Consider the following 101,043-nt stretch of genomic DNA (forward strand, 5'->3'; position numbering starts at 1 on the left):
AACTGATTTTCGACGATTTCTAGAAATTCGGCGATTTGCGCTCCCAATAATTAAGAACCTTGATGGTTAATATTTGAAAATTCTAGCGCCTATACTATAGCTAGCCATTTGTCTGTCTTATTCTGGACATCATCATCAGGTGCTACTCATAGATTGGTAATTTAGCATCTCGAAACTAACCTGAAAGATGCTGTTTCCAGATCCTCTGCCGAGCTGGGTATTTCTGTAAGAATTTTCTTCATATTTCCTGCAGTCTTTCGGTAATAAAAGTTCAAACGAAATAATCACTACATTTCTTCCTCTAGATATCTATTTTACCTCAGGAGAAACAACAGTACGTACAGTATACACACTTGTGGAATCTTTATATTCACAAAACACTGTGCACCAACAACTGGGAAACAACAACGTGACTAGCTTTGTGGTTAAGAAAGAAATGACTATCAATTGATCCAATTCTCTTGTCCAAGCAGCTAATGGAAAAACATTGGGATTAAAACAATGTAATGTAGCAGATTTTTGTATTATTGAAAAAGGCTTATGCCAGATTCCCTAGAACCTTTGTATGTAACTTAATGTCAAAATTCTTTATTCATCAAAACTTACTATGAAACTAGTCCTGGTGTGCTACAAAAACAGCAAGATAAGTATTGGGACAGAAAGAAACAGTATGGAACACTTCAAAGTGAACCGAGGACAAAGAAGTGCTTTTTAACGTGGTATTAGAAAAATTCAAATAAATTACAATACTGTATACTGTATGCAGAGAAGAAACCTCTGTCTAGCATCAGAAGTTTCAACCTGGCAATATGAAAGGACCCTCCTTCCAATTTCCACTCCTTGAACTCTACTCTCATAATCCGAGGTAACCTCAGTGGACTACTGTACTAAAGTTTCTTTTCAGTGTCCCTTGGTCGCTGCTGTATAGCTTTCTGTTTCATAATTAGCAAGAATTTCCTTTGATTCTTCCCTAACTTAGCTATCTACCTACGTCATAAATTACTTTGTTCCATTCTCGATTCTCATTTAAACACATATGGAACAACGTAAGATTAAAGAAAGGAAACAGCTAAATAAGAAAACAACCAAAGGAATGTGTGCTAAGTACAAAGCAGCAAGTAGTACAATGACATAGTTATGTTAAAAACATCCTTTACTACTGTCAATTTTGTAAGGCATATATTGTAAGTTGTATGCCTATGATACAAAAGACTTAGGCACTGACACAGATATTACAAGAGTACAATACAAGGTGTGGATATTAGAGGAAGGCTACTTTCACACTGGCAGGTTGACACTTCTAATCCTATACGGAATTTTCTAGTCTGGAAATCTTATAATGAAATTTGCTTTAGTTTTTTCTGATACTGTACCAATTAAAGAGCACTAAGAAACAGTTGGAGGCCATGTCTTAGTCCACTGTTCACTCTGAGCATTCCATATTGTTTCCTTCTGTTTGAATACTACTCTTGCTGATTCTTAGCACAACACGACTGAGGTCTTGTCACACTTTTTCATAATAACAACCACCCTAGCTTTTGACAATACATCTGCGAAGAGCTGGATATTTTCCATAAGAGGAAATGCAGTGGCCTTGCTGCAATGCTGTGATCCTCTTTTCCCTGTATGTATTTAGTTTATCTTACATGACTCAGAGATTGAAATGACTTGATTCTTAGTCCACCAGACTGGTGACATTACTGCAACCTAGGTTGATGGGACCTCATCCTCCATCTTCCTCCTCATAAGATATTCTCCAAGGATGCTAAAGAACATAAAAGGCATCCAGATACCCAGAAATCAGTAAATTACGTGCAGGTAAACTATCTACTCTTAGTACTGCTTTTATTCTTGACTGTGTCTCTCACAAAACACGTGTATACAGTGAACCGAGATTATTTGAGAACTGATCGTAAATACCTGATCCTAGTTACTGTCAGATTATTGCAGCAGTAATTAGACAATGGACACTTCTTCATGTTTTGGATTATGCAAGGAGCTAAGTTAATGGTATCTCTATACACTAGTACTACTGCATAACCAGCCCGAGAAGAGCTGTTGTTAGGCTCGGAGGTCTGGATAAACTAATCCTTTATAATAATAAAGTACTACTGTGTAATTATGTCCAAATGGCTAAAGGTTTCATGTGACACTTATGAATGCTTAAGGTAACATTGACAACAAAGTACAAGGACTTTAACTGGAATACAGTCCCCTCTATTAGACCAAGAAGCTATGATCTTCCTGGATACTGAAAAATTCTAACTGTATGTAAGTATCCTGCAGATCTATGGATGATAAGAAGTCCATTTTCCTGATGGACCTCCTGATTAACTCAATTGTCTCCACTTGAAGAGTTTTTAAGATTGTCTCCTTATATTTTCATTCTTGACGGATCACATGGATCAATTTCTTGGATGGATAAATAGTCTCTAACATCCTGATAACTTTGGGATAAGGAAGACTCTTCATCCTCTATAAGTAGAGTATGATAGAATTTCTAACAGAAATCCTAGCTATAATACTGAAACAATCCATCAGAGAAGATATGATGCTGAAACAATCCACCAGAGAAGAATATTGAAATAAAGGCAGTGAGAGGATAAAGATGACTAAATCATCTATAATGCAAGCCACAAGTGAACTATAGACATCAAATAGCGAGTTTAAGGGCTAAAGGGCTATTCATAGCAGCAAACAAACATTCGTTAGCAAAAAAGTCAAATTTACTTATACAGTAGTACCTCAAGATATGAAATTAATCCGTTCTGAGGCGCCCTTCTTATCAAGAAGTTTTCGTATCTTGGACCACATTTTACACGTAAAATGGCTAATCCGTTCCAAGTCCTCCAAAAACACCCCAGTAAATTATATTTCCAGGCCTAAAACACATGTTCTAGGGTTACGACGCCGATCCGACGGAAGAAATATGACTCCAAAAAGGCAAAATACTGTACATACTTGAGTAATATTCAACTGCATGTAATGTTCAACCCCATTTTTACTGCATATATTAGGACTTTAGCATATGTCCCTTAGCAATAAGCCTAGCCTATGTTAGCGGTTGCTACTGTAGCCTAGTCTATGATTCTGACATCTAAACCTAAGAGCTAAAAGCTTAGAATATGCCAATAAAATGTATAAATAATCAGTATGTACTCATTTCAAATAATTATTAAGTAACCATTAACTATAATAAACAAACAAAAAAAAAAGCTTCCAAACTTCTGTTTACATCCAGCACTTACGAGTATCGAATGATCGCCAAGCAATCACTTTACACAGTAAGCCATAAATTTTCATTATCTCTCTTCAACTACTGAAACTACCAAACAGTATAATAACATGATATTGTTATGATACAATAAAGTTTGTTCATACTTACCTGGCAGATATATATAGTATATATATAGCTGTATTCTCCGAAGTCCGACAGAATTTCAAAACTCCCGGCACACGCAGTGGTCGGCCAGGTGGTTAGTACCCATTCCCGCCGCTGGGAGGCGGGTGTCTGGAACCATTCCCATCTTCTATTCAGATTTTCTAATGCCACTGTCCCCGAGGGGAGGTTGGGCAGGTACTTGATTATATATATATATCTGCCAGGTAAGTATGAACAAACTTTATTGTATCATAACAATATCATTTTGTTCATGACACTTACTTGTCAGATATATATATATATATATATAGCTGATTCCCACCATTGGAGGTGGGGAGGGACAGAATAAAAGGATTTTGGGAAACATTTCACATGCAGATGATAGACATCTTGGTTCCTTACCTGTTAGCATAGCTGACTTCGTTATTACTGTCACCCAAGTCTGCTTTTGCTTTACTAGAGTCTCCAGCACGGACGTGACCTGTATAGCTGGTGAGTTCTAGATGATCTGACAACGGGGGCGTGACCACAATGTGTCTAGACCATATTGACCATACTTTAAGGGCAACGAAGCAAAGAAAAAACCACCACCTGACCTAGCCTAGCAAAGTTAGTCCCCGAAACTTTAAGGCTGAAATAAAGGGAAATCCACCTCTAGCGGTCGACCCTACAACCAAAAAACCAATAACCATAATACAAAAGCACACCTATCCATTTTCTAAAGGATAGGATTCGCGCTGCTTCCCGTACCCAAAACTGAATCTGCTGATATGTATGGTCCGAGCAAAAAGCAGTTCTCATATGCCACTTTCACATCCCTGAGGTAGTGTGAAGCGAACACAGAGTTGCTTCGCCAATATGTGGTGCTCACAATTTCGCTGAGCGCCATATTCTTCTGAAATGCCATTGAAGTTGCGACAGCTCTAACTTCAGAAATTTCAGATCACTATCTGGGCAGGATGAATGGGCCTCCCTGATGGTGCTTCTCAAGAAGAACGCTAAGGCGTTCTTAGACATCGGTAAATCAGGCCTTTTCACAGAACACCATAGATTGTCCGACTGACCTCTACTTTGTTTTGTTCTATCCAGATAGAATTTTAGAGCCCTGAGAGGGCACAGGACTCTCTCTGGCTCCTGACCAATGATCCCTGCTAATCCCTTGATATCAAAGCTCTTGGGCCAGGGATTGGACGGATTCTCGTTTTTAGCTAAAAAGGAAGAACTCAAGGAACAGACTGCATTGTGTCCCCTAAATCCAACACTTTTGCTAATGGCTTGAACCTCACTCACCCTTTTCGCTGTGGCTAGGGTGGTTAGGAAGAGGGCCTTTCTCGTTAAGTCCTTTAGTGAGGCCGCGTGCAAAGGTTCGAAGGGGCTCGCCATTAAAAACTTCAGAACTATGTCTAAGTTCCACGAAGGAGTCTTAACCTGTGGAACTTTTGATGTTTTGAAGGATCTCAGAAGATCGTGAAGATCCCTATCGTTAGTCAAATCTAGGCCCCTATGACGGAAGACTGTTGATAGCATACATACTCTTGTATCCTCTAATTGTTGATACTGCGAGCTTGTCTACATTCCTTAGATGGAAAAGGAAATCAGCGATCTGGCTCACAGAGGTCTTGGAGGAGGAAATGCCTTCCTTCCTACACCATCTTCTAACGACAGCCCACTTCGACTGGTAAACAGATCGAGAGGAAGCTCTTCTCGCGGTGGCAATAGCTTTTGCCACTGCCTTTGAAAAACCAAATTCTTGATAGTCTGAATGCAGTCAGACTCAGAGCGAACGGGTTTTGGTGATACCTCTCGAAGTGGGGCTGTTTGAGAAGATCGATTCTTACTGGTAGGGTTCTTGGAAAGTCCACCAGCAGGGACATGACCTCCGTGAACCAATCGCTTGCCGGCCAGAATGGGGCGACCAGTGTCATCCGTGTTCCTTCCGAAGCTGCTAACTTCCTGGTTACTTCTCCCAGGAGTTTGAACGGGGGGAAAGGCGTATACATCCATCCCCGTCCAATCCCATAGCATGGCGTCTACAGCTACTGCTTCTGGGTCGATGATAGGAGAACAGTAAAGAGGATGTCTCTTCGTTTTTGAAGTCGCGAAGAGGTCCACTAATGGTCGTCCCCATAGTCTCCATAACTCTTGGCAGACCTCTAGGTGCAGAGTCCATTCTGTTGTAATCAATTGATTGCGACGGCTTAGAAGGTCCGCCCGGACGTTTTGGGCTCCTGAAACAAATCTTGTCAGGAGAGTTATGTTTCTCTCTTCCGTCCATAACAGGATTTCTCTCGCTATTTTGAAGAGAGATCGAGAGTGTTTCCCTCCCTGTTTCTTGATATAAGAAAGGGCCGTGGTGCTGTCCACGTTGATCTGGACAACTCGGCCTATGACTCATTCCTGGAAGGCTAGAAGGGCCAAGCGAATTGCCTCCAACTCCTTGAGGTTGATGTGCCAAGGCCTCTGTTCCTTTCTCCAGAGGCCTGACACCTCCTCCTTTCCCAGAGTTGCTCCCCAGCCTGTCATGGACGCGTCTGTAAATAACACTAGGTCGGGGCTCTGAAGACAGAGGGACACTCCTTTCGACATCTTGATGGGATCGAGCCACCACTCTAGGTGTTTCTTGACCAACGGAGAGATTCTCAAACTCTCTTCTAAGTTTTGTTTGTCTTGCCAGTTTTCTGCTAAGAAAAACTGTAGGGGCCTGAGGTGTAGCCTCCCTAGAGAAACAAACTTCTCCAGCGATGAAATGGTCCCCAGCAAACTCATCCATTCCTTCACCGAGCATGTTTCCTTCTCCAAGAAGGTTAACACTTTTTCTAAGCCTTTCCGCTGACGTTCTAGCGACGGAAAAGCCTGAAAAGCCACTGAATCCATCTGAATCCCCAGATACACGATGGACTGTGTCGGGGTCAGATGGGACTTTTTGGAATTGATCAGGAGGCCTAAGGCCTTCATCAACAGTAACAAGTCTGAAGGTCCTCCAGACACCTTGCTCTCGACGACGACCGTATGAGCCAGTCGTCTAGGTAGAGGGAGACTCGTATCTTCGAGAGGTGAAGCCACTTTGCCACGTTCCGCATGAGAAGAGTGAAAATCATGGGAGCTGTGCTCAGTCCGAAGCATAGAGCTCTGAACTGGAAGACCTGTCCTCTTAAAATGAACCTGAGGAACTTCCTGGACCAGGGATGGATGGGGACATGGAAGTAAGCGTCTTGGAGATCCAATGACACCATCCAGTCCCCTGGTCTCAAGGCTCCCAGGACCGACTGTGATGTTTCCATTTTGAAACTTTCTTTCTTCACAAAAAGGTTCAGTCCACTGACATCTAGGACAGGCCTCCATCCCCCAGACTGATTCGGAACCAGGAATAACCTGTTGTAGAAGCCTGGGGAATCTGTCAAGAGTACTCATTCTACGGCTCTCTTCTCGATCATCTGATCTAGTAATTCGAGGAGAATCTGTTGCTTCTGTGGTTGATACGATGGCGACAGGTCTATGGGCTTCGTGCTCAAAGGAGGTATGGAGAGAAAGGGAATCTTGTATCCCTTCTCTATAATCTCGAGGGACCAGGCGTCCGTCACCCTTGCTCTCCAAGCCTCTGCGAAGAGAGAAAGTCTCCCTCCCACCGGTGCCTGAAGGGCAAGGTCGTCATTTCTTCCTCCTGGGTTTTGCGGGGGTTCTGCCTCTAGCAAAGCCCCTTCCTCGAGTAGAAGCTCTTGATGGTGCTCTGCCACGAAAGGGCTTAAAATTCTTCTTCGGTACTTGAGTTACTCGAGAAGAGGATTGCGCCGTAGAAAGTCTAGAATTGAGACAGCAAATCCTGTGTCGCTTTCTCCTTAAGGTTCACAGATAAATCTTTTACCATGTTTTCTGGAAAAAGATGAGAAGAAAAGGGGGCGAATAGTAACTCTGCTTTCTGCGCAGGGGAAACTGATTTAGCAGTAAAACTGCAGAAAAGCGCTCGTTTCTTTAATATCCCCGTAGTAAAGTGGGCTGCCAGCTCATCTGAGCCATCCCTTACTGCTTTGTCCATACATGACAGGACGCTCGATAATTCTTCTAGTGACACTGATTCTGGCCTCTTAGACTGCAGACCTAAAGCTCCTAAGCACCAGTCTAGGAAGTTAAATACTTCCAGCGTCCTGTATAGTCCTTTTAGATGGTAATCTATTTCAGGCATAGTCCATGAAACCTTAGCCGAGGACAGGTAAGATCTTCTCGGTGCCTCGACCAGGTTTGAGAAGTCACCTTGTGCAGACAAAGGAACCCTCAATCCTGTTTCTTCTCCGGTCTCATACCATATACCGGCTCTCCCGTTTAGCTTAGCTGGAGGAAGCGCAAAGGAAGTCTTTCCTTTCATCTTCCTTGATTCCATCCAGTCATTCATTCTTTTGAACGCTCTTTTAGTAGAGAGCAAAGAAGCCATCCTAACAAATCCAGGAACTTTTCTAGTCTTAGATGAGGATAGCTGCGAAGGCGGGGAGAGAGGAACTGGTGCTTGGAACTTGTCCGAAAACAATTCCTTCAGTAAGCGTGTTAACGTGCTATAATCCGTAGATGCTTCTGAAGGCTCTTCCTCTTCTGCAGGACGAGCATCGCTGGAAGATTCTCCTTGATCTTGACGGGCAGAAGGTTCTGAACAAGAAGTCATTAAACTTTGAGGCTCTGTTCGTAAAGGGGAGCCTCTATCCGCTGGAGGGATAGACGAGACAATGCGCGAATGCTTCGCTGTTGTCTTTGAAACCTTGAAACTTCCTTGTAAAGGCTTGTCTCTCGAAGCAATTAGGGGCAAAGGTTCTTCAAAAGCCTCCTTGCAGAATTCCTGTCGATCTCCTCGCAGTGGAGTACGCCTATCTTTCTGAACGGCAGAGAAGTCCGATCTAGGTTGAACTTCCCGATTAGTAGGGTGTCTAGCGTCATCCAGAGCGTCCTTGCTAAGGGAGCGAGAATTAGGACTCGCAGGAAGTCGCACGTCTCTCAACGAAAGCTGTCGATCTCGCTGTGCTTTATTGTCTATAAGACGTACCGCTTTATCAAGTAAAGAAGCGTCCTCAAAAGCGTCCTGAAGCAGGACTTGCTCCGATGGACGTCAAGCGTCTTTCAAACTTCGCTCAGGACGCTTAACTTGCATCAGGGCGTCCTCCCGAGCATCCTGGTGAGTCTTACAACTTCCTTTCGAGAGTCGAGAGTTCTCATACTCTAAACCACGAGCCTCTCGTCGATATTTATATAACAATTCTCTTTCTTGAGGGGTAAGATCAGAAACATAGTCTAAACGTTGTTCTCTTCGAAGGGAAGGAATCCTAGAGCCTTTTCGAACGTCCTGATACTTCGGGCGTTGGTAGGCTCTCTCATGATAGAAACGTCGAGTTGATGCAGAAGCCTGGCGAACGTCGTCACGAAGCTTCTCTTGAATGTTTTCAACCTCCTGACAAAAGCGAGGGCCGCCTGTGCGACATCTAACGCTTCTGTCCCCCCCCCCGCTTCTGGAAACTCTCTCTCCGGAAGCACTTACGTGCTCTCGGTTGAGTCTGAAGAATCCAGAAGAGGAAGACGAAGGGGAGGCTGAAGAACGAGGAGAAGCTGACAAGGGTTGCTTCGATCTTTTAACAGGAAGCCAAAGATCCTTTCTACGCCGTTGGGGCTCCTCTTCTCTCCTTGCGAAGAAAGACGACAATTGTTGACGCAACTGCACACGAGTCTCATTAGACGGAGAAGTTCCACGTTCAGGAGGAGGACTCATCATATGCGAAGAAGGGCGAATGGAAGCCCTCTTCTTCCTCTGAACTTTAGGGCGACGATAGTGCTCAAAATCGTCCTCATCAGAGGACGTCCTGCATCTCTTCTTAGGAGTCAAGTCCTCGAAGCGTTCGGGTGATGATGAAAGAACAGGACGAGAAGCAGGACGTGAAGCGTCCTCTTCCTTAAAACCTCTCTTAAGAGGACGAGAAAGACGATGGCCGCCTGTGCGACATCTAACGTCACCTCCTTCAATATCCGAGCTCGTTCACGCGCTTTGGCAGCCTGGGAAGCGTCCACAGGATCTGCTGAAGGGACGCCAGACCGGTGGGAATTTCCCGTAGCCCTCCTTCGGTTTTCGACATGTCCATTCCCTGAGTCCTGGGAGTCCGACAGAGGTCTATTCTAAGAGGCACTATGGGACCGATCTGACGCCCCCTCCATTACACTAGGGGCACTAACGTTTTCACTACACTTCACTGTGGTATTTAATGCACACACTTTTGATTCTAGCGCACGAATCGACTCCATGATGGAAGAAAGGGCAATACCTTACGAAGGTATAACTTCATTGCCCGAAGGCAAATACACAGGGTTAGGTGTAGCAACCTCTACAGGTGGGTTAGAATGCAAATTACTACCCTGACTCTTTACAGAAGCACTTCTGGAGGAAGATCTTCTGATTCTATCCCTTTCAAGCTTACGAACATACAAATCATAAGTCTTCCATTCATTGTCAGTCAATCTTTCACACTCTTTACACCTATCATTCATCAAACAAATATGATCTCTACATTTCGTGCATACTGTATGAGGGTCCACCGAAGCCTTCGGTAGCCTAACTTTACATTCTAGCACGCTACACACTCTAAAACTAGTTGAACTAGATCCAGACATATTTAGAGAAATCCAAAACCAAATCCAATGAAAAACCACAATCGCGTATGCCAATCCACCGAGCAAAGTCCAAAAAACCAAGAGACAATCAAATACTCAAGTGAACAAAGAGTTTATCCAAAATCCTAGGCGGAGGTACTGGAAACAGTTGTTTACAGCACCGGCGACAGAGAAAATCTGAAAAGAAGATGGGAATGGTTCCTGACACCCGCCTCCCAGCGGCGGGAATGGGTACTAACCACCTGGCCGACCACTGCGTGTGCCGGGAGTTTTGAAATTCTGTCAGACTTCGGAGAATATAGCTATATATATATATATATATCTGACAGGTAAGTGTCATGAACAAACATTCATTTCTATTCTTTATTCTATCTTTACCTAATGTTTTTTTTTATTAAATGTATTGCATGAATAAGTTTTTCAATTTACAGCATCCTTTTACCAATAGAATGCTGACCAATAGGAGAGCAGGACCTTATGGGGTGACTAGCATCAGGAACCAATGGGAGAGGGGGAGGATGGTGGCGAGTTTACTCAGTTGGCGGCGCGGGAGTTTTAAAATTGTTCTCGGTGGTCCGGGCGAATCTCGGGACTTTACAGCAACAACCTTTCCTATCTTGAAAACTTTTCGTTGTAGAGCTGTAAAATTTTTCGTATTTGCTTTCATATCTCGAGTTTTTCGTAAGTTGAGCCTTTCATATGTCGAGGTACCACTGTACTCTTCATACCTACAAAGAAATTAAGAACTCTGTTATAGTAACCCTCCATGAGTTACAGTAAAGTAATTTAAAAGTTTGTACACTGAATGGAAACAGAATAAAAGTCAAGAAACTGCAAATTTGCAATACCAACACTGTTGTAAAAAGTGATTGGACTACTGATAAATTTGTGAGGCTACAAATCAAATACTGTGCAGAGAAATACAGTATAATTAAATCCAGATTGATTAATAAAATGGTAAGAATCAATTCAACAAAAAGATAAATCATACAGTGGAATACTTATATTCGAATAAGGCTTTACTGATCAAAACTAGAATATAACCATATCCTTTGTACTATATGTACTACTATTCTTGTTGTAAGTTACAACAATAATACTGTGGTATAAATGTACAATCCCAAACATAACATTCTCTAAGCAGTATTCCATGCAAGTTAAAGCTTATAGTAGTCCTGTAAACTCTCGGACAAAATAATTTGAAAAAGCACATGTAAGCATGGATCTATGTTACACGAGGATTAGATTGCTGAAAAAGTTTTGTTTGCTTGACAATAAGGATTCTGGTAAAAATAAAAGGCAAACTCAATTAATTTATACCATACCTGAATGCTGAGTTGCAAAATGACAATAAAAACTTTGTATCCCAAATACAAAGAGGAAGCCAAGAGATGAGAAACTAGAGAATATATCAATGATTTCCTTTCCAGAACAATAACTTGCCTTTAGCTTCTGTTGAGGAACATCACCTCCTCTTACCATTTAATTTTTTAATCCAACCACTTACTAATAAAATTTACCATACCTAACATTAAATGTTAGCGTGGGATCTGTGAACTTGTGTTATCCCCAGGCCAGTAAATGCTTGAATTAGGTTTCAAATGAGTAAACCATTTAAAATCCATTCTAATACTTAATATTCCAAACCTACATCTTTTAACAACAAATTACATCGTCTATGCTAATGCTTGCAAAATTTTGGCTCCATCTAAACAATAACAGGCAGTTCCCTGGTTACGACGGGTTCAGCTTACGACGTTCCGAGGTTAAGGCGCTTTTCAATTATATTCATCAGAAATTATTTCCAGGGTTACAACGCATGTTCCAGGGTTACGACGCCTACAATGCTGATCTGGCAGAAGAAATATGACACCAAAATTGCAAAACAATCAATATTTGAAGGTTTTTTTGATGAAAAATGCAATAAGAATGTAGTTTACATAGTTCTGAATGCACCCAAAGCATTAAAAGTAAGGTTTTCTTAGGATTTTTTATGATGTTCCAGCTTACAACGATTTTCGGGTTAGAACGCGTCTCAAGAACGGAACCCCCATCGTAACCTGGGGACTGCCTGTACTAGGAGTCCATGCTACATGTATGTAAACCAATAGTTGAGGCTCTAGTCTTGCACATGAAAAATAAGTGGTGAATAACAGTGTGCCTCAATTTGCATTGTTGTTACATATAAAATCTCACAAGACTGTCTAATCAACTTATTTGTACACCCAGAGTAGTTTATTTTTATAAATTTGAGACTTTTGAACCAATTTTTTTCATACCCAAGGCACTGTGTTTCTGAATATGTTCGAACAGAAAACGCTTGGTAACATGAGTTTTGAACACTCAAAAATTCATTTGAACAAGATTAATAGCCTACCCAGCTTTATTTTGTTTGTAGTTGTGGGAAAAGACTAAGAATATTGTTTTACCTTGATCCATTGACAATCATGTAATAATAATTTTACATTTATTAGATTTTATATTCTTTTGATAAGAGCCACAATCATTTTACATACAAGTACTGGCAAAGAAAATTGATAAAATATTAAGTCACAGATTTCTTGAAACTTGATCAAAATTACTGAGGCAGGAAATTCTTGGGAAGCTGCTGTTTTAAAATCACCTAATTAAGTAAGAGAAATACAAATCATTCAGAAGAAATATGGAAGCCATGCTTCCATATATCAATCAGAATTTTTCTGTAAAAGTAACCAGAATTAAAACAAAGGCGACTTGTGTACACAAAGAGCAAAGCTGGGGTTTGAGGGGAAAATATCACAATTTTGGAATGAATGAAAGATGTTAGTTTTATGTCTTCACTGATAACCATTAACAGTACATAGAACATGTTTTACAAGAAAAACAAGACCCAGTTTACAGAGTCTTAAAATGTAACATACTTGTCATTCTTCCTGCTTACGTATCAATTTCTTCAGTATGTACTTACAGATGTCAATTTTCATGTTATAATTTTAAGCTTTCACTGAAAAATATAACAGCCATCCAAAGAATATAAAACTTAGAGACCTAATTAAACTATGTACTATATACTTTTTAATGATAACAGAAATTTCTGTTATATAACTACGATAACACTTTGTTAAGCTTTCATTAAGCATTTATCTAGTAAGAAAGCATAAATTTTTGTTCTGTAACAGTTAAATGTCAGTCTTTCCATAACTTAAATATGAATAAAGAATACTTATACATCATCACAGCATGTATACAGCACCTTAAAAACTAGACAACAGACAATATAATGAACTATGTTGTTTTGTATAAGACATATCACAAATAATTAATATATTCAAAACTTGCTTTAGCCTTTTCTAGCTGATGAAGAAAATCATAGAATTTCTCAAGTGACATTTCTATATGTCGTGAAGAAACAGAACCATCTGAAGAACGAGACAAGAGCTTTACTTGCACAAAGGTTCTCCCAGTTTCTTCTTTGATACTACTGCCAGCAACAACTGTTAAAGAAATCAAGTGATGAAGGTATGATTTCGATATATGGCTTCTTCATACACCAATACAGACACTACCCAACTTATGAACATTCACGTTACAAACATTCAGATATGAAGAAACGTGATCATAAATAAAAATTGTGTTCGGAGCGCTCCCTTTTGCCACTCATAAGTTATCATCACAATCTATTTAGGTATTATGTATTATTCGTTTTAATAACGTACTGCACTATATAGAAACGACAGATTTTTTAAGTACCGGTAATTTGTATTTTTCCTAACATACAAACCTGAGGTCTTTACATATGGGGTTTACCTTCAGCACATGTTGGAACAGGCTATTTAATTAAAAACAATATGGTTATTGGTAGTTACCCATAGCTACCGATGGTAAGGGAGGAAGCCCCGCCATCCAGTCAGTACACATGCACTTTATCTTTTGGCCCAGGTAGCAGAATGGGCTATTTATGTAAACATCTCAGGTTTATATTTAGGAATAATACAAATTACTTTAAATATTTTTCATTTGTTCCTACACGTACATATACAAACCTTCAGTCTTTACATATGGGAAACTTACTTCTTGGTGGGAGAATTATGAGCAAACCTCTCAACTGACTGGTAGTTTGCCTCACCTGTGGCCTTTCTTCCTGATTATTTAGCAAAGGAAGGAGACCCATGTCTCTGATCTGTTAAACACGTGTGATATTCAACTGCCAGACTTCTGGGTCTTTCAGATTGATGGGATGTAGCAGCACTGATTCAAAGAAAGGCTTGGATGAACCAATATTGTTAGGGACAATACAGCTGAAGATAACAAATGGGTTTGTTCATTGTCTGTTTCTCTTCCCTAGAGAGAGAGAGGGTAGGATCCGTATCTATCAATCCAAATTGAGAGGGTAGGATTTGCATCTATCAATCTAAATTGAGCTAGATTATAAATAGGATACTCAGTCATCTAGAATACCTGCATGCACAACCATCCAGCATGTGACGACTTGCTAACCATCCCTCTGCCCAGTGGAAGAGAAAGGGTATACGGTACAAGAGAAAGACAGGAAGCCAGTCCCATACACACCCTCTCTTTTGCAGCCATACACCTTAGGTGAGATGCCACCTGTTCCTCAAGAGCTGCTGGGTGAAGTAAACACCATATGTAAAGACCAAAGATTTGTATACGTTTAGGAACAAAAAGGTACTCTATGTACAGTGTACAGTACTGTATGTACTGTATTATGGTTTAGGATGAAGAAACATTCAAGTACTGTATAGACTTTGTATCATACTGTACTTAAATAGGCATGAACACCAACTTACGAATAATTCAAGATATGAATGGCCATTCAGAATGGAACTCGTTTGTATGAAGGGTAGTTTCTGTATTGTACATCAGTATATTGAACTAACTCTAACTATATAGATGTAAATAAACCAATACTGTACTCTATGTAGTACTGTATGTCATACAACAAATATAAGTTTAAATACTATATGTGTATGTAATACAGCAAAATAAGTTTAAAATTCTTTACTAATTTTCTCCATATTTTCATCCACATATGTATACAGAAAAGATAAATATTATGTAATGATTGCAAATTTTCTTATTGCCAGGCAAAATTACCATTTATACATTGTCAATTCACTGCAACTAATATCCTATACATACAGTCCTATAAGTGTAGTTCAACTTTGAAATTTGACATCAAATGCTATGAAAAATTATATTACTGGTATAAGGTATCGGAAAAATTAATCAAGTTAGTGATTTTACTCTACCATAACATTAAATCTGGAGCGAATACAGTGGCAGATGTATCAGAAAATTCTATGATAAATTTTATTCCATTAAGGATCAGTGTTGAGCCTTCTGCTGTTAGTCATGGTAATGGAATAAACACAAGAAGCATAAAAAAAGGGGCTTGCTTTATTCAAATGCCTCTGGCTAACAGCAGAATCTAAAGAGGTGCTGAATATCTTCAAGGCAAATAAATCCAATAGAGAAGAAAGGACTATAAATCAAAAGAACTAAAGCAAAATTAATGGTGAATGGACAGGAAGCACTGGAAAACATACAATCAGGAAAGTGGCTATATGGTTAATGTGAAAAGTTTGGGTGTGAACTCTACATAATGCACACCAAACAGTGTCACAAGAGGAGCTCAGGATTATAAAAAAAAACATTGATACAAGATTTTCAATGCTAAAAGTGTATTACAAGAAAATGGAGAAGAGAGGGTAGGTCTTAATAGAAGGAGAGTATTTCTATAACACTGGGGACATACTGGACTGTGAATTACAACTTGATAGATCAGTAAGGAAAGAACTGCTGCAAGGCGGAGATTGGGAGATAGTTGACCAATTATAATTGAAAATGACCCATTACTAGAAATAGGAGACATATAACAAGAATAGTCAGTGTAGGAATGAGCATTTGGGGGACTCATGAGGTATAAAGAGGCTGGAGATCTCACATATTATTGACATGCTTCACATGCTCAATGAGAAGGGATGAGAAACAGCCAGCCAGAAATAATTAGTTATGGAAGTAACACGATGAAAACCTTAAGGAAGGCCCATGAAATCATGGAAAAAGGGACAAATGAAGCTCTAGACTCGACAAGAGTTCAGGTGGATGGGTACAGAATAGATGAGAGTGGAGAGAACTCTTTTAATGCTTAACCTCAAAAAACGAAAATCTGACAAACGTTTATGATGAAAATGAATCCTGCATTTCTTTTAACAATAAGCACATTTCTTTACCAATGTTAAACAATGCCTTCAAGACACAATTAATTCTTGTTACATATTTAGTAGTTTGACCAGACTACACAGTAAATATAAATACTAGCTGAAAATAAATCGAAATAGGATAAACTTCATGAATACATAATAAAAATAAATTCAGCATTGGCACAACCTTAAGGGGCACCCAACCAGTGAATTTTGAGGAATTAACGAATTTTAGTTAATACCAGTTTCCAAATGTTTTATGTTTACATAAAAATATCTTGAAGCAATACTTATGCTAAAAAAGGTTTTTTTAGATTGGTTTACTGACAAATTTGTTCATCCTTTGTATGGCACTGTGAACCAATTTGTAAAAAGACTTGTAAAATAAGTCTGTATGGATAACTCAGGATAGGATAAAGAAAGTTAAGACACTGTTTTGGACCATTTTGTGCACATAATCATATTTTGATATGTTATTACAAAAAAGAAATTTTTTTATTTGTCCATGGACAATTTTGTTCATCGCTTGTATAGCACTGTGAACGACAAATTGGAAAAATGTAAAAAATCACTGTATGAATAATCCTAATAATCCTGGATAGGATCAAGTTTGAGGTACGTACACTGTTTTTTACTATTTTACGTGTAAACAAACATATCTTGAAACGTTATTGCTAAAAAAATTGTTTAGACTGGTTCATGGACAATTTTGTCATCACTTGTACAGCACTGTGAACACAACAAATTTTGTCATCAAAAAAATTACTTTTCGATGCAACTTTATTTTTGAAAAGTGACATCACAAATTTTTCAACTGCAAAACAAATGAACTTAGATGTTGAATTTCTAAATTTCCCCACAAGAGAATTTTCATTATTAGTTGTAGAAAAAAAAAAAGGTGAAAATTTTACGGAAATCCCTTCAATCATTAGGTAAAAACAGTCATTTACTTTAAAAAGGGACCTTATGGCAGCGGCAAAAAGACAAGTTTCTCTCCATTTGTCTATATCTTAAAAACAATATTGTCATAATAAATGTTGCGAAACTATCTATGATATTGTCATAAGAAATGTTGTGAAATTATCTAAACAGATTTTAGTATCATTGTGCATGCAAATTGCAAAGAGAATAAATCTCACTTCGACAAAGGTTAATATGATAAACTTACCTCCAAATTTCCACTGAAGGTCAATGAGTTCCTCCTTTGAATTCCCTACTGATCTATTCTTAGCTATCAATTCCTTCAAGTGGTCAAGCTGTTAAACAAAAAAACCTTATAATGTAATGCGCAAAATGAACTTCTTTACTTGTGAATAAAATGAACACCACAATTCAATATTAAGTATCAGTTATCTTTGAAATACAATACATCCAAATTCTCAGAAGCTAAAACAGATTTGTCTTGAAAATATCACATATCAATAACAAAATACTGTTATATTCCATAAATACAAATCTCACTCAAAGATAGACTGCTGCACTTGCCCGAAAAAATTAGTACCACCACATATAGTACAGTAAGTATACAAATAACCACCAATATCCAAATAAACTCTCAAACAACTGGCAAAAACTAGCTGTGTCAATACAGTAGCCATTTATTTATCAAAGAGGGATGCAAATGTTGCCTAAGTGCAAAAAGTGACTAGTGACTAGGCTAACCTAGAATATGGGCTACCTGAAAATCATAATTTATAAGCGACTCTATTAAGCACTTACAAAGTGCATGCATTTCATGCCCAATGCTTCGCATGAAGGGAATAAATCCGCAGAAAAGTTGAAACAATTCACCTCAAAACACAGCAGCAGACTTACTCCAACCCTTAAACTCTAAACACCAGCAAACTGAAGCTATGGAGTTTATCCAAATAATGGGTTAGGGGGAGGGGAGATCTTGATATATAATAAACAATTTGTGACAATGTTCTGATTCAGGTACAGAAAATAATCCAATGCACATTCTAACAAGTTTCCTGAAGGATAGCAGGCAAGATTTAAATTTTACCATGGAATAAGAAACCAGACATTTCAGGCAAACATTAGTTTGCCATTCAGCCATCAGCTGAAGAATTTAAAGATTTAAGATGTTCAAGATAACTGTCTTATGGTCAAATTCATAATTGCACTGAAACAAGCTTTACTTATCTGTGCATCCCAACAAAAACACAATCATAGGTTTTGGCTTATGGATTCAAGCACAGTAGTAAAGATATGCTTACTGATTTAGAGTGAACTGATATGACTTGCAATATAGTGAGAACTGATATGACTTGCAATCATAAAATTAAAGCTGTTTGTTTATGGCTGTTGCTGCCATACCAGTTGACCACAATGCCCAGGGAAATGAGTACTAGATGGATACTGACATTTTTGAAAGTATAGTTCAGATACGTATTCATGCCAAGTGCCAAGGGATAATTTAGCAAAGACCTTCCTGCCATGAGTAAAGCTAATCTTTTGTTGAACAACTGCAGAGACCACCCTCAAATCTTTCCAACATTTTTTGAAACCTACAGCAACCACTTTGCCTCAACAAGCTAACCCCTCATGCCAGTGGATGTCACTAACAGTGAGTTGCTTTTAAGTGCTTATATGTGTAAAGTATTTACTGTAACTTAAAGTGAAATCAGTATTCTTAAATGTATATTATAAGGCAGACATACTTTCAAAACTTAACAGCGACATAAGTGTATTACAGAAAGCCTAACTACAAGCTATGACATCTTCAAACTTCACTATGATACTGCACCTTGTTGTTAAAGTACAGTTGAGTGCAGACACTTATCATTTTTCTTTAATATCATATAATTTTCTCTATCTGTACCTCAGGACTGATAAAATAAAATAAATGTGGAATAGCACTTGCTAAATGAAACTTTTGAAGAATAGAAACCATTTATCAGTATGACTAGAATAATAAAATTAATGCATGGTCTCAGTCACAATGAAGTTTACTGTACAGTTGACCTCCGCCTGTTTATGAACTCACCTATTCGCAGATTTTTGTATGAAACATATACCAAATACTACACATTAATCGTGGAAAATTCGCCATATTCGCGGTATTTGTCATAGAGAAATATTCACTAATTACAGTATTTTCTTATCATTTTCGAGATTAAATGCATTTTTTTTTATAAAACTATTAAAATACTCAGGTATAAGCATTTTTAGAGGGTTTGTTTGTTGTTTGAACTATCAAAATTGGCATTTATAAGCAATTTTAAAGAGGTTTTAAGTAGTATTCGCAGATGTTACCTATTCTGGGGTCGACTGTATACTACTACAAGGAAACATCTTTTACTTTCTACAATATTCCTATCAGTAAACTGAAGCTATGGGGTATCCAAATAGTGAGTTGGGAGTAAGGGGGCTACTAACATAAGTCATTTGTGGTAATGATCTGATTTAGATGAAGACAATACATTATATTTTCTATCTCACTCACATTTTAACAAAACATACACTGAGGAATGCCAAACCAAACTCTACACACAACCTTAAAAAGCACATACAATCAGTCTAATGACTTTATTGGGGACAGAGTTAGCAAAGACCGTACAATTGCTGTACGGTGAATACAAAATTATGTAATGCTGTTATTAACCAGAAAGGATTCAGATTTAATTCATTTACTGAAAACCTCAACTATGGTTAACTCTTCCTATTGTGTGTTACAAAATATGTAAATAAGTGGTATGTTCATTGTGCAGGTACAAAATAATATAAGAGTAAAATGTTTACACTAATCTTAATCATTATTATAAAAATGTTAACACTTGCCTGGGATATAAGGAGATTAACCTTCTGATTTTGAAGTCCATAAGTTAACAATTCTTTTTCTAATTCTTCCTGGGTGGTCTCTTCTTGAATCAGGATTTCACAAATACAACACAAAGCTTCAGCACCTGCTAGCTAATTAAAAACAAAGATTGTACAAGAGCAATAACTTTGTAGAAGAAACAAAAATACAGCTTATAAAACCCTTATCAAAGTCTGGTAAGTTAAACAATACAAAAAACTTCAAACACACTAAGATAGCAACAAAAAATTGTATATTATGATATAATTTACATAAACAGCATCTGACCCTGAAATTTAACCTGTCCCTACCTTGAGGGCATAAGTTGTTTAAGACTTGAGTCACATACCTCTATAACATGCAAACAACCACTAAAGTGGTATTTCAAAACAAGGGGCTCTAATGACTTGAAATGGAGGAAAGTAAGAATCACTTTACTCTTAAAGGCTTTAATAAATGGAAGAATTAAAAGATTATGTACTGACAATTCAAACTACTCTAACCATGAGAACTCACAAGCATACTGCATGACATTTTGCTTCGTGTAAGATATAAGAATGATTATAAATAAAGTTTAAAGTTCACAAACACAATACAAGACTTTGAGATGTTGGTTATATAGATAAGGTAATGAATATATTCCCATGCTAAAATACCTTGAAAGGAATCCCAAGAAAATAAAAATCGATAATGAACAATTTTGCCCTTTGTATGGGGATTTCAAATTCATTTTAAACTTCATAGGGATCTTTCATTTTACTTTAACCTCAGCAGAAAACTTCATTGTAATCAGGTGCTAATCAACTAGTATATATAAAAAAGTAGTGCTTAATATTCAGTAAAACTTCCCCAACCCAAGACAATCCTCTGTCTCACCTTCTACATACAAACACAAATACACACTCATTTTTCAATTTTACTCCCTATGTTGAGAACTACTGTATAGGCATGTGCCAATAAAAGAAATTTTTCTATTCTATCATAAAATTAAAATTTTTATGAAAAATAATAAATGTTTACTGTAATCATGGCAAATCACTATTTAGAAGTTGTAAGGTGATTAGTCCTATGTTCAACTATAGTTGTTTGCGACTGAGCTCTGGAGATGCTCATCCTACATCTTTGCCATCAATGTCCTAATATTCTAAGTGTCTTATCACTAAAAGCTACAGAATATATAATGACAACTTTATGGTCGCACAGAAAGAGAGCAATGGATGGAATACCAAGAATTGCGGGTTGATTTCTTAAATTGTTAAGACCAAGGAAATTGAGTGACTTCTAGATTTTTTTATCATCCATTTTTTGTCCAAGTATTTTAGCCTATCTAAGTAATATCCAACAATGCTTCACCCCTGGAAAGGTTTATTTCTAAATCAAGATTAAAATGCCTCATTAAATGAAGGTACTGAAATTAACATAAAACAACAAGAAAAAAAACAGGGTACAGTACAGATATAAACATACAACAACCTAAACCTAAGCTAATCCCATCTAAACATAAAAACCAAAATGCAAAGACATAAGCCTTATGGATACATTCTTAACATTAAACACTAATGCGACAAAAATAATTACTCAAAAACCATGAATTGTCAAATATGCTTTAGAATTTATCATCAAACATTAGTTCCCTTATATTTTGTCTCAATAATACAATATCATCACATTTCTGACGAAGAAAAAAATTATTGCACTTATCTTCTCTCCCACTATTAAACACAACAAAAAAAAGCTGACAGTCTATCACTTGAACTCGCAATGTTTCAAGCTGTCGTTGAGCTGGAGAAAGGATTAAAACAAGAAGCTGAGCAAGTGGTTTTGTGTTCTCCCACCTCAGGAAGTATGAAAATGCAAAAGATCTAGGTCAATTTCTTGTTCTAATTCTTCCTCCAGCTCAATGACAACTAGAAAAAGGTATAACAACTTTATGAAAAAAATTAATACTATATATAGAGACAGTGCAAAAGGTGAGAGAATCAACAAGACAAAATGACAGGTCACCTAACTCAAATGAAGAAACCTGATTGGTCACCAATGACGACATGAAGAAAGGGCCCTCCTCTACCAGAAAAAGGCAATAGTCTCTGGGAATGAACTAAGTTCTTTATTCCAGATGCAACTATTGCTCAGTTACTCAGTCACACTATAAGCAATAATGTCTAATAAAATGAGAAATTATTGTTGCATCAACTTTTGAAATACTGTATACAAGTTACTTACAGTGTGATCCTTCTTTAACTGAAATTTGGAGGAAGGTGATTCCTTTTTTCTTCTCATATTTACCTCAAGGAGCTTGATACTATCATCAAAAGCTGCCAGAAAACCCTGAAAATAAACTTATATAAGTAATGATATCTATACAGTATATCAAACCTGAAATATATCAATAAGGAACTACATAACAAATGCATTTCTGCATTTCTTTCAGATATGAGAATTCTATAAATTTATAAAGAAGTAGGATTTCAAATGCTCAACACAGACCATTCATAGTATTTGTGCAACTTGTATCAAAGGAATCCAAGAACTATATGTAAACATGGATAAAATCAAAGACTTGAAAATTTTACATTTTCTTGGACTGAGAGTCCTCACGTAATTCATAAGCAAAAGCCAATATCAGTATAATTAATCCAGTACCACTAAATAGCCTACTTCTACTCAAATTCTAGTAAGAAATTATTTGCCAAGTAATTTTACTTAACTTCTGTCAAGCTATTCTCTACTTTTAGAATCTAACTGAAAAGGAGTGAAATATCATTTTAAAACAAACCTAAATTGGTTATGGCTTTAACTAGGCAAAATCCAATTTTGCAAAATCCTAAACTGGTTAGTATTATGCAAAATTGGTCTTGTCTAGGTAAAACCTTAACTTTCATTTTAGACCAGACTAGCCAGTAGTGTCCATTACACAATACAGAATGTACCCATAGGCAATTTCTGAGCATTATACATTATGTACTTTAATATTTCAATACCGTTACAACATTATCCTGGCCCACAGGCAAAGGTAACACTACAGTATGGATTTAAATATACTATGGTAATACTACTGTACTTTAAATCATAAGCTTCTTCTCAACACCATATTAAATCACACCACTCTATGAATGATGATTTTAACATCACTGTCATATGAAGAGTGAAGGGCATATTCATTATTACATTTATGAAGAATTAGAGAAACTTAATTTGTACTTATATATCTTTAGCACATTAAAACTATAAAAGGTTATATGGTTACATTCCCACGTATTTCCAGGCTCTTCTCAGTGCTAATGCAACAGGTATAAAACAGAAATTTCAAGTATGACAAGGAACAATGGTCTTTTATTTTAAGGTATTTTAGGATATATACACCCATTAGAGCTCTAATTTCAAGTATATGTACAATTTCTATAAGTTCCAAGTAATGATGAATAGTGTGCCTACTTTATTTACTTTGTTAGTAATGATGAATCGTAAGCCTATTTTATTTACTTTGTTAGTAATATACAAACAACCCTCTTAATTATTAAGTTTCACAGAACATGGAACTATTCTTGAAAATTTACAATACGCAAAATATCTACGGAGGGTTAGGAATATACACTGCCCTGCCCTCAGATCATTTGAAATGTGACACTTCAGATTAGGTTATGTACTTCTAGGCAATCAACAACTAGGTAGAAACCAGCATTCTAATTTAGTTCAAGTTAGGATGCAACCCTCTAAATACCAAAGAAACATTATTTTGGCATCTTTGGTTAAATTAGGTTGGATGCAACCTTCATTTTCATGCTTTAAACCCTCTTTTTAGCATACGCATGTGAGTAATCTTATTTGTTCACCTGCCTCCCTTATAATTTTTGCAAAGTTTACTACTATTGTTGATCTAATTCACTAACTTTCAATTTTCCCATATCTCCAATGACTGTTAGCCTGGGTATATAAGAAACAGTTAGGAAAAAATCCCCATAAAGTAGTTTGCACAAGCAATAATGGTAAAAAAAAATATATAGCTCTAAAATCAAACCTATATACTGTAGTACTATCTTAGTCTTCATGCCACTGTCACTTCATTACCAGTATCCCAACCTACATTAACAAAGATTAAGCCAAGACCAGGCCAGGCTAGTAAGTATTTACAACAATGCAACCTACTTATGGCAACTCCCAAAAAAAATTTTCTTGAATATACACATTTCTACATGAAATATTTATTCAATGTTCATCCTTTTATTCAATGTGCCACCATTTGCATACCACCACTAATAAAAACTTAGCTTTTTAGTTTTACAAACTGAGTTTGCCATGTAACTAATCCCTCCTACTACAGTGATCTGTGATGTCATTTTCATTCATGTGTACTAGTGCTGACTGCTGGCTGGGGGGATGGGTAAATGGTACCTCAGACATGGTAGAAAATATCAAATATGTATCCTTATAGAATAACGCTGTGAACCCTCAAAACAAGGCCATTCAATATATTATAAACTGGGTAAGGTTAGGTTAAAGGAACATTATGTTAGGATGTGTCAGGTGTTTCAGTAATTTTGGCAAAATCATCCTTATATCTCCATTCTCTAGTAGCTCTGTGATCTATTATGTTTCAAGTCCTACAGTATGTGATTCAAATTCAGTTCTACCCTTAGATCTGTCAGTGAACTTACTTTTAAACTTCTTATTCATTTTCCAGCTCAGGTTAAAGTTGGGTAACATGGTCACAAGCCAGTCATGTAGGACATAGTATTCTGGTTAAGGTTAGGATATGGAAGGTTAGGTTTCAATGTATCCTTTTTCAAAAATTTGTTTAACCCTGTCTACAAATATGAGCTACTAGACTCTGAGTCTCCTATCTACCCATGTTAAAGAGCAGATGAAGTTTGCATCTTAGGCCAAAAATTGGTACAGGCAGTCCCTGGGTTACGACGGGGGTTCTGTTCTTGAGACATGTCGTAAGACAAAATTGGTCGAATGCCGGAACATTGTCAAAAATCCTAAGAAAACCTTACTTTTAATGCTTTGGATGCATTGAAAACTATATAAACTGCATTCTTATTGCATTTTTCATAAAAAAAACCTTCAAATATTGATTATTTTGCATTTTTGTTGTCATATTTCATCTGCCAGATCAGTGTTGTAGGTGTCGTAACCCTGGAACATGCATCGTAACCCTGAAAATAATTTCTGATGAATATAATTGAAAAGCGCCTTAACCTCGGAACGTCGTAAGCCGAACCCGTCGTAACACGGGGACTGCCTGTAATTGTAAAAGATATTGTTTAATATACAATATAATTTTTTGCTTAAACATTATAGAAAAGGGTGTACTTAAAGATGCACTACAGTTGAGTAAAGTTAAGTACATATACTATCTTAGTTTAACCAGACCACTGAGCTGATTAACAGCTCTCCTAGGCTGGCCTGAAGGATTAGATATTTTTACATGGCTAGGAACCAACTGGCCACCTAGCAACGAGATTTACAGCTTATTATGGGATATGAAACCACATTATATTGAGAAATGAGTTTCTATCGACAGAAATATATTCCTCTGATTTCGCTATGGCCGAGCCGAGAATCGAACTTCAGACCACCAGATTGGTAGCCGAGCGCAAAACCACTCATCCAATGAGGAACTACTAAAGTTGAGATAATCTAAAAAATGTACTGAGATAATGTGAAACTACTGTCTTTTATTCATGTTTTAACATTAATCCCCAAGACCTGGTACTATACACGGTGGAAGCTCCTCAGGAAACCATGTTTATTATGTAACAGCCTCTCAAGGATGAATATAAAATTTCAAACAAGAGATAAATTTTTCATTATGTCAATATAGCCTATTTCTCAAATTAATTATCTCACCTGTACTGCATTATATACACCATTTCCTACCAATTTTAGCAGAAAAAATATATCAAATAACGACATATCAGTGCAGCTGCCTTCTTTAAATTTACCATGCTTATAACGGTAGAAATAAAGTACAACTCCGCACAGCTTATTACCTTGGAAATTGAGTTTTTCTTTAGTATTTTGGTCGACTGTAATTGACCTCAAAATTGATATGTTATTGGATGCTGGTCAACTTGGAATGCTAGTGCGAATGCGCAGTGTTATAGGGGAACTTTTGGTAAGTATCACAGCCTACTAGGTTAGGTTAGTATACCTTAGTTCTTTTTATAAAGGTTTCCTTAGCCAATCCCTTCCTGAACATATGGCTCCTATATGCATGCAACCACTCCAGGGTGGCATCATAACAATACAGGCAGTCCATGGGTTATGACGGGGGTTCCGTTCTTGAGACGCGTTGTAAGCCAAAAATCATCATAAGCTGGACTGGAACATCATCAAAAATCCTAGGAAAACTTTTACTTTTAATGCTTCAGGTGTATTGAAACCTATGTAAACTGCATTCTTATTGCATTTTTCATTGAAAAAAAAACTTCAAATATTGATTAGTATTTTGCATTTTTTGGTGTCATATTTCTTCTGGCAGATCAGCGTTGTATACTAGGTACTAGGTACCATTGAGACTACTGCCCAATACTACTCAATAAACCAAACAACTAAAATAACAAACACACTGAGTTCGCAATAGCCTAGTATGTAGGTAGGTACCTACCTGGGTAAAGGATACCTACTAGTAGCCTTAAAGCCTAGCAAGCTAGTACTTACATCACTGGTTAACTGAGCAAGTAGTTGGACATTACTCGTCAGAGAACTCTGCATATTTCTCAGCAGTCTAAACAAGACAGATTTCGTTACCATAAGACAAAGAGTATTGACAGAAATAATCACGTTCGTTGTAGGGAAAAATGATAGACAAAAGTAGGCGTTTCAAAACCACCGTTACTGAAAGCTTTCGGAAAGAAGAAGAACGCAATCCAAAAGATAAACAAACCGGAGGGTAGCGTGCTCGCAACTGTGTATGAGGCTTGAGCGTTGAAAGCCGAATAACTTAAGTTAAAAAAAAAAAAAAAAACTCAGTCTTTCGTATTCTATTAATGTACGATTTCATCAAATTCTACTAGGAACCCTGATCTAGGATACTCAGCGATAAAATTACTGCATAAAAATGACTCCGTCCACAGTATTTGATCGCGAAGTTGTCACTAAACTGTGTGACTCACTATATTCCGGGGTGTAGTTATTGCAAATTCCTTTGGTCAATGTGATTTCATCTCGCTATTTTAGCTTTCAGCTCTAAAATCCACAATTTTTATTTTGCCAGCCAATACGTATACGTATTTGGAAGGGTTTGCAAACTGGAAATACAAATGCCACACGTTAATTAATATGATCTATTACATTTGCTGAGTATCATAATGCATAGACCTAATTGTGTTCATGACCCATAGGTTTTATCTGTATCTTGATTAAGAGTCATGGCATCTGTTGTTCTCACATTCTAGTTTGGTTGCTTTCATTACTTTCTTGAGCAACCCATCCGTACTCCTCCTAAAGTCTATGCTCGACTACTACATGTTTACTCTCCCCTAGCCAGTCAGGTTATCAAAGTCGCTGTAGCCTATACATATATATAATCTGTATGTAACAGACTAATAAAAATCGGTGTAAACATATATATATATATATATATATATATATATATATGTGTGTGTGTGTGTGTGTGTGTGTGTGTGTGTGTGTGTGTGTGTGTGTGTGTGTGTGTGTGTGTGTGTGTGTGTGTGTAGGATTCTTAGAGACCTGTCAAGCCAGAGTTAGTTTCAGTTCTCTTAAAAAATACTACTCCACCTTCTTTGGTCTCCTGCAGATGACTTGCGTCTTCAATTTTTCGATAAAAACCTGTTTCATTAGATTTTAGATCCCATTGCATAATGTTAATCTCTGGTAATTTAGTTCAGTTAGCCGTAAAATATAGGCTATCTCATAATTCTGATTATCCTTTCTCTCTCTCTCTCTCTCTCTCTCTCTCTCTCTCTCTCTCTCTCTCTCTCTCACACAACACACACACACACACACAACACACCACACAGACACGCACAGATGCATATATATATATATATATATATATATATATATATATATATATATACATACATACATACACACACACACATATATATATATATATATATATATATATATATGTGTGTGTGTGTGTGTGTGTGTGTGTGTGTGTGTGTGTGTGTGTGTGTGTGTGTATAATCCGTCTAGCACTAAGTTCTGGGATGTTTAGTCTTGGGAGAGTCTGTCAATGCAGAGGATACTCAGAATTATGAGATATATTATAAGGCTAACTGCACTAAATTACCAGAGATTAACATTACCAGCTGGGATCTAAAATTTCAGATGACCTTTACCAGTAAAAAATAAATCTTAATAGGTCACAAGAGCTACGTTGAGAGGTCATTTACAAAATCACCAATCCTGAACTCTGTCCAGCTGCTAACTCCAATACCTTTAAGCATTTAGAGATTTAAATAAGAGGCCACAACTTAACAGATATATACTGGGTACAGGTATAAATCAAACCTCAGGATGAACTCAGCTTGCAAAGAAACCAAGAAGCTTAAAAGAGGATGGGAAAAAAAATAACAGCACATGAATATATCAGGTAACTTTACTCGTTGACTAATAAACAAGTTTTTATCAAATGATTGAGTTGTAAATAAATAAACATATAAGAGACAAATATATGGAAAACTAATTACATCTGACAGTCTTGTCATATGACCAACAAAGGTATACTTAATAGGTAGATTCATTACCAAAAAATTATTTTATAAATAAGTTTCAAAAGTCATAGGAATACACAGTTAAATGCGAGTAATTATACTTTAATAAGTAAAATAACTGAAATAGCTAAATAAAAAAAAAACAGAAAAACAAACTAATCAGTGAATGAAAAAACAGAAACAAATTGGTCCACAGTTGCTATCTAGCATAATTAGAAATTTCCTGAAAACAAGTTTTCTAACTTCGAACAGGACTTCTTAGAAGTTACCAGGAAGAAGTTTAGAATGTCCTTCAAGCCTCAAGCTTTGGAATGGCATATTAGATAACTTCTATAAAAAAAGGGGGGAAACTATGCCTAAGGATGAATTCTAATGGAGTTCAAGCAAACCCTGAACGAAAAGATGATTTATCTGTTCCTTTGACGATGACGATCTGCTAGGAAAAAATATGGATGGTTTTCCTCAGATTGGGACGAAATAGATCCATTTGAATTCCTAGCCACTGGCACTTCTAGAATAGAAATATTCAAAGTAGTCTATTCTTTTATCTTATCTGACAAACCATCGATTCATTCAGTAGATGAGATATTAAAGTGTTAGGACTTTTTTTACCTCTCGGGATCAACTTCTAATAAACAAATAATATATATCTTATATATATATATATATATATTATATATATATATATATACATATACATACATACATACATACAATGACTGGATTTTTCACAATTGTGGTTTCAAGGAAGGGTATAGATTTTTAAATTCTTAGCAAAGATACTGCATTCTCAGAATCGTAGGTTTTCCTTAAGGAGAGAAAATTTCGGCGTTACTTGAGAGTAGAAGTTTAAATTAACATAATCCATTCTCTTTTCAGATTAAGTGACCGATCTTGCTTTAGGCAGCTAGCCCTGTTTCATTCTCTTTACCAAAGATGCAAATAATGAGTGTTTTATACATATCAATCCTCCCGGTTCCAGTGAAGTAGAAGGTCGATGTTTGGGTACTTGTTAGTTGCTAACAAGAGCCAGATGTTCAAAGAACATATTGTCACTACAAAAATAGTCACCCTAAATAGTGAACCATAGTGACTGCACTCTTCAAATCACAGTCAAGATCTCTAGAAATTTTCTTCAAATAGAATTGTAATCATCAACAATCTATTCTGGACGTGAGACTGGTAATGTTCGGCAAAGCAATGTTCCAGGTAAATGTGACCTAACTTTTTACATAGCGCCACTAAGTTATGATAACTTTGATTCCTTACTCCTTGGTTTGTGTTGATTCTTCTGAATGAAAATCTAAATGCAGTTTGCAAGAATGTAAAGAAAACGTGTACAGTAATCTTATATCTTTTTACATGATCCATTTATGATGTTTCGCTATAAGGAAAGTTTTCCATGAACACGTTAAAAGAACAAATGCAAAGAAGACGTTTCAGAGGAGTTCAACACCTTTGAAAACCGCAAGCATTTCAAAACTTCTAAAATCATTATGACACTATATGATTTAACTTGAACTATGGCTTACGACTTATACTTACAGCATTAACATGAGAAGTTTCTTCAAGAAAACTCCCGGACACAACTTTGTACAAAATGGCAGCCACAGTCGGTTATAAATTACCACTGGATTTTGGTAAGCGCCCTGAATATTCATCACCTTTCTTGCGAGTTATATATTTCTGACACTAAGGTGATATTAGAAGAACCTGAGAGACTTGAATCGGTATTATTAGCTCCTATTTTATCACTGGAAGTTGTCGTTATCTTCACAAACCCACTATGCGTTTCATTCGAGACATTTTCAATAAACGGTTGTAGAATATGTTCATTGAATGGACTATCTTTTTCTGCAGCTGTGTTACGTAAATCAGTATCAGGCTCTTCCGAAAAGACGCCAGTGGAAATCCTCAACTCTCGTGAATTTGAGTGTTCATTTCTCTTACGATTTTTTTGCGTTTTCTTTCTATTTTTCTCTTTATATCTTTCATCTACTTGAATATCAGTAATTTCACCTGCTTCTTCGGGATTCATGGTGTCAGATTCTTCTTGAGATATTTGGTCAGGAAAATTTCGACTATTGTGATTTGATTCTACTTCTGGAACGGGCGACACTATGGTTGCGTGAATATCATTCTTCTTTTCTAGGCGAGGAGCAGATGATGACTCTTGCACAGCATCGACATTATCAGTCACATTTAGAACTGGGTCTATTACTTCTAGGGATTTGGGCGCCCCAGGTCTTTCTGGTGGGGGAACTGCATAGGAAGCTGCATTATTCATGGGATGATTATAATAAGGTACAGGATAAAAGAAAGGAAAGTGACTGGGAGCAGGAATCATTGGATAGCCGTTTTGATGAGGTGGATACCCAAAGTACTGATTCGTATTCACAACAGGTGGTTCTAGGTTGGAAGGTTGATCTAATCCCATGTTTCTGGTGACATCGTATTTCTCAATCTGAGGTACTGATTTTGCTGTGCTTGTTTCCTGATGAATTTCCGTAATGGTTTCAGCAGTTGTATTTCCCCGTGTCCTTTTAGAGTTTTTGCCATTTTCAACGTTTCTTTGAGCAGTTTCAGATTTTTTCATGGTCACATTTACTTCAGATGACCTGACTTCTTTTGATGTCGAATGGCTCTTTTCTTCAGCATAGTTATTTCTGCCAAGCAATAATTGTGATGCCTCAGGTATGATAATGAAAGGTTGTTGTCCTGGCCTTCTGTTGTATCTTTGCCTGTTCAAAAAAGAATTCCTGTTCCTCCCTTTGTGAAATGTATGTTTATTTGGTCTCTTTCGCTTTCTCTCACGAGACGTGACATCAGCTTTGATACTCTGCTCTTGACTCTCATTCCCATCTTTTTCTCGACTTTTGCTTCTCATTTCGGATGGTGTCTTGCTCTCCTCCTCCCCCTCCTCAGTTATTGCCGCTGGAATTTTGGTGTTGTTTGATGTCTGCCAGTCTTTGTCTCCTGTATCGTCCTGATCATCAATATTACGTGGGGGTTTAACAAGGTGAACACTAGCTTGTGGTTTATTTTCTTTGTTTATATCTGTGTAACCTCTAAATGTTTGTTGTTGTTGGGTGGGAAGGTGAATCATCTGTGAACTATAATTGGGATGGGGTGCCATTCGTTCAAAGCTACCATATCTCAAACCAGAACCTGAGCCTATGGGAAAGCCATTATTATAACTCTGCTGCCTAAAATGATTCTCGTCGTTATTTAAGGTGTACGAGAGGGGAGAAGGTTGTTGGTTAGGCAGAAGTGAACTCTGTGGATTGAAATGTCCGCTTAATTGGGAATTAATATTCAAATGGTGAGTATTCTGTTGATTGTAAGTGCTCATTAAGACTTTGTAAGGAGCTGGTGGCTTCGGTTGCCCTGCAGAATGCACATTTCCATAGTTTTGCTGATTTAGGTATGAACTGCTGTGGATGTTCTGTTGACTGGGACTCTGGTTCATTGATGGATGAAACATTTGGTGTTGTTGGCCATTCATACCCTGAATTTGCGGGCTCTGAAAATCTCGAGTTGGGCTTAGAAAACCATATGATGATTGTCCCCCAGAACTTCCTAGAGGATGCCCAGCCGGTATTTCAAGTTTTTCTTGCTTTGGAATGTTACTGTAAACCTTGTTTTGTTCACTTGCACCAACTGTAAGTTCGGGATACTTGGTTGACTCTGATGCTTGAGACGGAGATGGTACTACTGACTCAGAAAAGGGAGTTCTAATTGTGGTTACAATTTCAGAACTTGCAGAGTTCTCTTCACTTGTTAGCTTTCTTCTCTCCAAAGACTTTTCCTCTTTGCTGGCAGAGTTGACTTTTTCTTTCATTCGTTCTAGCATTAGGGTCTTTGACAAAATAGAGAAATGATCCAAAGGATGGAGTCCATGGTAAGGTAAATAATAAGGATCATTTATTCCTCCAGGATAAGGCAAATATGGGTTATATGAAGTAGAATGAAGGCTAGAAGTATGTGTTGTACTATTGGTGGCATCTTCATGATTATGTTTTTGCTTTTTATTCTCCCCATTGTTTTACCACTTCTTTTCTTCTGCTTACCTTTCTTTTTGTTACCTTTCTTCTTGTTTCGTTTTCCTTTTTTGTTTTGCCTGAGAGGCTCAGATTTACCTTTACCACTGTCAACATTGTCTTTTCCCTTTGTTGCAGGCTTTGACTCTTGTTTCCTTTCTTCTACTCTCGCTTCCATTTCCTGCTTTTTCTTTTTTGTTTTTGTTTTCTTTCTTTTCTTTGATGTAGTTGGTAATGAATCACTTTCATCAGGTAACGAGGAGAGCGTCTGGGAATTAGATTTTTTCATCGTAAGAGCATCAACCAAAGTTGTTAGTTGGGAATTCAAGGGTCCTTCAACGTACACAACTGAGGGATGTCCATTTCCCCCAGATTCCATTGCTTGTCCATCTAAATAAACAACAGACACTTCATCATTAACATCAGAATTGACGGCAGGATTGTAGTTTGCCTGGTGTCTTTCTGGATCTAAGTAAACAACGGACACTTCATCATCGTGCCCAGCCATGTAGTGCTCAGCTGATGAAGACACCATGCCCTGAAACATAGGCCCAGGTTGAGATAAGACTTGGCTTGAAGCTTGCACAGGAAAAGAATGAAAATTTGGAGTTATTGCTAAGGTGGTAGTGCTAACGGGGACTGCAGAGTGTGATGAAGGCATTGCATTATGACGATGTGGCTCTTCAGGATAGGACTCACCTAACCTCGAACGTTTTTTAATAATGTCTGGCATATCAGTCTGAGTGTCCAGTTGTTGAGGTTCAGTGAAGGCTGGTTCTTCGTCACCAGTTGTCACGTGTTCCTTGCTGTGGGTAGTCTCGGACTTGCTGTTTTTCTTTTGTTTTCTTTGCTCCTTTGCAGCTTTTCTTGAAGCCTTCCGCTCTTCCTTAGATTTTTTCTTCTCTTCTTGAATTTTCTTTTTCTCCTTCTCTAGGGCCTCTGAAATTTCCAGAGCACCCAGGTATGCAGAGGTCGGGTTCTTAAAATACTGGTAGTAATCAATTTTCAGCTTTTGGTCGTCTAGTGGAAGCAACCTCTTCCTCTCACCGTTGATAACCTGAAATCGTAACGAGAAATGTAGGGATTCTAAATCAATTGATTTTGCAATTACTGGGATCTTATGTAAAATTCCCAGTCTAAGAGAATGAGAACTTGTCATTTTACTATAGATATACTACCAGGCATTCTTCAGATTTAAATAACTGATTGAAGACTGAAGTCTCGGCTTTTATAACAGAAAGATGGTTCTACTGCCAACATTGTCCGATTAAGTAAACCCTCAGGAACACTTAAAACTAAACTGTAATATGATTCACCCCTCTGCATAGTTAAAAAGAATTATTCCTCATCTGATTCAGTTTGCCATCCATTGCTTATATATTTAGAGTAATAAATGAACCCCAGTGCCCCTCGGTTGTAACTTTGGTCCAATCTACTTTGGTTCTGAAGGTATAAAAATGTGTAGATGGTAAGATTATCTTATTAAGTGACAGGAATTATGGTGTCAAGACTAGCTGGGATAAGGGTTTCAGTCATTTGCTGAACTTGTTCATGTTTATATAGTTTGAATCCCCATTGTTATTTCCAGACAGACACCAGTAACTCCTTCCATGTATGAACCTTAACAGGGATGGTATTGAAGAGGTCACCAATAAAAGTTTGATGCAGATATGTTTGTAATTTTGCCTGTACCTCTAAATTCAGTTACTCAACAAAATCATCCTTCCTAAATTTCTCGCACTTACCTGAAGGACCTGTAAACTCAAGCTTGCAGTCCAACTTCTGACGTCTATGGCAGTTTTATTCTTCATTCCAGCACCAATGAATTCCTTTCTTCAAAGCAACTTTTCGTCTGAACTAGTAATCCGTAATTTAGGTACCTATTCTCTATATATAATTCATTGGCCTAAATTTACATTTTCTAGATATTGTTATTCATCTCAATTTTTCCTCTGTAATTACTTGATGGATTTTGTCACTGATTGGACCACCCCTGTGTTTCTCTTGGTACACTGTGACACACAGCATGTACAGACTTTAGCAAACTTTTTTTTTTATTTATACTATGGATAGAATTTTAACCTATACATGATCCTCGCCCTTGAATCCAGGCTTGATGTGGCGTACGAGAGTGGTCATTTGCCCCATTATCACGGACAAAGTCCAAAGACTTAACCTAGTCGTCCAGATCGAAAAAAGGGTCAAAATAGCCTAGACCAACGAAAGTTGCGAAACTCACCAAGAACATCTCCTCCTGCATGGCGTGTTCGTCCATGACCCAGCGAGCTGCCCTCACACCAGACAAAAGGGCGCCGTCTACTGTACCAAACCGATCAGTGGACGTGTGTTCTCCACTGAAGAAGAGAGACTGTGGAAAGTGGCAGTGTTATTACATTTTCTTGCAACTTTTCTCTTTTCAACTAGAGAATTTCTAGATGTTCTGTTATGTGGAAAATCGAAAATCATTTCAGTTTTCATTGGATCTTTTGTTTCTTATCTATTTGCATTGAATGAGTCACGAGCATTTTACAGTACTTTCTTGCACTACAGTAACAACATTTGGTTTGTCATTTCATTACTGTCTATGTACCTCTAATAATAATTTATTTCTAATGATTATAGCCTAATAGCCAGGAATCAAAGGAATGATTTATTTACAGTTGCTAGGTACATGACACAATAGAACTACTACATAAAATTTAAATAATCTCTCAACCAGAGAAACAAATAGATATAAAGCAGTATGCCTGTCTATCTCGATTTTACGTGTTATCTATAGACTACATATCGCCAGTTAAAGCCTGGTGCAGAGTTTGATTTGGAGAGTGAAAGAGCGAGGTACTTTTATTTTCGAATATTTAAGTTTAAAATAATAGCATTTTCTCCATAATATAGGAAACTGTATTTTCTGAAAATCCAAAACAGATTTTAGCCCGTCCACCTCCTGGGTCTACTTTCAGAAAATTACAGTAGGAGTACTGGCCAGCTTAGATGCTAAGGGTACAGGCTTATCTACTGAGCATGCGCATGAATGGTTTGCTAAGAGTCCCCATTTGCATAGCTTAGATACCAAAAGAGCAGGAATATCATTCACAGGGTCAATTCATGCATTGTTTGGAAGCTTTCCAAAATATTACAAACCAGATGTACAAATTCATGTCTGGTTCAAAGAACACAATTTGAAACACTATTAACAGCTGTAGTTTATTAGTTACCAGTAGCATAAATTACTGAATTAATAAGATTATTAGTTTATATTAAGCCCTATTAATGTAAAGGATTTATTTTATTATGGTGAAATAATGAATCGGCTATCCAGTAAATGCAAGTTTTGTCTGGAGTACAAAAAACTGTAAAGCCCTGTAGTACGGCAATGATATTTATTGTAAAATAAATCAAGTATTGTTAAGAAAATGCACTCTGTTAACTCTTTTCACACACCAACAAAAGTTTAAAGTTGCAGGAAACTGATTCATGGTCAACTACTATGAGATTCAGGGCCTCTGTAACACGGTTTTTTCGCAATAACTTTTTATCTATGCATTTCATAAATATAACGCTTATTCAGAATACATATTATATCTACACATAAATTTTGACTGTATTCTGCATTACGTAGGTTGAATAAATTTGGTACTTATAATGTAAAAGTGGCTTTTTTTGAAGACGGGCCAACTTACTCAGAGAAAAGGTTTCGAACCCACTCATTACGTAACTTATGACAGCATTTCTTCCCTCTTTCTCGATGGATGATTGGCTATTCGTAACGAAGGCTAAACCTCTGGCAACAATGACAAACAAATTTAAATACAAGCAAAGCAGTACACCTTTATGAACTCTGGAACCTCTCCACTGATAATTGTCATAATGAAAAAACCAACAAAATATGTTAATAAATACAAAAACACTTCGATTATTAGTCTAACTCCCAAAATAAGTTTCCTAAGAAATTACAGTCTACTTTACAGGTCACAATCAGATTGACAAGATGTAGGGAATAGTTGATAATTTTCAAAAACATAGTAGACAAGCTTGATTTGATAACTGCTATATCCAATGTCAAGCAATTTTTATTTATTGGCTATCTGCCTATTTACTGAAAATAAAATAGCCGGTACCGTATATTGGCTTTAAACCTTCACCAATAATTATCGTCAGAATGGTGACTTCATGAGGCTCCACCCACTTTCGCCTCGTTATAATTCAGGATAACACTGAAGGCTACCATGGGCATTGTTGGATTAGAAAATTTAACTTCTGGCTATAAAAACTAATTTCTCGAGTAGTTGTAAGAAGTGCTAAATGATCCTCAAGGATCCCAGCAGTTGACCTAAACGTTTAATTCATGTATATTACTGCTATACTGTTGCGGCACTACTGCTACAGTAGTATTACTACGCTAGATACCCCACCTACATCTATGTTCCGCCATTCATAAAGTCTGTGGGTTTCAGAGCCGATGGAGTTTCTGTCTGGTGGATGGGCGGGGCAACATTTCGTCAAAAGTTGTTTACCTTGCTTACGTAATGAATGTTTTTCGACTCTTGGCTCGTAATCATTGGCCATGGTGTTGGCTAGATCATTTTTACTCTATAAAAATCAAAACTATTGGGTTTAGGTTATTGATAATGCTGACAAAATTTGTGTGTGGTTGTAAAATATACATATGTCAACTTTCAGCCACATCCGATGTTTTGACAAGGAGCAAAGTCCAAAAAACCGTGTTACAGAGACCCTGAATCTCATAGTAACAAACCTCACCTTTACAAAAAAACGGCTGAGTAGCACTTACTCTTTTTCCTCGGGTGTTGGCTAAGATCGGAGACAAGACACTGCGGTCGTTGAAGTTCATAGCGTTCATATTCATGTAGGAATGATAAGATCCTCTCGACCAGTGGCTCTGTCTCCATTTCGATCTGAAGGGATGATGTTTTTTTTATGAATGTTTGTTATAGGTGAATACAGACGCTCCTCTACTTTCAACTTACAATCTTTCAGAGATATGAACAACCATGATTGTAAATGAAAACTGAATTTTACTGTATTATTATAATAATAATTTGCTTAATGTACCTAATGTATTTAGGTTTTATATATAATTCGTATTAATAAAATACTCTATAAAATGCAATAGAGTACTAGTACTGCGTTTTGGTATTAAAAAAAATAATACTGTATGTAATGACTCTGAGTATATCAAGTTGGGCTTACGAACAAATCAAGATACGAACATCCGTTCGGAACGTAACTCGTTCGTGAGTATAGAGGAGCGTCTCTACTTCACTTTACAGGAATCAAGCAAATAGCAACTATTGACTAACGATTTTTTTTCATCTAGTGGAATTGTTGCAGTGTGAAAGATTAACTGAAAATGTAACTGAAATACTCTGATACTGAAATGGTTTTAATATTTTATATTTTGAAGATAACCCCATCAATAAAACTCTCCTGTAAATTTTATGGAGCATGTTCATATTATACCGAAATTTATCCTTATGCATGAAATTGCTCTAGGCATACCCCATGTATGGAGTTCACTAATCTCTAGCTTCCTCTCCAGTTTCCCGTATCATAATTCTCATTTTAGTGGGCCTTGTTCACCCAGTTCGTCTGATGCCCAGAGGATCCCAGCTGACACCATGCCATCATGGGAATCTAGTCATACCTTTGCACGGAGTTACTCTGACCTAACAAAACATTAAATTATTGAAGTCATGGTAAGAGGTTAAGGGAAAAAGACTTGGAAGAAAACTGGAATGTGCATGGAAGGTAAGGTTGGAATGTAGGAAGGATATCTTGAGCTAACTCTCCTTCATGAAGTGAAATGTGGAAGGTGAATGCATTAGAAAGAAGTAAGGTTATGTACTTATGCAGTATTTCAGGCATAATTAGAGCTGAAAGGGTGAGAAGGGTGGAGGCACATAAGAATGGTGAAATCATCAGTGCAGGTGAAATAATGGATCATTTTGTTTTAAGATGATTTGGTCATATGGAAAGAATGGTGAATTATGGGTTGATGAGATACATAAAGAGTGACGAAAACGTCACCACCAGTGAAACGATGTATCAGAATGATTTGAGATGATCTGGTCGTATGAGAAGAATGGAGAAAGTTATGTCGGTGACAAAGTACCTGTGGAAGAAAACTGGCAAGGACACGGTGTACTCCTTCTTCGTCGTCCTCAGGAAGTTGATGAGGTGGGCTATGACCTGCTCCGTGCTCATGTTCTCCATGGCAATGGCCGCGTCTCCAAATACCTCCATCTCCAGCTGGGTCGGTCGCTCTGGATTGCTTCTTATTGACACGATGTTCGACATCCACTCCTGCAAAACATGAAGTATATATATTGTGTAAATAAAAATGAATTCCTTTGCTTTAGTTTGAGATGTTTTTATGCTTTTGTGGACACGAAGTTATACGTTCACTCCTAAAATGCGTGGGCTTCCATAAATATCTAGTTTCTTTAGGGCTGCTTATTTGCCTTTTACGGCACTGCCTTTTACCTCCACTGTAGCGTAAATGTCATGTACGTTTTGATCGTTTTCTTTCATCATGAGCAGTAATTTTTTTTCCAATTTTGTCAGTGAGGAATCTTTAGAGAAATCACTGCAAAAATGGTCACAGAGACGAATAAAAAAATACAAAGAATGTCGCCGTTCTATCAATAAGCACACCTGAACAATTTAAATTCCTATAGAATTAATACTGGAATTCACATTGTTATTACTCAAACAGTAAATTACAAATGAAACCTTTTAAACAATAAATCAGTGAATGAATAAGTAAGTACACACACAAACACACAAACCAATAACAAAAACATAAGTAAATAAATAAATAAATAAACGAACAAATGAATAGATATATAAAAAGAGAGGAAAAGAAAGATTGATAGCAAGAAAGGAAGAAGAAATGACAGTAATCACGTTTATACATCATTCACTTAAAACCTGATCCGGGGACTTACCATTTCCCTGGGGAAGTTGTAGTCCTTCCACAGGAGCTGTTGGCTAAAGGGTTTAGGACCCCACCAGGAGTAGTCCCATCCAAGGGATATGCGATTGACCACACCAGCATCAAAAGCCTGGAGAAATGGAAATCTGTTGTAATGTCTCATTCATCATAATTATCAATTGTTTATTTCTCTGTTTCAGAAAGATCAAAGGCCCGATTTTGACATTTATTTACATTTACTCTCTGCCTCCTCTTTGGCTAGACGTAAAGATAGGCAGAAAAATGGTTATGTTTTAAATAATGGTACATTAACCCAGATCTGAAAATTACTAGGCTGGTGAGCAAAGACGAACATACAAAATGGCTCGGTGACTTAAGAAGCTGAATGAAATATGCATTTCATCTATAATTATCTATATTAACCAAAAATAATATCTGAAGTTCAAACACTGGAGTTCAAGAGAAAGAAACTCCTTATGAGTTACAATTCTGAAACCAAAAACTATAAATGTGCTCAGCAATTAAGTGTAACAATTATTTATCTATGCTATTATCAGCAAGAAAATTAAACATTTAGAGGAAAACCAGACCAAAATTTGAGAAATCAAAAAAAGAAAAAAAAAATTCAGACATTCTACTTACCATCAAAGCGTTAGAAAGTGACCTCGGCAGAGGTGGAACGAAAGTCCTGTGGTGGTAATCTTTCAGGGTGCCAAGAGGCAGGGCACTGATGATGTAATTGGTACGATAGGAGGACCCGTCTGCCAGGACCACGAGCGGATCATCTTCCTCGGGTCTGTCCCAGAAGACTTGGCACACGGGGCTCGAGAGACGTAACTGCTCGCTGGAGATATCGTACTTTTATGATGGAAAGGAGAGGACGAGTTAGATATCGATAGAATTGAAGCTCAATGGAAAGGATAATTGAAAAGAAGTGCGTCTTAACTTAAAGATCAAAAGAGCGCCTCTTAAAGAGAAATGCGTAGATGTTGGTCCTACAGAGAGAACGAGACAAATCTTCAACGCACAATAATAAAGAAAATATCAGAGTATTGTATGAAATCATACTACACATAGCATGCTGATAATAGCCTTGGCAAGAAAGCTCTTTGTCTCTGGAAATATGTTGGCAGCGAAACTGAACAGTTAAGGAAGGCATGAAGAATCATTGAAGGAAGACAGGGAAAGAAGAAAAAAAAAGGGGGTGGGGGTTGGGGTGGGGGTGGAGGGCGGTAATGAAGTTAAAAATAGCTGTAAAATAGCAATGGAAAGGCCTCATTACACTCTAAATGCAAACTGGGATAATAATTGAGAATGGTGTTTTTTTTTCTCGTTCAAACCATCATATAAACATAGAACACTGCATTCAGATATAATTACGAATACTTTTTCTATCATTATTAAAAAATTGGGAAAAATTACTGATATCACTTTGCATTTTAGTTGGACATGATCAGTCACTGAGAGGTGCTATACACTCTCATTAGATATAATATATATATATATATATATATATATATATATAATATATAATATATATTATATCTATATATATATAATATATATATATATATATAAAAAAGATATATATATAAAATAGAGAGAGAGAGAGAGGAGATGAGAGAGAGAGGGAGAGAGGAGAGCGAGAGAGAGAGAGAGAGAGAGAACGACCTAACACGCAGAATCTCAAGCTAGTCATGAGCAAAATTAAGGTGGTTTTGGGAGTGGGTGGGTCACAGATGATATATATAACTTGCCTATTGACTTTACAGTAATAGGTGTCACAAGTAGCAGGGTATCCCAAAGTGATTGAAGAATAAGAAAGGTTAATGAAGATGAAGATATGAATCTCGTTAAAAATTATCTAGTTAAAAATTTGATAGAGAAATGAAGCACTACCCAATTTGATTAACTTATTTAATAAACATTTTTAGTTAGGAAATGGCTGAAATCTTGTTTTCATGATACATATCATGCTGTTAAACTTTCCAGGGGCTTCTGGCAACTATGTAGTCATTGGGGTGTAGCTTGAATCCTAAGTTAAAATGAAAAGGTCTTGCGTCAACCATTCGCTTTTTACTATTTTCCATTTGAACTCTTTCGTCTATGGCACAATAGTAAATAAAATTGTGAACAAGTATTTAAGTAAAAAAGTACATTAAAAAGTAAAAAAAAAAAAAATTAGAGTTTGAAGACAAAAGACATTAAGTAAATTCTGGTCTCAACTGTCGGATAACATGAAAGTTTTTAAAGATTACTTAAGTCATGCCATGCATGTCCTGTATATTTCGAGTCATATTATGAGGTCTTTCATATTGAAAATCATCCATTTCAAAAGCCAATCAAAACTAAGCCTCCTTTAGAAAATGTTGATCTTATTATATAATTGAAAAGAATGCATGCTTTGACAATTCTAAATGTTTTCTAAGTGTCACAAACTGACACTTAGAATACTAGATAAAACAAAATTATCCAACCGTTCCCAAGAGTTTTTTATATTCCAGAAAATAAAAAATATAGCTACAAACTCATTTAATCTTACTAACCAAACTTGATTGACTTCTAGCAATGGACAACTTGCAACCAATTTTGTTAGTTAAACTACGGTTCTATTGTAACGCCGTGGTTTTGAAGAAATACATTTCCAACAATACAGCAATTCGACTTTTTATTGATTTTTAGGTAAATTTCTCTCAATAAGGAGTTAAAAAAAGTATGAAATAAATGACACGATTTCATAAATTTTATGGAAAGAAGAATGGGTACGGAATTAAATCTATGAAAATATTTTTTGTCATAATTTTGGATATATAACTTACAAAACTATGGCTTTCAGTCTTTCAGAAATTACGCATAACTGCATAAATTTCTTAGACAACTGCACTATTTCCTTAGAAATTCTCAGATTACTGCATAACTTCCCTGAAAAATGTGCACAGGGATGCATGGTTTTCAAAGAAACAGCTCTATGATTATTTTTATATGTTCCTATGGTTCTTTGTTGCTTACTTAAGACTCGTACATTATGTATAACTTATAAATCTCGCATATCTAAATTTTCTTTAAAATCTTATTGCTGCACAAGTAAAATCAAATGCATAATTTCCTTTAAAACCACTCAATTTGTATGATTCCCCTCAAGAATACGCAGTGTATAACTTTCAAAACTTCAAGCAAACGGTAGTCTACAAATTCTAAAGGAAAACACAACATTATGCAGCTTCATAAAAAGCAAAACAGAACATTACAGGTTCCTTTAAATATCCCGCAGCTCTGTGTAATTTCTCGAACAAAATAGGGGTATATTTAGAATGCTAATCCAAGTAACTTTGCCGGCATTACCAGAAGGTGCTGGACGAGTTTGTCCATGCCACCTTTCCAGATGATGTCCCTCCCTAAGTCCCTGAAATTGGCTGCGTCTCTCGCTGCCATGTTCATCCAGCTGTTGACACCAAACTTCCCACTGATAATCTGAAGACAAGGAAGGTGAAACGTTGGGTGGTTAATACTAATCCTGAAAAATAGCTTTAGAGTCTTTTTCTTGTTAACCTTAGCATATATAACACTACCACGAAGGCTGTTCAGGCTTTGCCTGCAAATGGGTCAAGGTGATAGTTATAATTTTTGCAGATATTTCCGATTATGAATACAACCGAAAACAAAGTTCGTCCTGAGCGCTTTGGAATGCTAATTCTTCAGGAGAATCAGGATCTGATGGACCAATTTAAATTCTGAGCTGCCAAAACCAAGGAGCTAAGTAAGCTTAGGACACCACAGTGATAAAAGTTAAAATTCTAATTAAATCTAGATCTTTATTCCCTCTATTTGGAAGTCATATCATCAGCTTCTTCCCTGACTTAATACCACATCTCGGTAGATAGTAAAGAGACAAAAAAATAATAATTATAATAGTAACTTGCAGCTTAAAATTAAAGACACAAAAATTAGAATATAGCGTTAAAGTTCTGTACAAAATCAGAATCAAGAATCACGTGGACATAACCTGCATAAGTCATATGATATATACGAATATTATAAGCAAATGTGCTCTTAAATACCTGATGGATATAGTACATCCACGCCTGTTTGTCTTTCTCGTCAACTGTCGGTCCCCACATTTCATCAAACCTGAAATACGACATCAAAATTGTGACATCAGAGTTGTGTATCATGGTTGTGGCACTCAACTTTGGGTATTAATGTTGTGGCACTGGCGTTTTGATTAAAAAAACGTTGTACTTTTGTCTGGATGTCAAAGCTGTAACACTGAAGATTTGGTTTGACATTCGTGGGACTTTCGCCTGGCTATCAAAGTTGTGACACTAAAGTCAAGTTTATGAAGGAACCAAGATATGAATAGAATTCAAGTCAAGACTTTTATATATAGAAGGTGTGTGTGGGTGTTATGTATGTGTGTATTATGAATAAGTCCGTATGTAATAATAATAAATACGCAATGATCTGTGCACATGTAATTTACTAGTTACTATCCATGGTAATTTCTCTCTCTCTCTCTCTCTCTCTCTCTCTCTCTACATGTCTGTGACGATATTCCTTACCTTCTCGAATACACGTCGCCCAAAGACCTTTCGTGGTATCGGAGGGCTGACCTCTCCCTCGGGTCATGTTGCAGATGCTCCAAGATCCTTTGACCTTTCCTGATGGTCCTCGAGTCTTGCAAATCTCCGTCGCTCGTTAACACATCGTCATCTACAATGAAAGTTCATAGTAAAAGCGCAAAATGCAAAATGAAGGATTCTATGGGGCTATACATTTGCAAAGCGAGATTAAAACGTGTACATAAACTGCTATCTATTCTAAAAAATATTATGTCCATACGGCGTTATATCTTGCTGATGGGAAAATTTAAGATAATGAACTTATTTTCTTTTTAGTTTTAAGTTTTTTCTTTTCTTTTTTTTCTTTTCGGTCACTGCTACACTTACACTGTAACTGTTGAATCAGAGGGGAACCGTCTGGTTAGAACTTTTATCACATACACATGCATGTATTGTACACTGAAGGTTCATCAGCCGGAAGTCATAGCCCCATTCACAAATGCGTAACTGCCTCCCGCCTGCAAGCACCCTATCACTAACCAGGTAATAAGACACAGTAGCTTTTCCATATTATCTATCCAGTACCTCTCAGGTATTCTTGTGACCTCTTCAAACACTTCCAAATCATATACTCTCTTTCCAAACCTCTAACACTCTTTTTTTCCACATGGCCACAGCGCCCCACCCCTCAACCTCACTGAGTAAATTATTTTAATATTATTGACAAAACCGACATTGTTTTCCCAGAAGGTTAAATACGTTGATGTTATTTCGCTTAAATGACGATAATTTCAACATCTTTACCTCATCAGAGGTAAAGATGTTGGACAGTGTTCCTTGAGAACTTGATTTCTTCTAGACTTTTCTGGAAATGCACTTGGGATAGAAGCTACAAATAAAAAAAATGCTAACACCCTCACTCATAACCCAAATATTCAAGATACTAGCCTCCATCCCTAAACGGTACACTGTGTGATCAATTGACAAAAGATGTTAGTGACGAATTGCAACTTACCCCAATCTATGGGAGCCTCTGGGCCACCAACACCTCCAATTTCAAAGGCCAGCTGGAAAAGGGGATTGAGAGCTTCGCCCTGTATTCTTGGAGCCCCTTCTTCTACCATCCACTGGGCTGGAATAACAATTAAGCATCCATGAAATACTTACTCATCTGGTAAGTTAATAAGGGAAGATATATATATATATATATATATATATATATCTATATATATATATATATATATATATATAATATATATATATATATATATAATATATATATATATATATATATATATATATATATAACACATGAAAGATTTAGGCAGAGAAAGGGGGAGAGAGGAAAATAATTTAATAGCAGTCGATAAGATTTACTGATGCTAATCTGAACGGAATTAAGTTATTATTATCTGATCCACAAAAAAATACTCTTATATGAATATTATAAAACCAGATTTTAGATTTTTGATTGCATTAGACAAGATAAACCTATTTCGGATGTAGTGTAATTAAAATTCTAGCGGTTTGTGCCTATGTATATTTCCTTATATACAAGCCTAATGTAGTTATGATAACACCCATTTTTCCTTTCGAAGTCTTTCTGTGAACTTGAATACAAAAACAGTAACTCCCTACTCTGTGTATAGTGAGTGAAAATATATTCTTTCGGATTCAAGCTCACACAGAAATTTGGAAAAAAAATGGATGCCTTGTAAATCTGCAGTACAGCAGAGGACTACGCAGATTTCCAGAATCTTAATGTCACTGCCTATGTGCAATTCATCTTCATAAGCATGAGGAGACTAACCGTGCCTGACAGTGTGTACTCGACCACCAAGCCTGTTCGAAGCTTCGATCAAGATGGAGTCGGTCATTCCAAGTTTGTTGAGAGTTCCGAGAGCGGACAGGCCAGCCACGCCCCCTCCTATAACGACGACCTGCTTCTTCTGGGCGTTGCGCATCCTGTTGGGGAGAAAAACGCATTGATTTTTTAAAAGAATGGCTCAGAGATATGAACTTGAATGCCGTGAAATTATAATGCTATAGGAACCTGCTTGATGAAGGATTTATGTGGTATGATACTGTGGCATTTATAGAAAACAGTGGGGTCAAAGCCCATTCAAATCACCAATAGATGGAAACGTAAGTATTGCCGAATGATCTCTGTCTAAATTTTTCCTGAGGAAAAATTTAGAATTTAGGAAATGAACATCATTACTGAGACTTCCTGAAGTTTAGAGTTACCTGTAATTAAAACCCTGAGGCATTCAAGAATAAATCTTACTTAATATTCAAAGACACATATCAGTATCGAAAGAACCATATTAGTGTACTGGGAATAAGTAGCAGTTCAGATAATGAGAATTACAAACCAAAACAATTTAGAGATGGGGAATTAACACCAATTAACATTAAAACAACAAAAATATTCGATACTTAAGCAGTAATTGAGTATTAATTACATAAGACTGATCTAGAATTATAATGGTAGGTGACCAGAAACTTCCGTCGCATTCCAAATACATGATTTTCTTACGGAACAGAAATATATGATTCCGAGACAAAACAGTTACTTACCAGCCTCTGTACTCTCCAGGTAAGAAGTCGCAAGGATGATCAAGTCGTTTCTCTGAAGAGAAGACAATGAAATTAAAACTATAGGTTATCAAAACATCAACCTTGTGATTCCCTCCTATTTGGCATTGTCAAGTTACAAAAGGTACATTCAAGTTTATCTTATTACTGTGGTCTTTTACCAGAGCCATATCTCTAACTTGGTTTCTATGTATACAAACATGCATAAGTCACAATTATAAAGTAGTTCATGCAAAAAAAGATTTGGATATCTCTAACTATCTTTGGTATCTCTCATTTCTGTAAGCTACCCTCCTTCTACCAATCTATCTATCCATTTACCTTTGTGCCCAGATGTATATAAAATGCACGAAAGTACTTGCCATTCTGTAGTTTCTTTTTAACATTTTCTGCGCCTTCAGCTGATATCAAAATCACATGTATATAAGTGATTTTGAAGCATGAGCCGTGAAGCTATCTGTCTACTTTATAGCTACTCTGTGCTTTAACCTCTGACTTTCTCATTTTTTCCCTCTCCCTTCCCTAGTTCTGAACAGCATAAGTTTCTTGTCGTGCAAAAACGCAAAGCGAGCACATAAACAAATCTAGTTGTTCAATAGCATCTATGTTGGGTTCACTGTGTAGCATATTGATGCGGATGTTGCTCTCTACATAGAACCTTAACACTGTACTTTATTTTCTTCTAGTATCGTTAATATATTCCCATTTATTCTTAATCAATATGATCTAACGCCAATTGATGTTAAATGTCAATGGAAGAGAAATGAGTAAATTTTCTTTCACTAATACTCTCGCGTTTTCGCATCTTTCATGGAAAAAATGATGTCTAAATAAATTAAGTCTTCATGTCAACGAAGAAAGGGGAATGAAGTATAAAATGAAAAATTCCGGTAACAATCAAATTAATGACAATGTAGAAGCACATTTTCTTATATATTTTTCACGTGAACCCTAAACTTTTCTACTATATTCTTGAGAAACATTGCTGAAAAGACAAGTCCTTATTATTCTAGAGAGATAAATGATTTCTGAAACAAGATGCATTATAAAAAAAGTATTGCGGAGAAGTGAAATAAAACAGGAAGAAAGGTTTACAAAAATCCCACCGACTATGGCTGCTTTAGGAGGGGGCTCTGGTTCATCTCCAGCAATAAAGTTCAAGAAATATTGCCACAGACTCAAGCTTTCTATCTGCGGACGATTTACGGGGTCATCCAGGGGTATATCTTCCAGGTACACAACATTCTGGCGTGGTTCTGGAAAGGAGGAAGATGTTCTGTGCATGAGAGAATCGACAACCTATAACAGTGAGTGCCTGGAAGGGAACTTGTTACTTGAAACACTATTTGTAGACTGAAAATACCTGATTTTGCTGTGAAAATAACCTCTAAAGATAACGAGAATAAAGATAATCAAAATCTGAATGTGAACGCCAGTAATCTATTATATAAAAAGCGAACTTGTAGGTAAAGAATTTTTTTCTTTATGAAAAAGACCTTGGAGGGCTATACTTTCAAATGGTAGCTTTAAACAGAAAAAGCAAAGATAGAATATATTTTTGGGCCAATGTCGTCCATGAAAATCAGCAGCTATTTTAGCCCATCGACTCTTCCAATTAAGAGTATAATGAAATAAGTTTTGGAAGTTGAATCCTACGACTATGAAAAGGGATTTTTGATTTTTAAAATGTAAAAAATGGTGTTTTTAAAAGTCAGACTGCGAAAATAAACTAAATCTTCTATTTTAAGGTTAAATTTGAAATATGAAAACAAGAAGATGATTACTGTGAAACGGGCAAAAGCATGAAGATTTCGAAAGCCTGGAAAGGAAACTGTATATATTATTTTTAACATGAAGTGCTTCATTTAATGTAGTCAAAATTTAGTGGGTAGCTAGCACGAACAAAACAATGTAGAACAAAAAATTTAATTATTGAGAATATCAATGGACTGATTCCGTAGGCGTTAAAATGTCCCTTTTCTAACATATCAGTTGTAAGGGGACACAAGAAAAATTAATTTCATAAAGGTTTGGCATCCCCGTACATTGATGTAACTTCATTAGAGCTTTTGCAAGTGTATAGGTGATCAGGGTTATGAAAACGTTGGGAGATTGAGCTCATTTATATTCTATCAATATTCGGATACCATAAAATCCAGACATGACAATTAATTACTGTACAGAAATTACCGTTCACTGAACCAAAACAAAAGCAACGATTTTCTAGAGGACTTCGTGCTCGAAACTCTTGTCCAAGATCATTAATTAAATAACAGTAACTATGGGAAACACAAATGTTGAAAAAAATTAAAAAGTGAAAATGAAATGTTTATGAAAAATAAATCCCTGAAAACTCGGAAGGACCCAAGCACAAACAATCCACAAGAAATTATTACCTCTGGAGGACGAAGCGGCCAGCCTCTCGAGATTGAGTTCGATAAGAGTAAGGTTGAAGTCTTCGATAACCTCCTGGAACGTTTCCTGGTGGCCGTTTTCAATGACGAAATTGTAAACGTTTTTATTCTTATTCTTGTTTCCCTTTCTTTTGTTGGATTTTCGCTTACGGTTTCCTTTCTTTCGTTTCCTAGGCAAGTCATCGGCAGCCTCGTCTTCGTCTGATATTACGACGGACTCCCTTGTCTCCTCATCGGTCTCGAACTCTATATAGACTTCATCGTCCTCTAAAATGTACGCTTCTTCCTTGCTACTCGGATCATCATTATTGAGATCATGAATATCTGTTGTACTACCTTGGTCTACTCCTTCAGTAGTGAACGTAAAGGATCCTATAGGTAATTGACTAGAAGTCTCAGTATACTCAATGTCTTCATCATAATGTTCCTCTGCATTATCTTTGTCTTCTCTTTTGACATTTTCACCCAGTTCTAACTCCTGTCCTTCGTCTTCCACATATTTTTCCGTTATGTCAACTTCCTCTGCTTCTATCTCCTCATCTTTGTTACCTGTATGGGCTTCCTCTCCACCTGCATGTTTGTCTCTTTCTAAATCACTTTCACGAGTACCATCACTACTCTTATTTTCATCTACTTTTGTATCCTGTGTATCCTTCCTAACACCCTCATTGCCGATTTCTTTAACATTTCCACTTCCTGCCTCTCTGATATCATCTTCCGTATCCTTTGCCGTTAATTCACTGCCCTCTGTACCCCCTGCATCATTCCATTTATCGGAAGATACCACTTCCCTCACTTTTTGAGTGACTAATGTCAAGTCATATCGAGCACCCTCTTCTTTTGCTGCTGCCTTTTCAGAGCCGCTAATTTCTGAACGGTTTATTGTGGCATCTTTCCCCTGACCTCCAAAGCCCACATTCTTGTTAATTGTTCGAAAGATATTTTGGGTATCTTTCGCCTCGACCTCCAGCGATCGCCCCCTCGCCAAAGATGATTCTTCTCCTGGGAGACTCGTAGAGAAAAAGTAATAGCTCTCTGTTTCACTTTCTGCGTGATCCCCATTGGCTCTAGCATCCGGTTTCTCTGCTCCTGGAATACAAAGTGCAGCTAGACAAGTATCATAATAAATAATGTTCAATACGTGTTGGGTAAGATACAATACACATAGACAGACCAACACTGCAAAAGTTGGATGGTAAAACCTAGTTTGCTGTAAAATAATAAAAATTAATTTCACCATAAACTTTCACGTTCAGTGGGTAGTACGGACAACTGGCGCACCTGAAACAGTTACTAAATAGATGCTCTCCTGGTGGAATATAATTTGAGAAAGCTTACCAGTTAATAACAACACTATAGTATATATAGTCCCTCACATAAACATCACTTTAAAATCTAAATATTCAGAGCTACATCGATCTGGGTGCAGTTCATCTTGCAGGGATTCATGTACATTCCAGTAAAACATGTCATAAACACACGCCAGTAACTTATCGCACACACTTCACAAAAAACTTAATGATAAGTTAACGACTTTTTGGTAGTTCTAAATACCACTTTACACATTTATCCAACATTTCCAATGCACTCTTTCTCCGCATATGGTCGTTGACTTGTTATCAACCTGTTGATGTCGTTTTACGGTACTGTGTACACACTTTAACTGCTCAGTGTCAGTGATCTTTATTAACAAAAATCAATAGAGACCTGACTAAAAAAAATGGCAAAACTAGTAATCCAAGGTTCAGAGTGCAATGCTGGATAGACGGCTTGATCCTGAGCTTTCCATGAAATCATATGCATTCATGTACACATTACCCTAGTAAGGATAACTTCTCCTTCCTTCAGGTTTATATATTTACCTTATGTATCTCTCGCTCAGAAAAAATGAGTCTAAAAGTTTACAACCTTCTGGTCTTCAGCGATACTGCTAAGAAGCATGTCCGTCTTTATTCCGGCCGGGGCCCACCTCAGACATGTAGGTATACATAAATTAGGAGTCTCAGTTAACAGAGGCAGGATTGGATTAAATGACACTAGTCTAAAGAATTCCGACTCACTCGGGACTGACCCAAGGGCGCTTTCCCTGTGCAAGTGAACGTCATACTCACTAGACCACGACCACGTATTTAATACATATATATATATATATATATATATATATATATATATATATATATTATATATATATATATATATATATATATATACAAACAATTGCATTTTTTCGAAGACCCATTACTCCCTAAAAGGAAGAAGAAGAAGAAGAAGAAGAAGAAAAAGATATACTTTTGCCCATGATACCCTGCCTGCAGTGACCGCTCGTAGCTCTCTGTTGACATAAGTAGGTCAGCGGCGACCGAGGTGACGGAACCTCCCAACAAGTTTTTGTTTTCATTTCTGTTGTTGTCGATGGGTTGAGGTTGCCAATTTCTTCCTCCTGTCTTAACCTTGATTCGAATCCTGAATTAAGTATGCATTTACTTACGTCACGTTGAAAACTTCATTACAGCTATACATATAGATAGTATAGATACAATAATCATTAATCTATCTCAACCGAAAATGATTTCTTGCTATTGAGCAAGCTGAAACTAGATGTAAGCCCTGCCAGATTATTTAACTCGTTCTTAAAACTAGTTTTATGGCCGTTGCTCTATTGTTCTAAGCAAATCTAACTGCAGGGTATTCGGTAGCAGAAAGATGACCAGCCGTAAATGTTTACTAGGTGTACTAGGTCGTGAGAATTTTCCACTAACTGCGAGTCTTACGAAAAGGTGGTGAAGTAGAACCTGGAAGAGCGAAGATGATTAACCAGACTAGAATTTTATTCGAGAACGCCATCAATCGAAAATGAAATCAGTGAAGCGGAATAAAGATGATGGAAGTCAGATAAACGAACAGGTAAATGGTTAATAAAGCATAGAAATCAGCGGTCAATAATAATTCGGAATCCAATTAGCAATAAAACAAATGACTTAGATAAGATGTAGGGAGTGATAAGAATTGACGAGAGAGAGAGAGAGAGAGAGAGAGAGAGAGAGAGAGAGAGAGAGAGTTGTGTGTTAGCATTTAAATGCTATTCAGTTAGAAATGCTACACCAAAGAATTTCATAGTACAGGAATAGAAGAAAAACTTAAGAAAATTGGTAAATAATGAATGCTTCAGAAAAATGGACGATCGTAAATTTATTCATTATCAAGGGGCAACAGATGAATCTATTTGCCTCATTAAAAAAAGAGACGCCCTATATTTAGCACAAGGGAAAATATGAATGGCTAAGAAGAAAGGAATTTCAAGAAATGGTCTCGAGGAAATCAGCTCTCGTTGTTTAAGTCTCCAAATTATCTCCAAATGATCACCGGTTCCAAAGAAAAACAAATATGCAATTTGCCTTCGGCAGGTTGCTCAAAGGCCCTGAGTGGTCTTCCAACAAGTCCAGGGCTCAGTTACACCCGCCCCCACCTTAGGAAACTAATTTTCAGGTTACTTGTCATGTCTATGAACGAAGTGGTTAATTACCCTACATTTTTTTTTCGCTCTCTGGCGTGGTCTCCATTTATCGATCAGAAGACCGAGTTTTGCATGTCAAATGAAAGACGAATAAAATGCAAATTCCCCTTAATGTACTGGTGCAATAAAACAGTTTATAGGAGTTTATAGCACCTTGCTCTTTTTATTACTTGCTTATTACATTTTACACCTCAGTATGCCATAGACACCCACCGTGAGAGCCCGAGGTGTCTCGATCCTATTTTCAAGACGCATATGACGTATCTGGTGTTATAAAGTTCCGTTAGTTAAAGAGAACTTTGCCCATCGAAAAGACCTCTCGCAAACCTGCCTTTTGCATTTCCCCTTCTACGGAAAACATGGATAATACTTACAAAGAGAACTATAATTACCTCTTTTTACATTCTTTTCAGAAAACTAAATATTTTGCCACCTGAACTCATTCTAGTAGGTCACTAGCAACAGGTTCAAATAATTGGTTCGGGGTCGGTCCTCAATCGCATGTTAAGGAAACCGACAACCTGTACTTTAAGGGATTCCAGTTTTTCTGCTTTGGAGATGCTATACGCAGGAGCAGACAGGCCGTTTGGAGCAGCTGGTTCATCTCCGGTAGCCAGATATTTCATTGTGCCTCTTGTGCAGCTTAGCGAGAGGTTGCTGCATTGATGTAAGTTTAAAACTCTTGACGTGAAGCTATACTCTAATAGGTTTGGCAAAGGATTATCTCAGCTATTCAAAATTTTGGAGAACTCTTGCAAGTTAAATAAAAACAAAATAGATAAAAAAAAAACATGTGAATGCAGTCAGATTCAGAATGTGAATTTTGTAAGCAATAATTGTTGAGGGAGCAACACTGCAAATATTTTCAGAAATAGATTATGAGTGAAAACTGCAGTTTCTTCTATACACTCCATTGCCTCAATTCTATTGAAAAGAATCCAAGAACGTATATGGGCTGTTCCGTGGAAATCTCTTGAGGCACCTGGTAAAGATTTTCATAACACTGCATAATTCATCTACATAAATCTATGCAGACAAAGTAAAATAGTTCGTTAATATTTGAGTTTTAAGAATTTATATATATTATAGATATATATACTATATATTATATATATATATATATATTATATAATATATATAATATATATATATATAACGTGCGCGCGCGCACGCACACACACACACACACACACATATATATATATATATATATATATATATTATATATATATATATATATATATATATATATATATAATATAATATTAATATACTTTCAGTCAGATTATTCAAAATGCAAAGATAACCCCCATTTTAAAAAATTGTCATAGCATCTTAAAAGAGGACAGGCATCATAAAATAGGAAGTCCCCGAAAACATGAGAGAGAGAGAGAGAGAGAGAGAGAGAGAGAGAGAGAGAGAGAATACGTGGACCCATATTTAAACTGACAGAAAAAATAGACAGGACGAAAACCAGAAAATATCAGGTTGGTAAAAATAGTTCCTGTCTGACTAGTACTAAATTGATCCATTATTATCGCAAAATATTCTTCCTTGTTTAATACAGACAGGGATTAAATCAGCATTATTTAATTTTTACCGGGTTATCTCTCTCTCTCTCTCTCTCTCTCTCGTCTCTCTCTCTCTCTCTATCTCTCTCTTTTATATATATGTATATATTATATATCTTATATATATACTATATATATATATATATATACTATATATATCTATATATCTATATATCTATATATATATATATATATATATATATATATATATAGAGAGAGAGAGAGAGAGAGAGAGAGAGAGAGAGAGAGAGAGAGATAATGTTTGTTTGTATGTTTGTGCGCTATAAAAATCCGAACCGCTTGGCCGACCTAGACAAAATTTAGCATGTGCCCATCATTTAACCCAACTTAGACAATAGGTAGGTTTCAAACCCACACTCCCCTTTCCCCCTTCCCTTTGTAACTTATGACCGATTAGGGAAGAGTACTAAACACCAAATTGAACAATAATTATTGCCCCGCTGCTGAAATGGAGTTTGCTTACCTTTGCGTAAATGGCCATGAGTTAATCTCCATCATTGTAAATAACTTCTTTTCAACTTACCTGCGGGATGTGAAGGCAACGAGGAGACGACAGGAAGGAGGATTAAGTTGAAAATCAACAAAGCAGTGGTTATAAATCCTCTGGCGAAGGACGCCATCTTTGATCTGGGCGTACTGGTTCCTTGTCCCCAAAATAAATGTCCGGCAGCTTTTCTGCCTTGCAGTCACGTCAAAGCTTAAGTTTTATTTTTCTCTGTGATTAATTTTTGGTCACTGTCATCACTATTAGCTTGTTTGTTATTGAATATTTCTTGCTTCTCCGTTTCCTAAAAGGCTATTTTCATTATTTCCTTTTTTCTTGACATTTTTGACACTAGACTGTCTTCGGCAGTCAGTTTCTTCTGATATGATTTGGGGATCTGTAGAGAAAAAGAAACGGATTGAAAAAGTTTTTATTTGGATATATTAATTTATAGACCTATCTACCTTGCTTATTCTTTATGATTATGAAAATTTATTTTCACTGCGAGGCAATTCTTCATATATCTCAGGACTGTAAAAGAAAAATAAGGATTCCTCCACAGCAATAAAAGCTCGTAATTTATATACAATATATATATATATATATTATATATATATATATATATTATGTATATATATAGTATGTACGTAAGTAGCCACATGAAAGGTGAAAAATTAAAGACCAGGTACCAAGCGCTTTCGTGTATTGCGTACATTTCTTCGGGGTACAAAGTAAAATAAATAAATAGAAACATAAAATAAGAAAATTTCAAAGAACAAAGATCAAAGCCATTAACAAGCAAATTATCGTTACAAATTGTCACTACCAAACACGTAAGAATACTTTAAAAGTGCATAAGAACTGAAACTGCAGTTAGCATAACAGGCTGTTGCTATAAGGTGACATTGTATTTCCCTACAATTTTGTAAACAAGGTAACTATCTAATTTAAAAAGACCTGAACTCAGATTCATAAGTTGATCGTTAAAATGCTTAATAAGGGCAGATTCAATTATGTTTCTTTTTACAATATGGTTACAAAATATTTCCTCCGATGCATTTTTCCAGTCTAGACTGTGGTTAAAATCATTCATGTGTACAAATAAAGCACTTGTCGATTGACCTGTTCTAACTGCGTAACGGTGTTGTTTTAGACGGTAATCTAGTTCTTTACCAGTTTGACCAAGGTATTTTGGGGAATTACGCACAATGATATTTTGAAGTGTTCCTGAATTTTTGTATGCCACATTTATCTTGAAAGTTTTCAGTAATTTCTGAATAAAAGAAAGATTTACATTATATGGCAGTGTCAAGATATTTTCTCTCACAAAAGGCTCCCTATTGATACTGGAATATTTATCAATTAAAAACTTTGGGTATTTTAACCTATATCCTCTTACGTCATAAATTTTACAATTCTCGGAGTCTAGGAATTCCGGACTGCATATCCGTAGTGCCCTTAAAAACATGCTACAAAAAACTGAAAGTTTTACATAAACAGGGTGGTCTGAATAATAGTGGATATAAGAACAGACATTGGTAGGTTTCCTGTAAACATCAAACACAAAGCTTCTATCCCTTCGATGAACCAAAACATCTAAAAACGGTAATGAACAATCATTTTCTTCTTCAACGGTGAATTTAATAGAAGGTACCAAATTATTTAACTTGCCTAAAAATATGTTCAAATTTTCGCACATGGGCCAAACACAGAATATGTCATCAACACATCGAAACCAAAGAACCCCCTTAGGCAAAATACCGGGTAATATTTCTACTTCAAAAAATTCCATATATAGGTTGCTAAGTACTGGGGAAAGGGGATTTCCCATACCCATTCCAAACTTTTGATGGTAATAATTTCTGTTAAAAAGATATTTATCACGTGTTGTTTGGTGACTTATTGGTGATATATATATATATATATATATATATATATATATATATATATATATATATGCCCATTAATTTCAATTAGCTCTTCCTCGGAGAATATATAGTTAGTGATAATATATAGTTAGTTGATAATAAACACGTCGTCTCGTGGGATCGATCCAGCGATAAGACCAGAAACCAGGACTGCAATGATGCACTTTAGACCACAGGGCTAACAAGGGATCGATCCCACGAGACAAACGAACCTATTCATCAACTAAAATATTCCCCTTCGGTTAACACACATGAAAATATATTAATTCCGAGGTAGAGCGAATTGGATATTTAAGTACATTAGTAGCTTCATGATTGTATATAAATCACGGTGATGTAATAAAATTAATTCATATATATGTGTATATATATATATATATATATATATATATATATATATATATATATACAGATCATATTAATACATATATATACACACACACATATATATATATATATGTATATATATATATATCTTATATCTATATATCTATATATAATTTATATATATGTATATATAATGTATATTATATATATATATATATATATAGCTATATATATATATATTTTTTACGAAGTGCCAAGATCTGGTTACCATGCATCAAATATTACCTCACCAAAAGCCAAACACCTGAACCCTCATAACACATTTTAAAACATCCTATTCTAAGCTATCTAGGAATTCTGAAAAATGTTACACAATCTACAAGACATTTCAAAGAGGGGAAAACATGCATTTTGAAAGTAGCAATATATAATATACCTCCCCCCGAAAGATTTTTTATCACGGTGTTGAATCCAACGATTCGCAACGAGATAAATAATCAGCAACTACATTGTTTTTGCCACTAATGCTGCTGCACTCTTAAGTTATTTACTGTTGCAGGCACAAAGACCACCTGGTCAGTCTTTGATTATGTTTTCATTTTCTGGATAAAATGACAGTGGATTGTGATCAGAAAACACTACAATTTCTTCATTCCTAGGTCTATTCACATACACTTCAAATTTTTTCAATGCGGTGATTAAGGCTAAAGTTTCCTTCTCAATTGTCGAATATACTTTCGATGTTTTTTCAATTTGTAGACATGAAGATACAGGATGGTAGATATTATTTTCATCTTCTTGAAGTAGAATAGCTCCAACACACAGTCTGACGCATCAACTTGTATCACAAATTTCTTGTCGAAGTCTGGAGCTTGAAGTACTGGTCTTGAAGTTAAAATGGCTTTTACATTCTCAAAGGATTCTTGACACTCTGGAGTCCAAATAAACTTAGCTTTGGGACTAGTCAAGTCTGTCAAGGGAGCTACTACGGCTGAGAAATTTGGGCAAAAACGACGATAGAAACCAGCCATGCCTAAAAATCTCTGTAGCTGTTTCCTGGTAGTAGGTGGGGTAGCCTTACGGATACCTTCTACATTAGCATTTACTGGAGCAAGAAGCCTTTCCCAACTTCAACCCAGATACTGTACAGTTGCCTTTCCAAACTCACTCTTCTCTAAGTTGACTGTTTAATCCTGCTTCGTTGTAGTTTCTTGAAAACTTTCTTCAGAATCTTCAGATGTTCTTCCCACGTTGTAGAGTAAATCACGATGTCATCTAGGTATACACCTACTCCTTCTATTGATCCTAACAGTTGAATCCATCACTCGTTGAAATGTTGCGGGTGCATTCATCAGACCAAACGGCAGAACAGTATACTGATATAGTCCAAAAGGAGTAATAAAAGCTGACAGCAGCTTCGCATTCTCATCTAAGGGAATTTGATAATATCCTTTCAACAAGTCTATCTTGGAAACAAACTTGGCTTACCCAATATTATCAAGTAACTGATCTATAAGAGGCAAAGGATAATTATCAGCCACACTGAATAGAATTCAGCTTCCTATAATCAGTACACATCCTAAAGGAACCGCCCCCATCTGGTTTTCTTCACCAACACACATGGAGAACTGAAGTGACTTGAACTGGGTTCTGCTAATCCATGTTGCAGCAAATATTCAACTTCCTTCTTCAAAACATCTCGATGATACGGTGATAAGCGATAGGCTCTTTGCTTGAAAGGTTTTCCATCTTCTTGAATCTTGATTTCATGCTTGGTCAGATCAGTACGTCTAGGCACATCTGAAAAAATTTCTGGAAAACTTCTAATTACGTCAATTAAGTCTTCACCTTGTTCAACACTCAGATGTTTCAGTTTATCCTCCAAATTTTCCAAAATTGAAGAATTATTTATCTTGCTTGCAGCTCCCAATTCGTAGCCATCATCGTCTTCTGTAGATAAAGTTGTCTGGGTACTGACACAGTTTCAGTTTTAGTTTCTGAGAAGTAAGGTTTTCAAGAGGTTCACATGTATCTTCCTTTGTCTTCTTCTTCTTTCTGGTGTATCAATCACATAAGTTCTATCACTTAACTTCTGAATTATCTTGTAAGACTTGAAATTTATTAGTGAGGGGAAATCTCTTGACAGGTAAGAACACTAACACTTGTTGACCAACACTAAAACTTCTTAGCTTAGTCTTAGCATCAATCTCCTTTTCATTTTCTCTTGACTCATTTTCAAGTTTTCTAAAGAGAATTTTCTAATCTCTTTCAACCTCTTCCTTAAGTTCTTCACATACTCTGCTTGGCTTTCCTCTTGATTTTCTTCCCAATTTTCTGCAAGAATCTTCAACGGTCCTCTCACTTCTCTTCCAAAAATCATCTCATTAGGTGAACATCCCATACTTTCTTGGTAAGCACTCCTAACTTCAAACAACATTAATGGTAAACCAACATCCCATTCTCTTCCTGACTCAGAACAATACTTTGTCAGCATACTTTTCAATGTCGGTGGAAACCTTTCCAAGGCACCTTGAGTTTCTGGATGATAGGCAGTGGATAACTGTTGTTTCACTCCTAACAAATTCATCACATCCTGGAATAACTTTGAAGTAAAGTTTGTTCCTCTGTCACTTTGTACAATTTCTGGTATACCAAACTTTGAGAAAAACTCCACAAGTTTTTCAGCAACTATCTTGGCAGATATGTTTCTAACAGGGAATGCTTCTGGATACCTTGTCACAGGACACATTAATGTCAACAAATACTCATTTCCTTTCTTTGTCTTCGGCAATGGTCCAACCATATCTATAATCACTTTGCTAAAGGGTTCTCCTCTAACTTCTATAGGTTGTAGGGGGGCTTTCTTGATGGTTTCATTCGGTTTTCCAGCTATCTGGCAGGTATGACACTCACGACAAAACCTGCTAACATCTCTGTGAAGTCCAGGCCAGAAAAAATATTTCATGATCTTCTCCACAGTTTTCCTGATTCCCATATGTCCAGACTCATGAGCTACTGCAACCACTTGCTTTCTCAACGGATATGGAATCAAAATTTGATGATATTCGCCCCATACAGCATCTCCTGTATATCTGTAGGTCTATACTTCCTCATCAGTAAACCTTCCTTCAGATAGTAACAGGTAGGAGTTTGTTGCATCTCTTCTCGATCAACAACTCTGAAGAACAAATCAGTTAACGATGCATCCTTCTTCTGCAAGTCCATCAGCTTCTCTCTTGTCACTTGACCAACTTCAAGGGTTGAATTCTCAATATCTGCTAACTCAGCTACTGTAGTTTCACTACTGTCTTCAGCAACACTTTGACTACTCGGAGTCTCTTCAGGAACATCAGGTTCTTCTTCTTCGTCGTCGTCTCTTCTTCATCTTCTTGGGAAATCTCTTCTTGGTCAGCACTATGGAAACTTCACTTCCCTGGAATAATTCTTCTAAGCACAAAGATCCTTCACTTGATCCTTCTTGGGTGTGTAAATCCTCAGTTTCTTCACTTACAGTCGTAGTCCTCTTCATACTTCTGGTAGTTACACAACTAGGAAACAGGTGGGGGTTATTCTTCTCCAACTCTTCTGTAGGACTAATCCTCAATGGTTTGTCTGTCACTACAGGACAAGGAATAAATGGCACACCACCAACTTCATTCCCCAACAGAACATGTATACCTTCCACAGCTAGTGAGTCCTTTACAGCAAAATCAACATTCCCTGTCACCAATTCACATGACAGGTGTAAGCGGCATATAGGAGTTACTTCCTCTCCTCCTATACCCTTCAAAATAAACTGAATCTCCTGTGAGACTCTTCTCCAACTGAGGGTGAGAACCACGTACTACCACACTATGGTTACTCCCTGTATCACGTAATATCTTGACTGGTAACCTTGCATACTTCCTTCTTGAGTTGACAGCATACCCTCATAGATATATGGCTTAAAAAACCTCCCACAACTGCTTAGCCAATCACTGCTTGAGGTAACATTTCCACTGGTTGCTAAACATTTCAGCTTGTTTAGTTTCATTTCTTCTCTGGAGTCTGATTCTTTCCCACACTGCTCTTCGTAGTTTGTTTCACAACTTGACTAACTGGTTTTGACTGCTGTTGATTCCGGTAACACTCTTGACTGTAGTGTCCTACTCTTCCACACTTGAAACAGACAAACATTAGGTTTCTGTAACTGTCTTGAAAACTGGATGAGGATTTCACATTAGTTTGCTGAGTTGTATTACCTTGTGTACTCTTAGTAGTATCACTTGAAGGTTTCCCATTAAATTTGTTCCTGTTATTTGGATAAGACTTAAAACCTGGGCGTTGTTGACTCTGGTACTTGACATTGTAATTACGTTTGCTACTGATTATATTGTAATCTTCACTAAGTGTAGCGGCTTTGTCAAGTTTCTTCACTTCTCTCTCTCTTAAATAAGCTCTTATATGTTCAGGAATTCCCTTAGATACTGTTCAAGAACAAGTAACTCTTCTAACTCATCAAAAGTTTTAACTTTAGCAGCTTCTACCCAACGTTTGAAACACCTTCTCACTTTGTAAGCATAATCTAAGAAGGTTCCCTTCTCATCTTTTCTTAAATTTCTGAATCTCTCATTGTAGTACTCTGGGTCATCTGGTAAACTTGTAGCACACTGTGTTTAAGTACTTTGTAGTCTTTACACTGATCAGCTGTTAAGGCTAGATAAGCACTTCTCCCTACCAATCAAGACACTTTGTAGCAAAAACTGACCATTTATCCTCTGGCCATCCCATACCTGAAGCCACTTTCTCAAAGTGATCAAAAAACTCATCTGGAGCTTCTTCAGTAAACTTAGGGATTAACCTTCTGTACTCTCACTACATCAAATACAGGGTCTTGATTACCTTGGTTAGGGTTAGACGGTGTTACAGGTAATGTGGATCTAGCTTTTATTTATTCCATTTCCCTTTCATGTCTTGCGATTTCTCTTTCCTCTTTTATTCTTTCTCTTTCTCTTCTGCTGCTTTTTCTTCTTCTCTTTCTCTTCTTTCTTGTTTTTTCCTGTCTATTCTTCTCTTTCAGCTTGCATTCTCTCTCTTTCAGCTTGCATTCTCTCTCTTTCAGCAAGCATTTTTAGCTTAATCAAATTCTCTTCTGCTTCAATGCGTCTATGCTCTAACTCTGCATCACTTTTCTCTTTCTTTTCTGCTTGCTTATTTATGAGATCAGCACGTGCTACATTCAACAACTCTTGAGCCAATTCTAACTCATCTTCATCAGTTATTCTACCAGAGTTTATCAATGATTCCATAGCAATACATCTTATTTGTGCCTTTACCATACTAGTAGACACATAACCACCACATGCTTCTGCTAAAGCGCTCCACTGTGCTCTAGACAGAGTGGTTTCAGACAAAACTTGGACGGAAGGAGCTGCTAAAAATTCCTGAACATTGAACTGAGCCATTTCCTCTAAGTTATCAATTTACAATTCAATACAATAAATGCAAAACAAAACTATTTGGTCACTCTCCTAACAAAATATATTCCTAACACCACCAGTATATTCTAGAGTGATAATGAAATCTGCTTTCCCTTCCCGGGTCTCTGGGCACCATTAAACAATGTTACGAAGTGCCAAGTATCTGGTTACCATGCATTCAAATATTACCTCACCAAAAGCCAAACACCTGAACCCTCATAACACATTTTAAAAACATCCTATTCTAAGCTATCTAGGAATCTTGGAAAAAATGTTACACAATCTCAAGACATTTCAAAGAGGGGAAAACATGCATTTTGAAAGTAGCAAATATATAATATATATATATATATATTCTATATATATATATATCTATATATATATATATATATATATATATAATATACATACACACACACACACACACACACATATGTATATATATATATATATTATAATATATCTATATATCTATTTATATATATTAAGTATAATATTATGTATATATATATATTATATATATATATATACACGTATGTATAACATGTGTGTATGTATATATGTATATATATATATATGTATATATTTATATACATTCTACCAATATAATGTCTTATATATCCTATTTAATATATATCGATATATATATATATATAATCTATATTATTAGAAAATTAATCAAACAGCTAAGAAATAGAACGCATGCATATTTATTTTTATTCAGATTCACACGACTTTTAAAGTTGTCTAAATGACTGCTTAGTAGGAGAAATTTGACAAGTTCGAAATTTACGAGCAAGCAGGAAAATCAACATTCCAAAAGCAGTGATTGTGAAAGCGTTTATGCATGATGGCAGTTTTAAATATACGCCAGTTTAAAAAAAAAGTAACGAAGTAAAAAACGTCCTAGTTCAACAGATATTCCCAGACATAAAAAATGCACCGCAAGTTGGGTATCTCATTGGTATTTTTTTCCTTAACCATACCTAAACATACCGGTTCTTCCTCGTCTGGGGTGAACTTCTTTGCTCGAGGTCACTTATGCAACCGGTATTGAAGATGATTTTGGTTACGGTTCTGTATTAGTATTACCGAAGATAATCTATGTTCAAGTTTCAGGTAAGCAATTACTCAAGTGAGAAACAGAAATGTGTAAAGGCAGGTCTTTAGTGTTGGTTTATATTGATAGAAAAAAAAAGCTTATATAGTTCCAATTCCATACATAGTTTGCGTGACTACATAATTCCGCTAGCATGACTGGAATGGATATTGGAGACACTGGACTACATGTGATGTTCTTGTTGGTTTCCAACATGTCAACTTATTTTTGCTTTGAAAATGAATGAACAAGCTATCCGAATGCATTTATTTTTTTCTACAGTGGAAGCTTTCCTTTGAGTTATGACAACTCTCATTAGCTTCTAAAATCAATAGATATAATTATTACAAAACAGAACTGCTCTTTGATTGTTCCTTCAACATACTCGAGTCATAAAAGATTATAATGTACGTTTTATTTTGAAAAGGACAGCGAAGAAGGATGAGAAACCAGGCAGAGTTTTAGGTATAAAGTTAAAAATATCATTTAAAAAGGGACCATACACAGTATTTTTAGAAGGCTTATGATGACAGTGTAATGGTAAACAAAATAAATAGATGAATAAATAAACAATAAAGGCAAAAAGAAAGAGAGGTGTTGAAGGTAATTCGAAGTAAAGGTCGCGTTGAAAATGCTATCCTTAGATATGTCTAACTAAAACAGATATCACGTCTTTAAGACAATGCCTTCTCAAGCAGAATTATCTAACAAAACTCAGTCTGCCTGACAAGCACTTGTGACCTTGCAACGGACAAGTTAATCTTCAGGTGCCGAACATGACAAGAACATGATGTCTATGAGTAGAACATCGTCTTCACTGCACGCCAAGTGTAGACGATGTGAGAAAAACCATCCATAATGCTGAATCATCATCACTGAGTTTTGCTTTCGATTTCTTTCCTTCATCTGCTGGGCAGTTGATTTTTTTTTTTTTTTTTTTTTTTTTTTGCAGTTTATGACTCATGCCTATAATTAGTTTTATAGCCACTTTTCCGTGAGGAAACGATTTCCCGCCGTTTGGTGCAGCTGTCAAATCGCAGACTGAACATTATTCTAATTTTTATTATAATTTTAAGTTTATTTGTTCATCATCCTCTTCTATTGCCCCAGACGGTGCCTTCCAATCTTTTAGCTAAGGTACTGAATTAAGAGCTCTAAATGATTTCTCTGCTACTGGGAGCCGTGACGTCAGACCATTCATAAATGTCTTTCGAGGATTAAAAGAGTTTTTTTTTAGGGTAATTCAAATGGAAATCAACTGCTGCTTAATGTTTCTTTGTTTTTTTGAGTGACTTAATAAACCGAGACCTTCGCAAAATCAGAAGGGATACCGAACTGGCTTAAGAACTGTTTGCTGAAGCAAACTCAAAAGACAAAAATACTTTTATTCATTAAGCAAGATATAACTGAAATGAATTTGTATTGAATCAAACTTTATGCAAATTCATTACGCCTTAGCAATTTCCAGCTCTCAGAGAACTAGACCAGTGCTTATTTGACTAAAGACAGAACCAAGACCAAAGTGATTTTAGACTGTTAAACTGCTGTAGAGAAATATCAGGATTTGCCATTTCTGAAATTGTTTTAATCTTCCTTTAAGCCTAATCCCATATATCGCATAAATTCGAACATAATTCTTCTATTATTAAGATTTTCTTTACTCTTTTTCATTATAAAGCATTTCAAAACAAACGACGTCGACGGTAATATCACATATTCGAACACTAAATATTCCTATGAGATATATAATAATACAGTGAATTATTAAAAACTCATGCAAACGTATGCTTCACGTAAGCAGTATTTGAAGTACGTATATTGTTCCAAATGGTTAAGATTATGGCAATTTCAAATTGCTTAGAAATAAATGTTGATTAATAAGTTAAACGAGCATTGCAAATAATCTTTAGGACACTAAAATATGTCTTGATTTAGAACGATTTCAATTCTCAGTATGAGAGCGTTGAAAAGTAGATCCACAATCACACTCTACTAACCTGTCGCGTGTAGAAATAAACTAAAACAAAATGCACTAAGACTTATTGAGAACTTGAACTTGTAAGTATGGACTCCTACGGTTGCAAAACACGGAATGTCGAAAAGTAACCAAATCTCATTGCTTTCCCCACCCACCTTCAACCAAGAAAAATAGACCAAACGCCACACTGAATACGTGCTTCACAAAAACAAGATGACTAAACAAACTTCACTAAAACAAAAACCCACATACACTCACATACACACACACACACACAAGTATTTTAAGAGTTGGAAAACACTAGGGTGTCGTGAAACTTTTCAATTTCTCCTAAACAATGAGGAAGTGGCTACATGCTTAAGATATGGGCCAAATGGCAATGCTAAGACTATATTAAGAATGAAACCTCGAAGCAAGACGCATTATTGTGGCCTGACTTAAACTTATAACGAATCATATGGTTTCAAAAGAATAGAAACACAACGAGAAAACAAGAAACGTCACTATTTTGTGACTAAACCTAAGCTCATAACGATAATACGATCACAAAATAATCAAAACAACAAGAAAACAAGACGCGTTGCTCGCTTCTTCACCTATATGACCCCTCTCAGTGAACAACACGGAAATGCTGCAGTGAAAAGTAGTCGATTTTCCACTAGGAACACTCCACCTACCTGCCTAGGATTCCGAGGCCGAGGTAATTCACGTGAGCACACGAACTTGCTCGCATATCCGCGCGAGGGGCACTCACGCTGGTATGTGGGGCAGCGGGCTAGCAAAACTTCACCAAAACTTCCTTACCCGCCCATCGCCAGACTTCCAATGACTCGAATGGTGGCTGCCGGGAACAAGTGGTCCATTTCTCCCTCCACCTCAACTCTGGTTTCAGGGGAAACCGGTATCTCTCTTTTATGGATGCTGGATGCACTCTAAGCCCCATTACCTGCCTCTTGCTCGTGCATTCACCCCCATACACTATATCAGTGAGGAAACAACTATGAAAATAATTTCCCCAGTAGGTTTTTTGTGAGGTTATTTATTGAGATTTACATTTCATAAGTACTTTGGAGAAATTAGGATTGATTTCTAAAACTTGTCATTATCTGCAATTTACCTAGACTCCGCTATGCCTACGGCAAAGAGTAAGTTTTTCTCTATCTCGCTAACTGGATGTTACACGCATCTATAGCTGAGAAATTGCCATGTTAAATCGACGTCTACCCTTCTGATAATATTTCTGGCTCACACACACATATACTATATATGTATGTGTAAATATATATAAATATATTTTGATATATGTATATATGCATACATATACATGAACTGTATCACATCACCGTGCTTCATATACACGCATTAAGCTACAAATATCCTTTACTATTTAATTCGCTCTACATCGAAATTAATATATTTTCATATAATGTTAACCGAAGGGGAATTTTTTTTGTTGATAAGAAATTCGTCGGTTCATGCGCTCGAACCACGGAACCATGAATTCAGGACGCAGTGACGCTCTTTGCATATATATATATATATATATATATATATATATATATATATATATATATATATATATATATATATATATTATAGTCGATATATATATATCTGGCTTATGACTGTGTGAGTTATTGGAAAAATATTTTTTTATTTTCGACATTCAGCTTTTAATGAGTATTTATAAGAAAGCATGTAATATATTACTTCGCATTCTGTACTTTACTTAACATTATTGTTGGGCTGAGTATCATGACTGGAATTGCAGCCACTCTTAAAAAAAGTTTCTCTTTGAATGCTTTTGTCAAGTAAAGTATTTGTTTTATCACTGAAAATGCTTTTCTTTCCTGTGATTAATGATTCTGTTTTAGAATTCATTGCTGTAAAATAAACAAGTTCATCAAAGCCACAGCTCGGGTTGGCCTCTAATATATATATATATGTATATATATATATATATATATATATATATATATATATATATATATATATATATATATTAGCAAAAGAATTCAAAGAGAAACCTTTTCTAAGTGTGGCCGCAATTCCAGTCACGATACTCGGCCAAACACGAATGTTAAGTAAAGTACAGGATGCGAAGTAATACTATATATGCTTTTAATTATAAATGCTCATTAAAAGCTGAATGATGAAAAAAAAAATAGAAAGTTTGTTTTCCAGTAACTCACACAGTCTACCGATATATAGTGAGCAGTGTAATACACTCAGAGCAATACCAAAATGACTGGGATACAGCGCTTAATATCCAGGGTTGCTAGGAAAACACATATTTAATGAAATTACCACGGTCCACAACATTTGCATTTTGAAAATATTTTATAAAGTTACAACTTTTATCTTTTTCTTAGTGCCTCCCTGCATGGTTGCCCTTGACGTTTCCTATACTTGATCAAATTATTAAGATATCTCATTCGAAAATATACGGATATCTTTACATGCAAAGCTATAACATCGTCAGGAATTTCAATATAAGACTTTTTCCATTCAAAGCAGAGCTTTTTAAAACAATGTTTGCCCTCTATGAGTGCTTTCCCGTGCAGCATTAAAGAACTCCCGCATTAACACTAACTGCGAAAAAAAAATGATTAGAAGGTACGTGCAACTCCCCCGTACTTACACAGTCTATCCAAGTATCACTCCTTAGTACTTCTTTATTCTTATTTCCTAACTCAGGGTATTTCACACAAAATATTTTGACAATATATCCCCCAATGTACTTAAGAGCCTCCTCCTCAATTAGTCCCTCGATATCTTTTTTTATTTCTGTGTTTGCTCTCAAAAGGTCTTCTTCCTCATCAAAAACATCTTTTCTTAAATCAAAATCTAAATGTCTAAACATCTGTGTTGTTAGACATTTCTAATGCTAACTCCCTTTCTTTCGTTACATACTCACCTTCATTGGGAAATTCAAGGGATTTTTCACCTGAGGTGATATTACACTTTTCACTTATTACCTTCATTTCCTTCCCTAACAACAATTTTTTATACCTGAATTTAAAATTCACTGTATTTGGATGATCACGGTGACCATCCATGACCTTATACACCCAAAGAAATGTTCAAGGCAATATTGATTTAATCTTTGTGTCAGTAGGTAGCCAATACTATGAGAGGCTTTTAACGTTAAATAAAGCAACAGTGGATTTACATGAAAAAAATTTTATTCCTTGAGCAATTTAATTTACTTGTTTGTTTGTTTGTATTTCTACATCAATACCAAAAGCACTAATTTTACCAAACTCTCCATACATGCATGAAGAATTCGTGATGTCGAGCCAATCATTCGTTATTAAAAGAATAAAATCGGACGTTTCACTCCAGTTTTGACTCTTCAACAGTCTTCTTTCGCCTAAATATTTTTCTGAATTGGCACATGATGTAGACACCAGTTGCACTGCTAATTTAACCCGCTGTCTTTGTTGACCCGTTACATTTAAATGCATTGCATTGATCTTATATGCAAGCCCTTAGTCTGTTTTGGTTTTACTAAGTATTTCTCGTATGCCAGAAGCTGAAATACACTCTTCATTATTAAGGTAACAACCAGTCAGTAAACTATTTCTTACTAATTTGATTAAATGGGGAACATCAGAGAACACGACGTTAATTCTATCAGCACTGCAACAGGTATGTACCCACTGGTCTTTGTATGGCTTTTCTTTTGGAAAACGATGGTATTTTATATTGGAGTTTTTCGTTTTTTCACGTGTATTAGAACAGCCAAATACTGCGCAGTTACTTGGCATTACCAATGGTAGAATGAATGAATTAATAAAAAGATATGTGGGTAGCATATTGTTTTGGTTAACCGCGTGTGAGAGACCAGGGCGCGTGACGTCACAGTATTGGTGATTCATACCCAAAGCTGCGCGCTGGCTGACCTGTTGTATCTAGACCGTGGAAATTACAATTAAATTATCGTAATAACGTACTTAAAAAATAATACCAGGGACGAAAGAGAATACTTTACTTCTTAATTAACATAAACGAATCAATAACGAATACATATCGGCCTAAGATTGCTTTTTTTCTTTCTTCGTGCTTTCAGCACATAAAGAAGGCATTTAAACAGCCCGGCAACCAAGCCCCGTTACTGTGAACCCCAGGCGCGATTTAAATGCCCTGATAGGGTTCGGAAGACGCAGGATTCCGCTGACTCACGCAAATGAATAGGGGAGAGGGGGGCGATTTAAACCATACGTGCGCCGGGAAGAATTTAAAGGTATTCATTCAAATTGAACTGAGCTATTGATTCAACGGCCTTTAAAATGACCCTCCCCATCTTTAAAGCTATATGCTGTGTTGCCTGCCATTTGGTATTAAGTGATTATATATATATATATATATATATATATATATATATATATATATATATATATATACATATATAGATGATAGATAGATAGATAGATAGATAGATAAATATATATATATATATATATATATATATATCTATATATATTTATATATGTGTGTGTGTGGTTATGTGTATGTGTGTGTATGTATGTATGTATATCATGTGTGTATATTTGTGTATGCATGTGGCCATGTGGGTATCTACATACTAGTGTAAGGACAAAACACTTTTTCCCTATGCATGGTAACCAATCATCAAGTCGCGTTGTCCCTACTTCCATCCGATATTAGAGCGTTCCGCGGCCTTTTCGCTGATGTATAACACTTGCAATTCCATTATAGTGTACGCTTTATTATATCTAAATGAATGTCTGTAAGAACACAAATTTACCGTCTCGGAGTCATTTCTGTTGCGGTGCGAGACTGCACTACATATCCGTCCGCACCTGTCTATGTCAACCCAGTTTGTCTGTAAAAATAAATTTAACGGGTGGGCTGCTGTGTTGCAAGAGCCCGTTGCGTGGCACAAAGGCCAGCTTAATCTTAAACAACGTAAATAAATTATCAGTACCCAGCTACTATGTCTTAATCTCTGGTCCTCACAACTGGTGACCTCCCGGAGTTGGTGACACAAGCGGTTTAGGCCCAGCCTTTAACGGACTAAATACGGCCGCTCACCTTCAGAGAACCTTTAACGGACTCAATACGGCGCCACAGTTTAGGTCTCTGAAAACTCCACTGCGAGGACGACCAACGCCATTAACGGACTAATCACGGCACTGCTTCCCAGCGTGTTTTGGCGTTTATTTCGAGGACGGGTAGCTGGGTGCTGGTCACCCAACACAAAAGTCAGGCGGCGGTCCAGAAACATCCATCCGACCTCGCGGCCTCCTTTGTCTCACCTGGGGGACACCAGATATCTTCTCGACCCGCCGCAACTGCGGGCCTCCTTGTTTTTCCCCCGGCGCCATTGCCGCACCTGCGAGTCCCCAGACGAAAGCCACTAAGCCTGCCGGCGCCGCTGCTATAAGCCAGGGACGGTGCTTTACCCACCCGACGTCGCTGCCTGTGGGCTTCCCCTGCCTGCCGACACTGCTGCTATAAGCCAGGGACGTGCTTTACCCACCCGACGTCGCTGCCTGTGGGCTTCCCCTGCCTGCCGACACTGCTGCTATAAGCCAGGGACGTGCTTTACCCACCCGACGTCGCTGCCTGTGGGCCTCCCTGCCTGCCGACGCCGTTGCTCACACCGAGGGGGGACCTGCTTTACCCACCCGACGTCGCGGCGCACACGTGGGGCCTGCTCGGCCCCCTGACGTCGCTGCCTGTGGGCCTCTTCAAACCCTCGACGCTGCCGTTATTCCTGGGCTTCCCCGCTCGGCCTTCCTGACGTCGATGTACACCTGTGAACCATGCTCACCCTTCTGACGCCGCCGCCTGCAGTCCTCCTCGGCCTACCGACACCGCTGCCACGCCTGTGGGCCTCCCCTGCCTGCCGACGCCGCTACCTGTGGGTTTTCCTCGACCTGCTGACGCCGCTGCTCACCTGTGGTTCCGCCATGCCCGCGGGACGCCACTGCCGCACCTGGGGATTACCCACGGCCCGTCCCCACCACACACAATGCAGCTCTCTCTCGCAGTCTTGGTCGCCCGGCATACAGTAGAACCCCCCAGGCTACCGCCAGGGGAGGATCCCTGTCGATCAGCAAAATCGAAGGACTATACTCGAGGACGCCCCACATCAAGTGCCACAACGACACGGGGTCGCCCCCTGCCTCCAAATTGTCATGTAATTTGTCATCCAATAATTACTCCATAATCATTGTCTTGGGGGGGAGTATTTGTAAGGACAACACTTTTTCCCTATTTTCATGGGTAACCAATCATCAAGTCGCGTTGTCCCTATATTCCATCCGATAGAGCGTTCCGCGGCCTTTTCGCTGATGTATAACACTTGCAATTCCATTATATGTACGCTTTATTATATCTAAATGAATGTCTTGTAAGAAAACACAAATTTACCGTCTCGGAGTCATTTCTGTTTGCGGTGCGAGACTGCACTACATATCCGTCCGCACCTGTCTATGTCAACCCAGTTTGTCTGTAAATAAATTTACGGGCTGCTCTGTGAGCAAGAGCCCGTGCTGGCACAAGGCCAGCTTAATCTTAAACAACAACAACGTAAATAAATTTTCAGTACCCAGCACCTGTCTTAATCTCTGGTCCTCACACTAGCCTGAGCGTTTAAGCAGTCAAATAGTAAACAGTCTACACAGGTCAACATTTTCCACCCCTCTACCACACTCTCGTACATATAAGTAATCGTTTATGAACGCTGATTATGCAGTTAATCCACATTACAGATTCAAGAAAGGTATCATGAAACACCCATATTATTTTAACATATCGACGGCCATTGTCAGGTATGCTTTTAATAATAAGTTAAAAAGTTAATAAAGCCTACCTAAATTAATTGGGCTCTCATAGAGCCAACGGAATTATTTTTCAATCTAGGCTAAGATTAGCAATATATGCACAACCGCTGTCCAAAACGTTCAAGGCGTTCGACCGAAAGATTAAAGATATCCAAGATCTTCAAGTGAAACTACACAATAAAACTACTTTCATGACTATTAGATACATGAGACCTATTGTTTGCCTCTGAGACATGGCAAGTGTGGCCCTTCGGAAGTCACAAGTTGTAAGCAAAATCTCAAAATGACAAAAAAATATGAGCAGTGACTAAGAAAATCCACGAAACCACTCTTGCTTTACAATTTGTCCCACTATTTCGCCAATAAAAAGTATGCAACTGAGTTTAAGTGGGCCAGGAACAGAAATGAGAAAAATCTTAAAATATGAACCACTGATGAACAGCTGGATGCCATGCATCTCAATGTTTTGGAAAGCTGGCTGAGTGCACATTATTTTGAGTAATATCTTTAGCATAAAATAACCTGTCTGCAAGGTGAGTGTCAAGAATGTTGCTACACAAAAAAGAAAGAAAGAAAAAAAGCTTCCTTGACACACTGACTCTTATACAGTCACATCCAGAAAATCGTTTCTACAGATTGATAGCAGACTGATAATGCGATTGATACTCGTAATTAAGTGACCGACTCTATGCTGGATACCGACTTCTAACTGAGAAGCGTTAATTCCTAACAAGAGCACTGAAGGAGAAGTAAAGGAGGGAAGTGTTATCGTTAATAACCAAACTGTAGATTGATTCCTCTGAGAAAAACAAGTGAATTTCTATTAATTTTGTTTAATGATTATATATTTATCGGAAAGGGGGAAAATTTGGACAAGACGTGCAAATACCCTATCACCAAATGCGTAACTGTTTTGATGATTCGTTACTTTTGGGAGTACTGTACACAACCTTATTTTAAATAATATTAAGTTTAATAACCAAATAACACAAATACAAAGATTTTAAGTTATAAACAACCCTCTCCCCAGTACACATACAATAAATGAGCAATCTCAAATTAATAGTTTATAATAAAAGCAAAATGCAGGCTGTTTTTTTAAATAAGAGAGTTATCCATATAAAATATTTTCTTCTAGACATACATGATAGAAAATGAGCTCTACAATGGTTATTTATGATAAACTAAAGTAATATTCCCCTGACTTCCATTTTATTTATAATGGATATTTATCATTTCTATCTGCCAACAAAGATACAGTTTGTTACTTATCCTATCACTTCTACTTTAGTACATATATCATATAACTTAAGTAATACTGAATTCACTTTCACAGTAAATAAACAATAACTATATTTTTGGGTGGCCATCCATTGCTGATTAGATCTAAAATAGAATACTACTTGTAATTGATGTTCGAGACTCCATTATGAAGCGATGGATTTAAATTAAGATTCGTGTGTGTCTTTTTATGATTACTATGACTTATGATTTATGAAATTTAGGGTGTTAAGCCAATCGACCACCGACAACTTAAGGTAGAGAAAAGAGGGAGTTGGAGTGGTTGGACAGCAAGATGATTAAATCCAGAAAAGACAGAAAATGAATTAAATGATCTAAAGGTGGAAATGGGAGATAAGCCCACAGATGCACTAAGAAGTAACAGGTAAAGGAGCTGAACAGCAACGAAGGTAAAGTATGACTATTAAGTGGATACAGCTGCGGACCGCAGAGACTCCACTAATACCCTTTAGTAATGCCCACAGTTCACTGCGTGAGGTGCACTGATGGCACTAGCACCCTACAGGGATGTGGCTCAATTTAGTAGTATATGAAAACTGCTTAACTGATGGGTTTGGGATCTACATCTCCTAAGTGATTAACAGAAACTCTATTCCCGCACTAACAATGGTTTGGGGTATGAAAATGGTATGCCATACGACCTTATGAAAATTAACTGTAAACCATTTTGGTGATATTTTTTTCCAAATTATATTTAAAACTGTGCATCGGCCGGGAATCGAACCCGGGCCTCCCGCGTGGCAGGCGAGAATTCTACCACTGAACCACCGATGCTTATAGTGCCATTAAGGATTACAGTGCCACAAGAGTGCCACACATTATGAAGATACTCTGGGAGCGCTTACAGTTTCAGTTGACCACGGGTTTCGTCTGCTATGGAATCGGCGGAGCAATACAAACAAGATGGCGGACGCTTTGTTTTGGCGCCCGGTTTAAAAAAACTTAAAAAACCCCGAAACCTATAAAACGATAATGGGGGACCCTTTTGGGAACCGGGGTTTTTGGGTGGGGGAGTACATGCGAGTAAATGAAAAACGGTAAGGGGGAAGCCATTGGGAAAACGGGGTTTTGGTTGGGTGGGGGGGGAAAACCCAGATGACGACAATGAACACGAAAAACAAAAACAACAAAACCCTAGCAGACGAAACCCGTTGCCAAGTAAACTGTAGGAGCTCACGTACCAAAAAACAAAAATATAGGAGGTCCGTCCCCCGTTGTGTTTAGGCTAACCAAAAGAAACGACGGCAATGAACGCTAAAAACCACGAACCCAAGCAAAAAAACCAGTGGCCAACTAAACTGTATGAGCTCCCGTTCCAACTAAACTGTATAGCTCCTGTTCCAACTAAACTGTAGGAGCTCCGGTGATCGTAACCAAACGAACCAACCTAACCAAACTTAGGCCGCGTGCCCTTACCTGGCCGGGGGGCTTACCTGGGCGGGGGGCTTCGCCCCCTGGACCCCCCAGTATAGTATATAAGTGATTGCTACCTAACCAAAGGAACCAACCTAACCAAAGTTAGTCTCCACGTCCTTACCTGGCCGGGGGGCTTTCGCCCCCCTGGACCCCCAGTATAGTATATTAAACAGTGATTGCTACCTAACCAAAGGAACCGACCTAACCAAACTAAGTCTGCATGTCCTTACCTGGCCGGGGGCTTCGCCCCCCTGGACCCCCCTGTGTAGTAAGTTAACAATTATAAATATCTAACCAATATAACTTGTCCATAAATATGGCTGGCACCCGTATATCCTTACTGATAACTAAACAAAATGAATATTTCCGAGAATAGATTGGTTAAAGTCAAGGCCACGTTGTTTGCTCGAACCATGGACTGTGTTCGAACACGTGGACTTCTAGCGAACGTGAATGTTCGGATGTGTTGAGCGTGCCTGACTTCAGCAAAGCGGAAAGGAACAATGGCGTGCTTAATTTTGGCAAAAAATAAATAATTAAAATAACGTGCAATTTACATTGATAACCTTACTTGGAGATGTTGCTAGTCGTCCAGAAATATAGAACTTAATAAGAGAAATCCGAGTCTTTCAAATCTTCTGGGTAGAGGATTTTTTTTTTCTTTCTTGGCGGGACGGTTGTTTTTCCGAGATGACTGAACAAGGGAAATTTGTTTTCATTAAATAACTAACTAGGATCGTTCGTCTTGACACAAAATGTATATGTCTTCCAGCGTGACGGGAACGGCGGCAGTGTGCGGAACACGACAAATTCTCGGCAGAAGAAGACATGGTAGTTATGACGAAGCACTGAACTGGGCTGAGAAGCAGGAACAGACTGAAGGGTCGAGGAAGGTCAGGCATGGTCCGTTCCAGGTACTAGTTATCCTAGCGGATACTAGTACCTGGAAAATATGTATCGAAGAATGTAAAAAAATGTAGGTCATACAGATGAGTTGGGCAAGGAAAAAAAATAAATTCAAATAATGGGGAAAAAAATGTATCTCTACAGATTATGTTGGCACGGGTAAAACTATCGTTGGCAAGAGTCAAATATCGAATAATGGAAAAAAAAAAATGGAACTCCTGCAAAGTAGTGGGCAAGCAGGAAAAAAAAATAGAATAACGAAGGGAAAAAATGGAGCTCTTACAGTTCAGTTGGGCATGGGTGAAAAAATATAGAATACTGTAAATTAAATTGGAGGTCCTAAAGATTAGTTGGGCAAGATTAAAAATATCGAAGAGAATCGGCTTTCATGTTGATGCATGTTCGGGTTCGGTCCTGTGGGTTGGGTTCGGGTTTGGTCGGCTGGGGTCGGGTTTGGTAGGCTGCGGGTCATCTGCGAGAACTACTTACCTTGGCGGAGGGATACGGACGGGCAAAATGGTGTTACACGGTCCGGTCAACTAAACTGTAATCTACCCCCTAAAGGTGATATAAGAATTGGATTTGTGAAAAGGGTTTTTTTACACCGTTTTTGTTTTTATTTCACTAATATATCCATTAATTAATTTACACTGACATTCAGATGTAATTATTCATTTCATTCACCTGTAAAAGCTGTAACTTGGGAAAATTAAGTAAATGCAGTAGATTAGGTATTTAACTGTAATTTTTCCAATAATTCCTCTCTCTCTCTTTCTCCTCTCTCTCTCTCTCCACGCGTTGTGCAAGTCTTGTTGGAGGAGTCTTGAATTTTGACCTTTTGTCTTGTGCCTTGAAAATGAATATTTAATCAAAGAATTTCATTTGTACTTTCTTTTATTTGTTACTCTTGGCAGTGTGTAGGAATTTATTCACTATTTTCATTTTAAAACATGAAAACGCTCTCTCTCTCTCTCTCTCTCTCTCTCTCTCTCTCTCTCTCTCTCTCTCTCTCTCTCCATTTCTTCTCTGTCATTCTTCTAAAGTCTTTGGAAAATTATTGTCCACTTTGTCAGAATGTTACAAATTACCAGCCATAGAAATCTCTCTCTCTCTCTCCTCTCTCTCTTCTCTTCCTCTCTCTCCTCTCTCTCCTCTCTCCCCTTATTTAGAGTGAAAAAATACCCGAAAAACAACGATCTCCTCTCTCTCTCTCTCTCTCTCTCTCTCTCTCTCTCTCTCTCTCTCTCTCTCTCGGCATAAAAGTGGGAGATTTCAATGCAGCAGTTCACTGGGGCACGATGACCTCCGTATCAAACGTAGAAGGAAAGATTCTTTTAGATTTTGTATAAAATGAATTCCTCCACCAAGGGGTTGACAAACCTACTAGAGGAAACAACCTACCAGACAACGTCCTATCAACAGAAGATAACCTAATGTCTGACCTTTCAGTAGATGCAAATCTGGGCAAAAGCTACCATAAAATTATTACATTTCAAATTAATATTCAACATAAAAATGAGAAGAAGATATTAATGAGATTATACTACCGTCGGCAAGACCTAAAAGAGCTAAAGGAGTATGTTAAATATCTAGAGTACAACGAGAACACAGGCATAGTTAAGTACTAGGAAGCCTTTCTAGAGGAATACACAGAAAAATCATCAAATGGCAACCCTCAGCCTAAGTGGTTCAACAGAGAAATTAAAAATAAAATAAAAGAAAGAAACAGATTGCACAAATCAATGAACCCAGACCCAACACCAAAAGAAGCAAGCAGGCATAAAGAACTCTAAAGAATGGTGGACAAATTAGAAAGAAATGCAAAGATAAATGACGATAAGAGAGTTGCATCAGTTTATAAAGAAAACCCGAAAGAAGTCTTTGCGCATGTTAATAGAGTAGGAAACCAATGAAAAATAGCATAGATCTCAGGCAGTTCTCGTTTTTCGCCTTTTCCTCATTGGCATTACCTTTGTATATATAAATATATGATATATATATATATATATATATATATTCATATATATATATGTGTGTGTATATATATCATATATATATATATATATATATATATATATACATATATATATAATGTATATCTATATATATATATATATATATATATATATAGATATATATATATGTATATATATATATATATGTATTATATATATATATATACTATATATATATATATATATATATATTATATATATATATATATATATATGCCATATCACATTAACTTATATATATATATATATATATATATATATATATATATATATATATATATATATATATATATATATATGTCATATCACATTAACTTATATATATATTGTATATATATATATATATACTATCATATATATATATATATGATATAAAATGACCAGCTAAAAATACATTTACATCCTTTGATTATAATATATTTTAAGTTTACTTTACTTATGATCATACATAAATTCCTCATCTAGTGTCATTTCTTACCATGGAGGAACTTGTAAATTAGCTACTTGTATCAAGTTAACATCGACTACCCTAGCTTGACTGCATTTAGTTTCTCCAGAACTGTTACCGCAATAACTGCAATTAGTTTTACAATTTTCCTAAGCTAACTTGTCATTTCAAAGCCTGCCTCTCACGACCAATTTGGGCACGTATTTGAAAATTATAAAATACCTTTTGATACTCTACATAGGCTGCAGTTTCCATTTCGTCTTTTAGAAAATCCTGACTGGTATTTAAAACTAGTCATTCTTTTGTTGCTTTTCAAAATCACGGCTTTGTTGGCTGGTAAGATTCCAGAGGTTGTTCCAGAGGTCCGCATCAGCCCCTATATACATTTTAAAATGTTACAACATTCAAGAGCTGCCTTTGGGAAAGAGGCTTTGGCAAGGGGTCCTGGTGGCACCAAGCCAGCTAGCCAACCCACTTTGGACAAAAATGACTGGGTTTCCAATGTGACCTATAGGTATTCTTACCAGTGAGCCACCATGACAAGGAACTGTTGGTTAGCATGTCTTTCTTTTTACTAACAGTTTTTCTAAAAACGTTAAGCTAATAAACATCAGTTATGATACGGCAATGAATGAAGCCCTAGCTCATTTAAAGATCGAAAGCAAGATTTAAATGAAATTATCTCCCAAAAATAGCATCTTATGGTTATCAAGATTTGTACTCAAACACTGACCTAGTGAACACACACTGTCTAAATTAGATGTCGCCTGTCATGTTTAAAGAAATGTATTGCATATTTAACACAAAACTATTTTTGAAATACTTTATTATACATGACACCCTTTTCATTTTGGTGGGAAGAAGAGAATGCCATCCATATTACCCACTTGAAGGTAAACGTGCAATGTACGATCTACAGTATGAAACATTGGCCTTGCTCCAACCAAGGTATATAGAATAAGGGAGAGAGGTACACTCACTTTCGTCGCGGGGGTAGTTGTGGGGTATTTCTGTGACAGGCCTGGAGGCCAGGGTGGGAGCGGCGAAGGCAAGTACCTTGGGAACAACTCAAGTACCTTGGGTCGAAGGGATTAGGCCTTTAAGTGTCAGGTGTCCTTCTCACTCTGTTATCTTGTATACGTTTGGTGTTCTTTTGAATTCATATAGGTCACTGTACTACACATACAAAATCGTGGACCGATAGTGTTTGGCTCTCTAATATATAATAGAAACCTTAAATTAATATGCTTGACAGGACTTAAAAAAATATTCAATTAGCATTTGACCTGGCATTTATTTACAAAGGCTTATTTACAATTTTAAAATACATTATTTAGTAAAATAACATAGATAGACATAGATAACACATAACAGTATTTGGCTTCATAATGGAAATAAAAAATACTTAGTAAAAGTGAAAAAAAAAAATCTTTAATTTTCATGGCATTTAGTTAATTTATGCATATTTTTCTTTTTTTGCCTACTTGATAAAATTTGGGCATTCAGAGTTCTCATCCTAAAAAACATCCGACATCTGACAAAAAACAATATTACTTTAAAAGGCAAGGATACACAATTTTCAATATGGCGAGCCAAGTTGCATAATACTCTATTGCCTGGTCTGTGTATTTTCTCCATTGTATGTTTGAAAAATTTTTTCCATTACCTTTAATTTTTCAAAAAACTCAGCACTTGGTTCCGTTAATTTATCACCATGTCGCTCTACTGCACTAATCCAGGTACCTTTCACTATTTTAAGTTTACATCCTAAGAACTGATAATCTGGAAATTTAGATGCCACATAACCTCCAACATATCGAAGGCCCTCTTCGTCTGCAACATTCTCTAAAGTTCTTTCATGAAATTAATTTTCAAAGTTTTCTGAGTCTTCTTTTGGCATCTTCTCATCTTCAGTAGAGGCAAAGACCATTGCAGAAATCATAAGCTCTCTTTCAAGATCAGTTTCATTTGAATCATTATTTTCACAACTTTTCTCTTGACTGAACATTCCTTCCGACATATTTGAAGAATCGCACTCCTTCATCGAGTTATAATTTTTTCCGGTTAGAGTTTATTTTGCCAAGTAAATATGACCTTATTCTGTGTTTGACTTCAACTGGCGTAGGATGATCATAAGTTGCACCCATTTGTCTAAGACAGCCAAACATGTTTTCCAGTCCATCTTGGTGGAGGTAATTATGTATGATACATCATATTTACTTATCAACATATCATGCAACCTTGGCAAGGATTTACATTTCACAATAAGTCCCTTTTGGAACTGATAGATCTTATTATTTTTGCAAACTCGCATTGTTCCAGCAGTACACTTCATATTGTCAAGGATTTTATTCTGTTCCGTCAATTGCATCCCATAAGCATGTCTAGATTTTTTTCTGTCATAATGTACCCTTGAATTGAACACATCAAACCAGGAGTCGGCAAGCTTTATAAAGTCCCTTGTACTTTCCCAGGACATGCTCTTCAAAAGTCCCTGCCCTCAATAAAAATCTAAAGCTTTAGATGTTGTTTCCGAAAGAAGCTGCACTGCTTTCCTCACATTCATACGTCTGAATTTCATTGCTGGGGCTCGCGATCCAAGAAGTTCCTGCTTTTATATGCATTTTCTTCAAAATGTTTACTGCATATGCGATGAGTAGTAGGGTTAAAGTTGTCCTTTCTCTAACAACGATGAACCCATTTCCGTCTTGTTTCCTCATCACGAGGGAATCGGAAAAAGGATACCTCCTTTTTTTCTACTATTTGAATAACAACCAAACACGGCGCAGTTGTTTGGCATTATTTAAATAATAGCTTAGATTATATAAAAAATCAAAACTGGTTGTATTCGAAGAATGTAAAAATAAATCAATACAGAGATGATTGAAGTGACCTGGGATATACATTTGAATGAAACGGTAGCTGAGTGACTTCTCGCCCTGACCTGGCCTCCAGGTGGCGCGGCTCTTGGGGCGATAAGCCGCAACCCCCAACAAATGACTCTACCTGACCATTCTATATACCTTGGCTGGAACCTTTGCTATGACATCGTTCACGGTTGCTTTTAGTGACAATTAAATCTTTCCCCATATTATCTGAATCTGGGAAAAGGTATGCATCGGCCGGGAATCGAACCCGGGCCTCCCGCGTGGCAGGCGAGAATTCTACCACTGAACCACCGATGCTTGCAACCGCTTGTCAAGGAAATGCTTTATAATCTGTGATTGCTTTAACAGCCTCAGTGGTGTCGCACAGAGCGAGACGTGATTCTTCAAAATGCAGCCACTCCCCATCCCGTTTTCTATCACGGCAGCTTCTCGTTTTCCTTTGATGATTTCTACCAAATTAATTTTTCAAAAACCGTGCAATAATTATATAAGTGAATCCTAACCCTAACAATGAACTTAAAATATTTGGAAAAAGGATTAAAACTATAATTCTAGATAAGACATTCTGATAGTTTTAGCCTCCAGTCAAACAGACCAATGAAAACCTTTCTGTTCTATCGCTTAATCACAAAATTTGCGTCAACTTAAATACGTGCAGTAACTTAAACTAAAATTACCCGAAGGCATGTTATATAAACTAGATAGTGCATACTTGCTCGATGATTGTACGAATGATACTTAAAAATAGGGGCAAAGATTTAGCTTGGGAAGTAGTATCGATATGCCTTGTACCTACTAATGGTGAAGAGATCAAACATTATCAAACTCATCAAGTACAGTATTTGTGTGCTAATTTACTTCTGGTGATGCACAAGCTTTCACCTTTAAATTTGTAAGAGTACATAACAGAATAGTCAGGTTCGAAGTACCTGTGTTACTTCTAACTTAATTCATGTATACTATTTTCCTTTCCTTTAGACTATGCCTCACTTTCGCCTATTATCCACCTAGTATAACTCCAGGGGGTTTAAATATTTTAATAAAATCCTGAGAGGTTAAGTGTGACTGATTTGATATTCCTTGCTGGCGTCGCAACTATCACGGTCACCGATGCCGTAGTATTTAACCTATCGCAAATGGGAGAACGTTCCACATTCTTCAGGTGCATGGTAACTGATCAAACTGCTCGAGTCTTAAGGTCGTTATTTTTCTACTAAATTTACGTCTGCCGAAGCTTGACATATTAAAAAGCCTTGAAAGTGGTGACGTCAGAATAAATGTCAAAATGTTTTTATAACTATTGTAATCACGAGCGAAAGAATTATGCTTTATGACAAAAATGGCACAAAATTTAAAAGAGCAAAATCATGAAAAGCCGAAAAGAAAGAAAGCGGCCAATCTCAAGTACAACGCCTCGAAGAGGAATTAGAACAATAACTAACACACTTTCAGGTACTCTGTTTCCGTGTGTTGTCATTTTCAGGTTGATAGTATCCATGGAAGTCAAGGTCTTCCTTCACGATGAAAGGTAAATGTCTAAGAGCACGTCGTCTGACATCTTTATGATACCACGCTGGCAAAGTACCCAAATATAGGTGTCATAAGAGAAACCCCTTTTCGTTGTTAGTGAACAACTGTGACTTCTAAGAGAGAGAGAGAGAGAGAGAGAGAGAGAGAGGAGAGAGAGAGAGAGAGAGAAAACCAATGGAGTAACCCTATATAAAAAAGAAAAAGACTGACGGAATTAGCGTTTCAATTCCTTGAAAGCGTTTTTGATAATCTCATTTAACTTTATCTACATCGAAGTTAACTGCATAAACAAACATATTACAACCCGGACACTTTATGGCAAAAAAAATATCTTCAGATAATTTGTGGTGCCTGCCTAGTTCATTCAAAAATCTTAGCTAATAAACAGAAGAATTAAGCGTCGAGAACCGTAGGTCCGGGACAACCCCCTCTCCTCAAAAATATGTATATTCCTTGCTGGCGTCGCAACTATCACGGTCACCGATGCCGTAGTATTTAACCTATCGCAAATGGGAGAACGTTCCACATTCTGCAGGTGCATAGTAACTGATCAAACTGCTCGAGTCTTAAGGTCGTTATTTTTCTACTAAATTTACGTCTGCCGAAGCTTGACATATTAAAAAGCCTTGAAAGTGGTGACGTCAGAATAAATGTCAAAATGTTTTTTATAACTATTGTAATCACGAGCGAAAGAATTATGCTTTATGACAAAAATGGCACAAAATTTAAAAGAGCAAAATCATGAAAAGCCGAAAAGAAAGAAAGCGGCCAATCTCAAGTACAACGCCTCGAAGAGGAATTAGAACAATAACTAACACACTTTCAGGTAATCTGTTTCCGTGTATTGTCATTTTCAGGTTGATAGTATTCATGGAAGTCAAGGTCTTCCTTCACGATGAAAGGTAAACTTTGTCTAATAGCCCCCCCCCCTCCCCAACGTCGTCTGACATCTTTATGATACCACGCTGGCAAAGTACCCAAATATAGGTGTCATAAGAGAACCCCCTATTCGTTGTTAGTGAACAACTGTAACTTCTAGTTTGTTACAAATATTGGCAAATGGTAGGATAAGATGCTAAAAGGTGTCTAGAACTGTGATTATGTAACGCTGCTTTAACAAGGAGAGAGAAGAGAGAGAGAGAGAGAGAGAGAGAGAGAGAGAGAGAGAACCAATGGAGAAACCCTATATAAAAAAAAAAGACTGACGGAATTAGCGTTTCAATTCCTTGAAAGCTTTTTTGATAATCTCATTTAACACTATCTACATCGAAGTTAACTGCATAAAGAAACATATTACAACCCGGACACTTTATGGCAAAAAAAATATCTTCAGATGATTTGTGGCGCCTGCCTAGTTCATCCAAAAATCTTAGCTAATAAACAGAAGAATTAAGCGTCGAGAACCGTAGGTCCAGGACAACCCCCTCCCCTCAAAAATATGTATAATATACACATCCATATACATATATTATGTACGCATATACATACATAATTATACTTATGTCTATTAGCGATCACAGATAGTAGTCAATGGATACTTACACTTTGTCTAGTAAATCTCCGAGGATTGTTATGAATTCACTGGTGTGTCAAAAGCCTGCTTGTCCATCACACTTCCGTATGCCTGAAAACACAAAATAATCATGTAATATGATTGCTATCTGGAATTTCTTGATTTTCAACGTGCTAAATTTTGATTATATGTGAACAAAAACAGTGCTGCACAAATCATTTCTTAGAAATTTGAGATTCTTATATAACCTAACAATGAGCAAGCATGAAGTTGTTTATAAATAAACTGCTTTCCATACAAGGTCCTGTTTGACCTAATAACCTAGTTATTGTATGATTGTATATAATACAGCGCAAATTATGTACTTTCATTTATTTCCACTGTCTCCTTTTTCAGTTATCTAATCTGTTACGGAAGTGTTAAACGTTAAAAATAATTAAAACGTGATATTATGACAACATTGTGAGGTGGAATCTATATTTTACATGATTTTGTTTTTGCTGCAAGTAAAAATAGCTCTTAAAAAGCGTTCTCTACAGTTATATTCGCGTTTGCTTTAAATTAACGTTTACTGTATAGATAACACGATGCCCTTCTCTCGCTCAAACCTTAAGTAAAAGAAAAATGAGAAAAAATAAATAAAAAGGACGCATAGATAGCAATACTTATCAGTGCACCACCGTAAACCGTGAATACCTCATTCAAGTTAATAGCCTTTTATATTTTAACCAATTTATCTCAGGATTTGAGTCCGCTCAACTTTAAAGCACACATTGAATCGAATAAGCTCTCATCCACTCCTTTCTTTACCTTGAAGCGATATTGGACGTATACATTATTCAGTAATAATATTCATCTTTGCCGTTATACACGCGAACTTTCACAGTTCATTATTACCGGTTTGAATAAAAGTTGTCTCCCTCTCATGTTTAACTACAGGACTTGCACTGCATGTCACGTTCCCTAGATAAAAGGCGATGAAGTGTGGCCCTTAAAAACGCCGAGTTAAAATTTCTTTAAAGCTTGAAACATTTACCAAACTAATATCGTTCCCTCTTTAACTCGCCTCATCTTTTCAGTACAGGTTTCACTTTCGTTAAACAATGCATAATTAGGATAGAGTAATAACAAGTACTTTAAGAATAGTTATTTGAAATTTATATAAGAAATTCCCCGCCGATAGATATGCGAACAGATACATTAAATTGCTTTTCAATAATATAATCATCAGGTTTTATGCAATACAGAAGACAGGGGTCGTGATATCTTCATTCCTCGTTGGCAATAAATTATTAGAGCGCGATAATTACTGTTACTCAAAAACATTTATGGTAATCGTCGATCCTGCACATAATCAAAGCCTTGAAATTTTTCTTAAGTGACTCGTCCATAAGCTATCTATTTTAATTCCGCCTAATTTTAAGTAAATGGTCCAAGACGTTTTTTCCTTCTGCCGTTGCCTGACAATTTATATTTCCTTAACTAGAACGAAGACCATTCAAGTCTGTTAGAACCACCTTGTTTCGTTGGACAGTACTTCCTACCCTAAACAAGGTTCAAGTTTGCCTTGCTCGTTTAAGCTATAATAATTTTTAATATAAAAATCTAATTAACCACTTTCAGCACTTTAAAAGCAGTACCAACTATATAAAATATAAAGTATAATACATAACCCTGTTAAGGTGCGGGACAATTATACAGCAAAGTTCACTCCGAATCTATATACCATCACAACTAAATTTCCAATTTGAGATTTTGCCTATAGATATCCTGTAGTTAGCAGTCCTTTCTGAATCTCCAAGTAACTATTGAAAAAAAAACATTTAGTCTTTGATAAAATACTTTTAGACAACACCAAAGCCAAAGTTATATATAAAAAAACACATTGTGAAGTAGACTAATAAAATACCTTACCATAATACCAAAGCCTCAAGTTATGTTGATAGGCTAAGACATCTAAGGACCCTCAATTTACTAGTCAGTTGGAAGTGGCGCGATACTTTACTAACTTGATCGTGTAGATTCCGTTACTTAGTTATGAACTTCTTAAGGGCAACTAAATCCGATTAGATTATCCTGCTTCATTTTAACATACTTCATATGCTTAAGAGTATTTGGATCTCACTTATCGAAATCTTATTTTCAGCAGATTGGCAATTATACCAGAGTACCTGGTAATTTTTTTTCGTTGTGTGGTAACTATGTAAACAGTACCCAAATGCGAAACCTTTCCCAATGGCCTTTCGCTGGTACGAGGGCACAATTAACTTTCCATAATATTTTAACATGGTCAGTTGTCCAGCTTTAGTGTTAGTGCATATCAAACAATATTCATTGCCTTTATTCTGTCTGTCCTTTTGCCTCATGAAATTATTCTATGGATGCCTGATATTTAAGCTTATCCTTAAACTCCATTCCCAATAACTTAAATATTTTAATACAAGCCTTACGTACATCTGGAGTGGAAAAAATTCTAGGAAGATTTTTTGGTAAAGATTTAGATTTATAAATATTTTCATTAGTATCCCAAGACAAAACACAAAGGTAGACGTGTAAACAAACGAAATTTCTTTAATACATCTTTGATAAAAAAATTAAAGTACTACAACAATAAACTTTTAAGAGCTACTTCAAGCAGTAAATTACCATTTCCAACTTTCTCTCTCAGGGGAGTAATTACAAATCCTTGATTCATGATTGGCGCAGGCAAGCCTCTGGAGAGAAAGACCTTTGCTGTCTACCCTCACCTCGTTTATCCTGTCGAAGCCGGTAAGAATTTAAAGATTACAAATAAATATAGACTATTTAGATATAGTTTATACCTAATATATACACCTAATTTCAGAAATCTTAGTTTTGTTTTTAGACAAGACTTTATATTTAAGCAAAGTTTAACATGTAAAGTTGAATTTATTGCTGTAATCAATATGGTGTAGTTACACTCCAAGAAAATGTGATATTTAAGTTTCAATTACTAAGGAAAGTTGAATGAACTGCTTTTATTAATATTCAGTTAAAACTCAAGAAAATGTTATATTTAAGCAAGTTTCAATCGACAAAAATATTAAATTAACTGCTTTTATCCATATGCATAGTTAAAAACTAAAATGAAACTCATACTAGCCAACATTCCGGTCACTTATATATCAGCCAATATTCCTGTCACTTATATATCAGCCAGCATTCCGGTCCATCTTATAATATCAGCCAAAACATTCCTGTCCACTTAATATATCAGCCAACATTTCCGGTCACTTGTATAATCATCCAACCATTCTGTCACTTATATATCAGCCAACATTCCGGTCACTTATATATCAGCCAACATTCCGGTCACTTATATATCAGCCAACATTCCTGTCACTTATATATCAGCCAACATTCCTGTCACTTATATAATCCAGCCAAAACATTATCCTGTTCACTTATATATCAGCCAACATTTCCTGGTCCACTTTATATCATCCAAGCCAAAATTTCCACTGTCAACTTATAATATCAGCCAACATTCCGGTCACTTATATATCAGCCAACATTCCTGTCACTTATATATCAGCCAATATTCCTGTCCTCTTATAATATCAGGCCAACATTACCTGGTCACTTAATAATATGCTAGGCCAACATTTCCGGTCACTTATATATCAGCCAGCATTCCGGTCACATTTATCATTAACAGCCAACATTCCGGAGTCAACTTATATATCAGCCAGCATTCCTTTTTTTTTTGCACTTGTCACTTTACTCAGCCAAAATTAAATTCCGGTCACTTATTTATTATCAGCCAACATTCCTCCTGTCAACTTATATATCAGCCAAAATTCCGGTCACTTATATAACAGCCAACATTCCTGTCACTTATATATCAGCCAATATTCCTGTCACTTATATATCAGCCAGCATTCCTGTCACTTATATATCAGCCAACATTCCTGTCACTTATATATCAGCCAGCATTCCACTTATATATCAGCCAATAAGCCAATATTACTTTCACATTCCCATCAGTCCTTAAATGCCCACGCCTATATTTGGAATTAACATGACAATCCCCTACATTGTCAGGACATGACTCTTAACTTAGTTTCAGCTCCAAAGTCATCCTTAAATGGGAAACAATAAGTCATTACAAATCAGTAGATTTTGAGAGACTTCTTTGCATAATGGAGAAAGCAGCCTTCAGCTCACCATGTTCAACTCTCATGGTTCCAAATATCGAAGAACAAGACAACCACAACTGGCTCCATACTGGAGACCAAAGAAAAGCTTAAACAGACCACACTACCTGGAGACCATCAGACAGATTAAGACCTTCGCCTTTACACTTATCCCAGAATAACGATGCATCAGGAATAGCTAAACTTAGCTTACAAATCAAACAATCAACTAACTCTAGAAAATAAATCATCTTACATTGCTCCTAGAATGGGATAAAAGTCCAGTATGAGAACTAGACTTCACCTCAAATAATCCCAAACAAGATCACTAATAACTCCCTAGATAAAGGAAAAATCTACTTACATTCCTCCCTGAATAGGATAAAAGTCTTTTACATCACCTGGTCGAGTATGAAGAAAACGTTCTCACATTGCTCCACCTACCCTGAAACGAAGATCTAAACTAACATGCTTCCTTATATTAGAGAAAACCTTCACAATGAAGGTAACAAACCTGGACTTCACATACCTTCACATATTGAAACAAAAGCTTCCTCACTTCACTTTGAACCGTATATAGAAAATCTAGACAACCCCACATTAAGTAATCAAATGGCTCCAAAGTTTAGCTGAACCCTCAGACCTCTCTCACCCTCAAAATCTCATTGAAGAGAAATCCTTCCCTCACATGCCTCCTTAATCTAAAGATTATGCTGCATAAGCTACATTGGGCCCTTAATGAAAAATCCTCTATTGAACTTATGTCCATATATTTGAGAAACGCATTCACTAAACCGCTCTAAAACCTTACAACACTGCATGGCACCACATACAAATTACACAGGCTGTCACACCAACATTGCTCCCTAAATTGGAGACGTACTATACTTCACATGCCTCAAGAGTGGAGAATACACAACTCACATTACTTCCTCAATGTGTAGATTAACACCTTCTCCTTACATAGCTCCAAATATTGCAGACTAAAACTAACAGAAAATATCTCACTGAAGATAAAGGCTAAAGCCCAGATTGCTCCCTAAAAGGGGCAACAAGAAGTTACTCAAACTGCAAGTAGCAGCTGGTTTTGAGGATGAAAGTTTATCCTCATGAAGCTTGGGAAGCATATTCATAATCAACCAGGCCTAACAATACTTTAATAGTCACAAACCCATAAATACAAAAATTAACAATACTTAAGTTAATGCCAAAACTTACTGTACTTAAAAACTAAGAACTCAGCAGTAGGCGAGAGAGAGAGAGAGAGAGAGAGAGAGAGAGAGAGAGAGAGAGAGAGAGAGAGAGAGAGAGAGAGACCCAGATAGTATATTACATATTATACGTAATGGCAATTTGGGATTCAAGTAATTACTATTGTTATTACATCACTATTCCCAAGTATTATTATTTTTTAATATCTAATATTACGAATAGTATAAAAAATTTTCTTAGTCAATCACATATTTGTTACTTGCTTATAGTTTGCACAACTGTTATTCCCATTCTTTTGGACAAGAGAGATTTTGGTATCATTGCTATCCTGACTAGCTGTTTCTTAGATGTGATCTTGATTATTATTGTCATTATTATCAATATTATTACTAGTAGTAGCAGTATCAGCAGCTGTAGTAGATAGTATTAGTAGTAGTACCACCAGCAGCAGCAGTAGTAGTAGCAGTAGCAGCAGAAGTTGTAGTAATACCAGTAGCAATAGTAGTAGCAGCTGTAATAGTAGAAGTAGCAGTAATAATATTAGTATTAGAAGCAGCTGTGATAGTACTGTAGTACTAACAGTAGTAGTAGTAGTAGCTGTGGCAGCAGAAATAGCAGCAGCAGTGGAAGTAGCAGTAGAAAATGCAGCAGTAGTAGTAGTAGTAGCAGCAGTAGTTAAGTAGCAATAGTAGTTGCAATGGTAACAATAGTAGTAGCAACAGCAGCAGCAGTAGTAGTAGAAGTAGTAGCTACAACCGTAGTAATAGCAGTAGCAGTAACAGTAATAGCAGCAGGAGCAGCAGCAGAGCAGTATTAGTAGTATTTAGTTGTAGTTGTTGATGCCGTTGGTGTTGTATTTAGAACACATTCATTCGCAATAAAGCAATAAACCTCGAGGCCGAATGCCTTGCACAGCAAGCTTCTCTGTAATAGAATGATTTTTATGACACTATGAATACCTTACACACAGTAAATCAATTGTAAAAAAAGATTAAAGTAATGATAGGAGTTGCGTTATTTTTTTGGGCGTGTCTAATTTATTTAAGAAATAATACAGCATGAAAGGTGAAAAGAAAGGTGTTGGGTTATTTTGAATCCGTATTTTAAGAAACAATGAAATATAGTTAGATATTCTCCTAGTTCCACCTTAGCAATTCTGTTATAGTTTCTGTTTTCCATTTTGTCAAATATGCATATTCTGTCCAGGAAACTGCTTGATTGACCGTAATTCATTTAATATCACAACTACCAGTATGTTCCGGAGAAACTCGATTTGGAAGGAATGCTCCTTTGGCTTGTTTCGTATGAGCGTGCGCATTAATGTACACTACTACTGCTACTACTACTACTATCATCTAATAATCAGGCCTTTGTAGTAAATTCTTTCTTCTTCCGGAAAAAATGAATTGTTTACAACGCTTATTCAATTTAGGTTGCTAGGCTTAACATGGTAAACCTTTTTGTAAAAAAAAAAAAAAGTTTTTATTCTTATGACACGATATTCATTCACATCGTTTAGGTTCACGGGTGCAGGATCTAACTAATGCAACCATGTTTTATATTCCAATACGGAAAGTTGGTACACAGCATTTGAAAGTAAGGAGTTACAAATAGCATTATGCTTTATTATACAATATTTTTTGTACTTACAGCTATGGGGAAATCTGGTATAATATCTATATATATATATATATATATATATATATATATATATATATATATATATATATAAACTAACCAAGAGAGAATTCCAAGGCTATGTGAGTATCCACTTAGTGCTGTACAAAATGTTAGTAGATAAGTGTCCCCAAAACGTAAACCATATATATTATATTATAGAAACTGTAAATAAGTTTTGTTAAGTGTAGTCTATGTTCTTCTCCCTTTTCTCCATAGTAATTCAATTGATGTTTTTTTAGTGTTCAAATTTCCCTTCATAAGTTTTCCCTCCAAATTCCAATATTAACACGTGAAGTAAGTTACCGCTTGCGAAGTTGCGAGAGACGGGGGCGGGGCCGCGGGGTAACTAGAAACGCTTCCTGGACATGGAGGCCAGTATACGTGATAAAGAAGGTTTTTGCTCCAGAAATAATTGCTTTCGGAGAGAAAAAATATACTGAGAACTTCCTCTGATGCAACGCAAGAAACAGAGTTACAAGCCTAATAAAGTTAAACGAATCTTCATAGGATTCTTCAAGCAACACCAAAATCTCGAAATCCACACGAGAAGTGCATGCTGCATGACATGGTAAGCGGGTAACGTAGGCTTCACGTGTTATTTCAGGGATTGGGTGTTGCTGGATTAAATCGGGACAATCCCGATATAAAACAGTTTCTGTGTCCTTACCCAGGTTAGGCAGCTTAAGGTTTGTCTTCTAGGCTACGTGGGGATTCGTTGCTGTTGTAATGCAGTTACAAATATTTTCCAGGTAGTAGAACCACATTTCAGTTTTTTTTTTTTTAAGCTTTGAAGGTAGATCAGTGAGCAGTGTCGCAGTCGGGTTGCGGTCGAGAAGTGTTTGTTGTAATGGCAATTTATATTTTTTTTAGTTTTTCTTAGCAGGTGTTTCGTAAGTCAGTGATGGAGGTAACGTGTTTTGTGAACTTTCCTGCTGAACGCTATTTGTTTTTGTTTTGCTTTGCTTCTGAGTGGGAGTTGGGCTTGTTTTCTGATAATGCCCTTAGGCTACAAGCCTTTCCTAACCTGTTTGTTTCCTTATTCTGGCAGAGATCTGCTTTGCTTTTGCAGTAAGTTAAGCTGAGGGTGGTGAAGTAGTTGTGCTGTGCAGTTCTTTCTAGTTATCACCCATGGTTGATGAGCTAGGAATTGAACAGATCATTGTAGGGGGTCGTTCTGCTGTGTATTGTATAGCCTATATGGGTAATTCTAAGCCCTCATTCCGCGGTAAAGTAGACTAAGGCAGTTGACGTTTTCCTATATTATTTTACATACTGAACAAGAATTTAAAGTAATATTTATTCGGATGACTGTAATTAACCCCCAGGGGCCAGTACTAAACACGGCGAAATACATTGGATGCCCCAATCCCTAGTGAATGTCGTATCCGCGATTACGTTTTTTGCAGTCTGTGCGGAACTATTCTTTAGAATTACCCTGCAAGAAATGTAACCGCGGATACTACATCCACTAGGGATTGGGGCGTCCAATGTATTTCTCCGTGTTTAGCACTGGCCCATGGGGGTTAATTATACAGTCGTCCGAATAAATATTACTTTAAATTCTTGTTTAGTAAGTAAAATAACGTAGGAAAAAAGTCAACTACCATAGTCTACTTTACCGTGGAATGAGGGCTTAGAATTACCCATATTTGTATCCTTAGCTGATTAGTTGATGATGTCTGACATTGAAGTTAAATTACCCCCGCTGGTAAAGAAACGAGCTGGGTATAAGGCTTATGGGTATTTCTACAGAATAGTTCCGCACGGACTGCAAGGAACGTAACCGTGGATACAACATCCACTAGGGATTGGGGCGTCCAATGTATTTCGCCGTGTTTAGTACTGGCCCCTGAGACTTAATTACAGTCTTCCGAATAAATATTATTTAAAATTCTTGTTCAGGAGGTAAAACTGCATAGAAAAACTGCATTCTTTGCCATAGTCTAGGCCGCCGCGGAAGTATTACCCTAGATCTACCGGCTTATGTATAAGTAAGTCTGAAGAAACTTAAGGAATTAGACGATGATGACCTCAAGATTCATTTCAAGGTTAGAAAGGCCACAATTCTAAAGCCCTGACGAGAGCATATTAGAGTTGTATGCCCTCTGTGATGAGGAAAGTAAAATGTCTGAAATCACCTCCCAAGTGGATTATAATGAGACTGTTCTTGATGAGCTTACCTTATTGGAAAGGAAAGTTGAGGGTTCCACTACTGTAGCTAATAGTGCACCCTCTCAGCCTACCTACTATGGCTGTTAAAATTCTCAAGCTAGAGTGCAAAATCTTTGATGGTACTTGCAAGGACAAGCTGGAATTCAAGAATTTTCTTACCCAGTTCTCTAATTGTATTGATGCTTGCGGATGTTTGTCTGATGCAAACAAGTTAACCTACCTACATAGTTATTTGTCGGGCTATGCCCTTAAGATTACACGTATAAGTAATCTTTCTATAAATGATGACACTTATGAAGTTGCTTTAAGTCTTCTTATGGAAGAATTCCTAGATATACCTTATATAATAGATGAATCATTTAAAGTTTTGTTGTCTAGTTCTCCTTCATTTGATGTTGCCTTTGATGGGTTACGAACTTACTTTAATGAATGTTTTTGTACATGAACTTTCCTGTCAGATATATACTTAGCTATACGTCTCTGACGTCACGACAGAATTCAAAAACTCGCGGCACACGCGACAAGTAGGTCAGGTGATCTACCTTACCCGCCGCGCTGGGTGGCGGAGGATGTAAGAACCAATCTCCCTTTCCAGTCAGAATTTTTCTGTCGCCGGTGACGACTACACCTGTGGTTGTTACCTCCTGACAGCTTTATTCATTTCTCGTTGCCGTGGATTATTTGGACTGACTTTCGGTGAAGTACCTGATCTTGTTGGCTTGGCATACGCATTTGTGGATTGTTTTTGGATATTGATTTGGATTTTTCTTTGATTTCGAGATGTCTGAGTTAGAGGTAAGAAATCTTCCTATGTTTAGTTAGTGGCGCTATGGATGAATGCAAGGTGAGACTACCGAAAGCTACGGTAGATCCCTTCACACAGTTTTTGCTTTTAAAATGTAGAGGTAAAGAATGTTCTTTTGATAACCCGTGTAATGAGTGTGAGAAGTTGGATGAGGGTGAATGGAAGGCTCTTTCTTCCTACTTGGGAAGGAAGTTAGAGAAAGACAGGGTGAGAAAGGCTTCTTCTAGGAGTTCTAGTAAGTCTCGTATTAGCGAGTTAGAAGAAAATCCTGTTGTAGCATTAGAACCTTCTCCAGTTTCAGCTCCTGCGCCCTGCATCGAACCTAAGGATACGACTACGGAAGTGGCAACCATGAGAGCCACAATCCTTAGCATGGAAAAGAAGATCCGTTCGTTGCAATGGTAAGAGTAGTGAAGGTGAATTGTGCAGTGACCCCAGTGCAGTGGAGGGTGCGTCTGATCGGCTCCTTAATTGCTTCCAGGCCTAGACCTCTTCCAGACTCCCAGTCCCAGTGGAGGAGGAAAGTCAAAAGCCGCAGGAAGGTTAGGGAGAACTCCCACCGATCAGGCGTCCCCTCGGTAGATCCTGATGCTCGTACCCAGGCTGCCCTTGTTCGCGCAAAGAAAGGAGGTATTGCGCCAATGCTTCTCTTCGTCTTCCTCACCTTCACCTAGAAGAGGATGGAGCGCCTCGGATTCTTCACGACCGCTGAAGAGAGCCTGGAAGGCGCCTGGCTCCTTTCCTTCCAGCCCGGAAGTTTTTCCAGAAGAGCCGGAAGTAGAGATCAAGAAACCCAGGAGGGAGCAGGAGTTCTCGCCTCATAGTAGGCTTCGAGACTTCTCCTGTGGAGGATTTTACAAGATCTCCAGCTCGAATTCTTGCGGGACTGCAAGCGCAGATTTCGGCACTGGCGGGTCTCCTGGCAGGAGGAACGCGTCGGAAAGACGTCTCTCTCCCTGTCAAGAAGTCTAGGATTCCTTCACCTGTCTTACCGTCTCAGTCAGAGTCGGTTTCTCTCTCCTTTATCAGCGGATGGAAGGAGGCGTCCTTTCCGCAGCTCAGCGCTTATGTCCCGTCTTCCAGGCAGCAACTCGCCCCAAGAATCTTTCTCCTGGTGACCTACAATCTCTCCAGTAGGAAGGGATCCTAGCGACTAGTTAGGGGCGTTCGTCTAAAGACAGGCGTACAGCCTCGTCCTCGCGTTCTTTTACGAAGATCCTTCATTCTCCGGATAAGAGAGCCTACTCTTTGATGGATTCGTCTAGAGACAGGATCTCGCCTTATGTTAGGCGCCTTGAGCCTAGTAGGCGCTACTCCCCAAGTAGACGCTCTCCCGCTCCCAAGCGTGGTGCGGAGGATAGGCGCTTTTCTCATGATAGGCGCTTTTCTCCTGATAAGCGCGGCTCTACTTTTAGCCGCTCGATTCAGGACAGGCGCGTAGAGCCTGAAAGATATGTCTCTTCTGGGAGACTACCTTTTGAAGAGACACATAAGTCGGGAGCGAAGTTTGTGGAGCATGGTAGACGCCGGTCTCCTAGTAAGCGACCTTCTCCAGACCTCGCTCTCCTGTAAGTAGGCGCCAAGAGCCTAGGAGGCGTTCGCATCATGGTAGGCGCAGCTCGCCTGGCAGCCGCTCTTTCCTTTGAACAGGCCGCATGGATCCTGAAGAAGGCGCCTTGAGCATAGTAGGCTCTCCTCTCCTAGCAGGCGCTCCCCCTTTTGGAAGCCCGGAATTCTAGGAGTAGGATTAAGGAGCAAAGAGCACGCACTCATCAGAGTAGGAAGGACTCATTCGAGAGGAGCTCTCCAGAAACAACCTTTGGGCTTCCCCCACTGAATAGGGCGCCAGTCTACTACTAGACACTTCTCTGGTACAGGCGCATTTCTTTAGAGAAGGCTAACTGCACTCGTAAAGAAGCGGAGGTGGGGTTCTTCAGTGGATGAAGTTGAACCTTCAGAAGAGGATTTGGTGAAGGACTCGTCAGTTTCGTCCTACAAGATCCTTACAGATCTACTTCTTCAAGAGTTTGGAGACTCCCTTACTCCCGTCGCTCCTCCGTCTCCTCTCTCTTTATTCTCGACTTCGAAGAAGACGAAAGTTTCCCTCTTGTGTGAGGATGAAGCCAACCATCTCAATGAAGAAGGCTTTGAGAGGTTGTTGGTGATTGGCTGCTTTCTAAGAAGAGAAAGGGAAAACTGTGTTTTCTTTCCCTCCTTCCAAGCTTACGGGCAGACTCGGATTTTGGTACGAGTCTGGAGAACCCTTAGGTCTGGGTCTTCCTTCATCGGCGGATGCGGACTTCTCTTCTCTGGTGGATGCAGCACGACGCTTCGGCCTCTTTTTGTGTCGGCTAAAACGACCTGGGCTATGAACGAGCTTGACCACCTGCTGAAGGGAATGTTTTAGAGTCTTGGAAGTCTTCAAGCTTCCTTGACTGGTCTTTGGGGGTCTTGGCTAAGAAGACTCAGAACCCGGATGCTATTTCGCCAGAAGATCTAAACAGTGTTCTAACGTGCATTGACAAAGCAGTTAGAGATGGATCGAGCGAAATAGCCTCCCTCTTTGGAGCAGGGATCCTTAAGAAGAGATCAGTCTTCTGCTCTTTTCTGACGAAGTCTGTTTCGCATGCCCAAAGAGCCTCTCTCCTGTATTCGCAGCTCTCGCCTCTGCTTTTTCCAAAGAAGATAATCCAGGACATCTCAGGATGAGATCTATCTCTGCGAAGGCGACTCAGGACATGCTCGCACAGTCGGCACGGAAGCCTAAGACATCCTTCCAGACGAAGACTAAGAAGGAGACTCCAGCTAGAACAGGAGCCCTTTCAGAGGGCCCCCCTTCTAGAGCCTCTACCTCGAGAGGTAATAGAACTTTCAAGAGAGGTAGATCCTTCTCACGCTCTGTCAGAGCTAAGAAGTAGGGAAGTAGTCCTCCAAACACCAGTAGGTGCCAGACTTCTAAGATTCTCGGAAGCCTGGACAAAGAGAGGAGCGGACAACTGGTCCCTCTCTATAATAAGGAAAGGATATCTGATTCCTTTTACGGAAAGACCACCGTTGACAACGACTCCGAGGGAGTTGGTGGCCAGGTACAAGGATCCCATCATGAGCCTTGCTTTAACCACAAGCAGTGGAACAAATGTTCGAGAAAGAGGCTATAGAGCTAGTGAGCGACCCTTGCTCAGCGGGCTTTTACAACCGCCTTTTTCTAGTTCCAAAAGCCTCAGGAGGATGGAGACCGGTTCTGGATGTAAGCGCCCTGAATTTCTTTGTAGAAAAGAGGAAGTTCGCCATGGAGACGACATCCTCAGTGTTGGCGGCCCTTCGGCCAGGGGACTGGATGGTGTCCCTAGATCTTCAGGACGCTTACTTTCATGTGCCTATCCATCCTTCGTCAAGGAAATACCTCAGGTTCATGATGGGAGGAAGGATATTCCAGTTCATGGGCCTTGTGCTTCGGCCTTTCAACAGCCCTCAGGCTTTTACAGGCCTAATGAAAAATGTAGCAAGATGGCTACATTTGGAGGGAGTCAGAGTGTCCCTTTACTTGGACGACTGGCTGATCAGAGCCAAGTCTCAGGAAAGGATGTTTGGAGGACCTACAAAAGACTCTTTTCATGGCAAGTTCTCTGGGACTTTTGGTGAACTTTCAAAAGTCTCAGTTGATCCCCAGTCAAGATCGTATCTATCTGGGGATTCGGATGGCTTCTCTGGATTTTCGGGCTTTTCCGTCTCCAGAACGGATAACCCGAGGGTCAGAGAAAGTCAAAGCCTTCCTAGAGAAAGAAGTATGCACAGCGAGGGAGTGGATGAGTTTGTTGGGGACACTCTCCTCGTTGGAGCAATTCCTTTCTCTAGGAAGGTTGCACCTCAGACCTCTCCAGTTCTTTCTCCATCGAAACTGGAGGTGTCGTTCACAAAACCTAGAGTTCTCCTTCGAGATTCAAAGGAAATCAAGAAGGACCTCTCTTGGTGGCCAACCCTCTCAAGTTTGCAGAAGGGATGTCCCTTCACATTCCGAACCCCAACCAAGTGTTGTATTCCGACGCCTCGGAAACAGGTTGGGGAGCGACGCTCGGCTCAAGAGAAGTGTCAGGCACTGGAACAAGGAACAGGTGACCTGGCACATCAACAAGAAGGAGCTGATGGCGGTTTGGCTAGCTTTGAAAGCTTTCGAGCCCACGTCCTAGCTTCAACAGTTCAGATCAACTCGGACAACACCACGGCCCTGGCTTACATCAGGAAGCAAGGGGGGACTCACTCTTTCTCCCTGTACGAGACAGCAAAAGAACTTCTGCTTTGGGCAGAAAAAGGAGAATTTGTCTCCTTACCAGGGTTCGTACAGGGAGAAAAGACGTCGAGCAGACCTCCTAAGCAGGAAGTCAGTTGTCTGCCGGCAGAGTGGACTCTGCACGAAGATGTTTGCCAGGACCTGTTTGGAAGCTTTGGGGCAAACCTCATATAGACCTCTTCGCCACAGCCAAGAATATGAGGATAGCCAACTACTGCTCTCCGATATCGGACCCGAGGGCAGTGTCGATAGACGCGTTCCTACTAGATTGGAAGGGTCTAGAACACGTCTGCTTTTTCCTCCATTCAATAGATACTTGGGAGAGACTACTAAGAAATTTGCAGAATCGGAGGCAGCAAAGGATGACGCTTGTAGCCCCGTCTGGCCCGCACAAGTATGGTTCACAGAGGTACTGGAATGGTTAGTAGATCTTCCGAGAACATTACCACAGAGGATCGATCTGCTCAGACAACCCCACTTCGAGAGGTATCACAAAAACCTCCCGCTCTAGATCTGACTGGCTTCAGACTGTCAAAAGTTTGGTCAGAACGAGAGGCTTTTCGGCAAGAGTTGCAACGGCTATCGCAGCAGCAAGAAGGCCTTCTACACTTAGAGTCTACCAATCGAAGTGGGGACGTCTTTCGGCGATGGTGTAGGAAACCATCACTTTTCCTCTTCAGTACCTCTGTGACACAAATAGCAGACTTCTTACTTTTCCTTAGGGAAGAAAGTGGATTGGCGGTATCAACCATTAAAGGCTATCGTAGCATGCTATCTGCAGTGTTTAGGCACAGAAACTTAAACATTTCGAAGATAAGGACCTTCATGATCTAATAAGATCGTTTGAAACATCCAAGAAGGTTTCTCCAGGGTTCCGAGTTGGAATCTGATGTAGTGCTACGTTACCTGAGGTCCAATAAGTTTCGAACCGCCTCAGTCTGCATCGTTTAGAGACCTCACGAAGAAGCAATTTTCCTCTATGGCATTGGCTTCCGCAAAAAGGGTTAGTGAACTCCATGCACTAGAAATGTGGGGATTCAGAGGAGATGCAGCTATCTGTTCATTCCTTCCTTCGTTCTAGCCAAGAACGAGAACCCCTCAAATCCTGTCCTAGGAGCTTTGAAGTACAAGGATTGTCTGCATTAGCTAGGCGAGGAAGCAGAGAGGTCTCTTTGCCCAGTAAGAAGTTTGAAATTCTATCTACAGCGAAAGAAACAACTTAAGGGCAATGATGTCAACCTTTGGGTGCTCTGTAAGAGATCCAAGGAGGACACTTTCGAAGAATGCGCTTTCTTTCTTTATCAGAAGCCTGGTGAAAGAAGCGCATGCGATATGTGAGGAAAGTCAATACAAAGTTCTTAAGGTCAAAGCTCATGAGGTAAGAGCTATTGCCACGTCATTGACTTTTAAACAAAAACATATCCCTGAGTAATATTATGAAGGCAACATTCTGGCGTTGCAACTCAGTCTTTGCAAACCACTATCTGAGAGACGTCAAAATTACGTATGAAAAGTGCTTCGGGTTAGGCCCGTACGTATCGGCGGATTCGGTGCTGGGGCAGGGAGCTGAGACATATCCTTAGTAGTATATATTTTTTCCCCTTGTTAGGTTGTAAGTTTTTGGTTGTTTGAAAGAACATGCGGGTAGGCATGTTTTTTTCATTTCGTAGTGCTAACAATGATTAGTTTGGTTAGGTGATCGGTGTATGTTTGAGCTCCTTGCAATGATAGTGGTTAGGTTCTGTCATATAAGTGGGCGAATCCCCGTTGACAGATCCTGCTCGGATTCTATCAAGTAAGCGGACAACCAAATCCCTTTGATAGACCCAAAGAGTCTGTCAGCTGTAGGTCACGCCCTCGCTGAAGCTCTTAATGCAACGCAGACTCATAGACAGTAACTACGAAGTCTTCTGCCTAAACAGGTAAGAACCAAGGTTGTTTTTACATCCTACAACTAGTGTTGTTTTCCCCCTTTTTTCCGTATTTATATTGCTGTCTCTTTCCCTCCACCAAGGGTGTCAATCAGCTAAGTATATATCTGACAGGAAAGTTCATGTACAAAAATGTTATTGTTAGTATACAATAAGGTTTTGTACATACTTACCTGGCAGATATATACGATTGATGGCCCGCCCAGCCCTCCCCTCAGGAGACCGGTTGGAAGGAAAAATTCTGGCTGGAAAGGGAGATTGGTTCTTACATCCGCCACCCAGCGGCGGGTAAGGTAGATCACCTG

General features: G+C 37.6%; 3 protein-coding genes and 2 non-coding genes across 5 annotated transcripts in view; 1 reads left to right on the plus strand and 4 right to left on the minus strand.

The window, feature by feature from the left end:
- Window positions 1–10,931: 10,931 nt before the first annotated feature.
- LOC135225656 (COMM domain-containing protein 7-like) lies at window positions 10,932–26,895 on the minus strand. Its single transcript, XM_064264990.1, has 5 exons — window positions 26,690–26,895; window positions 22,247–22,351; window positions 20,005–20,136; window positions 17,390–17,477; window positions 10,932–13,491 (listed from the first exon to the last, which is right to left on the minus strand). Exons 1-5 carry the CDS (start codon window positions 26,780–26,782, stop codon window positions 13,307–13,309), a joined length of 603 nt encoding a protein of 200 aa, XP_064121060.1. The 5' UTR covers window positions 26,783–26,895; the 3' UTR covers window positions 10,932–13,306.
- A 5,742-nt stretch (window positions 26,896–32,637) lies between these two features.
- On the minus strand, window positions 32,638–66,460 carry LOC135225657 (uncharacterized). Its single transcript, XM_064264991.1, has 16 exons — window positions 66,338–66,460; window positions 54,909–55,266; window positions 49,262–50,368; window positions 47,972–48,121; window positions 46,848–46,899; window positions 46,078–46,232; window positions 45,283–45,399; window positions 44,268–44,418; window positions 43,767–43,836; window positions 43,051–43,179; window positions 40,351–40,566; window positions 39,722–39,838; window positions 38,887–39,077; window positions 37,546–37,669; window positions 34,993–35,121; window positions 32,638–33,810 (listed from the first exon to the last, which is right to left on the minus strand). Exons 2-16 carry the CDS (start codon window positions 55,003–55,005, stop codon window positions 32,638–32,640), a joined length of 3,978 nt encoding a protein of 1,325 aa, XP_064121061.1. The 5' UTR covers window positions 55,006–55,266; window positions 66,338–66,460.
- Window positions 66,461–74,480: 8,020 nt separating this feature from the next.
- Window positions 74,481–74,551, minus strand: Trnag-gcc (transfer RNA glycine (anticodon GCC)). Its single transcript has one exon. It is a non-coding gene; the product is annotated as a tRNA-Gly (tRNA).
- Window positions 74,552–81,676: 7,125 nt separating this feature from the next.
- Window positions 81,677–81,747, minus strand: Trnag-gcc (transfer RNA glycine (anticodon GCC)). Its single transcript has one exon. It is a non-coding gene; the product is annotated as a tRNA-Gly (tRNA).
- Window positions 81,748–91,862: 10,115 nt separating this feature from the next.
- Window positions 91,863–101,043, plus strand: part of LOC135225658 (uncharacterized) — a 230,601-nt gene continuing 221,420 nt past the window's right edge. Inside the window, exon 1 of the mRNA XM_064264993.1 lies at window positions 91,863–92,110. The gene's annotated coding sequence lies outside the window, so the exon portion shown is untranslated. The remainder of the gene's footprint in view (window positions 92,111–101,043) is intronic.

The sequence above is a fragment of the Macrobrachium nipponense genome, chromosome 13 (genome assembly GCF_015104395.2).
Source record: "Macrobrachium nipponense isolate FS-2020 chromosome 13, ASM1510439v2, whole genome shotgun sequence".
NCBI classification, from domain to species: Eukaryota; Metazoa; Arthropoda; class Malacostraca; order Decapoda; family Palaemonidae; genus Macrobrachium; species Macrobrachium nipponense.

Excerpts from the sequence above, each read along its gene's own strand:
- LOC135225657 (XM_064264991.1), bottom strand. The coding sequence starts at position 55,005 with ATGGCGTCCTTCGCCAGAGGATTTATAACCACTGCTTTGTTGATTTTC. Across the intron at positions 44,419-45,282 it reads AGAGGCTCCCATAGATTGGG|ATGACGATGTGTTAACGAGC; the intron begins GTAAGTTGCAAT and ends CTTTCATTGTAG. Across the intron at positions 39,839-40,350 it reads CACTTTCTAACGCTTTGATG|GCTTTTGATGCTGGTGTGGT; the intron begins GTAAGTAGAATG and ends CCATTTCTCCAG.
- LOC135225656 (XM_064264990.1), bottom strand. The coding sequence starts at position 26,782 with ATGGTAACGAAATCTGTCTTGTTTAGACTGCTGAGAAATATGCAGAGT. Across the intron at positions 20,137-22,246 it reads AGTTAAAGAAGGATCACACT|CTAGCAGGTGCTGAAGCTTT; the intron begins GTAAGTAACTTG and ends GTTTTTAATTAG. Across the intron at positions 13,492-17,389 it reads CCTTCAGTGGAAATTTGGAG|TTGTTGCTGGCAGTAGTATC; the intron begins GTAAGTTTATCA and ends TTTCTTTAACAG.